This window comes from Convolutriloba macropyga, chromosome 4 (assembly GCF_964194025.1).
Source record: "Convolutriloba macropyga chromosome 4, txConMacr16.3, whole genome shotgun sequence".
In the NCBI taxonomy this organism is placed as follows: Eukaryota; Metazoa; Xenacoelomorpha; order Acoela; family Convolutidae; genus Convolutriloba; species Convolutriloba macropyga.
This window is the reverse complement of record NC_134471.1, coordinates 540615-684793: the sequence shown is the minus strand read 5'-3', so window position 1 is coordinate 684793 and position 144179 is coordinate 540615. Positions and strand designations below refer to the sequence as shown.

At 35.9% G+C, this 144179-nt stretch overlaps 4 protein-coding genes across 4 annotated transcripts in view; 1 reads left to right on the top strand and 3 right to left on the bottom strand.

Annotated features, from left to right (window-relative positions):
• The first annotated feature begins 3577 nt into the window (after window positions 1-3577).
• On the top strand, window positions 3578-4291 carry LOC142337947 (uncharacterized). The gene has a single exon (XM_075387580.1). It carries the CDS (start codon window positions 3578-3580, stop codon window positions 4289-4291), a length of 714 nt encoding a protein of 237 aa, XP_075243695.1.
• Window positions 4292-36764: 32473 nt separating this feature from the next.
• On the bottom strand, window positions 36765-85486 carry LOC142338191 (solute carrier family 35 member G1-like). Its single transcript, XM_075387830.1, has 2 exons — window positions 84856-85486; window positions 36765-37759 (listed from the first exon to the last, which is right to left on the bottom strand). Exons 1-2 carry the CDS (start codon window positions 85162-85164, stop codon window positions 36845-36847), a joined length of 1224 nt encoding a protein of 407 aa, XP_075243945.1. The 5' UTR covers window positions 85165-85486; the 3' UTR covers window positions 36765-36844.
• Window positions 85487-90395: 4909 nt separating this feature from the next.
• On the bottom strand, window positions 90396-98249 carry LOC142337396 (exportin-6-like). The gene is given in 4 exon segments (XM_075386564.1): window positions 90396-92991; window positions 96652-96999; window positions 97001-97218; window positions 97547-98249. Coding segments are annotated over 4 exon segments (3258 nt in total). The 5' UTR covers window positions 98204-98249; the 3' UTR covers window positions 90396-90956.
• A 22548-nt stretch (window positions 98250-120797) lies between these two features.
• The window catches only part of LOC142337395 (major facilitator superfamily domain-containing protein 8-like), a 322585-nt gene continuing 299203 nt past the window's right edge, over window positions 120798-144179 (bottom strand). Inside the window, exons 6-11 of the mRNA XM_075386563.1 lie at window positions 141784-142079; window positions 137160-137304; window positions 136551-136688; window positions 126765-126868; window positions 123268-123464; window positions 120798-121460 (exon numbers count right to left, since the gene is read on the bottom strand). Of these exons, the coding sequence (XP_075242678.1) occupies window positions 121251-121460; window positions 123268-123464; window positions 126765-126868; window positions 136551-136688; window positions 137160-137304; window positions 141784-142079 (1090 nt within the window). The 3' untranslated portion in view covers window positions 120798-121250. The remainder of the gene's footprint in view (window positions 121461-123267; window positions 123465-126764; window positions 126869-136550; window positions 136689-137159; window positions 137305-141783; window positions 142080-144179) is intronic.

Sequence of the window (144179 nt, the reverse complement as noted above, 5' to 3'; positions counted from 1 at the left end):
CAGCATTTAACTCCCAACTTCCCGCTACTGCTGAGATAGTCGTCCCAGGAATGGATGCTAGAAATGATTTAGTCCTGATGTCAGTTGTTTTACTCAGAAGCTCCAAATGGGTTGTTGTTTCTTTTGTGAGCAGACATACGGGTTCCTTAATTTAGTTTTCAGCACTTTGACTCGGCTGTTTTTTGTTAATACTCCTATTTAAAAAAGTATATAAACGAATGCATATTCTTTTAATGAAAATCGTTTTGTTATTTAAACGTCAGATTTCTAGTTTGATTTTCTGGGTTTCTCATTACCAGAAACAAACCTTTTGGTTTTTTGATGAAGCATTTGATGGAGTGGGTTCTTCCGTATGCTTCCCCACTCTAAATGTTAGCGGTGGTATGATCCACGCAACATCTGCCATGACTTCCAAGTCTTGAGTTTTTGTCAATATAAAGCACTCCGTAACATCGTCTTCAATTCTTGTGGGCTCGATTGGATTAACGATTTCTTTTGGGTCAAACTTTGGCCTCAACGGGTCGTTTAGATCAGCATTTAACTCCCAACTTCTGAGAGTTGATGCAAGAGATTAGGAAGTCCTGATGTCAGTTATTTTCCCCAGAAGTTCCAATTAGGACAAAATTTCAAGCGACAAGACCCTGGGGGATACTGGGGAGTCTGCAATGTCGGAATTGGTCTCCGGTGTATCGGAGCGACGTTTATAGGGATACCGGGGTTTCTCCAGCGTCAAAAGCTATCTCCAATGATATAAAAGAATCTGATGTGAGTGCCATTTATGAAGTAAAGTGCAGGGAAGTTTTTGGCATGAGATTTTCATGAGGCCCAAATAGCATCTCAGATCTCGATGAACTGCTAAACAGACCAATGCTACTGATTGTCCGCTCGCTTTCAGGAGTACCAAGGATTTTTTTAATGGACGTGAATTAAACTTTATTGCTAGTATTATTTTCAGAAAAAGAGGGGACCGGCAACTGCTTGAGAAATTTGTTTTCAAAAAATCAGATTTTCAACTGGTTTTATTTGAATTTAAATTATTGTGCATAGTTTTTAACTGTCGAAGCTCACTATTATTGATTTGCAATCCCCGGTATGATATAAATACAGTTTCGAATATGAGAAAAATGAATTACAATCTAAGAAAAACTGTTGTGAACGATAGTGTTCGTCTGCAAATCCAGTCTCAAGATAATGCTAGCTCACGAGACATCATTGCTAACTCTGACCCCATCAGTGATTCAAATACTGGTTTGACGCAAAACTTTCAAGACCTGAGTGTAAAAGATCAATTCCACACAACACCAGGAACCATAATTTTCATCCCCGACACTGTCAATAAACTCTATAAAGTGCAAGTGTTAGAAAACTCGGGGCATGAAGAAAAAAATTAGATATAGTGGTTGGGGCTCAGAGCACGACTCGTGGTTTAATGCAAAATCAATTTGGGCCTTTTCGAAGTGCATCTTGCGTGCGAGCAACCGAGGAGGTAAAAAGCATAAACGAAATAAGGATCAGCGGTTCTCCGATTGCATCGATCGATGGAATGCGGGTGAATATGCAAACCTTTGGACAGAAGCCTTGGCAATGAAACAAGCGAAGAAAAAATCCACAAACGGAATAGAAGAAATAGCCAGCAGAGCTAAAAGTCTATGTTTGCATGGTCAATTTGGTTGCGCCGCAAAAATCCTGTCATCTGAGGGACTTGCGCCTAATGGCAGAGCTACTCTGAAAGCACTAGAAGAGCTACATCCCAAAGAAGCGCCTCCAACTTTGCTCCAACCAGACAATGTTGCTTCAAGTGCGTATCAATTTAGCGATAACATAATTTTTGAACAATTGAAAACTTTCAGCAAGTACACTGCAGCTGGTCCTTCTAAGATGTATCCAGAGCATCTATTGCACGTAGTAGAGTGTACTGCTCCCTACCACTCTGAATCCGCCCTTAAAGCAATAACAATGTTTGTAAATACAGGAAGCAGGGGTAAATTCCCTTCATTTGTTTCAAAAGCCCTCTGCAGCGCATCGCTCACCGCTCTATCCAAAAAGAAAGGAGGAGTACGTCCAATAGCTGTCAGTGAAATCCTGAGACGCCTTATTGCTAAATGTTTAGTGAAAGAAGCAAAATCAGAAGCAATTGAGTTGTTCGATTCCATTCAGCTAGGGGTTGGAGTCAGCGGAGGTGCGGAAGCAATTATCCACTCTGCGAAAATCACCTACGAAAAGATCCTCAAAGCTGACTCTAATGAAGGAGTGCTTCAGATTGATTTCCGAAGTGCCTTTAATTCGGTTAAGCGTTAACACTTACTGCAAGCAGCATGCGATTTCATACCAGGTATTGCAGCCTTCACATATTTTTGCTACTCTCAGCATGTGCCACTACTGTATAATAACGCCAGTCTTCAAAGTGAATCGGGTGTTCAACAAGGAGATCCCCTGGGTCCACTTCTCTTTTCGCTGACGTTATGGCCTGTTATAGAAAAAATAAGAGACGCGGTTCCAAATCCTACCCAGCATACTTGGTATTTGGACGATGGTTTCGTTGCAGGTTCAGAAGATCAAATCCGAACTACGATCGATATCTTAGCCAATGAAGGTCCAAAAGGGGTCTGTATTTGAGGAAAGACAAGTGCAAACTCTGGTCAATTGTAGATCTACCCTCAGTTGATTGAGAAGTTACAAGAAATATGGGCAATGGTTTTGAAGTACTGGGTGCCGCAGTCGGATCACCAGAATTTGTTTCTTCTTGCCACTATTATTGATTTGCAATCCCCGGTATGATATAAATACAGTTTCGAATATGAGAAAAATGAATTACAATCTAAGAAAAACTGTTGTGAACGATAGTGTTCGTCTGCAAATCCAGTCTCAAGATAATGCTAGCTCACGAGACATCATTGCTAACTCTGACCCCATCAGTGATGCAAATACTGGTTTGACGCAAAACTTTCAAGACCTGAGTGTAAAAGAGCAATTCCACACAACACCAGGAACCATACTTTTCATCCCCGACACTGTCAATAAACTCTATAAAGCGCAAGTGTTAGAAAACTCGGGGCATGAAACAAAAATTAGATATAGTGGTTGGGGCTCAGAGCACGACTCGTGGTTTAATGCAAAATCAATTTGGGCCTATTCGAAGCACAAACATAACTTGAAGAGTCACAAAAAGATATCAAAAGAAATTTCAGATAAAATTGACCTACTCCTCGCGTCGTGTGAGCAAAACCAGCTTGATGATAATTTCTTTGAAAACGTTGAACAAACAATACTGAACGAGAACAAAAAACTGCCCTGTTTACAGACAAGAGTTAGTTCACATGTTCCAACATGTCGTTTCGTTCCGGTCAAATTTAGAACTAAGTGGTCACAACTGCTGACCAGCATCCTTGATGATTGTGCCACAACACCAGATCACGAACAAAATTGGCAGAAATTGTTTTCTGTTTCGAAGTGCATCTTGCGTGCGAGCAACCGAGGAGGTAAAAAGCATAAACGAAATAAGGATCAGCGGTTCTCCGATTGCATCGATCGATGGAATGCGGGTGAATATGCAAACCTTTGGACAGAAGCCTTGGCAATGAAACAAGCGAAGAAAAAATCCACAAACGGAATAGAAGAAATAGCCAGCAGAGCTAAAAGTCTATGTTTGCATGGTCAATTTGGTCGCGCCGCAAAAATCCTGTCATCTGAGGGACTTGCGCCTAATGGCAGAGCTACTCTGAAAGCACTAGAAGAGCTACATCCCAAAGAAGCGCCTCCAACTTTGCTCCAACCAGACAATGTTGCTTCAAGTGCGTATCAATTTAGCGATAACATAATTTTTGAACAATTGAAAATTTTCAGCAAGTACACTGCAGCTGGTCCTTCTAAGATGTATCCAGAGCATCTATTGCACGTAGTAGAGTGTACTGCTCCCTACCACTCTGAATCCGCCCTTAAAGCAATAACAATGTTTGTAAATACAGGAAGCAGGGGTAAATTCCCTTCATTTGTTTCAAAAGCCCTCTGCAGCGCATCGCTCACCGCTCTATCCAAAAGGAAAGGAGGAGTACGTCCAATAGCTGTCAGTGAAATCCTGAGACGCCTTATTGCTAAATGTTTAGTGAAAGAAGCAAAATCAGAAGCAATTGAGTTGTTTGATTCCATTCAGCTAGGGGTTGGAGTCAGCGGAGGTGCGGAAGCAATTATCCACTCTGCGAAAATCACCTACGAAAAGATCCTCAAAGCTGACTCTAATGAAGGAGTGCTTCAGATTGATTTCCGAAGTGCCTTTAATTCGGTTAAGCGTTAACACTTACTGCAAGCAGCATGCGATTTCATACCAGGTATTGCAGCCTTCACATATTTTTGCTACTCTCAGCATATGCCACTACTGTATAATAACGCCAGTCTTCAAAGTGAATCGGGTGTTCAACAAGGAGATCCCCTGGGTCCAATTCTCTTTTCGCTGACGTTATGGCCTGTTATAGAAAAAATAAGAGACGCGGTTCCAAATCTTACCCACCATACTTGGTATTTGGACGATGGTTTCGTTGCAGGTTCAGAAGATCAAATCCGAATTACGATCGATATCTTAGCCAATGAAGGTCCAAAAAGGGGTCTGTATTTGAGGAAAGACAAGTGAAAACTCTGGTCAATTGTAGATCTACCCTCAGTTGATTGAGAAGTTACAAGAAATATGGGCAATGGTTTTGAAGTACTGGGTGCCGCAGTCGGATCACCAGAATTTGTTTCTTCTTGCCTGCAGAAACGTGTTCAGAAGGTTGTGTCGCTCTTGGAAAATTTGAGTTATCTGGATGATCCTCAATGTGCTCTCGGCATACTGCGTTATTGGCTAGGGACACCAAAGTTAGTCTACTCCCTACGCACTAACACGCCGACAAGACATCTGATCGATGTTTTAAAAGTCTTCGATTCCAGCCAACGGCATGCGTTAGATAAATAATAGGTACTGTCACCTGTGACATTGTGTGAATGCAGTCAACCTTGCCAATAAACATTTCCGGCCTCGGAGTGCGACAATCGCAAGAGCAATACAGAGCCGCATATGTGGGCTCAGTGTTAGCATCTGATGACTTGGTTCAGAAAATTACAAACCAGCGCGCGTCAGACAGTAGAGTTTTTAAGGAACTCTATGCAATCCTTGAACCTTTCAACTTGAATTCCTACACACAGAAGAAATTTCAAGAAGCTCTAGATACTGAAAAGTTTTCTGAGCTGCTAAGAAATCAATCGTCAAACTGAGAGAAAGCAAGACTGCAATCACTCTGTTTGCCTCATTCCGGCGCATGGCTTGCGGCACCTCCAGTTCCTGCCTTAGGTCTCCATCTGAGTCCCAGTGAATTTCAAATTAGTGTCAAATACAGACTAGGTATTGCAGTTTATGAAGATGAAAGAAAATGCCCTTACTGCAGGTCTGGGACCCTTGAAATTTTTGGTGACCACGCCGTCATCCGTCCCGGAAGAGGGGATGCAATTTCTCGACATAACAGGACTCGTGACCGTTTTGCATCAGCTTGCTCAGCAGCTAACTTGTCCCCAGTCATCGAAAAACGGAACCTTTTTGCAGGAAACGGTTCTCGCTCTGGCAACATATTTCTGCCTTCATGGAAATCAGGTCGTCCAGCTGCTCTAGACGTCACCGTAACTTCTCTACTGCAAGCAAACATTATAAATCATGCAGCAGAGAAGTCTGGTTAAGCGATTGAAGCAGCCGAAGAGCGAAAGTATGCACAACACGAAAAAAATTGCTCTGAGCAAGGCATTTTGTTTGTTCCTCTTGCTGTTGAGTCATTGGGTGGTCTGTCAGATACTCTCAAGAAAGCGTTAAAGCGCATAGCTCTGTTAGCTGACAGCAGGAATTATCAGTCGCAGGGACATGCTATCGCTTTTGATAGATTGGCTCAGTCGGTTTCCGTTGTGATTGTACGAGGATCGGCTACAATGTTGCTTGCACGAGTCCCGTAACCCGAGCTTTTGCAATATTTTTGGACAAATTCTATTGTGGGCAAACATTGTGATCTCCAAGAAGAGTGGAGTCTTTTGAGAAGTGTCGCTCAATGAGAGGGGACCTTCGTTTTTGTAAATATTGTCTCACCCAATGAGCGGGGAGAACATAAATAAATTTCAAGAGTTCAATGATGACTAAAACGAGAAGAATTCTGAAACTTAAGGAGAACAGGACTGATGTTATAGAGAGCGATTGAGAAAAATGAAGAGATCTTCAACCAAAAACACACTTATTTGAACCTTTATTGAGCAAAAACTTTTGATTCCGAATCAAAGTTTGATAACAAAGATTTGTATTAATTCGCGGTTTCTTATTGGTTTCAATTAGTTGGGATTATCATGTGCATCCCTTTAGGGCGCATATTTATTTGAAACTCGAAATAACTTGAACTTTCTATTTTAACCATGCAAACTTTTTAATATTAACTACGAAAAACCAGTGAAGGTAGGGAAAATCTCGGGAAAATCTAGGGAAAAATAACCAGTCCAGTGGGACCAAATTTGAACCGAGAGTTGTCACTCAGTTATGCCATTAGGTAATCTACTACATTAATTGCAGCGGAAACACGAATCTGTAATTTGCGAAGCGAAGTAGCAAAACGATGTTCGAGAAATGTTCTTTCTTAGGATCAGCTTTTCTTGGCTTGTTTGCTATCACAACAATTAATAACGCCAAATTTAAGATGATAGTACCATGTATTCAGGGATGAATTGTGTGTCACCGGAATGGCGTTTTGAAATGGTTTAATTATTAGGTATCAATTATTGGAATTTTTAAAATTCAATGTAACACTCAATTGGAGTATGATTTCAGAAAACTATCAAATTGTTACATGAACCTCATTCAGCAGTCTCAAAGTGTCAGAAACGTAGTAGAAATGTCGGGGTCAATAAACGAAAGGTTTACGGGGGTCAGTGGGGTCAATGATGGGGGAGAAAGCGTATAATATGATGCATCCCAGGCTGTTCTGTAAATGATGCATTGAGTAACCGACTTCAATTCAGTAACTCTCAAATCCAGTAACTGAATTTCTCATGTAAATGAATCATGTGAACTTCAACTGAAGTACTTCTTTGAATTGAATCTCTAAAAGTAAACACAAAAACAAACTCGATTCATTAACTATCACCGAACACCAAATCACAACAAAAAACACAGCAACTACACAATACCACAGCAAACAACACAGAACACAACTACCAATTAACGGGTTTTTGTCTAACCTGTACATCACCAGGCTAGTCAATCAGAGACACTCTTCATTCTAGCTAAGGACATGAAATTGAGAGCTTTCTCCGAAATATTTTTGTACCTCAGGTGGGGGCCAAAACAAAATAAACCGCAAAAGGGTGTCCCATAACAATGCATGATGAGTAGCAATTTAATGTGTCATTTGGTCACCCTCAAGTAGGTACGAGAAATCTTAAACTCATTTTTTTCAAGCATGGGAAAACCGAATGACAAAATTTGAAACCAAGTGTACTTGGGACGGTATTACCATTGCGCTTCCACAAGACAAATGCTGAGAAGCTGCGACAAAACAAGGAGGTATTGCGTAGTAAGGTCGAAAATTAAAAACGTTTTGATACGTGCGAAAATTATTTAAGCGAAAACTAAGCTAGGAGGATGTGCACTAGCTGAAACGCACTTTTCTGTGGTTTCTCCGGAACCAATGCTCCACCAGATTAACAAACTATCTCTTTCTTCAAAAGGAACAAAATCTTTGTTCTTAGTTGGAGTTTCTAAAGTCAAATCGAAGAAACCGACAATTCCTGTTGCTATAGTTTTGAAAACTTTCCCTGTAGTATTGGGAACAAGCAACGAATTAAATATCCTTTTTGTCTACTACTATTTGTCTTAATCTAGGATTAAAGTTTCGTTTCTTTTTATCATACAACTGATTGCTTTTAAGTCTGAAGGTAGCTCATCTGGAAGGCAGTTTTCTGTTGCCTAGAAGAAGGAAAGTAAATTCCTCAAAATTTTGAACCTCGACTAAATTTTGAGTGTCCATCTGGGTCGTTCTTCTGCTTTGGTTGACAGACTTTTTCTCAGGATTCTGTTGCTGTCTACAAACCTTAGTTATAATCTCTTGCTGGCCGCACCAAAACATTTCACTGCAAGCTCTCGTTTTTTTGAAAGAACTTTTTAAAAATTGTTGAAACAAACATTTATTCACCGACACTTTTGTTTAATAGTGTTGAGCTGTGTTGCATGTCATCTAATCTGGAGGGATTATACACTATACTCTCCCTCGAAGTATTTTAAAACCCGTCAATTCTGTTGAAAATTTTTTTAGTTCACGTCATTCAAACCCTTTGAAGTGTTTACACAGTACGTCTCAAGCCTTACTGCCACCACTTTTATGTGGTCTTAGAAGAACAACTGACAACTATATGAAGCCCGGATTCCCTGGTGTCATAAGGTTCTTCACTTCTCGTTAAGCCTCTTTTATTCAGTTTGTCTGTGTTGATGCCCGAAGCAATCTTTGTAATAACCTTCAGAGAATCTTGAAAAACGGCTTCTCCACTAAGAACTTTGTCAATTTTTGGCAAGTCATGCGAGCGTGAATTGGCTTAGCAAAGCACTTGAAATCATCCTCATTACCACTCAAAATCATTTCTGTTTTTGGTATCAAAAAGATTGCCTAATTTACTATTAATTTTTGTCTCATAAACAAAGACTGGGACTCTTAAAATTTCTCTGACACAAAGTCCCTCCTAAAAGCAAAAGATTTCTCGTTTATTGTTTTGAAAACTTTCCTTGTAGTATTGGGAACAACAACGAATTAAATATACTTTTTGTCTACTACTATTTGTCTAAATCTAGGATTAAAGTTTAGATTCTTTTTATCATACAACTGGTTGCTTCTAAGTCTGAAGGTAGCTCATCTGGAAGGCAGTTTTCTGTTGTCTAAAAGAAGGAAAGTAAATTCCTCAAAATTTTGAACCTCGACTAAATTTTGAGTGTCCATCTGGGTCGTTCTTCTGCTTTGGTTGACAGACTTTTTCTCAGGATTCTGTTGCTTTCTACAAACCTTAGTTATAATCTCTTGCTGGCCGCACCAAAACATTTCACTGCAAGCTCTCGTTTTTTTGAAAGAGCTTTTTAAAAATTTTTGAAACAAACATTTATTCACCGACACTTTTATTTAATAGTGTTGAGCTGTGTTGCATGTCATCTACTCTGGAGGGATTATACACTATACTCTCCCTCGAAGTATTTGTCTTTCAAACCCTTTGAAGTGTTTACCTAGTACGTCTCAAGCCTTACTGCCACCACTTTTATGTGGTCTTAGAAGAACAACTGACAACTATATGAAGCCCGGATTCCCTGGTGTCATAAGGTTCTTCACTTCTCGTTAAGCCTCTTTTATTCAGTTTGTCTGTGTTGATGCCCGAAGCAATCTTTGTAATAACCTTCAGAGAATCTTGAAAAACGGCTTCTCCACTAAGAACTTTGTCAATTTTTGGCAAGTCATGCGAGCGTGAATTGGCTTCGCAAAGCACTTGAAATCATCCTCATTACCACTCAAAATCATTTCTGTTTTTGGTATCAAAAAGATTGCCTAATTTACTATTAATTTTTGTCTCATAAACTAATACTGGGACTCTTAAAATTCCTCTGACACAAAGTCCCTCCTAAAAGCAAAAGATTTCTCGTTTATTGTTTTGAAAACTTTCCTTGTAGTATTGGGAACAACAACGAATTAAATATCCTTTTTGTCTACTACTATTTGTCTAAATCTAGGACTAAAGTTTAGATTCTTTTTATCATACAACTGGTTGCTTCTAAGTCTGAAGGTAGCTCATCTGGAAGGCAGTTTTCAGTTGTCTAAAAGAAGGAAAGTAAATTCCCCAAAATTTTGAACCTCGACTAAATTTTGAGTGTCCATCTGGGTCGTTCTTCTGCTTTGGTTGACAGACTTTTTCTCAGAATTCTGTTGCTTTCTACAAACCTTAGTTATAATCTCTTGCTGGCCGCACCAAAACATTTCACTGCAAGCTCTCGTTTTTTTGAAAGAACTTTTTTAAAATTTTTTGATTCACCGACACTTTTATTTAATAGTGTTGAGCTGTGTTGCATGTCATCTACTCTGGAGGGATTATACACTATACTCTCCCTCGAAGTATTTGTCTTTCAAACCCTTTGAAGTGTTTACATAGTACGTCTCAAGCCTTACTGCCACCACTCTTATGTGGTCTTAGAAGAACAACTGACAACTATATGAAGCCCGGATTCCCTGGTGTCATAAGGTTCTTCACTTCTCGTAAAGCCTCTTTTATTCAGTTTGTCTGCGTTGATGCCCGAAGCAATCTTTGTAATAACCTTCAGAGAATCTTGAAAAACGGCTTCTCCACTAAGAATTTTGTCAATTTTTGGCAAGTCAAGCGAGCGTGAATTGGCTTAGCAAAGCACGTGAAATCATCCTCATTACCACTCAAAACTATTTTCTGTTTTTGGTATCAAAAAGATTGCCTAATTTACTATTAATTTTTGTCTCATAAACTAAGACTGGGACTGCTTAAAATTCCTCTGACACAAAGTAACTCCTAAAAACAAAAGATTTCTCGTTTATTGTTTTGAAAACTTTCCTTGTAATATTGGGAACAAGCAACGAATTAAATATCATTTTTGTCTACTACTACTTGTCTAAATCTAGGATTAAAGTTTCGTTTTTTTATCATACAACTGGTTGCTTCTATGTCTGAAGGTAGCTCATCTGGAAGGTAGTTTTCTGTTGTCTAAAAGAAGGAAACTAAATTCCTCTAAATTTTGCACCTCGACTAAATTTTTAGTGTCCATCTGAGTCGTTCTTCTGCTTTGGTTGCCAGACTTTTTCTCAGGATTCTGTTGCTGTCTACAAACCTTAGTTATAATCTCTTGCTGGCCGCACCAAAACATTTCACTGCAAGCTATCATTTTTTTGAAAGCACTTTTTTAAAATTATTGAAACAAACATTTATTCACCGACTCCTTTATTTAAAAGTGTTGAGCTGTGTTGCATTTCATCTAGTGGAGAGATTATACAATATACTCTCCCTCGAAGTATTTTAAAACCCGTCAATTCTGTTGAAAATTTTTTTAGTTCACGTCTTTCAAACCCCTTGAAGTGTTTACATGGTACGTCTCAAGCCTTACTGCCACCACTCTTATGTCGTCTTAGAAGAACAACTGACAATTATTGGGAGCCGGGATTCCCTGGTGTCATAAGGTTCTTCACTTCTCGTTAAGCCTCTTTTATTTAGTTTGTCTGTGTTGCACTCCGAAGCATTCTTTGCAATGACCTGCAGAGAATCTTGAAAAACGGCTTCTCAACTAAGAATTTTGCCATTTTTTGATAAATCATGTACAACCAAATTGGAGTAGCAAAGCAAATGAAATCATCCTCAACCCCACTCAATAAAACTTTGTGTTTTTGGGCTCACAAAGATTGCCACTTGTTCGATGTTAGTGCAAAAATCTCTTTTTTTTCGCTACAGTTTTCCCTATTCAGTTGCCATTTTTCTAGTATTTTTCGAGTAGCCAAAGGGTTTATCGTTGTCACTGTTTTCCATTGTGCTTCTTTTTCAAAATTGCTATATAGTAACAGCTTAGCACTTGTGGTTTACGTTAACATTGTTCGGAATTCTTTACAAAAAAGAACTTCAAAATTTTTAGTGGACTACATTTATCTAGAAATTAGTGTTTTGCGATGTTTGGTGCTGTCGGGTATGTAGTTTTTTTGACAAAACCAAAGCCAGAACAAAAACATTCAAATAGATTTGATCTTGCAAAAACACAGCACACAAAAATGGAAGGGCAAAATTTGACCACGATAGGTCACTTGGATCAGCGTTTAACTCCCACCTTCCCATTACTGCTGAGATAGTCGTCCCTGGAATGGATGTTAAAAATGATTTAGTCCTGATGTCAGTTGTTTTCCCCAGAAGCTCCAAATGGGTTGTTGTATCTTTCGTGAGCGGACATTCGGGTTCTTTAACTTATTTTTCAGCACTTCAACTGAGACTGCGGCTCTCCAAATTCCTTTGACTCTAAGTACTCCCAAAAAACTAAAGATTTTTCGTTTATTGCTTTTATTGCCACACAACGCCACTATTACTCTGTTTTTTGGAAGATATTTTTTCTATATGAGTCTTCCTAGTGTTCTTATTTCAATTGCTTGTTTGGGTTATTTGTAGAGTATTTGGGTTATTTGTAGCGGTGTATCGTTGAGTTTCTGTGTCGCTTTGTTTGTGTGTCAAAAACTCTATATAGTACCAGGTCAGCACTCGTGATATACGTTAGCACTAAGAGGAAAAAATTTTGTAAACAAATGACGTCAAAAACCTAGTTTAGTACTTTAATCTAGAAGTTGGTGTTTTGTTCGGGTGTGTAGTTTTCTTGACAAAACCAAACGCAGGAAAATAACATTGCGCCAGTTTTGTATCCAAATTTGATCTCGCAAAAGCACATCACACAAAATTATAAGGGTCAAAATTTGACCACGATAGGTCTTTTGGATCAGCATTTCACTCGTTACTTCCCGTTACGGCTGAGACAGTTGTCCCAGGAGTGGATGCTAGAGTTGATGTAGTCCTGATGTTCGTTGTTTTCCCCAGAAGCTCTATATGGATTGTTGTATCTTCGTAAGCAAACAGTTGGGTTTCTTCGCCTTACTTTATAGCACTTCGACTCGGCTGCTTATTGCAAATACTACTGTTTAAAAAACTTGATTTTAAATTTGACTCAACAACTGGAACGGAAACAAAAAGGCATGAAGCATTAGAACATACTGACCAGATAGTTCAAGATGGACATGCGGTAATGACTAATAAAGAAAAACATGAAAATATAAACCATTGCGTGATTAATTTACATGAAAATCTATTTGTAATCTAAACGTCGGGTTCTGGTTTGATTTTCTGGGTTTCTCATTACAAAAAACACCCCTTCTGGTTTTGCTGGTGAAGCTTTTGATGGAGTAGGCTTCTCCTTATGCCACTCCACTCTAAATATTAGCCCTGAAGACGATGATCGAACCCACGCAACATCTGCAATGTCTTCCAAGACTTCATTGTTGCCGATAGAAAGCATTGGTTAACATCAGGGTCTTCAATTCTTGTGAGCTCCATTGGGTTGACGAGTTCCTTTGGTCCAAATTTGGACACAGCGCCGCTTCATTTAGACCAGTATTTAGCTCCCAACTTGCCGTTACTGTTGACATAGGTGTCTCAGGAGCTGATGCCAGAGATGAGGAAGTCCTGATGTCAGTTCTTTTCCCAGAAGATCCATACAGAACACAATTGCTAGCGATGGGACTCTGGGGGAAACTGGAGACACTGCAATGTCTTAATTGGTGTTGGGTGTATCATAACGACGTTTCTAGGGATACCGGGGTTTCCCCAGTGTCGAAAGATATCTCCGATGAAATGAAAGATTTTGTTGTGAGTGCCATTTATGAAGTAGAGGGAAAATTCTAGTTTGACCATTTCATGAGGCCCTATAACATCTCCCATCTGAACGAACTGCTACACAGACCAATGCTACTAATTGTCCTTTCGCTTACAGGAGTACCAAGAACTTTTTTAATGAAAATGAAATAGACTTAATTGTTAATATTATTTTCAGCACAAAGAGGACCGGCAGTTGATTGATAATTTTGTCTTCGAAAAATTCTGTATCAAAATTTAAACTGGTTTTAATTGAAAGTAAGCTACTGATTATAGTATTTAATTTTCGAAGTTCGCTATTGCTTTTAGTATGACAGTTTTTATAAATTTAAGCATCAAGTGGTATCAGATTTCAATTAATTGGGATTATTTTGTGTATACCTTTAGAGCGCATATTATATTAAACTCGAAATATCTTGAGTTTTTTATTTTAACCATGCAAATTCTTTAATATAACAACGACAACCTAGGGAAAGCAGGAAAAATCTAGAGAAAAGACCCAGTCCATTGGGACCCAATTTGAACTCAGCATTGTCACTCTGTTATGCCATTGGCTAGTTTACTACATTAATTGCAGCAGAAAAGAATATGAGTCTGTGTTTTGTGAAGAGAAAAAGCAAAACGATGTTTGAGAAATCTTTTTTATCAGGTTTTCGTGGCTTGTTTGCCATAACAAAAAGTAATAATACCAAATTTATGATGATACTGCCATGTATTCAGTGACTAATTGCTGTCACCGGAATGGCGTTACGAAAGGGTTTAATAATAAGGTAAAAACTATTGGAATATTTAACATTCAATGTAACACTCAATTGGAGTATGATTTCAGAATAATGTTCAAATTGTTACTTGAACTTCTTTCAGCAGTCTCAAAGTATCTGGAAAATAGTAGAAATGTCGGGGTATATAAATTAAAGCTTGACGAGGGATGGTGGGGTTCAATGATGGGGGAGAAAGTTTATAATTTGAGGCATCCCAGGCTTTTCTGTAAATGAAGCATCCAGTAACCCATTTCGTTTCAGCAACTCCAATATCCAGTAACTGAAATCTTTTTGTAAATGAAGCATCTGATTTTCAACTGAGGTCTTTTTTTCAACTGCGGTTCTCTAAAAGTAAAAGCACAAAAATAAACTTGAATCATTAACTAACACAGAACAGCAAATCACAACAAACAACACAGCGGCCACACAAAACCACAACAAATAACACAGAACGCAACTACCAATTAACGGGTAATTTTCTAACAGGTATATCACCAGACTAATCAATCTGAGAAACTCTTCATTCTAGCTAATGACATGAAAGTGAGAACTTTCTTCTAAATAACTTGGTACCTTAGGTGGGGGCCAAAACAATATAAACTGCATAATGGTGTTCCATTACAACGCATTAATTGCAAGAATTTCTTGTGTCATTTGGCGACTCTCAAGTAGGTAAGTGAACTCTTAAATACAGTTTTTTATGCATGGTAAAACCACATGACAACATTTGAAATCAAGTGTACTTGGGATGGTATAACCATTGGGCTTCCACAAGACAAATGCCGAGGAGCTGCGACAAAAAGGGACGTATTGCGTAGTAAGGACAAAATTTAAAAACATTTTGATACGTGAGAAAATTATTTAAGCAGAAATAAATCTAAGGGGATGTGAAATAATTGAATAGCACTGTTCTCTGATTTCTCCGGAATCAATGTCCCTTCAGATAAACAAACTATCTCTTTCTTCGAAAGAGAACAGAATCTTCGTTCTTAGTTGGAAGTTCCAAAGTCCTACGGAGGAAAAACACAATGCCTATTTTGAAATCATTCCTTGTATTAGTGGGAACAAGCAACCAAATACGTATCTTTTTTGCGCTCTCAAGCTATGATTTCAAGTTTTCCTTGGCCACTAAAAATTTTTCACTGCTATTTGCGTTGGCGATGGTACAAAATTACTATTTGTCTAATTCTATGAAACAAGTTTCGTTTTTGTATCATGCAACTGGTTGCTTTGAAGTCTAAAGGTACATCATCTGCAATGTATTTTTCTGCTGTTTAATTGGACTGACGAGTTCTTTTGGTCAAAATTTGGTCACAGCTTGTCATTTAGACCAGTATTTATCTGCCACTTTGCCGTTACTGCTGGCATAATTGTCTCAGAAGCTGATGCCAGTGATAAGGAAGTCCTGATGTCAGTTTTTTCCCCAGAGGTTCCAAACAGGACACAATTGCTAGCGATGGGACTCTGGGGGATACTGGGGACTCTGCAATGTCTGAATTGGTTTCCGGTGTATCGCAGCGACGTTTATAGGGATACCGGGGTTTCTCCAGTGTCAAAAGCTATCTCCAATGATAAAAAAGAATCTGTTGTGAGTGCCATTTATGAAGTAAAATGGAGGAAAGTTTCTAGTATGATCATTTCATAGTTCTATAACATATCCCATCTCGATGAACTCCTACACATACCAATGCTACTTTAAAATCTTATACAGAATTTTTGAAGACAAAATTATCAATCAACTGCTGGTCCCCTTTTTGCTGAAAATAATATTAGCAATAAAGTCTATTTCATTTTCACTAAAAAAAAGTTCTTGGTACTCCTAAAAGCGAGAGGACAATTAGTCCTCTCGCTTACAGGAATACCAAGAACTTATTTAATGAAAATGAAATAGACTTTATTGCTAATATTATTTTCAGCAAAAGAGGACCGGCAGTTGATTGATAATTTTGTCTTCGAAAATTCTGTATCAGATTTTAAACTGGTTTTAATTGAATGTAAGTAACTGTTTATAGTTTTTAATTGCTGAATTTCACTATTATTGTTAGTAAGACAGTTTTATGAATTTAAGCATCAGGTGGTATTAGGTTTCAATTAGTTGAGATTATTTTGTGTATTCCATTAGAGCGCATATTTATTTTAAACTCGAAATATCTTGATTTTTCTATTTTAACCATGCAAATTTCCTAATATAACAATGACATTCAAGGGAAAGCATGTAAAATCTAGGGGAAATCTAGGGAAAGATGCCCAGTTCATTGGCACCAAATTTAAACCAAGCATTGTTACTATGTTATGCCATTGGCTAATTTACTACATTAATAACAGCAGAAAAGAATATGAGTCTGTATTTTGTGAAGTGAAATAGCAAAACGATGTTTGAGAAATCTTCTTTTTATCAGGTTTTCGTGGCTTGTTTGCCATAACAAAAAGTAATAATGCCAAATTCAAGATGATACTGCCATGTATTCAGTGACTAATTGCTGTCACCGGAATGGCGTTACGAAAGGGTTTAAAAATAATGTAAAAACTATTTGAATATTTAACATTCAATGTAAAACTCAATTGGAGTATCATTTCAGAAAAATATTCAAATTGTTACATGAACTTGATTCAGCAGTCTCAAAGTGTCTGGAAAATAGTAGAAAAGTCGGGGTATATAAATTAAAGCTTCACGAGGGATGGTGGGGTTCAATGATGGGGGAGAAAGTTTATAATTTGAGGCATCCCAGGCTGTTCTGTAAATGAAGCATCCAGTAACCGATTTCGTTTCAGCAAATCCAATATACAGTAACTGAAATCTTTTTGTAAATGAAGCATCTGATTTTCAACTGAAGTCCTAATGTAAATGAGTTCTGTAAAAGTAAAAGCACAAAAACAAACTTGAATCATTAACTAACACAGAACAGCAAATCACAACAAACAACACAGCGACCACACAATACCACAACAAATAACACAGAACGCAACTACCAATTAACGGGTAATTTTCTAACAGGTATATCACCAGACTAATCAATCTGAGAAACTCTTCATTCTAGCTAATGACATGAAAGTGAGAGTTTTCTTCTAAATGACTTTGTACATTAGGTGGCGGCCAAAATAATATAAACTGCAAAAAGTTGTCGCATAACAAGGCATCAATTGTAGGAATTTCTTGTGTCATTTGGCCACCCTCAAGTAGGTAAGAGAAAACTTAAACTCAGTTTTTTCATGCATGGGAAAACCGCACGACAACATTTGAAACCAAGTTCACTTGGGATGGTATTACCATTGGGCTTCCACAAGACAAATGCTGATGAGCTGCGACAAAACAAAAGGAGTTATTGCCTAGTAATGTCAAAACTTAAAAACGTTTTGATACGTGCAAAAATATATAAGCAGAAGTAAATCTAAGAGTATGTGAACCAACTGAATTGCACTGTTCTGTGATGTCTCCGGTATCAATGTTCCTCCAGATAAACAGAATATCTCTTTCTTCAAAAGGAACAAAATCTTCGTTCTTTCTTTCTGGCTGGTAACTCAACAGCAACGTAGATTTCTGTTGTTTAAAAGAAGGAAAATAAATTCCCTAAAAATTTGCTCCATCACTAAAATTTGTGTGTCCAAATTAGTATTGCTTTAGGTGTCCTCTTGGGTAAAAATGCTCGGGCTGCGAGAAAGCCTTGTCCGGTCTTAAAGCATCTTTTTTCCACAGTTTTCTGAATTCATTTGCCTGATTGTCGTTATTGGTAGAGTAGCGGATCGGTCCGTCGTTGTGTTTGTGTGTTCCTGGGTTTGTGTGTCAAAAATGCTATATAATATCAGGTGAGCACTCGTGGTACGCATTAGCACTGTTAGAAAAAGGTTGCAATTAAAAGACGTCAAGAACCTAGTCTAATACATTAATCTAGAAGTTGGTGTTTTGTTCGGGCATGTAGTTTTCCTGACAAAGCGAAGGCAGGACATTGACATTGAGCCAGATTTGTATTCAAATTTGTATATTGCAGAAGCAAAGCACACGAAATTGGAAAAAAAACAACTGATTAGGCAGAATTGTTCTCAACTATACTAAGCAATTATGGTTCACCTACAGCTCTGGCAGACAATTGAACCTCTCCGTATACCTTTATGATCATCCACAACTGCTCCACCGGCAATTCTCGTTTTTCAAAAAATTTGAGTATCAATCGGATCAAAGAGTTCTTCAAAACAAAAGAAAATTGACTTCGCTGTTGATCATTGTGTTTAGGTTGTAAATCGGAAAGAATTTTTAGTCTAGCTAGCCTAGGAGAGAAGTTGGGTTTTCAGACTTTGAAATCAAGAATTGACTGTTCTCAATCTTTAATAATTGGTTTTTTCAATCGGACCAAGAAAATTTTCAAATCAAACAAAACTTGACGTGTTAGTTTACCATTGTGTGTAGATACTATATCAGCACGAAATGTTGATCGTGTTTTCCTAGGAAAAAATCCAGTTTTTATTGTTTATTATTCAAAACAAACGATGTAGGGAATTAAATTTTCTTTTTCAAATATAGCTTGCTTCAAAACGTCAGAGCGTTGTTCAATTCATCTGAAGAGGGTATCCAAACACTCGAATTTTTGGTCTAGCTTGCCTATAATTAACTATATTTTACAAAAAAAAAATTTTAAATTGTTTTTTCAATCGGACAAAGGACTTTTTCAATCCGAAGCAAAACCGATGTGGCAGTTTGCCATTGGCATTTACTAGGTTTTTAGATAGCCGTCATACCCAAAGTCCATGATCCAGTTTGCCTAGGAGAAAAGTTAAATATCCGTTGGATAAGAGCCAAAAGAAACAAATAAACGTCACAAAATTTTCCATTATATCCTTCATCAAAACATCAAGGTAATGTTCAAATTATTAAAAACTTGACATAGGAGTCCCACTTATCAGGAGGGTTCGCAACCAGCAGAAGAACTGGTTTGGTTTGGTTTGCATAGGAAAAAAACCTATTGAAGACGCTTAGGTAAAAAATCTATGTTTCATTCCAAAATTATTCCGGTTGCCTTACGGGCATTCACTGATTTTTCTTTCTGTGTGTGTTTGTTCGTAGGTTTGTCTGTATGTTGTTTAATTTTTATCTACAATTTTTTGGTTTTTTTTAAAGTTTCTATGTCAGATTTTAGATTTTATAGGTAACTTTTCGTCACTGGTATAGAACAAAACTTGTACTTCTAAGGATCTTTTTGGCCCAAATTGGTTTGCTAGTTCAATTACCTTGTGCAAAAAATCTAAAAAACCATTTAACTAATCCTCTGGTGCTGCTGGTGCTTTATTTATAACTCGTGATTGCTTCAAAAGGAAGTTTAGAGCGTCCCAAAAGCTATGTATTTGCACCTTTATCTATAACAAGGGAAGAAGTTCAAGGAGTGTACACTCTTTACAATTTTCTCCCATTACATTCTGATAAAGTTTTTTCCCGTGACGGAACTATTACGATAGTAACAACAAATCTGGAACAAATTTGAAACCCGTGTACCCAATATGTTTCTTGTGTAAGAAAAGACGACACATCGGATAACTTTCCCAAGCTTTCATAGTAAAAGAGAGTACGTGAGGAGTCAAGAGATCACGTCACCAAAACAACGTCAAATTTCATATTCTTACAATTCCAACAGAAAAATGGAGCTTTCAAAGTGGCTCCAAAAAATTTCGTGCGCCATTTCCGAAATGCGTCAAATCGAATGCATCTAAGACGGGTCACTGAATTTTAGCGTCGAAATTCCGTAGAAACTTTGATAGAAAAGTAAAATCAAAGGAAAAGATAAAAGAAGGGAACGTTAAAAAGAAGTGATTTGGGATTTGAACATCATCATGAACACGAAAGAATTACTCCCAGGAGAGAAATGAAGTTATTTTGATCGCCAACGCCTTATTCGCGGCTCTCATCCAACAACTAAATTGAGCAAGGGCACTTGATTGATTTGGTTCGATTTGACAAATGTTTTATTGGGATATGATTGGTAGTAATCATGAGTTCATTTCTAGCGACATGATTAAAAAAAGTTAGCAAATAATTTTTCCCAAATATGCCAATGGGAACGCAGAGACAAAAGTTTTTATTATTAGCGCTGATAGTTAATTGTTTCTGTTTTTTAATTAGAGCTGATGGTTTAAAACAGCTGCAATAAGCACAAAAAGTCCCTATTTTTATCCTAGAAAACCGCACCTTTATATTCATAGTCATTGCCTTTGGTTTACAATTTTCACGAGCTCTTATGATATCCACTCTTTAATAGCATTTAACTTTGATAATTTACATAAATCGGAGATCAAGGGTCAACATTTCACACACTCACATGCAAGGAATATTTGAAGATAAAATAGTTGCTACGTTAAATCATTACAAAAGCAACGACGATATAAATAAGCGCGCGGAGTTATTTTTGTTCAAATTTTCATGATTTTCACCAAAAATTTGGTATTATGCTTTCGAAACTCCTCTTAGCATTTTAAGTGGCTGATCCGAGGAGAGCTTCGGTCCTACCTAAACCCTTTGTAAGAGTGTCCACCAGTCTGCAGTCAGTAGGCAACTTTTCAGCTCTAATAGTCAAACATCAACTAAAATCCGAGTGAACTGCGGTTTTGATACAAAGTGAATAGTATTTCCATGTTTCAAAGAATTCTTACTAAACGCAATACAAACTTGATTTCCTAAGAAGATCTGGGTGCTGAGTTTCTCAACAAATTTACAGCTAGAAGTTCGCTAAAAGTATCTCTTCCAAAGGAATACGCGTTTTTCGAACTAACTAGCATATCTGATTGCACTTGAACTTTTTTAAAATTAAAACAAAAACCAATTGTACTTTTTCAATCGTTTACAGTGCCTGTCTAATCTAATTCCGAAAATCTTGTCAACTCCTAGTTCTCTTTTTTTCTAAACATCGCTCTCTGACTTCTTACATTTGACGTAACGTACACATCCTTTTGCCTTTTTCCAATAACACTTTCCATGGTTTTCAACAAAGAACTCAATAAATTAATTGCGTGCGCAGTATTTATTCTACCTGTTAATGCCAGATAGGTCAAGCTTCCCAGTCTACTCCTACATGATTTCTACATGCATTTCTCTATGCTGAAGGCAACAACCTTCTCCTGATTACTGTAATTTTGACATTTCTAGGCTAATATCCAATGGTGTTTCTAGTGTCTCTTTAAATTTAAAATCACCATTAAATGTCTACGTAAGCTTCTTGACTCACCACAATTTTGTCTTCTTTTCTCAAACTTTTTATTTCAATACAAACTAAGATCTCAATTAAGGCTGATATGGAACCGCCAACTAACTTTCGCTCTCCTAATATAACCATAACTTCAACGAAAGACACACCATTCTCTCCTTAAAGTTTTCACCTTTTCTTAAAAAGAGGCACATAAATTTAGTATCCCTTCTAGAACATATTTTAATGTAAAAAATTTAAATTGTTACGGAATAATTTCAACCGGACTGTTTCAATCCATATAATGTTTCCTTTAATTGAGAGAATTGTAGATTTCATTTCTCGTCAAATTTTTGAAAGCCTTCAGTTTGTTACAAAAAAATTTCGTTCCAATTGTAAATATTCTGTTTTGATGTTGATTTTTTGTGGTCAATTTGGCACCCATACATACCGCATAGCTAATCAGTATTAGCTAGGTTATCTAGCTAGGTCAAAACATGGGCAAATTGGCAGTGGCTACCAATGGACTTCAATATATGTTCCTTTACCAGTTCCAAATGTTCATTTTCAACTAATGATTTGTTTTCTTTTTTCATTGCTTTACATAAAAATTACCCCTAATAGCTCATCATATATTAACTGACTTAGGCAGTAAATCTTCATTCACTACTTCCCCAAAAAAGCTACTGGACTTAAAATTAAATCTCTGTCGAACTGATGTTTATTTTCTAGCCCTTTCTCATATTTTCCAATATTACTTTTTTGTTCAAGTTTACATTCTGAAATCTTCCATTTGATTGAAGCCTATCTTATTTGGAATACCTATAAGATAAGTTTTTTATCTGAAAATCACAAAAATAATCTTTTTCGAAAAATTCTGTCAATCTTGCCTCATAATTTTACAACGTGAACAAAAGCTGAACAACCAAACACATTGGTAGGCTCTAAGTAAGGTTTCATTGTATATTGCACACAATAATGACTTGTGAATGCATGCAGTAAAGCAGAATTTTAAATCTCGTCTGACTTATTATGTGCATATGGTAAACACACACTTTCTATTGCGGGTTGCTTAGCCATTGGAGATGCCGTTCCGCAAATCCTCTCAGCCTTACAAACTTTTTGCTGTGACTACGGTGCTGAGACTTCTAGCACAAAGCATTTCGTCTACATAATTGTTTGCTATAATGCAAAACGCAGTTGACACCTCCATTGCAAACTAATGTCCTTGTTGTCGATCATCAGATATAAATTGTTCAACTTCTTCAAAGACTTCGTCCCTCCATTAGCAATCCGATGTCTAGAGGCGATTGTCGTCAAAGATGATGTCGGTGCATATGCGGGAGCCATATTCAAGTTTTATATTTAAAGTTTAAGACGACTATTTTAGAGCCTGTCATGAGGAAGCCTCACAGCCCATTTTGCTTTGGGCAAATTCGCACTTTTTATGGATATTTTTGCACAAATGCAAATGCAACATGGCAGCTCCAATAGATTTGCTGCGTAGTGGCTACCCAATGACAGTTTTGTGGAGCTCATTTGACAAACTATGTGGATAATTTATCTAGCTTCAGTTGATAAAGTTATGTTAAAATTTGCTTTAGCTTCTCAAGAGTTGCAGCAGTTATATTGCAGAAGTTATGTAGCTGTTAGGGTGATAAATACACAGTTGAACACAGTTGGAAACCACCACGGCTGCAACGCCTATACTGTCGGTGACAACCGTTTGTGATGACAGAAGTTCACATTGCGGTGAAAAAATCAACGCTTTTCTTGACATAGATTTTGAAATATTGTGCACAGCTGTTTGTGACTTGGATGTAGCTTCAATATTATGACACCGGATTTAATTAATTACAAATTGTCTGATCTGCGTTCGAAAATGAGTAATTGCAAATAAAACAACTAAGGACTAATCGTTAACTAAAGACACATACTTCACTGGTAACCAAAAACGGCAACACAACAAGTATTATTGAAAACTAGATAATTAAACTAGTTATAACTGTGCATTAGTTATAACGCAAATAATTACAGTTTAACAGTTCGGAGGAATTCAATGAACAGTTGTTCAAAATTCGAGTCAAAATCAGCATTATCTCTGCCTTCATTTTTACTGATGAAGTTACAAAAATAGGAGCTATTCGAATATTCTGTGATAGCTTCTCTGTAACATGGGTGTTCATACACAACCCGATTGCTCCTTGAAAATTTGCTCACTGCCGTTAAAAACATAGTGGTTAGTCTGAGCAAAATTCATCTGTCGGATCACGAGATCAGATTGCTCCCAGGCAGGAGATCCTATTATGAACCCAGAACTGTCCCAGATGGCGGTACCCTCTACAATTATATCCTTACCGGAACAGGTGGTATTTGTCACCTAAAAGAGTTCAGGCATATTTCTGAAGTTACAACTCCGAAAACTTTTCACCGTCTTCCGGGACAATGGTATATTTCACCTTAAAGAGAGATAGAGTTCAGATACTTTTCTGAAAATACTTTTGAATTTTTCGTCTAATCAGTTGAACGGCTCATTTCTGTTTGACCCACACCCCTCCTGTCTCCTTGACACTCGCATTTAGACAACATTATTAGTAAATATTCATATGTTACAAGTAAATATAACAGTGCGGCAGTTTGATTTTTGGCTTTATAGCCGGGGTAGCAGGCTCTTTCGAGGGTAGTGTAAAAGATCTTTACATATTCTGTTTGCACACCGACAGATATTCAATTTTAGTCACATCGATGCCGATTTCGGTAACGATAAAAAGTTATAGGTAGGTTAATTGTTAAAGGTATCACAGGTTAATTGTTAAAGGTAAGAAGTTAAAGGTATCACAGGTTAATTGTAGGGATGTTTGCTCTCGATTTCTTAAAAAATCTAGAACAATAAAAAACTAATTGAAGAAAACACGCAATACTCGACTGGCATTTACATTATATTCAAGTTGTAGTTTCACGTTAAAGGTAAAATTTTGCCGCATCATTATGTTGTATATACATTTTGTGTGAATTGACTTTTGTTTAATGGGCAATTGGAAAATATGAGATACAAATAACATGCCAGGATCGCCTACATTGTGACAAAGCGAGTCTAAAAAACCATGTAATAAGATTGTACATAGAATTTGAGTTATAATTAATCATAGAGAGGTTGCATGAAAAAACGAGGGTGCAAATTGACGAAGTTGGATAGGAGGAAAGAGACATATAGGAAAGGTTGTGATATTGGCTTTATCGAAGAGACACAGAACGCAAATATTCGAACCCAATTAGAACGATTGTTGTATCGTTCGTAAGCGGACAGTCGGGTTCTTCAGCACTTCGACTGTGTTGCTTATTGCTATTAACTCTATTTAAAAAAGTTTGACGTTAAATTTGAACTAACAACTGGCAGTGAAAGAAAGAGGCATCAATCAATACAAATGGTTGGCTAGACAGTTCAAGATTGAATTGCGTGAATGATTTATAAGGAAAACAGGCATTAAAAAAATTCACCAAAGTATAAGTAATTTTACTGAAAATCGACTTGTAATCTAATCGTCGAATTTCTAGTTTTTCTGGTTTCCTCATTACAAAAAAACACACCTTCTAGCTTTTTTGCAAAAACATTTACTCCCATCCTCTCAAAAATGCTCTCAACCTCAATTATGACCTGGTTCTTCGAGATATGGGTAAAGACAGTACAAAATTTATATTGAAGGTGATTTAGACTTAATTGCTAAATTTATTTTTCAAGAAAAATGGGACTGGCAACTGATTGAGAAATTTGTTTTCAAAGATTCTGTATCACAATTTAAACTGGTAACAATTGCACCTTAACTACAGTTTTTAATTTTTAATTGTCAAAGTTCACTATTATTGTTAGAAAGAAGATTTTAAAAATTTAAGCATCAGCTGGTATCAGATTTCAATTAGCTGGGATTACTTTGCGTATCCATTTAAAGTTGGGCGTAAATAAATGAAACAATCACTTGGGTTTTCAAAAATAACCATGCAAACTCTCCAATATTAACCATGAACATCTAGGGAAGGGGATAATAAGAATCCTCCAATCAAAAAGCACCCAGTTCAAGGGAGCCATTTGAATTGAGCATTATCCCTCTCTTGGGCCAATGGATATATTAAATGCAGTAGAATGCAGTAGAAACGAATATAAATTTGTAATTTGTGAAATGACGTAGCAAAATGAAGTTCGATAAAACTTTTTTTTTGGATCAGTTGATCGTCACCTGTTTGCTATCACAACGGGGAAAAATGCCAAATTTAAGATGATTGTACCATGTATTCAGTGATAAAAAGCTGTCACAGGTTTGCGTTTTGGAGTAGTTTAATTTTGAGGTAAAATTTATTGGTATATGCAATATGCACGTAACACTCAATGAAACGCTCAATTGGAAAATGATTTCAGAAAAAGGTTCAAACTGTTACGTGAAATTTTCAAAGCGTTCTCAAAAATTCAGAATGGTAGCGAAGTGTCGTTTTTTAATTCTTGAAGTTTTCAAATTTCAGTCTTAATGTTTTCAAAAATAATGGAATTAAATTTAGGTAACCTAACAATTATTGGAAGATGTATGTTTAATTGGAGGATGATTTCAGAAAAGTATCCAACTTTTTACATGAACTTCTTTCAGCAGTCTTAAGTTTCCTAAGTTTCAGAATTGTAGTAGGAATTTCGGGGTCAATAAATGAATGCTTCACGAGGGTCGGTGGGGGGTCAATGATGGTGGAGAAAGTTTATAATATGGAGCAAACCATGCAGTTGTTCTGTAAATGAAGCATCCAGTAACCGATTTTGTTTCAGTAAATCTGAAATCCAGTAACTGATTTCCTTGTGTAATACAAGCATCTGAATTCCAACTGAATATAAACTCTCGAAAAGCAAACACGAAACAAACTCGAACAAATAAAAAACAGAACACAAAATTGCAATAGACAACATAGCAACAACCCAATACCACATTCAACAACAAAGAACACAGCAGCCAATTAACGGTTAGCTGTCTAACACGTACATCACCAGACTAACCAATCACAGAAATACTTCATTCTAGCTAATGACATGAAAATGAGAGCATCCAGTAACCTGTTTTGTTTCAGGAAATCTAAACTCCCCCAACTTAATTGCTTGAGTAAACAAAGCACCTGAATTCCATTTGAAGTCCTTCTGTAAAAAAATTCTAGAAATGTAAATTAAAAAACAAACTAGGAAAAATAACAAACACAGAGCCCAAAATCGCAAAAAAAGAACACAGCCGCAATACAATACCACAACTAACAACAAGGAACACATCAACTAATTCACGGGTAACTGTCTAACAGGTACATCAACAGACTAACCAATCACAGACACATTTCATTCTAGTTTCTGACATGAAAGTGAGAGCTTCAGGCAACCCGTTTTGTTCAGTAAACCCAAAATCCACTATCTGATTTCCTTGTGTAAAAAAGCATCTGAATTTCAACTGAAGTCCTTCTGTAAATGAATTCTAGAAGAGTAAACAAAAAACATACTAGAAAAAATATTAAACACAGAACACAAAATCACAAAAAAACAACACAATACCACATCTAACAACACAGAACACAAAAACGAATTAGGGGGTAACTGTCTAACAGGTACATCACCAGACTAACCAATCACAAACACTATTCATTCTAGCTAATGACATGAAAGTAAAAGCTTTGTTTGTTCTATATGATTTTATACGTCAGGTGGGAGCCAAAACAAAATGAACTGTTTCCCATGACAACGCATAGAGGGCACAAATTTAATGTGTCATGTGGTCGCCCTCAAATAGGTAAAATAAAATTTAAACTTAGTTTCACTTCATGCATAGGGAAACCAGACGACAAAATTTGAAACCAAGTGTACGTGGGCTAATATTAGCTTTGGGCTCCCACAAGACAAATGCTGAGGGGCCGCGACAAGACAAAAGGGGTATCACCTAATAAGGTCAAATTAAAAAAGATTTTGATACCTGCTGAAAACATATAGGCAAAAATAAAACTAATGGGATGTGCACTAGCTGAATTACACTGTTCTGTAGATTCTCCGGAATCTTTGCTCTTCTAGACAACCAACTGTCTCTTTTCTGAAAAGGAGAAAAATCTTCCGTTCTTAGTTCGAATGTCCTACCGGAGAATACCACAATGCCTCTTGCTCTAAGTTTTGAAAACATTACTTGTATTACTGGGAACAAGCACTCGAAATACTAATCTTTTTGCCGCTCTAAAGCTCTGATTTCAAGTGGACCGCTGCCTCTAAAAAATATTTACTGCTGTTTGAATTGGGGATGGTACCAGACTATTCTTTGTCCAAATCTATGAACAAAGTTTTGTTTTTTATCATACAACTGGTTGCTTCTCAGTGTGTAACTATCTGATCAGCAAGGTAGTTTTCTGTAGTTTGAAACCAGGAAAATAAATTAATCGAAATTTTGCTCCTCAACTAAATTTTTTGAGTCCATCTTAGTGGTTCTCAGGTTTATCTCAAGTTTTTGTGGCTGTCTGCATACGTTGGCTATTTTCCCCCGCTCAAGGCAACCAAAACATTTCGTTGCCAGCTCTCATAGTTTTTCGCAGGCCCTTTCGAACTTATTGAAACACAAATTCATTCGCCGACGTGTTTGTTTAATAGTATTAAGCACTTTTTCATCTGCTATGAAGAGGTAATCCACTATTCTCTCACTTGAAGTATTTTAGAGTTCGTCATTTGTGCAATTTGTTTATTGTTCAGATCTCTCAAAGATTTTGAAGTGTGTACACAGTACATCCCGAGCCCTACTGCCACCAATCTTTTGTGATCTTAGACGAAAAACTGACTTTTATATGAAGCTTGTACTATCTCTTGTCATAAGGTTATTCGCTTCTCTTCATGTCCCTTTTATTTAATTTGTCTGTGTTGTTCCCCAAAGCATTCTTTGTAATGAATTGCAGGTAGTCACGAAAAACAGCTTCCTTACTGAAATCATTCTCAACCGCACTCAATACTATTCTTTCGGTTTGTGGGCTTATCAAGATTGCCTATTTTGCTATTAAGTTTTGGCTCGTAAACTCAGACCACGACTCCTAAAAATTATTTGACACTATGTATCCCGACGTGTTTATTTAATAGTATTAAGCACTATTGCATGTCATCTGCTCTGGAGAGATAATCCACTACACTCTAATTTGAAATATTATGGCTCGTCAATTCTGTATTATTATTAAGGCTCTTCAATACTGCTATTAATTTTTATATTGTTAACGCCTCTGGAAACGTTTGATATATATACACAGTACATCGCAAGCCCTACTGCCGCCACCCTTATGTGCTCTTAGAAGAGCAACTGACTATTTTATGAACCCTGTACTAACTCGTGACATAAGATTCGTCTTTATCTTCAAGCCCAAGTTTGTCTCTATTGATCCAACGAAGCATTGTTTGTGATGACTTGCAGGGAATCTTGAAAAACGGCTTCTCAACAAAGAACTTTGCCATATTTTGATGATTCATGTCAGCCTCAGTTTGTTTAGCAAACCACATGAAATCATTCACAACCCCACTCAATAATAATCTCTCTGTTTTAAAGTGTCCCTTAAATTTTGACACTAAGTACCCCCTAAAAAGTAAAGACTTCTCGTTTATCGCTTTTGCTGCCCTGTGTCACTATTTACTCTGTTCTTCTAGAAGCTAGTATTGCCTTAGGAGTCTTCTTTGGTAAAAAGGTTGGGGCCGAGGTAAAATCTTCTTCAGTCTTAGAGCAAAACTTTTTTCTTTTCTACAGTGTTCTTAATTCAATTGCCAGTGTGCGGGTGTTTTAGAGAGACGAAGCGGTGTTTGTGTGTCAAGAAAGCTATATACTTCCAGGTTAGTGCTCGTGGAATACGTTAGCACTGTTAGGAAATGGTAGTAAATTAATCTAGAATTTGGTGTTCTGTTCGGGTCTGTAGTTTCCTTGACAAAACAGAAGGCAGAAGAGATTGAGCCAGATTTGTATCTAAACTTGATCTCGAAATACTAATCTTTTTGCCGCTCTAAAGCTCTGATTTCAAGTGGACCGCTGCCTCTAAAAAATATTTACTGCTGTTTGCATTGGGGATGGTACCAGACAACTCTTTGTCCAAATCTATGAACAAAGTATTGTTTTTTATCATACAACTGGTTGCTTCTCAGTGTGTAACTATCTGATCAGCAAGGTAGTTTTCTGTAGTTTGAAACCAGGAAAATAAATTAATCGAAATTTTGCTCCTCAACTAAATTTTTTGAGTCCATCTTAGTGGTTCTCAGGTTTATCTCAAGTTTTTGTGGCTGTCTGCATACGTTGGCTATTTTCCCCTGCTCACCGCAACCAAAACATTTCGTTGCCAGCTCTCATAGTTTTTCGCAGGCCCTTTCGAACTTATTGAAACACAAATTCATTCGCCGACGTGTTTGTTTAATAGTATTAAGCACTTTTTCATCTGCTATGAAGAGGTAATCCACTATTCTCTCACTTGAAGTATTTTAGAGTTCGTCATTTGTGCAATTTGTTTATTGTTCAGATCTCTCAAAGATTTTGAAGTGTGTACACAGTACATCCCGAGCCCTACTGCCACCAATCTTTTGTGATCTTAGACGAAAAACTGACTTTTATATGAAGCTTGTACTATCTCTTGTCATAAGGTTATTCGCTTCTCTTCATGTCCCTTTTATTTAATTTGTCTGTGTTGTTCCCCAAAGCATTCTTTGTAATGAATTGCAGGTAGTCACGAAAAACAGCTTCCTTACTGAATTCATTCTCAACCGCACTCAATACTATTCTTTCGGTTTGTGGGCTTATCAAGATTGCCTATTTTACTATTAAGTTTTGGCTCGTAAACTCAGACCACGACTCCTAAAAATTATTTGACACTATGTATCCCGACGTGTTTATTTAATAGTATTAAGCACTATTGCATGTCATCTGCTCTGGAGAGATAATCCACTACACTCTAATTTGAAATATTATGGCTCGTCAATTCTGTATTATTATTAAGGCTCTTCAATACTGCTATTAATTTTTATATTGTTAACGCCTCTGGAAACGTTTGATATATATACACAGTACATCGCGAGCCCTACTGCCGCCACCCTTATGTGCTCTTAGAAGAGCAACTGACTATTTTATGAACCCTGTACTAACTCATGACATAAGATTCGTCTTTATCTTCAAGCCCAAGTTTGTCTCTATTGATCCAACGAAGCATTGTTTGTGATGACTTGCAGGGAATCTTGAAAAACGGCTTCTCAACAAAGAACTTTGCCATATTTTGATGATTCATGTCAGCCTCAGTTTGTTTAGCAAACCACATGAAATCATTCACAACCCCACTCAATAATAATCTCCCTGTTTTAAAGTGTCCCTTAAATTTTGACACTAAGTACCCCCTAAAAAGTAAAGACTTCTCGTTTATCGCTTTTGCTGCCCTGTGTCACTATTTACTCTGTTCTTCTAGAAGCTAGTATTGCCTTAGGAGTCTTCTTTGGTAAAAAGGTTGGGGCCGAGGTAAAATCTTCTTCAGTCTTAGAGCAAAACTTTTTTCTTTTCTACAGTGTTCTTAATTCAATTGCCAGTGTGCGGGTGTTTTAGAGAGACGAAGCGGTGTTTGTGTGTCAAGAAAGCTATATACTTCCAGGTTAGTGCTCGTGGAATACGTTAGCACTGTTAGGAAATGGTAGTAAATTAATCTAGAATTTGGTGTTCTGTTCGGGTCTGTAGTTTCCTTGACAAAACAGAAGGCAGAAGAGATTGAGCCAGATTTGTATCTAAACTTGATCTCGCAAAAGCACAGCTCGCAAAATGGAAACAAAACAACTGTTTAGGCAGAGCTGTTCTCAGCTATACTAAGCAAACTTGGTTCACCGACAGCTCTCATTTGATATGAGTTTGTGCAGTATTTTGCAGAGGAATCGGCGGATATTGTCGGCATTATCAGTGCTATTGCAACGATTTTTATGTCCTTTTTGAAGAGCCCAGTAATTGTACTGTATTTTTGTCCCTCTGCTTTCTACATTGAAATTCAGGTTTGATCTTTTTTTCAAAAGTTGGAATCTCCCTGGGTTTTTGATTGGCTAATAGAGTATTTTCAAACTAGCGGATTCAGTGCTTTGAAAAATTTTCTACGACCTGTGCTATGTTCTTTTCAAAGTTCTTTTCAGACATTTTCTGGCATTATTGTTTTATCGAAGCGAAACTAAGTTTAAAACCCAAAGGCTGAGCGTCTGAGCCAGCGTCATTGTTCCATCATTTTTTCAATGTGGGGGAATATATAAGCGAGGCTAGCTTTTTCTTGTGTCAAATTTCTACTGTTTGTTAACGCATCGTAGAGAAAAATAGAAACATTTTTGTAGCGCTCGGGATCTGGTTTTGATTCATATAAAAATTTACCAGAAATTTGAAGAAGGGTGGCACCTTGAAATTTAAAACGTCGAAAGGAAAATCGAAAAGAAAAACTATATCGCTCGGGGGTGACAGATCGGGTTGAAATTCAAGAATAAACATTCGGGAGAAATCATTAGTCAATTTATTTATGTTTATTGGAGTTCTGATTGTCCGCAGTAATTCTATACATTTTCAGCCTACAAATCAACTATTTTGCAACCATTTGACCAAAAAAAAATTTCAAAAAATTAATTGCGTTTTAAAAACTCTTTTATCCGTCTCCCTATTTACTGCTGATTAAAAAATTTTGTAGAAACCAGTGTGTCTTCAAAACCACGGAATCGTTAAAAATTAGTTTTCATCGAAGCAAACCAAATTCATTAGCGAAGCGTAAAGATGGAGATCTGTTCTTATCGTTTTTATTTTATTTGCATTATCCGAGCAGATCTTTCAAACTAAACTCCTAGAGCATGTTAATACTAAAGCATTTGACAGTTAGAGATTTTATGGATTGCCAGGTCGAGAAACTGAATACAAATGATAGAATATTTTCGAAAATTCGAAATTTTATTTCTGTTTTTTGAAATTGCTCTTCGAACTTATCTTTTTGCGTCACAGGGCGTTTCTGCAATTTGAAAATTAAACATTCATTGATTGTGAAACTCTTTATAATGCAAACGAAGAGATCTTTGAAAGATGAAATAATTTGACCGAATCGCGCGGACTAAGAAAACACACTTTTTCAGATATTTCGCATTGGTGAAATATAGTTCAAATGGAGGCGTTTCAGCATTACTCCCAAAAGTTAAAAGTGAGAAGTCAGAAAGCGAATGCGCCAATTTCACGCATCCAGATAAAGCTTTGGCGGGTAGTTTACATGAGCGTTATATAGGCTAATTTTCTACATATATTTGCCACCCATAATAAAACAACACCCAATTGAATCTTCAGCTGCTGCGTGTTTCTGCCTACCCCTCCAAACTTGACAATAGCCTTGAACCAAGTTGTAGTTAGCATTTTCCTTGATCATGAAATCGATTGTCTTGCAACCCCGGTGCTTTTAATCTTGTCTTGATCCGTCCTTCTACTGACGACTGTCTCCGAATTTTTGATGTTCGATAACCCTCGCACACCTTATTTTTTCTGTTTGATTGGCGAATAGGCTCCGCCGCTCATGTGTTCCGCCGAGACGTTATCACTAGGTTGTTTGACCGGGGTAGTTGAAAACTGTTTATATGTCGTACCTTGTCTTTATTCAATGGGTCCCGGAGGTGGCTTTAGATGGTACCAGGTAGATAACTGGGCTATGGTGGCTGTGGGAAGTTTTCCCTCATTTATCACCACTGGTGAAGTTGGTTATGTTTGAACGAGCTTCGAAGCCGATGTTATTATCGATGAGGTTAGAACAATTTCGGCTGTGACTGCTTTTTAGTGAAGAGAGATCACTGCGCAGCCTTTCACTCGATTCCACCAGCGATGTTGCACCGCAATCTTCTGATTTGGGTGAGACCTTGTTTCCGTTTCTCTTGTTAAGGTCCAATATCTGTTAGGTTAGGTTTTCAGTTTTTTACCAAAGGAAGCTGCAAGAAAAATTACTCGGATCGCGTATCCTAAAATGATGCTTTTAACAACAAACCTGTTTATGTGTAGTTTTGAACATTGATTTCGTTTCATTCTTAATTATTTTGACAAAGAAATTCCTTTCCGCTTTGCTGGCCACGTCCTTGAACACCTAATGACAAATGACGAATTGATATCCCTCTGCCGCCTTGGTTGTCCCCGGGAGTTGTGGAATTAGAGGAGTACCATCGGAACCTTCTTCAATATATTGTTTCTGATAGACTAAACAACTATTACATAACTTTCGGGTGCTTTTATGTTGGCTTACTTTTACTTCGGCTTACTTTGCGTTCACCGTTTCGTTGGTCCTCTCGCTTGAAGTCTAATAAATTGATATTTGTGTTGTCTTTTTCCGAAATTGCAGTTCAAATTTATTCATTTGTTGATTTCTTGCAGTCCAGATTGTTCAGACATTTAGATTGTCAAATTTGCGCGGAGATTTCTAGCGAGCCGAAGCACGAAATGGAATGAGAAAGCAAGTAGTTTTTTGGACGTGAAGTTTTCTTCTATTTTTATAGTAGAATACAGAACAAGATTTATCAGAGGAAAATGAGGTAATTAGATTGAGATTTTTTGTTCACATGGGGAAATTTGAATTCTGTTTTTATTTATTGGTTATCTTTAATGTTTGTTCGTTTTTAATAATGTTTTAAGCAAAGTTTTTCGCAGTCTTTTCCTATCGTAAAGTTTAAATTTTGCGTAGTTATTGGAAATTGTTTGAATTGGCTTCAAAATTTGTCTTCTTGTGTGTTTTGGAAGGCGGAAACCAATGAAGCCGAAAATTACAGGTGTGAGAAAAGTGCTAATTTTGTTCTTCTTTTCATTTTACAAAACTTCTTTATAAAATTTTGTCTTTTTCGAGCACCAAAACTCTAAACTGTTTTTCATAACTCAATTAGATAAAAACAATAACTAGCAGTTTTTTTAATTATTCGCAAGCCAGGTTTGCAGAATGGTTTAAGAGCAGGAAAAATGTGATTAAAACTTCTCCAGGTAAAAGGATAATTTTTGAGAACTGATATCGTCTATTTGCTGCGTTCTCAGTCAAATCAAAATCAACGTCTGTCGCATCTTCAGAGATTTTGAGCTGTTTTGCTATGTGGAGTAAATTAACTCCGGGAGAATAAATTTTCAAAGATTGTTTTGCTACAATGATTTCCACAAAAAAACGAGATGTACTGAATTATTTTGCTAATCAAAAGAATTTTTCTGCACGCGTGTCAGTTGAAGCAGTTTTAGTTTTAGCGCCAGCTTTAACGATAAAATATGCTGGTTGGGTGACAAATCATATTCCAGCATTATTGAGTTCGTTTTGTAATTTAAATATCATAAACCGACATACGGCGGACGAATTGCTCTCGCACTTTCGTGGCTAGAAAATGTTTATGGTGCACAAACTTCTAACTACGGAGGTGTTGGAACCCGCAACCTCTCGGTTAACAGTCGGTGAAAGTAGCCACTGCGCTTCAGAGGCTATGTACAGTGCACTCTCTCAATCGTTTTTATAAGTATTACAAAACTATCTCAAATTACTCAAAAAAATTATAAAGTCAAGCTTGAAAAGTCAATCGAGAAGTGAAAGCGAATGTTTTAGAACACTGTCAAGCGAAAACTGCATTTAAAGACACATCGTTCAGCAATAATTGCTTCAAACTTCGCTCGAGTGCAATTAATATGCTGCATCTAGTTTATGGCATAAAATTTAGCCTTTTATTTCTGTTTTAGGTGAGTGGTCTCCTGTCAAGTTGAACTTCGATTTTTTTAGAGTCTTGCGGATATTTATTTTTGAATTTTTGATTACTAAATTAACATTGAATCCCCTTAAAAGCTAAAAACGGTACTAATCATTTGTCAAGATTATTTCTGAGATCATACTGACGACAATCTCATCTTATCAAGCACAAACTCTCGGTTACGAAATTGTAGAGAAATATTAATCGTAAAAAATCAGCCCTGCTCTATAAATCGACATTTTCATGACATTGATGAAAAACGTAACCGAGAGAAGTAGTGGTTTAATCCACCAGACTCAATTTTAGTTTAAGCTCTATGTAACACATTTCTTTTTAACATGTGTTTATTGTTTTACACAACTAACTTTAGGAAAAATTATTGTTTTATTGTTTTACATAACTAATTTTAGGGAAATTCGAACACTAAATACTTCCCAAAAATTAACCCTCAAACATATCGATTGGTCAGAATTGACTGCTAAAACACCAGTCACTCAAATAGTACTACCCATTCCCCATTAAGTGGCGTCGGAACAATAGCCACATCGGAAAAGAGGATACTTTTAGTGCTGACAGAAAACTAGAAGTTATCTCAAAGGTATTAAAAGCTGCTTCTAAAAAGAAATTGCATACAAGTTTCAATTTTTCTAACTAACGATAAAAACTAACTACAATTTATTGCACGTGTAACAATGTTGTATAGTATAACTTTGTGACCTACTACATCTTAAACTTCAAAATACAATCATGATAAATGAGCTCTGCTTGAAGGATCGGTGGTATTTATAGATTTGACACGTATTTACAGCCATAACATTTATTTTTTATCGAGCTTTCTTTCATTTTCCGAAAGTTTCAGACCTTTTTGCGTAAATTGGTTCGCATTTGAAAACATTAACTCAATCCAGCTCAATTTCAACGGTTTACAAAATGACATTTTCCTCCATTTTACTTAAGTCGATGACCAGTGCGCGTTCAAGAGTAAGGAGACGAACCCAAATAAAAAATTGCTCCCAAACGACCGGCTGGCTTCGCAGTAGCCAGCTGCGGCCTAGTGATGCTAGCATGGAGGGGGGGGGGGGAGGGGGTGACTGGAGTGTTTGTGTGTGTGTGTGTGTGCGTGTGTAAGGGGGGGGGTCAAGCGAGGGGGGGGGGGGGGTAGGGTTGCGAAGGCTAGATGAGAGGGGGGTTCAGATCGACAGGTGGAGGAGGGGACGGTGGGGGGGGGGGGATCGAGGGGGTAAAACTTTTAAGATTAAGAACCGCCCTTCACACCATATAATTGTCTCCTCAAAACAGTTTTGGTGAATCGCATTCTTAGAGTATAGTAAGGCTCACGGCTCCAAGAGAACATAGTGCCCTCCGAGCGCTACCTTTTTATCCCATTTTTGACGACGAAACGTCAAACGGGTGAGACGAAAAATTGGCCAAGCGAAAAATCCTATAAAAAAGCCCGCAAGACTAATATAGTTGCTACAAATTTTGTTTGAGAGCAATTAAAAACAACAATTAAACCACGGGAAGTGGAGTTGAAAGTGTAAATCCATTCCGTCTCTCAGTACCAAGTTGATGGTCACCAACACCCCACACACAAAAACTCCCCAAGACCCCTACTAATGTAACGAGTTGTTCGTGGTCCCTAATTATAAACTGAATGAGGGCAATAAGGCCTTTTAATAAGAGGAGGGCGAGGAATGACTGGGAGGATAAAGAGAGCTGGAGTGACAAATCTACAAGTTGAGTTATTCATCACTTTTGACGTCACTGCACGCAGAGATACTCAATTGGCGTCTGAAGTGATTGGACACTAGAAGTCCCAAGATGGCCGCCACAATCAAAGTGCCTCCCATGTAGTGGAAGTAATTGTAGTCCATCTCCTCTGGGAAGAAGAGCCAATCAGAGATGAAAAAGAAGACAACTTTACAGCATGCTGCGATCACCGCAACTATCGAAGACTTCTCGTACTTGTTTGCGAAGAGAAACAAGCTCTGATTCGTAAATCCAAGAATCAGAACTGCGATAAGCGAGACCATACCTTTCATTGAGCAATCCTTTAATGTCGCTAGACTTGATGTTCCCTCTGACACCATAACGTGCATCACTGTAACAACAGGAATAGCCACAGCACTGTGCGCCCACAGGAGAACTGTACAGGGGATGTTCTTCTTTCCTGCTTTTCGATTGAGCACCATTGCAAGGCCTTCGGCTGCCACTGCTACCATCAGAGCGCCCATAGCCACATACTCGTATTTGGAAATATCCGAGTTTCTCAAATTCGCCGAAACATCTTCATCTGTTCCCTTCCGAAAAATGAAAGCTGGCTGAATGACAAACACAGAGCCAAGTATGGCAACCACACTCAACGCAGACTCGAGACATGTTGGCTGTTCCCGCAAAATTAATACTCCGAATATTGTAGTGAACACTGGCGTCATTTGGTTGAGGATTCCCAGTTTTGCGAGTGAAATATAGTGAGGAACACAGTATATTATGCTCATGACAAGCATTCCAACTAAAGCTCGACCAATGATCAGTTTGAAGTGATGACGCAGCAAGTCAGTTAGACATGATATAGCCCATGAGTTATAGACTGACAACAATAGGAACTGCGACACGTTCCGACTGACGAGTATTGACGTTGGAGGCAGGTCCAGAGACTGAAAAAGAACTCAACAACAAACATACTAAGGGAGAGTTGAACAACGGCTTTCCAAGAGTCCACAGTTCGGAAGCTAAAAAAACGACAAACCAAACTAGCCAACTCTTAGAGCCAATACAAAACACCATTAATTGTTTTTCATAATCAGAACAAAGTTTTGAAAGAAAGACAGGTCTTCTAACGTGAATAACAGTTTCAGCTTGAAATATGGACAGATTGAGCCGAAGCAGCAATTCGTGGCAGAAGCAGTAAAAACTAACAAAACTACTTTTTCCATATCTAAATGATAGTTTTGGAAAAACAACGTTTCCAAAAATGAACAATAATTTCAGCTTGATTTAATGGCTGAACTTAAAAAAAACCTCATGCAAAATTTATGACTTTACCGACCAAATGTTTTTCATATTGGGGACGAAGTTTCAGAATAACAACGTTTTCAAATATGAAGAATAATTTCAGCTTCAGATAATGAATGGCAGATTGCGTCAAAGGAGCAATCCGTGGCAGAAGCTATAGCTGACACTGCACCGAGACTGTTTTTATACTTTGCTGAAGTTTCCTAAAACGAACAAAATTTTCAACTTGTATTAGATTGTAAAAGGCAACAATCAGTTGCAAGAGCAGTAATATTTGACCGCAAACTGCTTCCTATTGAGCACGGTTTCAAAAAATGGCATACTGCGTCAAAAGAACAATCACTGGCAGAAGCAAAAACAAATGATCGTGAAACAGTTTTTCACCCATAGATTAACTTTTCTAAAGAACAACGTTTCGTAAATGAACAATACTGTCTATCTTTCACCAGAGCCGAACACCGAATAAAGTATGGCGTGACAGCAAAACTGTTTTCACACTCAGGAAGTTTCAAAAACGAGCGTCCGGAATAGTTCCACCTTGAGATAGTCACAGATTAATCCAAGCAACAGTAAGTGATCAAAGTTATAAAACCGATCCGACAACCTTTTTTATAACTAGCTGAATATTTCGGAAAATTAACGCTCCCAAATAAAAGCTATAATTTTACTTGTAAAACAAGAACCCGTGGAAAACGTATCGGCTGACTGAACAATTGTTTTTCATATTGGGCACGCTGCTTCAAGAGAAACATCATTTCCATATATGAAGAACGTTTTCAGCTTCAGATAATGGCAGATTGCGTCAAAAGAACAATCAGTGGCAGAAGCTATAATATAGAGAAACAATTTTTTCATAGCCAAGTGAACATTGTGGAAAACCAACGTCTCCAAATATAAACGATAACGTCAAGTTGTAATATGAGCAGATCAGGTACAACAACAACCATTGGAAAAGCAATTAGCAGACCGACCGATTTTTTTCCATATTGGGCACGCTATTTCAAGAGAAACATCATTTCCATATAAGAATACTTTCAGCTTAAGATAAGGGCAGATTGCGTCAAAAGAACAATCCGTGACAGAAGCATTAAAACAGTGAAAAAACTTTTTCATAACCAGGTCAACTTTTTGGAAAACCAACGGTCCCAGTTTAAAACGATAAATTCAACCTGTAATATGAGTAGATCAGGTACAACAAAAACCACTGGAAAAGCTATAAGCTGACCAAAAGAATTGTTCAAATTGTGCACGCTGATTCAAGAGAAACAAGATTTCCAAATATGAAGAAAATTTTCAGCTTCAGATAATGGCAGATTGCGTCAAAAGAACAATGCGTGGCAGAAGCGAAAAATAATGAGACAATTTTTTCATAAACAGGTGAACATTTTGGAAAACCAACGTCCCCAAATACAAACGATAGGTTCAAACCTGTAATATAAGCAGATCAGGTACAACAACAACCATCGGAGAAACTGTAAGCTGACCGACCAATTGTTTTCATATTGGGCACGCTCTTTCAAGAGAAACATCATTTCCATATATGAAGAATATTTTCAGCTTCAGATAATGGCAGATTGCGTCAAAAGAACAACCCGCGGCAGAAGCTATAAAGCTGAGAGAAACAAGTTTTCAAACCAGGTCAACATTCTGGAAAACCAACGGTCTTATTTATAAACGATAAAATCAATCTGTAATATAAGTAGATCAGGAACAAAAACCACCGGAAAAGCTATAAACTGACCAAAAAATTGTTCATATTTTGCACGCTGATTCAAGAGAAACAAGATTTCCATATATGAAGAACATTTTCAGCTTCAAATAATGGCAGCTAGCGTCAAAAAGAACCATCCATGGTAGAAGCGAAAAATAATGAGACAATTTTTTCATAAACAGGTGAACATTTTGGAAAACCAACGTCCCCAAATACAAACGATAGTTTCAAACCTGTAATATGAGCAGATCAGGTACAACAACAACCATCGGAGAAACTGTAAGCTGACCGACCAATTGTTTCCATATTGGGCACGCTGTTTCAAGAGAAACATCATTTCCATATATGAAGAATATTTTAAGCTTTAGATAACGGCAGATTGCGTCAAAAGAACAACCCGTGGCAGAAGCTATAAAACTGAAGGAAACAATTTTTTCATAACCAGGCTAACGTTTTGGAAAACCAAAGCTCCCAATTAACAATACATTCAACCTGTAAAATGAGCAGTTCAGGTACAACAACGATCATCGGAGAAGCTATAAGCTGACCGATCAATTGTTTCCATAATGGGCACGCTGTTTCAAGAGAAACATCATTTCCATATATGAAGAACATTTTCAGCTTCAGATAACGGCAGATTGCGTCAAAAGAACAATCCGTGGTAGAAGCTATAAAGCTGAGAGAAGCAATGTTTCATATGCAGGTCAACATTTTGGATATCCAACATTCGCAAATATAAACGATAAATTCAACCTATAATATGAGCTGATCAGGTACAACAACAACCATCGGAGAAACTGTAAGCTGACCGACCAATTGTTTCCATATTGGGCACGCTGTTTCAAGAGAAACATCATTTCTATATATGAAGAATATTTTAAGCTTTAGATAACGGCAGATTGCGTCAAAAGAACAACCCGTGGCAGAAGCTATAAAACTGAAGGAAACAATTTTTTCATAACCAGGTGAACGTTTTGGAAAACCAACGCTCCCAATTAACAATACATTCAACCTGTAAAATGAGCAGATCAGGTACAACAACAACCATCGGAGAAACTGTAAGCTGACCGACCAATTGTTTCCATATTGGGCACGCTCTTTCAAGAGAAACATCATTTCCATATATGAAGAATATTTTCAGCTTCAGATAATGGCAGATTGCGTCAAAAGAACAACCCGTGGCAGAAGCTATAAAGCTGAGAGAAACAATTTTTCAAACCAGGTCAACATTCTGGAAAACCAACGGTCTTAGTTATAAACGATAAAATCAATCTGTAATATAAGTAGATCAGGAACAAAAACCACCGGAAAAGCTATAAACTGACCAAAAAATTGTTCATATTTTGCACGCTGATTCAAGAGAAACAAGATTTCCATATATGAAGAACATTTTCAGCTTCAAATAATGGCAGCTAGCGTCAAAAAGAACCATCCATGGTAGAAGCGAAAAATAATGAGACAATTTTTTCATAAACAGGTGAACATTTTGGAAAACCAACGTCCCCAAATACAAACGATAGTTTCAAACCTGTAATATGAGCAGATCAGGTACAACAACAACCATCGGAGAAACTGTAAGCTGACCGACCAATTGTTTCCATATTGGGCACGCTGTTTCAAGAGAAACATCATTACCATATATGAAGAATATTTTAAGCTTTAGATAACGGCAGATTGCGTCAAAAGAACAACCCGTGGCAGAAGCTATAAAACTGAAGGAAACAATTTTTTCATAACCAGGTGAACGTTTTGGAAAACCAACGCTCCCAATTAACAATACATTCAACCTGTAAAATGAGCAGTTCAGGTACAACAACGATCATCGGAGAAGCTATAAGCTGACCGATCAATTGTTTCCATATTGGGCACGCTGTTTCAAGAGAAACATCATTTCCATATATGAAGAATATTTTCAGCTTCAGATAACGGCAGATTGCGTCAAAAGAACAATCCGTGGCAGAAGCTATAAAGCTGAGAGAAGCAATGTTTCATATGCAGGTCAACATTTTGGATATCCAACATTCGCAAATATAAACGATAAATTCAACCTATAATATGAGCTGATCAGGTACAACTACAACTACCGGAAAAACTTTAAGCTGACCAAACAAAATGGTTTTCTATATTGGGCACACTGTTTGAAAAGAAACATCATTTCCATATATAAAGAAAATTTCCAGCTTCAGATAATGGCAGATTGCGTCAAAAAAACAATCCGTGACAGAAGCTATAAAGCTGAGAGAAACAATTTTTTAAAACCAGGTCAACACTTTCGAAATCCAACATTCCCAACTATAAGAAATAAATTCAACCCATAATATGAGCAGATCAGGTACAACAACAACCGGAAAAGCTATACGCTGACCAAACAGAATGGTTTTCCATATTGGGATTGCTGTTTGAATAGAAACATCATTTCCATATATGAAGAATATTTTTAGCTTCAGATAATGGCAGATTGTGTCTAAAGAACAATCCGTGACAGAAGCATTAAAACAGAGAAAAATTTTTTTCATAACCAGGTGAACATTTCGGAAAATCAATATCCCCAAAAATAAACGATAATTTCAAACCTGTAATATGAGCAGATCAGGCACAACAACAACCATCGAAAAAGCTATAAGCTTACCGACCAATTGGTTTCCATATTGGGCACGCTTTTTCAAGAAACATTATTTCCATATATCAAGAATTTTTTCAGCTTCAGGTTCCGTCAAAAGAACAATCCGTGGCAGAAACAAAAAAAACAGAACCAAATTTTCGTAGCTAGGCAAACATTTTGGAAAACCAACATCCCCAAATTTAAAGGATAATTTCAAACCTGTAATATGAGCAGATCAGGTACAACAACCACCATCGGAAAAGCTATGAGCTTACCGACCAATTATTTCCATGTTGGGCACGCTGCTTCAAGAGAAACATCATTTCTATTTATGAAGAACATTTTCAGATTCAGATAATGGCCGATTGCGTCAAAAGAACAATCAGTGGCAGAAGCCATAAAACTGAGAGAATTAATTTTTTCATAACCAGGAAAATAATTTCGAAAACCAACGGAGAAAACATTATTTCCTTATATCAAGAATCTTTTCAGCTCCAGGTAATGGCAGATCGCGTCAAAAGAATAATCCTTGGAAGAAGCCAAAAAACAAAACAATTTTTTCAGAACGAGGTGAACATTTTGGAAAATCAACATCCACGAAAATAAATGATAATTTCAAACCTGTAATAAGAACATATCAGGTACAACAACAACCATCGGAAAAGCTATAAGCTGACCGACCAACTGTTTTCCATATTGGGCACGCTGTTTCAAGCGAAACATGATTTCCACACATGACGAATATTTTCAGCTTCAGATAATGCCAGATTGCGTCAAAACAACTATCCGTGGCAGAAGAAAAAAACAGAGAAACATTTTTTTCATAACCAGGTCAACATTTTGGAAAATCAACATCCCCATATATAAACGATTATTCCAAACCTGTAATATTAACAGATCAGGTACAACAACAACCATCGGAAAAGCTATAAGCTTACCAACCAATTGTTTTCCATATTGGGCAGGCTGTTTCAAGAGAAACATCACTTCCATATATGAAGAATATTTTCAGCTTCAGATAACGGCGGAGTGCGTCAAAAGAACAATCCGTGGCAAAATCTATAAAACAGAGAAACAATTTTCCCATAACCAGGTGAACGTTTCGGAAAACCAACGTTCCCAAATATAAACGATAATTTCAAACCTTAATATAAGCAGATCAGGTACAACAACAACCATCAGAAAAGCTATAAACTGACCGACCAATTGTTTCCATATTAGGCACGCTATTTTAAGAGAAATATTATTTCCTTATATCGAGAATCTTTTCAGCTTCAGACAGAACAATCTTTTCTTTTCAAAAGAACAATCCATGGCAAACAAAAAAAACAGAACCAAAATTTTCATAACTATTTGGAGAACCAACATCCCCAAATATAAAGGATAATTTGAAACCTGTAATAAGAGCAGATCAGGAGCACAACAACAACCATCGGAGCTATGAGCTTGCCGACCAATTGTCTCCATGTTGGGCACGCTGCTTCAAGAGAAACATCATTTCTATTTATGAAGAACATTTTCAGATTCAGATAATGGCCGATTGCGTCAAAAGAACAATCAGTGGCAGAAGCCATAAAACTGAGAGAATTAATTTTTTCATAACCAGGAAAATAATTTCGAAAACCAACGGAGAAAACATTATTTCCTTATATCAAGAATCTTTTCAGCTCCAGGTAATGGCAGATCGCGTCAAAAGAATAATCCTTGGAAGAAGCCAAAAAACAAAACAATTTTTTCAGAACGAGGTGAACATTTTGGAAAATCAACATCCACGAAAATAAATGATAATTTCAAACCTGTAATAAGAACATATCAGGTACAACAACAACCATCGGAAAAGCTATAAGCTGACCGACCAACTGTTTTCCATATTGGGCACGCTGTTTCAAGCGAAACATGATTTCCACACATGACGAATATTTTCAGCTTCAGATAATGCCAGATTGCGTCAAAACAACTATCCGTGGCAGAAGAAAAAAACAGAGAAACATTTTTTTCATAACCAGGTCAACATTTTGGAAAATCAACATCCCCATATATAAACGATTATTCCAAACCTGTAATATTAACAGATCAGGTACAACAACAACCATCGGAAAAGCTATAAGCTTACCAACCAATTGTTTTCCATATTGGGCAGGCTGTTTCAAGAGAAACATCACTTCCATATATGAAGAATATTTTCAGCTTCAGATAACGGCGGAGTGCGTCAAAAGAACAATCCGTGGCAAAATCTATAAAACAGAGAAACAATTTTCCCATAACCAGGTGAACGTTTCGGAAAACCAACGTTCCCAAATATAAACGATAATTTCAAACCTTAATATAAGCAGATCAGGTACAACAACAACCATCAGAAAAGCTATAAACTGACCGACCAATTGTTTCCATATTAGGCACGCTATTTTAAGAGAAATATTATTTCCTTATATCGAGAATCTTTTCAGCTTCAGACAGAACAATCTTTTCTTTTCAAAAGAACAATCCATGGCAAACAAAAAAAACAGAACCAAAATTTTCATAACTATTTGGAGAACCAACATCCCCAAATATAAAGGATAATTTGAAACCTGTAATAAGAGCAGATCAGGAGCACAACAACAACCATCGGAGCTATGAGCTTACCGACCAATTGTTTCCAAGTTGCGCACGCTGCTCCAAGAGAAAATTCATTTCCATATATTAAGAACATTTTCAGCTTAAGATAATGACAGATCGTGTCAAAAGAACAATCCGTGGCAGAAGCCATAAAACGAGAATTAATTTTTTCATAACCAGGTCAACCATTTGGAAAACCAACAGAAAACATTATTACAATATATCAAGAATCTTTTCAGCTTCAGGTAATGGCAGATTGCGTCAAAAGAACAATCCGTGGCAGAAGCAAAAGACAAACATTTTTTTCATAACCAGGTGAAGATTTTGAAAAACCAACATCCCCAAAGACAAATGATAATTTCAAATCTGTAATAAGAGCAGATCAGGAACAACAACAACCATCGGAAAAGCTATAAGCTGAGCAAACAATTGTTTCCAAATTGGGCATGCTGTTTTAAGAGAAACATTATTTCCTTATATCGAGAATCTTTTCAGCTTCAGAAAGAACAATCTTTTCTTTTCAAAAGAACAATCCGTGGCAGAAACAAAAAAAACGGAACCAATATTTTCATAACTATTTGGAAAACCAACATCCCAAATATAAAGGATAATTTCAAACCTGTAAAAAGAGCAGATCAGGAGCACAACAACAACCATCGGAGCTATGAGCTTACCAATCAATTGTTTCCATGTTGGGCACGCTGCTTCAAGAGAAACATCATTTCCATATATGAAGAACATTTTCAGATTCAGATAATGGCCGATTGCGTCAAAAGAACAATCCGTGGCAGAAGCAAAAGACAGAAACAATTTTTTCATAACCAGGTGAACATTTTGAAAAACCAACATCCCCAAAGATAAATGATAATCTCAAACCTGTAATAAGAGCAGATCAGGTACAACAACAACCATCGGAAAAGCTATAAACTGAGCAACCAATTGTTTCCAAATTGGGCACGCTGTTTTAAGAGAAACATTATTTCCTTATATCGAGAATCTTTTCAGCTTCAGAAAGAACAATCTTTTCTTTTCAAAAGAACAATCCGTGGCAGAAACAAAAAAACGGAACCAATATTTTCAAAACTATTTGGAAAACCAACATCCCAAATATAAAGGATAATTTCAAACCTGTAAAAAGAGCAGATCAGGAGCACAACAACAACCATCGGAGCTATGAGCTTGCCGACCAATTGTCTCCAAGTTGCGCAAGCTGCTCCAAGAGAAAATTCATTTCCATATATTAAGAACATTTTCAGCTTCAGATAATGACAGATTGCGTCAAAAGAACAATCCGTGGCAGAATCAAAAGACAGAAACAACTTTCTCATAACCAGGTGAACATTTTGAAAAACCAGCATCCCAAAAGATAAATGATAATTTCAAACTTGTAATAGGAGCAGATCAGGTACAACAACAACCATCGGAAAAGCTATAAGCTGACAGCCCAACTGTTTTCCATATTGGGCACGTTGTTTCAAGAGAAACATGATTCATATACATGACGAATATTTTTAGTTTCAGATAATGGCAGATTGCGTCAAAACAACAATCCGTGGCAGAAGCTATAAAACTGAGAGGAACACTTGTTTCAAAACCAGGTGAACATTTTGTAAAATCAACGTTCCCAAATATAAACGATAAATTCAACATGTAATATGAGCAGATAAGCTACAACAACAACCATCGGAAAAGCAAGAAGCTGACCGACCAACTGTTTTCCATATTGGGCACGCTGTTTCAAGAGAAACAACATTTCCAAATCTAAAGAATATAATCAGCTTCAGATAATGGCATATTGCGTCAAAAGAACAATCCGTGGCAGAAGCTATAAAACTGAGAGGAACACTTGTTTCAAAACCAGGTGAACATTTTGTAAAATCAACGTTCCCAAATAAAAACGATAATTTCAACATGTAATTTGAGCAGTTCAGCTACAACAACAACCATCGGAAAAGCTAGAAGCTGACCGACCAACTGTTTTCCATATTGGGCACGCTGTTTCAAGAGAAACATCATTTTCATATATAAAGAATATTTTCACCTTCAGATAATGGCAGATTGCGTCAAAAGAACAATTCGTGGCAGAAGCTATAAAACTGAGAGGAACACTTGTTTCAAAACCAGGTGAACATTTTGGAAAAACAACGTTCCCAAATTTAAACGATAAATTCAACCTGTAAAATGAGCAGATCAGGTACAACAACCATCAGAAAGGATATAAGCTGACCGACCAATTGTTTTCCAAATTGGGCACAATGTTTCAAGAGAAACATCATTTCATTTATGGACAAAATTTTCAGCCTCAGATAATGGCAGATTGCCTCAAAAGAACAGTGCGTGACAGAAGCTATAAAACCGAGAAAAGCAATTTTTCATATGCAGGTCAACATTTTGGAAATCCAAAATACCCAAATATAAACGATAAATTCAACCTATAATATGAGCTGATCAGGTACAACTACAAATACCGGAAAAACTATAAGCTGACCAGACAAAATGGTTTCTATATTGGGCACGCTGTTTGAAAAGAAACATCATTTCCATATATAAAGAAAATTTCCAGCTTCAGATAATGGTAGATTGCGTCAAAAGAACAATCCGTGGCAGAAGCTATAAAACTGAGAAACACTGGTTTCACAACCAGGTGAACATCTTTGAAAATAAACGTTACCAAATGTAAACGATAATTTCGACCTCTAATATGAGCAGATCAGGTACAACCATCGGAAAAGCAATAGGCTGACCGATGAACTGTTTTCCATATTGTGGACGCTGTTTCAAGAGAAACATTTCCATATATAAAGAATATTTTCAGCTTCAGATAATGGCAGATTGCGTCAAAAGAACAATCCGTGGCAGAAGCTATAAAACTGAGAGAAACACTTGTTTCACAACCAGAAGAACAATTTGGAAAACCAGCGTTCCCAAATATAAACGATAACTTCGACCTGTAATATGAGCAGATCAGGTACAACAACCATCGGAAAAACAATAAGCTGACCGACCAACTGTTTTCCATATTGTGGACGCTGTTTCAAGAGAAACATCATTTCCATATATAAAGAATATTTTCAGCTTGAGATAATGGCAGATTGCTTCAAAAGAACAATCCGTGGCAGAAGCTATAAAACTGAGAGGAACAGTGGTTTCACAACCAGGTGAAAATTTTGGAAAATCAACATTCCCAGATATAAACGATGATTTCAACAAGTAATATGAGCAGATCAGCTACAACAACAACAACCATCAGAAAAGATATACGCTGACCGACCAATTGTTTTCCATATTGGACAGGCTGTTTCAAGAGAATAATCATTTACATATATGAACAAAATTTTCAGCTTCAGATAATGGCAGATTGCGTCAAAAGAACAATCCGTGGCAAAAACTATAAAACAGAGAAACAATTTTTCAATAATCAGTTGAACCTTTTGGAAAAACAGCGTTCCCAAATTTAAACGATAAATTCAACCTGTAATATGAGCAGATCAGGTACAACAACCATCAGAACGGATATAAGCTGACCGACCAATTATTTTCCCAATTGGGCACGCTGTTTCAAGAGCAACATCATTTCCATTTATGAACAAAATTTTCAGCCTCAGATAATGGCAGATTGCGTCAAAAGAACAATGCGTGGCAGAAGCTATAAAACTGAAACACTTGTTTCTTAACCAGGTGAACAATTTGGAAAACCAGCGTTCCCAAATAAAAACGATAATTTCGACCTGTAATATAAGCAGATCAGGTACAACAACTATCGGAAAAGCAACAAGCTGACCGACCAACTGTTTTCCATATTGGTGACGCTGTTTCAAGAGAAACATCATTTTCATATAAAAATATTAAATTCAGCTTCAGATAATGGCAGATTGCGTCAAAAGAACAATCCGTGGCAAAAACTATAAAACTGAGAAAAAAATTGTTCAATAACCAGGTGAACCTTTTGGAAAATCAACGTTCCCAAATATATACAATAATTTCAACAAGTAATATGAGCAGATCAGCTACAACAACAACAACCATCAGAAAAGATATAAGCTGAGCGACCAATTGTTTTCCATATTGGACACGCTGTTTCAAGAGAATAATCATTTCCACATATGAACAAAATTTTTAGCTTCAGATAATGGCACATTGCGTCAAAAGAACAATCCGTGGCAAAAACTACAAAACTGAGAGAAACAAATTTTTCATAACCAGGTGAACGTTTTGAAAACCGACGTTCCCAAATGTAAACGATAAATTTAACCTGTAATATGAGCAGATCAGGTACAACAACCATCAGAAAGGATATAAGCTGACCGACCAATTGTTTTCCAAATTGGGCACGCTGTTTCAAGAGAAACATCATTTCATTTATGGGCAAAATTATCAGCCTCAGATAATGGCAGATTGCGTCAAAAGAACAATGCGTGACAGAAGCTAAAAACCTGAGAGAAGCAATTTTTCATATGCAGGTAAACATTTTGGAAATCCAAAATACCCAAATATAAACGATAAATTCAACCTATAATATGAGCTGATCAGGTACAACTATAACTACCGGAAAAACTATAAGCTGACCAGACAAAATAGTTTTCTATATTGGGCACGCTGTTTGAAAAGAAACATCATTTCCATATATAAAGAAAATTTCCAGCTTCAGATAATGGCAGATTGCGTCATAAGAACAATCCGTGGCAGAAGCTATAAAACTGAGAAACACTGGTTTCACAACCAGGTGAACATTTTGGCAAATCAACGTTACCAAATAAAAACGATAATTTCGACCTGTAATATGAGCAGATCAGCTACAACAACAACAACCATCGGAAAAGATATAAGCTGAGCGACCAATTGTTTTCCATATTGGACGCGCTGTTTCAAGAGAATAATCATTTCCACATATGAACAAAATTCTTAGCTTCAGATAATGGCACATTGCGTCATAAGAACAATCCGTGGCAGAAGCTATAAAACTGAGAAACACTGGTTTCACAACCGGGTGAACCTTTTGGAAAATCAACGTTCCCAAATATATACAATATTTTCAACAAGTAATATGAGCAGATCAGCTACAACAACAACAACCATCAGAAAAGATATAAGCTGAGCGACCAATTGTTTTCCATATTGGACACGTTGTTTCAAGAGAATCATTTCCACATATGAACAAAATTTTTAGCTTCAGATAATGGCACATTGCGTCAAAAGAACAATCCGTGGCAAAAACTACAAAACTGAGAGAAACAAATTTTTCATAACCAGGTGAACGTTTTGAAAACCGACGTTCCCAAATGTAAACGATAAATTCAACCTGTAATATGAGCAGATCAGGTACAACAACCATCAGAAAGGATATAAGCTGACCGACCAATTGTTTTCCAAATTGGGCACGCTGTTTCAAGAGATACATCATTTCATTTATGGGCAAAATTATCAGCCTCAGATAATGGCAGATTGCGTCAAAAGAACAATGCGTGACAGAAGCTAAAAACCTGAGAGAAGCAATTTTTCAAATGCAGGTCAACATTTTGGAAATCCAAAATGCCCAAATATAAACGATAAATTCAACCTATAATATGAGCTGATCAGGTACAACTATAACTACCGGAAAAACTATGAGCTGACCAGACAAAAAAGTTTTCCATATTGGGCACGCTGTTTGAAAAGAAACGTCATTTCCATATATAAAAAAAACTTCCAGCTTCAGATAATGGCAGATTGCGTCATAAGAACAATCCGTGGCAGAAGCTATAAAACTGAGAAACACTGGTTCCACAACCAGGTGAACATTTTGGAAAATCAACGTTACCAAATAAAAACGATAATTTCGACCTGTAATATGAGCAGATCAGGTACAACAACAACAACAACCATCAGAAAGATATCAGCTGACCGACCAATTGTTTTCCATATCGGACACGCTGTTTCAAGAGAATAATCATTTCCATATACGAACCAAAATTTTCGGCTTCAGATAACGGCAGATTGCGTCAAAAGAACAATCCGTGGCAGAAGCTATAAAACAGAGGAACACTGGTTTCACAACCAGGTGAACATTTTGGAAAATAAACACTCCGAAATATAAACGATAATTTCAACAAGTATTATGAGCAGATCAGCTACAACAATAACAACAACCATCAGAAAGATATCAGCTGACCGACCAATTGTTTTCCATATCGGACACGCTGTTTCAAGAGAATAATCATTTCCATATACGAACCAAAATTTTCAGCTTCAGATAATGGCAGATTGCGTCAAACGAACAATCCGTGGCAGAAGCTATAAAACTGAGAGAAACACTTGTTTCACAACCAGGTGAACAAATTGGGAAACCAGCGTTCCCAAATATAAACGATAACTTTCGACCTGTAATATGAGCAGATCAGGTACCACAACCATCGGAAAAGCAATAAGCTGACCGACCAACTGTTTTCTATATTGTGGACGCTGTTTCAAGAGAAACATCATTTCCATATATGAAGAATGTTTTCAGCTTCAGATAATGGCAGATTGCGTTAAAAAAACAATCCGTGGCAGAAGCTATAAAACTGAGAGGAACACTAGTTTCACAACCAGGTGAACATTTTGGAAAATCAACGTTCCCAAATATAAACGATAATTGCAACAAGTAATATGAGCAGATCAACTACAACAACAACCTTCAGAAAAGATATAAGCTGACCGACCAATTGTTTTCCATATTGGACACGCTGTTTCAAGAGAATAATCATTTCCATATATGAACAAAATTTTCAGCTTCAGATAATGGCAGATTGCGTCAAAAGAACAATCCGTGGCAAAAACTATAAAACAGAGAAAAAATTTTTTAGTAACCAGGTGAACCTTTTGGAAAAACAGCGTTCCCAAATTTAAACGATAAATTCAACCTGTAATATGAGCAGATCAGGTACAACAACCATCAGAAAGGATATAAGCTGACCAACCAACTATTTTTCAAATTGGGCACGCTGTTTCAAGAGAATAATCATTTCCATATATGAACAAAATTTTCAGCTTCAGATAATGGCAGATTGCGTCAAAAGAACAATCCGTGTCAGAAGCTATAAAACTGAGAGAAACACTTGTTTCACAACCAGGTGAACATTTTGGAAAATAAACATTCCGAAATATAAACGATAATTTCAACAAGTAATATGAGCAGATCAGCTACAACAACAACAACAACCATCAGAAAGATATCAGCTGACCGACCAATTGTTTTCCATATCGGACACGCTGTTTCAAGAGAATAATCATTTCCATATACGAACCAAAATTTTCAGCTTCAGGTAATGGCAGATTGCGTCAAACGAACAATCCGTGGCAGAAGCTATAAAATTGAGAGAAACACTTGTTTCACAACCAGGTGAACAAATTGGGAAACCAGCGTTCCCAAATATAAACGATAACTTCGACCTGTAATATGAGCAGATCAGGTACCACAACCATCGGAAAAGCAATAAGCTGACCGACCAACTGTTTTCCATATTGTGGACGCTGTTTCAAGAGAAACAGCATTTCCATATATGAAGAATGTTTTCAGCTTCAGATAATGGCAGATTGCGTTAAAAAAACAATCCGTGGCAGAAGCTATAAAACTGAGAGGAACATTGCTTTCACAACCAGGTGAACATTTTGGAAAATCAACGTTCCCAAATAAAAACGATAATTGCAACAAGTAATATGAGCAGATCAACTACAACAACAACAACCATCAGAAAAGATATAAGCTGACCGACCAATTGTTTTCCATATTGGACAGGCTGTTTCAAGAGAATAATCATTTCCATATATGAACAAAATTTTCAGCTTCAGATAATGGCAGATTGCGTCAAAAGAACAATCCATGGCAAAAACTATAAAACAGATAAAAAATTTTTTAGTAACCAGGTGAACCTTTTGGAAAAACAGCGTTCCCAAATTTAAACGATAAATTCAACCTGTAATATGAGCAGATCAGGTACAACAACCATCAGAAAGGATATAAGCTGACCAACCAATTATTTTTCAAATTGGGCACGCTGTTTCAAGAGAATAATCATTTCCATATATGAACAAAATTTTCAGCTTCAGATAATGGCAGATTGCGTCAAAAGAACAATCCGTGGCAGAAGCTATAAAACTGAGAAAAACACTTGTTTCACAACCAGGTGAACAATTTGGGAAACCAGCGTTCCCAAATATAAACGATAATTTCGACCTGTAATATGAGCAGATCAGGTACAACAACCATCGGAAAAGCAATAAGCTGACCGACCAACTGTTTTCCATATTGTGGACGCTGTTTCAAGAGAAACATCATTTCCATATATAAAGAATGTTTTCAGCTTCAGATAATGGCAGATTGCGTCAAAAAAACAATCCGTGGCAGAAGCTATAAAACTGAGAGAAACACTTGTTTCACAACCAGGTGAACAAATTGGGAAACCAGCGTTCCCAAATATAAACGATAACTTCGACCTGTAATATGAGCAGATCAGGTACAACAACCATCGGAAAAGCAATAAGCTGACCGACCAACTGTTTTCCATATTGTGGACGCTGTTTCAAGAGAAACATCATTTCCATATATGAAGAATGTTTTCAGCTTCAGATAATGGCAGATTGCGTTAAAAAAAACAATCCGTGGCAGAAGCTATAAAACTGAGAGGAACACTGGTTTCACAACCAGGTGAACATTTTGGAAAATCAACGTTCCCAAATATAAACGATAATTGCAACAAGTAATATGAGCAGATCAACTACAACAACAACAACAACCATCAGAAAAGATATAAGCTGACCGACCAATTGTTTTCCATATTGGACACGCTGTTTCAAGAGAATAATCTTTTCCATATATGAACAAAATTTTCAGCTTCAGATAAAGGCAGATTGCGTAAAAAGAACAATCCGTGGCAGAAGCTATAAAACTGAGAGAAACACTTGTTTCACAACCAGGTGAACAAATTGGGAAACCAGCGTTCCCAAAAATAAACGATAACTTCGACCTGTAATATGAGCAGATCAGGTACCACAACCATCGGAAAAGCAATAAGCTGACCGACCAACTGTTTTCCATATTGTGGACGCTGTTTCAAGAGAAACAGCATTTCCATATATGAAGAATGTTTTCAGCTTCAGATAATGGCAGATTGCGTTAAAAAAACGATCCGTGGCAGAAGCTATAAAACAGAGAGGAACATTGGTTTCACAACCAGGTGAACATTTTGGAAAATCAACGTTCCCAAATATAAACGATAATTGCAACAAGTAATATGAGCAGATCAACTACAACAACCATCAGAAAAGATATAAGCTGACCGACCAATTGTTTTCCATATTGGACAGGCTGTTTCAAGAGAATAATCATTTCCATATATGAACAAAATTTTCAGCTTCAGATAATGGCAGATTGCGTCAAAAGAACAATCCGTGGCAAAAACTATAAAACAGAGAAAAAATTTTTTAGTAACCAGGTGAACCTTTTGGAAATACAGCGTTCCCAAATTTAAACGATAAATTCAACCTGTAATATGAGCAGATCAGGTACAACAACCATCAGAAAGAATATAAGCTGACCAACCAACTATTTTTCAAATTGGGCACGCTGTTTCAAGAGAATAATCATTTCCATATATGAACAAAATTTTCAGCTTCAGATAATGGCAGATTGCGTCAAAAGAACAATCCGTGGCAGAAGCTATAAAACTGAGAGAAACACTTGTTTCACAACCAGGTGAACAATTTGGGAAACCAGCGTTCCCAAACATAAACGATAATTTCGACCTGTAATATGAGCAGATCAGGTACAACAACCATCGGAAAAGCAATAAGCTGACCGACCAACTGTTTTCCATATTGTGGACGCTGTTTCAAGAGAAACATCATTTCCATATATAAAGAATGTTTTCAGCTTCAGATAATGGCAGATTGCGTCAAAAAAACAATCCGTGGCAGAAGCTATAAAACTGAGAGAAACACTTGTTTCACAACCAGGTGAACAAATTGGGAAACCAGCGTTCCCAAATATAAACGATAACTTCGACCTGTAATATGAGCAGATCAGGTACAACAACCATCGGAAAAGCAATAAGCTGACCGACCAACTGTTTTCCATATTGTGGACACTGTTTCAAGAGAAACATCATTTCCATATATGAAGAATGTTTTCAGCTTCAGATAATGGCAGATTGCGTTAAAAAAACAATCCGTGGCAGAAGCTATAAAACTGAGAGGAACACTGGTTTCACAACCAGGTGAACATTTTGGAAAATCAACGTTCCCAAATATAAACGATAATTGCAACAAGTAATATGAGCAGATCAACTACAACAACAACATCAACCATCAGAAAAGATATAAGCTGACCGACCAATTGTTTTCCATATTGGACACGCTGTTTCAAGAGAATAATCATTTCCATATATGAACAAAATTTTCAGCTTCAGATAAAGGCAGATTGCGTAAAAAGAACAATCCGTGGCAGAAGCTATAAAACTGAGAGAAACACTTGTTTCACAACCAGGTGAACAATTTGGGAAACCAGCGTTCCCAAATATAAACGATAATTTCGACCTGTAATATGAGCAGATCAGGTACAACAACCATCGGAAAAGCAATAAGCTGACCGACCAACTGTTTTCCATATTGTGGACGCTGTTTCAAGAGAAACATCATTTCCATACATAAAGAATGTTTTCAGCTTCAGATAAGGGGAGATTGCGTCAAAAAAACAATCCGTGCAGAAGCTATAAAACTGAGAGGAACACTGGTTTCACAACCAGGTGAACCTTTTGGAAAATCAACGTTCCCAAATATAAACGACAATTTCAACAAATAATATGAGCAGATCAGCTACAACAACAACAACCATCAGAAAAGATATAAGCTGACCGACCAATTGTTTTCCATATTGGACGCGCTGTTTCAAGAGAATAATCATTTCCATATATGAACAAAATTTTCAGCTTCAGATAATGGCAGATTGCGTCAAAAGAACAATCCGTGGCAAAAACTATAAAACAGAAAATTTTCAATAACCAGGTGAACCTTTTGGAAAAACAACGTTCCCAAATTTAAACGATAAATTCAACATGTAATATGAGCAGATCAGGTACAACAACCATCAGAAAGGATATAAGCTGACCGACCAGTCATTTTCCAAATTGGGCACGCTGTTTCAAGCTTCAGATAATGGCAGATTGCGTCAAAAGAACAATCCTTGGCAAAAACTATAAAACAGAAAAAAAATTCAACAACCAGGTGAACAATTTGGAAAACCAGCGTTCCCAAATATAAACGATAAATTCGCCCTGTAATATGAGCAGATCAGGTACAACAACCATCGGAAAAGCAATAAGCTGACCGACCAACTGTTTTCCATACTGGGGACGCTGTTTCAAGAGAAACATCACTTCCATATATAAAGAATATTTTCAGCTTCAGAAAATGGCAGATTGCGTCAAAAGAACAATCCGTGGCAAAAACTATAAAACTGAGAAAAAATTTTTCAATAACCAGGTGAACCTTTTGGAAAAACAACGTTCCCAAATTTAAATGCTAAATTCAACCTGTAATATGAGCAGCTCAGGTACAACAACCATCAGAAAGGATATAAGCTGACCGACCAATTATTTTTCAAATTGTGCACGCTGTTTCAAGAGAATAATCATTTCCATATATGAACAAAATTTTCAGCTTCAGATAATGGCAAATTGCGTCAAAAGAACAATCCGTGGCAGAAGCTATAAAACTGAGAGAAACACTTGTTTCACAAACAGGTGAACAATTTAGGAAACCAGCGTTCCCAAATATAAACGATAACTTCGACCTGTAATATGAGCAGATCAGGTACAACAACCATCGGAAAAGCAAAAAGCTGACCGACCAACTGTTTTCCATATTGTGGACGCTGTTTCAAGAGAAACATCATTTCCATATATAAAGAATGTTTTCAGCTTCAGATAATGGCAGATTGCGTCAAAAAAACAATCCGTGGCAGAAGCTATAAAACTGAGAGGAACACTGGTTTCACAACCAGGTGAACATTTTGGAAAATCAACGTTCCCGAACATAAACGATAATTTCAACAAATAATATGAGCAGATCAGCTACAACAACAACCATCAGAAAAGATATAAGCTGACCGACCAATTGTTTTCCATATTGGACACGCTGTTTCAAGAGAATAATCATTTCCATATATGAACAATATTTTCAGCTTCAGATAATGGCAGATTGCGTCAAAAGAACAATCCGTGGCAAAAACTATAAAACAAAAAATTTTTCAATAACCAGGTGAACCTTTTGGAAAAACAACGTTCCCAAATTTAAACGATAAATTCAACCTGTAATATGAGCAGATCAGGTACTACAACCATCGGTAAAGCAATAAGCTGGCCGACCAACTGTTTTCCATACTCGGGACGCTGTTTCAAGAGAAACAACAATTCCATATATAAAGAAAATTTTCAGCTTCAGATAATGCCAGATTGCGTCAAAAGAACAATCCGTGGCAAAAACTATAAAACTGAGAAAAAACTTTTCAATAACCAGGTGAACCTTTTGCAAAAACAACGTTCCCAAATTTAAACGATAAATTCAACCTGTAATATGAGCAGATCAGTTACAACAACCATCAGAAAGATATAAGCTGACCGACCAATTGTTTTCCAAATTGGGCACGCTGTTTCAAGAGAAACACCATTTCCATTTATGAACAAAATTTTCAGCTTCAGATAATGGCAGATTGCGTCAAAAGAACAATCCGTGGCAAAAACTATAAAACAGAAAAAATCTTCAATAACCAGGTGAACAATTTGGAAAACCAGCGTTCCCAAGTATAAACGATAAATTCGACCTGTAATATGAGCAGATCAGGTACAACAACCATCGGAAAAGCAATAAGCTGGCCGACCAACTGTTTTCGATACTGGGGACGCTGTTTCAAGAGAAACATCATTTCCATATATAAAGAATATTTTCAGCTTCAGATAATGGCAGATTGCGTCAAAAGAACAATCCGTGGCAAAAACTATAAAACTGAGCGAAAAAATTTTTCAATAACCAGGTGAACCTTTTGGAAAAAGGACGTTCCCAAATTTAAAAGATAAATTCAACCTGTAATATGAGCAGATCAGGTACAACAACAATCAGAAAAGATATAAGCTGACCGACCAATTGTTTTCCAAATTGTGCACGCTGTTTCAAGAGAAACATCATATACATTTATGAACAAAATTTTCAGCCTCAGATAATGGCAGATTGCGTCAAAAGAACAATCCGTGGCAGAAGCTATAAAACTGAGTGGAACACTGGTTTCACAACCAGGTGAACAATTTGGAAAATCAACGTTCCCAAATATAAACGAGAAATTCAACAAGTAATATGAGCAGATCAGGTACAACAACCATCAGAAAGGATATAAGCTGACTGACCAATTATTTTCCAAATTGGGCACGCTGTTTCAAGAGAACCATCATCTTCATTTATGAACAAAATTTTCAGCCTCAGATAATGGCAGAATGCGTCAAAAGAACAATGCGTGGCAGAAGCTATAAAACTGAGAGAAACACTTGTCTCACAACCAGGTGAACAATTTGGAAAACCAGCGTTCCCAAATATAAACGATAATTTTGACCTGTAATATGAGCAGATCAGGTACAACAACCATCGGAAAAACAATAAGCTGACCGACCAACTGTTGTCCATATTGGGGACGCTCTTTCAAGAGAATAATCATTTCCATATATGAACAAAATTTTCAGCTTCAGATAATGGCAGATTGCGTCAAAAGAACAATCCGTGGCAAAAACTATAAAACAGAAAAAATCTTCAATAACCAGGTGAACAATTTGGGAAACCAGCGTTCCCAAATATAAACGATAACTTCGACCTGTAATATGAGCAGATCAGGTACAACAACCATCGGAAAGGATATAAGCTAACCGACCAATTAATTTCCAAATTGGGCACGCATTTTCAAGAGAAACATCATTTCCATATATGAAGATCATTTTCAGCTTCAGATAATGGCAGATTGCGTCAAAAGAACAATCCGTGGCAGAAGCTATAAAACTGAGAGAAACACTTGTTTCACAAACAGGTGAACAATTTAGGAAACCAGCGTTCCCAAATATAAACGATAACTTCGACCTGTAATATGAGCAGATCAGGTACAACAACCATCGGAAAAGCAAAAAGCTGACCGACCAATTGTTTTCCAAATTGTGCACGCTGTTTCAAGAGAAACATCATATACATTTATGAACAAAATTTTCAGCCTCAGATAATGGCAGATTGCGTCAAAAGAACAATCCGTGGCAAAAACTATAAAACAGAAAAAATCTTCAATAACCAGGTGAACAATTTGGAAAACCAGCGTTCCCAAGTATAAACGATAAATTCGACCTGTAATATGAGCAGATCAGGTACAACAACCATCGGAAAAGCAATAAGCTGGCCGACCAACTGTTTTCGATACTGGGGACGCTGTTTCAAGAGAAACATCATTTCCATATATAAAGAATATTTTCAGCTTCAGATAATGGCAGATTGCGTCAAAAGAACAATCCGTGGCAAAAACTATAAAACTGAGCGAAAAAATTTTTCAATAACCAGGTGAACCTTTTGGAAAAAGGACGTTCCCAAATTTAAAAGATAAATTCAACCTGTAATATGAGCAGATCAGGTACAACAACAATCAGAAAAGATATAAGCTGACCGACCAATTGTTTTCCAAATTGTGCACGCTGTTTCAAGAGAAACATCATATACATTTATGAACAAAATTTTCAGCCTCAGATAATGGCAGATTGCGTCAAAAGAACAATCCGTGGCAGAAGCTATAAAACTGAGTGGAACACTGGTTTCACAACCAGGTGAACAATTTGGAAAATCAACGTTCCCAAATATAAACGAGAAATTCAACAAGTAATATGAGCAGATCAGGTACAACAACCATCAGAAAGGATATAAGCTGACTGACCAATTATTTTCCAAATTGGGCACGCTGTTTCAAGAGAACCATCATCTTCATTTATGAACAAAATTTTCAGCCTCAGATAAAGGCAGAATGCGTCAAAAGAACAATGCGTGGCAGAAGCTATAAAACTGAGAGAAACACTTGTCTCACAACCAGGTGAACAATTTGGAAAACCAGCGTTCCCAAATATAAACGATAATTTTGACCTGTAATATGAGCAGATCAGGTACAACAACCATCGGAAAAACAATAAGCTGACCGACCAACTGTTGTCCATATTGGGGACGCTCTTTCAAGAGAATAATCATTTCCATATATGAACAAAATTTTCAGCTTCAGATAATGGCAGATTGCGTCAAAAGAACAGTGCGTGAGAGAAGCTATAAAACTTAAAGAAACACTTGTTTCACAAACAGGCTAACAATTTGGGAAACCAGCGTTCCCAAATATAAACGATAACTTCGACCTGTATTATGAGCAGATCAGGTACAACAACCATCGGAAAGGATATAAGCTGACCGACCAATTAATTTCCAAATTGGGCACGCATTTTCAAGAGAAACATCATTTCCATATATGAAGATCATTTTCAGCTTCAGATAATGGCAGATTGCGTCAAAAGAACAATCCGTGGCAGAAGCTATAAAACTGAGAGAAACACTTGTTTCACAAACAGGTGAACAATTTAGGAAACCAGCGTTCCCAAATATAAACGATAACTTCGACCTGTAATATGAGCAGATCAGGTACAACAACCATCGGAAAAGCAAAAAGCTGACCGACCAACTGTTTTCCATATTGTGGACGCTGTTTCAAGAGAACCATCATCTTCATTTATGAACAAAATTTTCAGCCTCAGATAATGGCAGAATGCGTCAAAAGAACAATGCGTGGCAGAAGCTATAAAACTGAGAGAAACACTTGTCTCACAACCAGGTGAACAATTTGGAAAACCAGCGTTCCCAAATATAAACGATAATTTTGACCTGTAATATGAGCAGATCAGGTACAACAACCATCGGAAAAACAATAAGCTGACCGACCAACTGTTGTCCATATTGGGGACGCTCTTTCAAGAGAATAATCATTTCCATATATGAACAAAATTTTCAGCTTCAGATAATGGCAGATTGCGTCAAAAGAACAGTGCGTGAGAGAAGCTATAAAACTTAAAGAAACACTTGTTTCACAAACAGGCTAACAATTTGGGAAACCAGCGTTCCCAAATATAAACGATAACTTCGACCTGTAATATGAGCAGATCAGGTACAACAACCATCGGAAAAGCAAAAAGCTGACCGACCAACTGTTTTCCATATTGTGGACGCTGTTTCAAGAGAACCATCATCTTCATTTATGAACAAAATTTTCAGCCTCAGATAATGGCAGAATGCGTCAAAAGAACAATGCGTGGCAGAAGCTATAAAACTGAGAGAAACACTTGTCTCACAACCAGGTGAACAATTTGGAAAACCAGCGTTCCCAAATATAAACGATAATTTTGACCTGTAATATGAGCAGATCAGGTACAACAACCATCGGAAAAACAATAAGCTGACCGACCAACTGTTGTCCATATTGGGGACGCTCTTTCAAGAGAATAATCATTTCCATATATGAACAAAATTTTCAGCTTCAGATAATGGCAGATTGCGTCAAAAGAACAGTGCGTGAGAGAAGCTATAAAACTTAAAGAAACACTTGTTTCACAAACAGGCTAACAATTTGGGAAACCAGCGTTCCCAAATATAAACGATAACTTCGACCTGTAATATGAGCAGATCAGGTACAACAACCATCGGAAAGGATATAAGCTGACCGACCAATTAATTTCCAAATTGGGCACGCATTTTCAAGAGAAACATCATTTCCATATATGAAGATCATTTTCAGCTTCAGATAATGGCAGATTGCGTCAAAAGAACAATCCGTGGCAGAAACTATAAAACTGAGAGAAACAATTTTTTCATAACCAGATGAGCATTTTGGAAAACCAACGACCCAAATATGAAAGATATTCTCAACATGTAATATGAGCAGATAAGGTACAAAAACAACTATCGGAAAAGCAATAAGCTGACCGACCAATTGTTTCCATATTGGGCACGCTGTTTCAAGAGAAACATCATTTCCACATATGAAGATCATTTTCAGCTTCAGATAATGGCAGATTGCGTCAAAAGAACAGTGCGTGAGAGAAGCTATAAAACTTAAGGAAACACTTTTTTCACAAACAGGCGAACAATTTGGGAAACCAGCGTTCCCAAATATAAACGATAACTTCGACCTGTAATATGAGCAGATCAGGTACAACAACCATCGGAAAGGATATAAGCTGACCGACCAATTAATTTCCAAATTGGGCACGCTGTTTCAAGAGAATAATCATTTCCATATATGAACAAAATTTTCAGCTTCAGATAATGGCAGATTGCGTCAAAAGAACAATCCGTGGCAGAAGCTATAAAACTGAGAGAAAAATTTTTTTCAAAACCAGGTTAACGTTTAGGAAAACCAACGTTCCCAAATTTAAACGATAAATTCAACCTGTAATATGAGCAGATCAGGTACAACAACCTTCAGAAAGACATTTATGAACAAAATTTTCAGCCTCAGATAATGGCAGATTGCGTCAAAAGAACAATGTGTGGCAGAAGCTATAAAACTGAAAAAAAAAACAATTTCTTCATAACAAGGTGAACGTTTTAGAAAACCCACGTTCCCAAATAAAAACGTTAAATTCAACATGTAATATGAGCAGATCAGGTACAACAACAACCATCGGAGAAACTATAAGCTGGCCGACCAATTGTTTCCATATTGGGTACGCTGTTTCAAGAGAAATATCATTTCCATATATAAAGAATACTTTAAGCTTCAGATAATGGCAGATTGCGTCAAAAGAACGATCCGTGGCAGAAGCTAAAAAACTGAGAGGAACACTGGTTTCACAACCAGGTGAACATTTTGGAAAATCAAAGTACCCAAATATATATGATAATTTCAATAAGTAATATGAGCACATCAGGCACAACAACAACCATCGGAGAAACTATAAGCTGGCCGACCAATTGTTTCCATATTGGGCACGCTGTTTCAAGAGAAATATCATTTCCGTATTTAAAGAATACTTTCAGCTTCAGATAATGGCAGATTGCGTCAAAATAAAGATCCGTGGCAGAAGCTAAAAAACTGAGAGGAACACTGGTTTCAAAACCAGGTGAACATGTTGGAAAATCAAAGTACCCAAATATATATGATAATTTCAACAAGTAATATGAGCAGATCAGCTACCAGAACAACCATCAGAAAAGATATAAGCTGACCGACCAATTTTTTTTCCATATATGAACAAAATTTTCAGCTTCAGATAATGGCAGATTGCGTCAAAAGAACAATCCATAGCAAAAACTATAAAAAAGAGAAAATTTTTTTCATAACCAGGTGAACGTTTTGGAAAACCAACGTTCCCAAATTTAAACGATAAATTCAACCTGTAATATGAGGAGATCAGCTACCAGAACAAACATCAGAAAAGATATAAGCTGACCGACCCATTTTTTTCCATACATGAACAAAATTTTCAGCTTCAGATAATGGCAGATTGCGTCAAAAGAACAATCCATGGCAAAAACTATAAAAAAGAGAAAATTTTTTTCATAACCAGGTGAACGTTTTGGAAAACCAACGTTCCCAAATTTAAACGATAAATTCAACCTGTAATATGAGCAGATCAGGTACAACAACCATCAGAAAGGACATAAGCTGCCCGACCAATTGTTTTCCAAATTGGGCACGCTGTTTCAAGAGAAACATCATTTCCATTTATGAACAAAATTTTCACCCTCAGATAATGTCAGATTGCGTCAAAAGAACAGTGCGTGGCAGAAGCTATAAAACTGAAAGAAACAATTTTTTCATAACCAGGTGAACGTTTTGGAAAACCAAAGTTCCCAAATAAAAACGATAAATTCAACCAGTAATATGAGCAGATCAGGTACAACAACAACCATCGGAGAAACTATAAGCTGCCCCACCAATTGTTTCCATATTGGGCACGCTGTTTCAAAAGAAACATCATTTCCATATATGAAGAATATTTTCAGCTTCAGATAACGGCAGATTGCGTCATAAGAACAATCCGTGGCAGAAGCCATAAAACTGAGAGAAACATTTGTTTCACAACCAGGTGAACAATTTGGAAAACCAACGCTCCCAAACATAAACGCTAATTTCGACCTGTAATATGAGCAGATCAGGTACAACAACCATCGGAAAAGCAATAAGCTGACCGACCAACTGTTTTCCATATTGGGGACGCTGTTTCAAGAGAAACATCATTTCCATATATAAAGAATATTTTCAGCTTCAGATAAAGGCAGATTGCGTCAAAAGAACAGTCCTTGGCAAAAATTATAAAACAGACAAAAAAATGTTTTTCATAACCAGGTGAACGTTTTGGAAAACCCAAGTTCCCAAATAAAAACGATAAATTCAACCAGTAATATGAGCAGATCAGGTACAACAACAACCATCGGAGAAACTTTAAGCTGCCCCACCAATTGTTTCCATATTGGGCACGCTGTTTCAAAAGAATCATTTCCATATATGAAGAATATTTTCAGCTTCAGATAATGGCAGATTTTGTCAAAAGAACAGTCCTTGGCAAAATTATAAAACAGAGAAAAATTTTCATAACCAGGTGAACGTTTTGGAAAACCCAAGTTCCGAAATAAAAACGATTAATTCAACCAGTAATATGAGCAGATCAGGTACAACAACAACCATCGGAGAAACTATAAACTGCCCCACCAATTGTTTGCATATTGGGCACGCTGTTTCAAAAAAAAACATCATTTCCATATATGAAGAATATTTTCAGCTTCAGATAACGGCAGATTGCGTCATAAGAACAATCCGTGGCAGAAGCCATAAAACTGAGAAAACAATTTTTTCATAACCAGGTGAACGTTTTGGAAAACCAATGTTCCCAAATTTAAACGATAAAATCAACCTGTCATATGAGCAGATCAGGTACAACAACCATCAGAAAGGATATAAGCTGACAGACCAATTGTTTTCCCAATTGGGCACGCTGTTTCAAGATAAACATCATTTCCATTTATGAACAAAATTTTCAGCCTTAGATAATGGCAGATTGCGTCAAAAGAACAGTGCGTGAGAGAAGCTATAAAACTTAAAGAAACAATTTTTTCATGACCAGGTGAACGTTTTGGAAAACCCAAGTTCCCAAATAAAAACGATAAATTCAACCAGTAATATGAGCAGATCAGGTACAACAACAACCATCGGAGAAACTACAAGCTGCCCCACCAATTGTTTCCATATTGGGCACGCTGTTTCAAAAGAAACATCATTTCCATATATAAAGAATATTTTCAGCTTCAGATAACGGCAGATTGCGTCAAAAGAACAGTCCTTGGCAAAAATTATAAAACAGAGAAAAAATTTTCATAACCAGGTGAACGTTTTGGAAAACCCAAGTTCCCAAATAAAAATGATAAATTCAACCAGTAATATGAGCAGATCAGGTACAACAACAACCATCGGAGAAACTATAAGCTGTCCCACCAATTGTTTGCATATTGGGCACGCTGTTTCAAAAGAAACATGATTTCCATATATGAAGAATATTTTCAGCTTCAGATAACGGCAGATTGCGTCATAAGATCAATCCGTCGCAGAAGCCATAAAACTGAGAGAAACACTTGTTTCACAACCAGGTGAACAATTTGGAAAACCAACGCTCCCAAAAAAACGATGATTTCGACCTGTAATATGAGCAGATCAGGTACAACAACTATCGGAAAAGCAATAAGCTGACCGACCAACTGTTTTCCATATTGGAGACGCTGTTTCAAGAGAAACATCATTTCCATATATAAAGAATATTTTCAGCCTCAGATAATGGCAGATTGCGTCAAAAGTACAGTGCGTGGCATAAGCTATAAAACTGAAGGAAACAATTTTTTCATAACCAGGTGAACGTTTTGGAAAACCCAAATTCCCAAATAAAAACGATAAATTCAACCAGTAATATGAGCAGATCAGGTACAACAACAACCATCGGAGAAACTATAAGCTGCCCCACCAATTGTTTCCATATTGTGCACGCTGTTTCAAAAGAATCATTTCCATATATGAAGAATATTTTCAGCTTCAGGTAATGGCAGAATGCGTCAAAAGAACAGTCCATGGCAAAAATTATAAAACAGAGAAAAAGTTTTTTTCATAACCAGGTGAACGTTTTGGGAAACCAACGTTCCCAAATTTAAACGATAAATTCAACCTGTAGTATGAGCAGATCAGGTACAACAACCATCAGAAAGGATATAAGCTGACCGACCAATTGTTTTCCAAATTGGGCACGCTGTTTCAAGAGAAACATCATTTCCATTTATGAACAAAATTTTCAGCCTCAGATAATGGCAGATTGCGTCAAAAGAACAATGCGTAGCAGAAGCTATAAAACTGAAAGAAACAATTTTTTCATAACCAGGTGAAGGTTTTGGAAAACCAGCGTTCCCAAATAAAAACGATAACTTCGACCTGTAATATGAGCAGATCAGGTACAACAACCATCGGGAAAGCTAGAAGCTGACCGACCAACTGTTTTCCATATTGGGCACGCTGCTTCAAGAAAGCATCCTTTTCAATATATAAAGAATATTTTCAGCTTCAGATAATGGCAGAATGCGTCAAAAGAACAGTCCATGGCAAAAATTATAAAACAGAGAAAAAGTTTTTTTCATAACCAGGTGAACGTTTTGGGAAACCAACGTTCCCAAATTTAAACGATAAATTCAACCTGTAGTATGAGCAGATCAGGTACAACAACCATCAGAAAGGATATAAGCTGACCGACCAATTGTTTTCCAAATTGGGCACGCTGTTTCAAGAGAAACATCATTTCCATATATAAAGAATATTTTCAGCTTCAGGTAATGGCAGAATGCGTCAAAAGAACAGTCCATGGCAAAAATTATAAAACAGAGAAAAAGTTTTTTTCATAACCAGGTGAACGTTTTGGGAAACCAACGTTCCCAAATTTAAACGATAAATTCAACCTGTAGTATGAGCAGATCAGGTACAACAACCATCAGAAAGGATATAAGCTGACCGACCAATTGTTTTCCAAATTGGGCACGCTGTTTCAAGAGAAACATCATTTCCATTTATGAACAAAATTTTCAGCCTCAGATAATGGCAGATTGCGTCAAAAGAACAATGCGTAGCAGAAGCTATAAAACTGAAAGAAACAATTTTTTCATAACCAGGTGAAGGTTTTGGAAAACCAGCGTTCCTAAATAAAAACGATAACTTCGACCTGTAATATGAGCAGATCAGGTACAACAACCATCGGGAAAGCTAGAAGCTGACCGACCAACTGTTTTCCATATTGGGCACGCTGCTTCAAGAAAGCATCCTTTTCAATATATAAAGAATATTTTCAGCTTCAGATAATGGCAGAGTGCATTAAAAGAACAATCCGTGGCAGAAGCTATAAAATTGAGAGAAACAATTGATTCACAACCAGGTGAACAATTTGGAAAACCAGCGTTCCCAAATATAAACGATAATTTCGACCTGTAATATGAGCAGATCAGGTACAACAACCATCGGAAAAGCAATAAGCTGACAGACCAGAGTTTTCCATATTGGACACGCTGTTTCAAGAGAAAAATCATTTCCATATATGAACAAAATTCTCAGCTTCAGATAATGGCAGATTGCGTCAAAAGAACAATCCGTGGCAGAAGCTATAAAACTGAAAGAAACAATTTTTTCATAATCAGGTGAACGTTTTGGGAAACCCACGTTTCCAAATAACGATAATTTCGACCTGTAATATGAGCAGATCAGGTACAACAACCATCGGAAAATCTAGAAGCTGACCGACCAACTGTTTTCCATATTGCGTACGCTGCTTCACGAGCAGCAACCTTTTCCATATATAAAGAACATTTTCAGCTTCAGATAATGGCAGATTGCATCAAAAGAACAATCCGTGGCAGAAGCTATAAAATTGAGAGAAACAGTTGCTTCACAACCAGGTGAACAATTTGGAAAACCAGCGTTCCCAAATATAAACGATAATTTCGACCTGTAATATGAACAGATCAGGTACAACAACCATCAGAAAGGATATAAGCTGACCGACCAAATGTTTTCCAAATTGGGCACGCTGTTTCAAGAGAAACATCATTTCCATTTATGAACAAAATTTTCAGCCTCAGATAATGGCAGATTGCGTCAAAAGAACAATGCGTAGCTGAAGCTATAAAACTGAAAGAAACAATTTTTTCATAACCAGGTGAACGTTTTGGAAAACCAGTGTTCACAAATAAAAACGATAATTTCGACCTGTAATATGATCTGATCAGGTACAACAACCATCGGAAAAGCTAGATGCTGACCGACCAACTGTTTTCCATATTGGGCACGCTGGTTCAAGAAAGCATCCTTTTCCATATAAAGAATATTTTCAGCTTCAGATAACGGCAGATTGCATAAAAAGAACAATCCGTGGCAGAAGCTATAAAATTGAGAAACAATTGTTTCACAACCAGGTGAACAATTTGGAAAAACCAGCGGTCCCAAATATAAACGATAATTTCGACCTGTAATATGAGCAGATCAGGTACAACAACCATCGTAAAAGCAATAAGCTGACAGACCAAGGTTTTCCATATTGGACACGCTGTTTCAAGAGAAAAATCATTTCCATATATGAACAAAATTTTCAGCTTCAGATAATGGCAGATTGCATCAAAAGAACAATCCGTGGCGGAAGCAATAAACTGAGAGAAACAGTTGCTTCACAACCAGGTGAACAATTTGGAAAATCAGCGTTCCCAAATATAAACGATAGTTTCGACCTGTAATATGAGCAGATCAGGTACAACAACCATCGGAAAATCTAGAAGCTGACCGACCAACTGTTTTCCATATTGCGTACGCTGCTTCAAGAGAAGCATCCTTTTCCATATATAAAGAATATTTTCAGCTTCAGATAATGGCAGATTGCATCAAAAGAACAATCCGTGGCAGAAGCTATAAAATTGAGAGAAACAGTTGCTTCACAACCAGGTGAACAATTTGGAAAATCAGCGTTCCCAAATATAAACGATAGTTTCGACCTGTAATATGAACAGATCAAGTACAACAACCATCGGAAAAGCAATAAGCTGACAGACCAGAGTTTTCCATATTGGACACGCTGTTTCAAGAGAAAAATCATTTCCATATATGAAAAAAATTCTCAGCTTCAGATAATGGCAGATTGCGTCAAAAGAACAATCCGTGGCAGAAGCTATAAAACTGAAAGAAACAATTTTTTCATAATCAGGTGAACGTTTTGGGAAACCCACGTTTCCAAATAACGATAATTTCGACCTGTAATATGAGCAGATCAGGTACAACAACCATCGGAAAATCTAGAAGCTGACCGACCAACTGTTTTCCATATTGCGTACGCTGCTTCAAGAGAAGCATCCTTTTCCATATATAAAGAATATTTTCAGCTTCAGATAATGGCAGATTGCATCAAAAGAACAATCCGTGGCAGAAGCTATAAAATTGAGAGAAACAGTTGCTTCACAACCAGGTGAACAATTTGGAAAACCAGCGTTCCCAAATATAAACGATAATTTCGACCTGTAATATGAACAGATCAGGTACAACAACCATCAGAAAGGATATAAGCTGACCGACCAAATGTTTTCCAAATTGGGCACGCTGTTTCAAGAGAAACATCATTTCCATTTATGAACAAAATTTTCAGCCTCAGATAATGGCAGATTGCGTCAAAAGAACAATGCGTAGCAGAAGCTATAAAACTGAAAGAAACAATTTTTTCATAACCAGGTGAACGTTTTGGAAAACCAGTGTTCCCAAATAAAAACGATTATTTCGACCTGTAATATGATCTGATCAGGTACAACAACCATCGGAAAAGCTAGATGCTGACCGACCAACTGTTTTCCATATTGGGCACGCTGCTTCAAGAAAGCATCCTTTTCCATATAAAGAATATTTTCAGCTTCAGATAACGGCAGATTGCATTAAAAGAACAATCCGTGGCAGAAGCTATAAAATTGAGAAACAATTGTTTCACAACCAGGTGAACAATTTGGAAAAACCAGCGGTCCCAAATATAAACGATAATTTCGACCTGTAATATGAGCAGATCAGGTACAACAACCATCGTAAAAGCAATAAGCTGACAGACCAAGGTTTTCCATATTGGACACGCTGTTTCAAGAGAAAAATCATTTCCATATATGAACAAAATTTTCAGCTTCAGATAATGGCAGATTGTATCAAAAGAACAATCCGTGGCGGAAGCTATAAATTGAGAGAAACAGTTGCTTCACAACCAGGTGAACAATTTGGAAAACCAGCGTTCCCAAATATAAACGATAATTTCGGCCTGTAATATGAACAGATCAGGTACAACAACCATCGGAAAAGCAATAAGCTGACAGACCAGAGTTTTCCATATTGGACACGCTGTTTCAAGAGAAAAATCATTTCCATATATGAACAAAATTCTCAGCTACAGATAATAGAAGATTGCGTCAAAAGAACAATCCGTGGCAGAAGCTATAAAACAGAAAAACAATTTTTTCATAACCAGGTGAACATTTTGGAAAACCAGCTTTCCCAAATAAAAACGATAAACTCAACCTGTAATATGAGCAGATCAGGTACAACAACAACCATCGGAGAAACTGTAAGCTGTCCGACCAATTGTGTCCATATTGGGCACGCTGTTTCAAGAGAAACGTCATTTCCATATATGAAGAATGTTTTCAGCTTCAGATAACGGCAGATTGCGTCAAAAGAACAAACCGTGGCAGAAGCTATAGAGACAAACAATTTTTTCATAACCAGGTGATCATTTTAGAAAACCAGCGTCCCCAAATATAAACGATAATTTGAACATGTAATATGAGCAGATAAAGTACAACAACAACTATCGGAAAAGCAATAAGCTGACCGACCAATTGTTTCCATATTGGGCACACTGTTTCAAGAGAAACATCAATTCCATATATGAAGATCATTTTCAGCTTCAGATAATGGCAGATTGCGCCAAAAGAACAATCCGTCGCAGAAGCTATAAAAGAGAGAAACAATTTTTTTCATAACCAGGTGAACATTTTAGAAAACCAGCGTCCCCAAATATAAACGATAATTTCAACATGTAATATGAGCAGATAAAGTACAACAACAACTATCGGAAAAGCAATAAGCTGACCGACCAATTGTTTCCATATTGGGCATACTGTTTCAAGAGAAATATCATTTCCATATATGAAGATCATTTTCAGCTTCAGATAATGGCAGATTGCGTCAAAAGAACAATCCGTGGCAGAAGCTATAAAACTGAGAGAAACAATTTTTTCATAACCAGATGAGCATTTTGGAAAACCAGCGTCCCCAAATATAAACAATAATTTCAACATGTAATATGAGCAGATAAAGTACAACAACAACTATCGGAAAAGCAATAAGCTGACCGACCAATTGTTTGCATATTGGACACGCTGTTTCAAGCGAATAATCATTTCCATATATGAACAAAATTTTCAGCTTCAGATAATGGCAGATTGCGTCAAAAGAACAATCCGTGGCAAAAACTATAAAACAGAGAAAAAATTTTTTAGTAACCAGGTGAACCTTTTGGAAAAACAGCGTTCCCAAATTTAAACGATAAATTCAACCTGTAATATGAGCAGATCAGGTACAACAACAACCAACGGACAAAATGTAAGCTGACGGAACAATTGTTTCCATATTGGGCACGCTGTTTCAAGAGAAACATCATTTCCATATATGAAGATCATTTTCAGCTTCAGATAATGGCAGATTGCGTCAAAAGAACAATCCGTGGCAGAAGCTATAAAAGAGACACAATTTTCTCATAACCAGGTGAACATTTTAGATAACCAGCGTCCCCAAATATAAACGATAATTTCAACATGTAATATGAGCAGATAAAGTACAACAACAACTATCGGAAAAGCAATAAGCTGACCGACCAATTGTTTCCATATTGGGCACAATGTTTCAAGAGAAACATCATTTCCATATATGAAGATCATTTTCAGCTTCAGATAATGGCAGATTGCGCCAAAAGAACAATCCGTGGCAGAAACCATAAAACTGAGAGAAACAATTTTTCCATAACCAGATGAGCATTTTAGAAAACCAACGACCCATATATGAAAGATATTTTCAACATGTAACATGAGCAGATAAGGTACAAAAACAACTATCGGAAAAGCAATAAGCTGACCGACCTATTGTTTCCATATTGGGCACGCTTTTTCAAGAGAAATAACATTTCCATATATGAAGATCCTTTTCAGCTTCAGATAATGGCAGCTTGCGTCAAAAGAACAATCCGCGGCAGAAGCTATAAAAGAGAGAAACGTTTTTTTTATAACCAGGTGAACATTTTGGAAAACCAGCGTCCCCAAATATAAACGATAATTTCAACATGTAATATGAGCAGATAAGGTACAAAAACAACTATCGGAAAAGCAATAAGCTGACCGACCAATTGTTTCCATATTGGGCACACTGTTTGAAGAGAAACATCAATTCCATATATGAAGATCATTTTCAGCTTCAGATAATGGCAGATGGCGTCAAAAGAACAATCCGTGGCAAAAACTATAAAACTGAGTGAAAAAATTTTTTCATAATCAGGTGAACGTTTAGGAAAACCCACGTACCCATATCAAAACGATAAATTCAACCTGTTTTATGAGCAGATCAGGTACAACAACAACCATCGGAGAAACTAAAAGCTGACCGACCAATTGTTTCCATATTGGGCACGCTGTTTCAAGAGAAACATCATTTACATATATGAAGAATATTTTCAGCTCCAGATAACGGCAGATTGCGTCAAAAGAACAACCCGTGGAAGAGCTATAAAACTGAAGGAAACAATTTTTTTATGACCAGGTGAACATTTTGGAAAACCAACGTTCCCAAATAAAAACGATAAACTCAACCTGTAATATGAGCAGATCAGGTACAACAACAACTATCGGAGAAACTGTAAGCTGACCAACCAATTGCTGCCATATTGGGCACGCTGTTTCAAGAGAAATATCATTTCCATATATGAAGATCCTTTTCAGCTTCAGATAATGGCAGCTTGCGTCAAAAGAACAATCCGCGGCAGAAGCTATAAAAGAGAGAAACGTTTTTTTTATAACCAGGTGAACATTTTGGAAAACCAGCGTCCCCAAATATAAACGATAATTTCAACATGTAATATGAGCAGATAAGGTACAAAAACAACTATCGGAAAAGCAATAAGCTGACCGACCAATTGTTTCCATATTGGGCACACTGTTTGAAGAGAAACATCACTTCCATATATGAAGATCATTTTCAGCTTCAGATAATGGCAGATGGCGTCAAAAGAACAATCCGTGGCAAAAACTATAAAACAGTGAAAAATTTTTTCATAATCAGGTGAACGTTTAGGAAAACCCACGTACCCATATCAAAACGATAAATTCAACCTGTTTTATGAGCAGATCAGGTACAACAACAACCATCGGAGAAACTAAAAGCTGACCGACCAATTGTTTCCATATTGGGCACGCTGTTTCAAGAGAAACATCATTTACATATATGAAGAATATTTTCAGCTCCAGATAACGGCAGATTGCGTCAAAAGAACAACCCGTGGAAGAGCTATAAAACTGAAGGAAACAATTTTTTTATGACCAGGTGAACATTTTGGAAAACCAACCTTCCCAAATAAAAACGATAAACTCAACCTGTAATATGAGCAGATCAGGTACAACAACAACTATCGGAGAAACTGTAAGCTGACCAACCAATTGCTGCCATATTGGGCACGCTGTTTCAAGAGAAACATCATTTCCATATATGAAGATCATTTTCAGCTTCAGATAATGGCAGATTGCGTCAAAAGAACAATCCGTGGCAGAAGTTATAAAACTGAGAGAAACAATTTTTTCATAACCAGGTGAACATTTTGGAAAACCAGCGTCCCCAAATAAAAACGATAAATCCAACCTGTAATATGTGCAGATCAGGTACAACAACAACCATCGGAGAAACTTTAAGCTGACCGACCAATTGTTTCCATATTGGGCACGCTGTTTCAAGAGAAACATCATTTACATATATGAAGAAAATTTTAAGCTTTAGATAATGGCAGATTGCGTCAAAAGAACAATCCGTGGCAAAAACTAGAAAACTGAGTGAAAAAACTTTTTCATAATCAGGTGAACGTTTAGGAAAACCCACGTACCCATATCAAAACGATAACTTCAACCTGTTTTATGAGCAGATCAGGTACAACAACAACCATCGGAGAAACTAAAAGCTGACCGACCAATTGTTTCCATATTGTGCACGCTGTTTCAAGAGAAACATCATTTACATATATGAAGAATATTTTCAGCTCCAGATAACGGCAGATTGCGTCAAAAGAACAACCCGTGGAAGAGCTATAAAACTGAAGGAAACAATTTTTTTATGACCAGGTGAACATTTTGGAAAACCAACGTTCCCAAATAAAAACGATAAACTCAACCTGTAATATGAGCAGATCAGGTACAACAACAACTATCGGAGAAACTGTAAGCTGACCAACCAATTGCTGCCATATTGGGCACGCTGTTTCAAGAGAAACATCATTTCCATATATGAAGATCATTTTCAGCTTCAGATAATGGCAGATTGCGTCAAAAGAACAATCCGTGGCAGAAGTTATAAAACTGAGAGAAACAATTTTTTCATAACCAGGTGAACATTTTGGAAAAACAGCGTCCCAAATAAAAACGATAAATCCAACCTGTAATATGTGCAGATCAGGTACAACAACAACCATCGGAGAAACTGTAAGCTGACCGACCAATTGTTTCCATATTGGGCACGCTGTTTCAAGAGAAACATCATTTACATATATGATCATTTTCAGCTTCAGATAATGGCAGATTGCGTCAAAAGAACAATCCGTGGCAGAAGCTATAAAACTCAGAGAAACAATTTTTTCACAACCAGATGAGCATTTTGGAAAACCAACGACCCAAATATGAAAGATATTTTCAACATGTAATAAGAGCAGATAAGGTACAAAAACAACTATCGGAGAAGCAAAAAGCTGACCGACCAATTGTTTCCATATTGGGCACGCTGTTTCAAGAGAAACATCATTTCCATATATGAAGATCATTTTCAGCTTCAGATGATGGCAGATTGCGTCAAAAGAACAATCCGCGGCAGAAGCTATAAAAGAGAGAAACAATTTTTTCATAACCAGGTGAACATTTTGGAAAACCAGCGTCCCCAAAAATAAACGATAATTTCAACATGTAATATGAGCAGATAAGGTACAACAACAACTATCGGAAAAGCAATAAGCTGACCGGCCAATTGTTTCCATATTGGGCACACTGTTTGAAGAGAAACATCATTTCCATATAAGATCATTTGCAGCTTCAGATAATGGCAGATTGCGTCAAAAGAACAATCCGTGGCAAAAACTATAAAACAGAGAAAATTTTTTTTCATAATCAGGTGAACGTTTAGGAAAACCCACGTACCCATATAAAAACGATAAATTCAACCTGTATTATGAGCAGATCAGGTACAACAACAACCATCGGAGAAACTAAAAGCTGACCGACCAATTTTTTCCATATTGGGCACGCTCTTTCAAGAGAAACATCATTTCCATATATGAAGATCATTTTCAGCTTCAGATGATGGCAGATTGCGTCAAAAGAACAATCCGCGGCAGAAGCTATAAAAGAGAGAAACAATTTTTTCATAACCAGGTGAACATTTTGGAAAACCAGCGTCCCCAAAAATAAACGATAATTTCAACATGTAATATGAGCAGATAAGGTACAAAAACAACTATCGGAAAAACAATAAGCTGACCGACCAATTTTTTCCATATTGGGCACACTGTTTCAAGAGAAACATCATTTCCATATAAGATCATTTTCAGCTTCAGATAATGGCAGATTGCGTCAAAAGAACAATCCGTGGCAAAAACTATAAAACTGAGAGAAAAAATTTTTTCATAATCAGGTGAACGTTTAGGAAAACCCACATACCCATATAAAAACGATAAATTCAACCTGTATTATGAGCAGATCAGGTACAACAACAACCATCGGAGAAACTAAAAGCTGACCGACCAATTTTTTCCATATTGGGCACGCTCTTTCAAGAGAAACATCATTTACATATATGAAGAATATTTTCAGCCTCAGATAACGGCAGATTGCGTCAGAAGAACAATCCGTGGCAGAAGCTATAAAAATCAGAGAAACAATTTTTTCACAACCAGATGAGCATTTTGGAAAACCAACGACCCAAATATGAAAGATATTTTCAACATGTAATAAGAGCAGATAAGGTACAAAAACAACTATAGGAAAAGCAATAAGCTGACCGACCAATTGTTTCCATATTAGGCACGCTGTTTCAAGAGAAACATCATTTCCATATATGAAGATCATTTTCAGCTTCAGATAATGGCAGATTGCGTCAAAAGAACAATCCGTGGCAGAAGCTATAAAACTCAGAGAAACAATTTTTTCACAACCAGATGAGCATTTTGGAAAACCAACAACCCAAATATAAAAGATATTTTCAACATGTAATAAGAGCAGATAAGGTACAAAAACAACTATCGGAGAAGCAAAAAGCTGACCGACCAATTGTTTCCATATTGGGCAAGCTGTTTCAAGAGAAACATCATTTCCATATATGAAGATCATTTTCAGCTTCAGATGATGGCAGATTGCGTCAAAAGAACAATCCGCGGCAGAAGCTATAAAAATGAGAGAAGCAATTTTTTCATAACCAGATGAGCATTTTGGAAAACCAACGACCCAAATATGAACGATATTTTCAACAAGTAACATGAGCAGATAAAGTACAACAACAACTATCGGAAAAGCAATAAGCTGACCGACCAATTGTTTCCATATTGGGCACACTGTTTCAAGAGAAACATCATTTCCATATATGAAGATCATTTTCAGCTTCAGATAATGGCAGATTGCGTCAAAAGAACAATCCCTGGCAGAAGCTATAAAACTGAGAGAAACAATTTTTTCATAACCAGGTGAACATTTTAGAAAACCAGCGTTCCCAAATATAAACGATAATTTCAACAAGTAACATGAGCAGATAAAGTACAACAACAACTATCGGAAAAGCAATAAGCTGACCGACCAATTGTTTCCATATTGGGCACACTGTTTCAAGAGAAACATCATTTCCATATATGAAGATCATTTTCAGCTTCAGATAATGGCAGATTGCGTCAAAAGAACAATCCGTGGCAGAAGCTATACAACTGAGAGAAACAATTTTTCATAACCAGATGAGCATTTTGGAAAAGCAACGACCCCAATATGAACGATATTTTCAACAAGTAATATGAGCAGATAAAGTACAACAACAACTATCGGAAAAGCAATAAGCTGACCGACCAATTTTTTCCATATTGGGCACACTGTTTCAAGAGAAACATCATTTCCATATATGAAGATCATTTTCAGCTTCAGATAATGGCAGATTGCGTCAAAAGAACAATCCGTGGCAGAGGCTATAGAACTGAGAGAAACAATTTTTCATAACCAGATGAGCACTTTGGAAAAGCAACGACCCCAATATGAACGATATTTTCAACAAGAAATATGAGCAGATAAAGTACAACAACAACTATCGGAAAAGCAATAAGCTGACCGACCATTTGTTTCCATATTGGGCACACTGTTTCAAGAGAAACATCATTTCCATAAATGAAGATCATTTTCAGCTTCAGATAATGGCAGATTGAGTAAAAAGAACAATCCCTGGCAGAGGCTATAAAACTGACCGAAACAATTTTTTCATAACCAGGTGAACATTTTAGAAAACCAGCGTAGCCAAACATAAACGATAATTTCAACATGTAAAATGAGCAGATAAAGTACAACAACAACTATCGGAAAAGCAATAAGCTGACCGACCAATTGTTTCCATATTGGGCATACTGTTTCAAGAGAAATATCATTTCCATATATGAAGATCATTTTCAGCTTCAGATAATGGCAGATTGCGTCAAAAGAACAATCCGTGGCAGAAGCTATAACACTGAGAGAAACAATTTTTTCATAACCAGACGAGCATTTTGGAAAAGCAACGACCCCAATATGAACGATATTTTCATAATGTAATATGAGCAGATAAAGTACAGAAACAACTATCGGAAAAGCAATAAGCTGACCGACCAATTGTTTCCATATTGGACACGCTATTTCAAGAGAAACATCATTTCCATTTATGATCACTTTCAGCTTCAGAAATTGGCATATTGCGTCAAAAGAACAATCCGCGGCAGAAGCTATAAAAGAAAAACAATTTTTTCATAACCAGGTGAACATTTTGGAAAACCAGCGTCCCCAAACACAAACGCTAATTTCAACATGTAATATGAGCAGATAAGGTACAACAACAACTATCGGAAAAACAATAAGCTGACCGACCAATTGTTTCCATATTGGGCATACTGTTTCAAGAGAAATATCATTTCCATATATGAAGATCATTTTCAGCTTCAGATAATGGCAGATTGCATCAAAAGAACAACCCGTGGCAGAAGCTATAAAACTGAAGGAAACAATTTTTTCATAACCAGGTGAACATTTTGGAAAACCAACGTTCCCAAATAAAAAAGATAAACTCAACCTGTAATATGAGCAGATCAGGTACAAAAACAACCATCCGAGAAACTGTAAGCTGACCGACCAATTGTTTCCATATTGGGCACGCTGTTTCAAGAGAAACGTCATTTCCATATGTGAAGAATGTTTTCAGCTTCAGATAATGGCAGATTGCGTCAAAAGAACAATCCGTGACAAAAACTATAAAACTGAGGGAAAAAATTTTTTCATAATCAGGTGAACGTTTAGGAAAACCCACGTACCCATATAAAAACAATAAATTTAATCTGTATTATCAGCAGATCAGGTACAACAACAACCATCGGAGAAACTAAAAGCTGACCGACCAATTGTTTCCATATTGGGCACGCTGTTTCAAGAGAAACATCATTTACATATATGAATATTTTCAGCTTCAGATAACGGCAGATTGCGTCAAAAGTACAACCCGTGGCAGAGCTATAAAACTGAAGGAAACAATTTTTTCATGACCAGGTGAACATTTTGGAAAACCAACGTTCCCAAATAAAAACGATAAACTCAACCTGTAATATGAGCAGATCAGGTACAACAACAACCATCGGAGAAACTAAGCTGACCGACCAATTGTTTCCATATTGTGCACGCTGTTTCAAGAGAACCGCCATTTCTATATATGAAGAATATATTCAGCTTCAGATAACGGCAGACTGCGTCAAAAGAACAACCCGTGGCAGAAGCTATAAAACTGAAGGAAACAATTTTTTTCATAACCGGTGAACGTTTTGGAAAACCAACGTTCCCAAATAAAAACGATAAACTCAACCTGTAATGTGTGCAGATCAGGTACAACAACAACAATCGGAGAAACTGTAAGCTGACCGACCAATTGTTTCCATATTGGGCATGCTGTTGTTTCAAGAGAAACATCTTTTCCATACATGAAGATCATTTTCAGCTTCAGATAATGGCAGATTGCGTCAAAAGAACAATCCGTGGCAGAAGCTATAAAACTGAGAGAAACAATTTTTTCATAACCAGATGAGCATTTTGGAAAACTAACGACCCAAATATGAACGATATTTTCAACAAGGAATATGAGCAGATAAGGTACAAAAACAACTATCGGAAAAACAATAAGCTGACCGACCAATTTTTTCCATATTGGGCACACTGTTTCAAGAGAAACATCATTTCCATATATGAAGATCATTTTCAGCTTCAGATAATGGCAGATTGTGTCAAAAGAATAATCCGTGGCAGAAGCTACAAAACTGAGAGAAGCAATTTTTTCATAACCAGATGAGCATTTTGGAAAAGCAACGACCCCAATATGAACGATATTTTCAACATGTAATATGAGTAGATAAGGTACAAAAACAACTATCGGAAAAGCAAGAAGCTGACCGACCAATTGTTTCCATATTGGACACGCTGTTTCAAGGGAAACATCATTTCCATTTATGATCATTTTCAGCTTCAGATATTGGCAGATTGCGTCAAAAGAACAATCCGCGGCAGAAGCTATAAAAGAGAAACAATTTTTTCATAACCAGGTGAACATTTTGGAAAACCAGCGTCCCCAAACATAAACGATAATTTCAACATGTAATATGAACAGATAAGGTACAACAACAACTATCGGAAAAGCAATAAGCTGACCGACCAATTGTTTCCATATTTGGCACACTGTTTGAAGAGAAACATCATTTCCATATAAGATCATTTTCAGCTTCAGATAATGGCAGAATGCGTCAAAAGAACAATCCGTGGCAATAACTATAAAAATGAGAGAAAAAATTTTTTCATAACCAGGTGAACGTTTAGGAAAACCCACGTACCCATATAAAAACGAGAAATTCAACCTGTAATATGAGCACATCAGGCACAACAACAACCATCGGAGAAACTATAAGCTGACCGACCAAATGTTTCCATATTGGGCACGCCGTTTCAAGAGAAACATCATTTCCATATAATATCATCTTCAGCTTCAGATAATGGCAGATTGCGTCAAAAGAACAATCCGTGGCAGAAGCTATAAAAGAGAGAAACAATTTTTTCATAACCAGGTGAACATTTTGGAAAACCAACGTTCCCAAATAAAAACGATAAACTCAACCTGTAATATGAGCAGATCAGGTACAAAAACAACCATCCGAGAAACTGTAAGCTGACCGACCAATTGTTTCCATATTGGGCACGCTGTTTCAAGAGAAACGTCATTTCCATATATGAAGAATGTTTTCAGCTTCAGATAACGGCAGATTGCGTCAAAAGAACAACCCGTGGCAGAAGCTATAAAACTGAAGGAAACAATTTTTTTCATAACCAGGTGAACATTTTGGAAAACCAACGTTCCCAAATAAAAACAATAAACTCAACCTGTAATATGAGCAGATCAGGTACAAAAACAACCATCCGAGAAACTGTAAGCTGACCGACCAATTGTTTCCATATTGGGTACGCTGTTTCAAGAGAAACGTCATTTCCATATATGAAGAATGTTTTCAGCTTCAGATAACGGCAGATTGCGTCAAAAGAACAACCCGTGGCAGAAGCTATAAAACTGAAGGAAAAAATTTTTTTCATAACCAGGTGAACGTTTTGGAAAACCAACGTTCCCAAGTAAAAACGATATATCCAACCTGTAATATGTGCAGATCAGGTACAACAACAACCAGCGGAAAAACTGTAAGCTGACCGATCAATTGTTTCCATATTGGGCACGCTGTTTCAAGAGAAACGTCATTTCCATATGTGAAGAATGTTTTCAGCTTCAGATAACGGCAGATTGCGTCAAAAGAACAACCCGTGGCAGAAGCTATAAAACTGAAGGAAACAATTTTTTTCATAACCAGGTGAACGTTTTGGAAAACCAACGTTCCCAAATAAAAACGATAAATCCAACCTGTAATATGTGCAGATCAGGTACAACAACAACCATCGGAGAAACTGTAAGCTGACCGACCAATTGTTTCCATATTGGGCACGCTGTTTCAAGAGAAACGTCATTTCCATATGTGAAGAATGTTTTCAGCTTCAGATAACGGCAGATTGCGTCAAAATAACAACCCGTGGCAGAAGCTATAAAACTGAGAGAAACAATTTTTTCATAACCAGATGAGCATTTTGGAAAAGCAACGAGCCAAATATGAACGATATTTTCAACATGTAATATGAGCAGATAAGATACAAAAACAACTATCGGAAAAGCAATAAGCTGACCGACCAATTTTTTCCATATTGGACATGCTGTTTCAAGGGAAACATCATTTCCATTTATGATCAATTTCAGCTTCAGGTATTGGCAGATTGCGTCAAAAGAACAATCCGCGGCAGAAGCTATAAAAGAGAAACAATTTTTTCATAATCAGGTGAACATTTTGGAAAACCAGCGTCCCCAAACATAAACGATAATTTCAACATGTAATAAGAGCAGATAAGGTACAACAATAACTATCGGAAAAGCAATAAGCTGACCGACCAATTGTTTCCATATTGGGCACACTGTTTGAAGAGAAACATCATTTCCATATATGAAGATCATTTTCAGCTTCAAATAATGGCAGAATGCGTCAAAAGAACTATCCGTGGCAATAACTATAAAACTGAGAGAAAAAATTTTTTCATAACCAGGTGAACGTTTAGGAAAACCCACGTACCCATATAAAAACGATAAATTCAACCTGTAATATGAGCAGACCAGGTACAAAAACAACCATCCGAGAAACTGTAAGCTGACCGACCAATTGTTTCCATATTGGGCACGCTGTTTCAAGAGAAACGTCATTTCCATATATGAAGAATGTTTTCAGCTTCAGATAACGGCAGATTGCGTCAAAAGAACAACCCGTGGCAGAAGCTATAAAACTGAAGGAAACAATTTTTTTCATAACCAGGCGAACGTTTTGGAAAACCAACGTTCCCAAATAAAAACGATATATCCAACCTGTAATATGTGCAGATCAGGTACAAAAACAACCAGCGGAAAAACTGTAAGCTGACCGAACAATTGTTTCAATATTGGGCACGCCGTTTCAAGAGAAACATCATTTCCATATAAGATCATCTTCAGCTTCGGATAATGGCAGATTGCGTCAAAAGAACAATCCGTGGCAGAAGCTATAAAAGAGAGAAACAATTTTTTCATAAACAGGTGAACATTTTGGAAAACCAACGTTCCCAAATAAAAACGATAAACTCAACCTGTAATATGAGCAGATCAGGTACAAAAACAACCATCCGAGAAACTGTAAGCTGACCGACCAATTGTTTCCATATTGGGCACGCTGTTTCAAGAGAAACGTCATTTCCATGTATGAAGAATGTTTTCAGCTTCAGATAACGGCAGATTGCGTCAAAAGAACAACCCGTGGCAGAAGCTATAAAACTGAAGGAAACAATTTTTTTCATAACCAGGTGAACACTTTGGAAAACCAACGTTCCCAAACAAAAACGATAAACTCAACCTGTAATATGAGCAGATCAGGTACAAAAACAACCATCCGAGAAACTAAGCTGACCGACCAATTGCTTCCATATTGGGCACGCTGTTTCAAGAGAAACGTCATTTCCATATATGAAGAATGTTTTCAGCTTCAGATAACGGCAGATTGCGTCAAACGAACAACCCGTGGCAGAAGCTATAAAACTGAAGGAAACAATTTTTTTCATAACCAGGTGAACGTTTTGGAAAACCAACGTTCCCAAATAAAAACGATATATCCAACCTGTAAAATGTGCAGATCAGGTACAAAAACAACCAGCGGAAAAACTAAGCTGACCGAACAATTGTTTCAATATTGGGCACGCCGTTTCAAGAGAAACATCATTTCCATAAAAGATCATCTTCAGCTTCAGATAATGGCAGATTGCGTCAAAAGAACAATCCGTGGCAGAAGCTATAAAAGAGAGAAACAATTTTTTCATAACCAGGTGAACATTTTGGAAAACCAGCGTCCCCAAATATAAACGATAATTTCAACAAGTAATATGAGCAGATAAGGTACAACAACAACTATCGGAAAAGCAATAAGCTGACCGACCAATTGTTTCCACATTGGGCACACTGTTTCAAGAGAAACATCATTTCCATATATGAAAATTTTCAGCTTCCGATAATGGCAGATTTTGCCAAGAGAGCAATCCGTGGCAGAAGCTATAAAAGTGAGAGAAACAATTTTTTCATAACTAGGTGAACGTTTTGGAAAACCAACGTTTCAAACAAACAATAATTTCAACCTGTAATATGAGCAGATCAGGTACAACAACAACCATCGGAAAAGCTATAAGCTGACCGACCGACTGTTTTCCATAATGGGCACGCTGTTTCAAAAGAAATATGATTTCTGTTTTGCTTATTGGGTACAAAGTTTTAAAGAAAAACATCGTTTCCAAATAGGAAGAATATTATCAGCTTCAGATAATGGCAGATTGCGTCAAAAGAACAATCCGTGGCAGAAGCTTTAGCAACTGAACGTCGAACTAATTTTCATCTGTAGATTAATTTTTTTAGAGAACAACGTTTCCTAAAAGAACAATATTTTTCAATTTGCTAGAGCGAAATTCCGAAACACTAAAACTTGACCGGCAAACTTAAACAATCATCCAACAATTTTCAAATTCAGCACGTCCACAAAATTCATCGATTTTAACATGAAATGATCATCATCTTGACATAAAGCCTTCCGAGTCCGAACTCGCTCACGGAAGATTGATTGTTTTAAGCAAACGGTCATTACGTCAATATAAAACATAACCGATTACCGTTTGAGGAATTTCTCTCGAACACTCGAACAGGGGTTGCCTATGTTTCTGGTAATTTTAAGCCTAGTGAGGGCATCCGCATTTGTTAAGAGGGGCAGAAAACAGGGGTGGGGTCGAACTCCAAGAGAACTAGCTCCACAGATACTTATACCCTCCTATGAACCAGTATATGCCGTTTCTCAATAAGGAAAGACTAATTACTCAAGCAAGCGCAATTCGACATCATTTTCTAGAACCAATGGTACGTCACAAAGAAAAAATTGTGTATAAAAGACACCTTACTACAACAATTGCTTCTGTAAACTTCCTTCGAGAGCAATTAAAACATCCGCGGTTCAAGGAATCAGAATCAAAACAATTGTCATAATTACCTTGATGAGAGTCAAAATTATGGTTACCGTGAAACAAAATACCACTGCTAATATACGTCCTCTCAGTGGCTTGGAACCATCCTTCTCTCGCTTTGAAGAAGTTGGTGGCAATTTGTGTTGGTCTGCTTTGACTACTGAAAATTCACACTTGCTTGACAAATTCTGACAAGCACTTGTGGAGTCCACCACTGAAACATCACTCTCTTCTGGAGATGAATTAGAATTATAACTAGTTGCTTTTCTGTCGTGCAGACGATACTGAACTAATATTTCTCCATTCAAGTCGTCTCCCGAAGCAAGACGCACCATTCTTTAAATCCAAACAAGGCAAGGAACGATCCCGAATTTCAAATCGACAATTGAGTACGATAAATAAAGCGAGCTCTGACTTCTTACGATTGTTTTGAACGTATACATTTCCGTACTCCTCAGAAGAGACTACTAATAACAAAATTGATAAAGTCTTCAGTCAATATTGCACACTGTTAAGTAACTTTCGGCCAGTTGTATCATTGTATCACTATCATAACTTTGGTCACTATGATACCTTGATTTGGTTATCTTTTGGCCCCATGCGATTAACCTGAAATCCAACCAACTCATTGTGCATCTTGTTTTATTAAGAAAAAACACGCAGTACAACGTCATAAAATGCTTGAAAAATCACCGGAAAATAGCACTATGGTTTTGTAGGGGGACTGGAGGCTAGGCAAAAAAGACTCGACAAAATAGTCGAGTTTCGCAGTAGCACCTTTGAACCCTTCGCATAGTCGAGCTTTCACCTAAATTGAACTGAACACCATACCGACCTGAGTAAGTTATTACAAGTTGTAACAAAGCATCGAAGGCTGATGGGTCACCGAGAAAAAAAACAAATAAAACAAGTATAGGAATCATTTGTCGAATGTACGTTATTTAAATGATTGTGTGTGTTTTTCATGCTTCAATAAAGCTGTCCAACAATAATCAGATTGCCGTAATGGATGCCAAAGAGACGTGTATGCTGTAGAATATAGATTCCGAAAAAGAGAATTGAGTTGATGAGTTATCGACGCCTCTTAAAAGAGTATGAAAAGGACCTTTCGGCGATAAAGATCAAATGTGATCAAAACCAATTCACGCAAATGACCAAACTTTCACTTAAGATTGAAAAAGAAGATCACGAGCATATGCCGTTAAAGAAAAGGTGTTACTCAATTTTTTTCAGCTTTTCTGTATGAACAGATGTAAAACAAACGAAGCTCTCTCTCTCTCTCTCTCTCTCTCTCTCTCTCTCTCTCTTTCAAGAGCGTCCGACAAAGAATTTGACAATATAACAGGACTGGTCCTGTCCTTAACTTCAATTTAAAGAGGACAAAAAACTAAGACCTGGCTATAAGCCTCATTAGAAGAACAGCTTTTGATAGTCAACAAAACCTTACAAAAAACACTTTTTCCGTACTTTGAAAAAGTGTTTAAGTCATCAAAGAGAACACAAGATTAAAATCAACGTTCACATTACAGGACCATAGTTCTGTGACAGTAATGACCACCTTGGTAAACACCAAGAGAAAATAAAAGGAATATAAAATACCTGTCAATGGAGTCAAAGCCACTCAAACTATAAAATGTGAAATATTCAGAAAAAAATGTTAATTAAAATAGAACTTAGTAAACGAAAGGAAGCGTAAAATTTTACAAAACAAAAAGACCATGTAGAAAAATTAACATTACCTGCAAACAGAATTAATTAAATACAGTCATTTTGATCTTATAGAAAGGCAATGAGAATAATTACTACAAAGATAACGAAATTAGAAACCAAAGGGAAATACATGGGGAATTTAAAATCTGCCTTTTTTCAAAACAAATGTTCTTGAAGTAAACTAAAGCACCAGCTACACGCTGAAACCAAGGAAAGACTTTAATTTTCAGGTTTTACCATGAAAACCTGTCAGAGACACCTGTCAAGACTGAGTTTAAGTATGGAGAGACAGAAAGAACAACAAGCAAGCAGAACTAAATACCATTCATTATTGAGTCCAAGAGTCAGGACAGCAAAAAGAATTCTCAAAAAAGCCATGACTAAGAAATTAAATCGTGATTAAGTCCTCTGAACCATTAGCTGCCCGTTGATGGATTCAAAATTGTAATTCTTCAACATTAGAGCTCTTGTATGACTTCATAAATGCGTTCGAGAATGAACAAGATCAACAATGGTAAATTGGCACATCAGGATTGAAACAGAAAAAGAAAGATTGAAGTTGACAAAAATTTTTTCCTAAGTTTCAAAAATTGTTCTAATTCAGTGTGAAGTTTCTGTTAGATTCTAAACCTTTACTTACTTCAGCTTCTAAACTGAAGGGATTAGGCTTAATACTAATATCAGTTAGGAATCGCTCTAATAAACTTTTATAACCTAATGCACTATGATTTAATGACCGGGTTTTATCGGTTTATCCCTTTTCTTTTGATTTTGTTCTTTTTACATTGACCGTATTCACTACAATGCGTAAGTCAATGCGTGAAAAATTTAGAATCCATTCATTTGAAAGTGAGTGAGGTAAGTCAGAAGTCAAACGTGAAAATCGTGACTTATGTAAAACGAAAAACGTGATCAAAAGGTAAAGCGAATTAAAAAACATAGCAGGACAAGTCCTGACGTACAATTCAAAGAATTTCAAAAAAAGACAGCACCCCAATACAATTCAAATTCTTTGAATTGTAAAAAGGAGAGCGCCTAAATAATAGCCGTTTGAGAGGCTGACGGCGGCTATAAATAAGAACAAAAAATTGTTTATAACTTCGAAAGAAATTAAAAGTAAGCAAACTTTTTGAAATCAAAGTAAAATACTAAGTTCTTACATAATGGTTTTATTGGTATCCCAATTAGAAAACATTCAACAATTTGCCAACATAGGAGCCGTAAAGTTTGTAACCCCTTAAAATGTTGAAGTATCAATCTCATTGGTGTCTAAATCATTTACAGAGTGATGAAAGTCAAATACAAAAATTTTCTCGCGCAATTCAGTTAAAAAATACTGCCAATCAGCGTAGAAAATAACAAAATAACGCAGAAAAACAAAAAAACAGGAGTCACTTTGCAACACGAGAGCAAGAAACCAGTCAACAGAAAATAAATTTTCGCTCGAACACTTTTCTCATTCCAATTCAATATAAAATTCGAAAAAAATTCACGACGCAAAACCAATGAGAAAGTTTAATACCGAGATTAGGAAGTTAGAAGAAAATTAATAGAAACAACAGTCAAAATTAATGAATGCCTTTTTGAAAACGAAATGGTCTCAATGTATAAATTCAATAGATACTGAAACCAAGGAACAACTTTGTATTTGTTTAACAACAAAGCCTGTGGCACCTATCAGAACTGAGAATAAGTACTAAAAATAGCAGAGAACAATCAAGGAAAACTCAACTGATATTTTGTGAAATAGTGTCAAAGTTGAAAGAACCCTTGTATATGAATAGAAAACAAAAACGTAAACCGAGTAACGGCGTAAAAATTGATTTAGAACGATAGACGATGAAAATCAAATCAGCCGGAGTGTAGCCTAGATTAATTTTTTCGGGGTAAAAGTTTCCGACCAAGGAGGGGCTTAGCTCCCACCACCTGCGTACTAGGCAGAATCATTTACCACTCGGCTATCACGCCCTTGTCATAGCATATCTTGCAATCACTTGTTTTAGAAATAGATTAAATTCTGGATAAGAGCAATTTAGTTCACGCAAAAATAAAAAAGTCAGGTGTGAAAATGTCACTCCAGAAGTGATGCCGAAAGAAAAGAAAACGGTCAAGCAAACAATTTTGCAAAAAGTGACAGTACTAAGACTCTGAAGAACGAGAAAATCAAAAACTCACATTTGTGTTTTAAAAATAGTTTTTCAAAGACGATAAAAACTGCAATTGCAACTATCAAATAGCCTATATTGTGCCACATTATAGAGATAAACAAATCATTCAGTATTGAGTCTAAGGGACATGACAAAAAATTATGAAATTGCGCATACCGAAAATAAATCAAGAAAATTTTTCTAAATTAAAGTGACGAAATCCTGTAAATTTTTAGCTTGCATTTGATGGATTCTAACATTGCAGTTTTGCAACACTGGAGCCCATTATTAACTCTTAAAAGCATTTTAAAAATACATAAGAAGTCATTTAGTAAAAACTCAATAGGAAGATTGGGAAAAACAGAAAACAGGAGTCAAACTGCACACACAAGCAAAAAATGAATATAGAAAGTGAAATTTTGTAGAAAATGTGTGACACCTGTCATTGCCGAGAATGAGCACCAGCAGAACAAAGAACAGGCTAGCAAAACGTTTAAAAAACTTATATTTTTTGATAATGTCTAAGTAGTCGATTATTGGTTGTAATTTAGGGAGTGATGTATGACAACTATTATAAACAATTTTTCGCGCAAATCAGAAAACCTGTGCTAATAAGCGTTAAAAAATGACAATGATAACGCACAAAAAAGCAGTTGAAGAGAAGCACAAAAAATGAGAAAAATTGTAATTTTGCAGAAAGGCGGTGCAGAAAAAGTTCATACAAACACTACGCGCCAGACGTCGAAACAAAAACAATAGGACAAGTCCTGAGCTGCAGTTCAGGGGGTTTTGAGTTACTAGAACCTAAACCGACAAATGTCGGAAGAATTGCTCTTGAACGATAGGCGAGGCGATTTAATTCAAGGTTTGTAGCCTAAAACAATTTTTCTTTATGGGTGCAAAAATCCTTGACCCCAACGGGATTCAACCATTGACCTCCCGATCCATAGGCACCCGCACTAACCACTGCGCTATGAGTCACTTATTTTAACTATATTGCAGCCGATTATATATTAGCAACAAGCTTTACTTCAGAGTGAGAGCAATGGAGATCACTCAAAAATGATGAACGAAAGCGTAAAAACGTCACTTGAGAAGTCAAAGAATGTTCTAGAAGAAAAGCGCAAAATTGTCAAGCGAAAAAAATGCATAAAAAGACACACACGATTACAATAATTGCTATGAACTTCGTTCAAGAGCAATTAATAACCAATAGACTCAAATTAAATATTTGAATAGAAACAATTCAATTCACGAAACCAGTCGCTTTTTCGCTCCATTTACTGTTTCAGCAAGACCAAAATCATCACTCCAATTTGACTTGAAAAGAATCAAAAAGATTGAATGATCTTAAAATTTAGCGCCTCAAAATAATTCAAATTCTTTGAAAGGTGAAAAAAACGGAAGTGACCGCAATATAGCTACAATCAGCTTACAGCTATAATAATATTAACTGTTATTCGCCAGTTGACGTTACTAGCGAATATTAATTGACAGTTGACGTAACAGGCGCTTCTGTGACGTAATTATTTTCAGTATTGGTGGCCGTTTTGCTCGTAGTATTACTGTATTAGCGGACGCAAAATCTTTCACATTTTTAAATTATAATTGATAAGAGATTTATAAAACCCCAAAGTAGTCAAAAGTAAGCAAACTGCGTGGCAAGCAAAATGGGCTTGTAACAGATAATTCCTCATTTTAGAACAACGCAAGTATCAAAAAGTTTATTTTATTAGTTTCTTCATATGTATCAAAGATTTGGTAAAAACTGAGCACCTATCATCTGAGATAAAGGCAGTAAATATATTCAATGTTCACACATTCACTTGCGTCACATTTCGAGCCCAACTATTGCTGTTTGTCATTATCATTTTGCATGCATTCGAGAATTTTTTCGGACTACTCAACGTAACTTGTCATTAAAGTCTCATCAAAACTCAATACTTTTTAATATAGGTTAAAATCCAATTTCGTTGATGTATCGAATCACATGAGAAAAATGCTAGAAATTAAAGAGTTTATTTTCGCTGTGCTTTTACCATAGTGAGTTAGCTTTTGACAGGTTCCAGATTCTGATAGTTTTTGTGGCAAATAGAATCTGTTTTCTTCTAACCCCGCGAAGATAATCAACTTATAAAGCTAATTTTTTTCATTGCATTTGCTGTCAACGCTAAAGAGATACTTAATTATGTTCATAAGTAGTTCATCAACATAGAAAGGGGTAAAGAAGACAGCTCAGTATTTGGACCAACTAACCAGATGCGATAGTCTTACTGGGTCAAGTTGGTAAAGTTGATAGCGGTGGGGTCAGTAGGTGCGAATAAAGATCTCAAATAATTCATTTCAGCTGAGAGATGACTTAAAGAACTGGAGAAGGTAGGCACATCACTTTCGTTTCTAAACCCCATCATCAACTGTTCCATGTTTCCTTGTGGAACGTCTGGGCATTTTGTGACAAAAAATTGCATGAGAAAAGGTCTAAAATTTGCAAAGTCTACCAAGGCCATCGAGTGGATTCCTTGCAGTGTCTCTTCTTCGTTCAGCAGTTGATTCCTCTCCAAAAGTTGGGAGAGAAGCAAAACCAGGAAGGATTCTCGCAATTTGGTTTTGAATATCTCATTGTTGTACAAACAGAACACTTCGTTAAGTCTTTGAAGAGCATTAATAGCGTGTTTGTACACATTTATATCCGGAAACAACAAACACTGTCCGAATATTTGGAGCAAGGCTACGAAATGTTGTGACGTCACAGATCCCTCGGTTTCATCGAAGAACTTACTCCAGTGGACTTTAAGCACTTGAAACAACAGATCCAACATGCTAGTAATGCAGTCGGGCGAGTAGTAGTTCTCCTGGTTAATCAACGGAGCAATAGTGTCACAGATAAAGGTAATAATTCCCGGAAGAAAAACCAGAAACTTTTTTGAAGGTTCTTCCGCGATTCTCATCAACGTCTTTACAAATTTTGAAATGATCTCAATTTCCAAATCAGATGATTTTCTGCAGAATATTTGCTGAACCTTCTCCGGAGTAAGCTGACTAACCAAGCTATTTATAATGAGGGTGATTTTCTCAGGCCCCAGCTGCGATTTGAGACACTCAAGAATTGAATGGTAGGCATCTAAGATTTGACCACAGAGCGCTGCATTTGAGAAATGATTCGCAGACAAAACCAGAATGTCTTCTATTAGAGGTTCCAATTGCTCCAAACAAACTTCACGCGTTCTTTTCACTTCTCCGGGCAAGCACATCAAAATGGACGTGAACAAAGAGAGCCCGCGCTCTATCTCCCCTTGCTCTATATTGGTCAAACTTGTTTTCTGAGCAACTGAGTGGAAATTACCGAATAACTCCGAAATCCACGATGACAGAATTGGCACCCTCGATTCCCAACTTGAGAACTCGCTGGTCAAGTTTTTGCTGTAAGCCCAGGAAGCTATTATACCACAGCACAAAGATTGGGCGAACTTACATTGCACGTCTGGAGGTAGATGGGCAAAATTTGAGCTAAGCGATGACTTCAACAGATGGTAGAAACTGGGTAGTTTCAGAAGGAATATAGCTTTGACAGTGGAAGAGTGTGAGAAAAGAATTTGTGATAACAATCTACTAAAGACAGCTTTGCTTGAATCAAAAGTCTCAATGACTTCATGAGCCATTGCGAAGCTCTCATCTGTCAAGGACTGAATTTCGTCCAAGGCCTCACTGTTTCCCAATTTCACAACTTGGCCCAGAAACGCAGATACCCAATTGATCATCAGCTGCAGCGATCCCAAACTCAACGCCAGTAAATTTGAGAAATCACTGTGCAACGTTTCCGAAATTCCTGCACCTTCAATTTTGTACAGCGAGAATTGTAAGTTGGTTTTGGAAATGAACACCAAACCTGACAAGAATTTTTTGGGTAAACATTCTTCCATTGCTTCAGAAGACACTTGCATTGAGGAGAAGAAAGTCCCGTTAACCATTCCTATCAGGCGACAGATAGTGGCGAGGTCTCTGACCTTGCAATGTAGTCTCAAGTTATCATACTCGCCTTTGATAAAAAGTTGATACGTAACTTTTTCGTCAGTTTTGTGAATGCACGACACAATGGTTTTGAAGTCTTGAAGTAGAGTCGTGAAGAGAACATTGACAGCTGATAGAATTTCAGAGGGGTACAGGTCACTGGATGCTGCAATTAGTTCCAAATTAGTCCTCTGGAATTTTTCGTATTCTGTTTCTTTATCATCGTCTAAAGTTTCGTCGTCCAATTCGTCCAAAAATGACTGGTTGGAAGCAAACGTTACTTTAGACAGAATTTTACTGAAACAACACAAACATAAACCGACTCGTCGAACGAATTTCTCGCAAATGACAAGCGAGGAGTCGGTATTGGTTGTAGCTAGATTAAGTTTAGAGAGGCCAGACGCATTAGGTGATAGGGGGCAGATAATGAGCTGACGGTCCAAATCTATCAAAAATCAAATTCACGTTGCCCTTCAAGCCATGAAGCTCTGCTTCATCGACAGCTTCCGTGATTGGTACACTTAAAACCTGAAAAGTCAAAGAGCTGGCTAAACAGGTACTTAATACCCATAGTAAACAATTAATTATCTTTTATGGATGAAACGTGCGGAAAAAACAGGACTATAGAAGAAAAAACAGGTTAGCAAAAAATTTTGTGTGTTCAGTGTCTTGAGAAAATTAAAACTGACTTGCAATTAAATATATATAAAATTTAAAACTGACTTGCAATTAAATATTTTTAAAGTATGAGAGAACAATGGCACTCAATGGAGGTGAAAACGTTCAAAGAAACAAAGGTCATTATCAAAATTTTTTATACTGAAGCGACTCACAGCATGGGAACCTGCTGAACAACAAAAACATTACTGCAGCCAAGATCTTTTTTATAGCTGCGAAGCTGTAAGCTGAGCGAAGCTATATTGCGGTGCTCTTGGTTTTTTTTGTTTCGTCGTCTGACGCTCTTTTTTCGTTTTACATTTGTTCACACAGCAAAGCTGAAAAAGTCAAATTTTCTGAATGACTTCTTCCTCTCACTAACGGCATTTGCGCGCGTGACGTCATTTCTCACTCGCTTTAGCAAAAGTTTTTAGGTTATTTGCGTGATTAGATTTTGATCATACGTGACTTACCTCACTCAATAAAATGACTTTTGCACTTTAAAACTAAGTTTAATTTGAATTTGTTTAAGGTCAAAGGAACTCATATGTACAGTATAGGTCCCTAATAAGAGGCTTCTGCGGAATGAATTTTAACAAGCTTTATTAATTTATCGCTGAATGTTTTTCAACTAGTTTTTTTGAGCGGCGTCGATTTTTTTTCAAATTAGATCTTTATCTGTTTCTATCTCTATTATATGGCACGCAGGTCTATTCTTTCGCAGCTATTCCGGCAATCTGCCGGCTATTTTCTTCGACTGGAAATCATTTTGTACCTCAAATATGCAAAAATATTCAAATCCGCTCAAATATGCAAAAAATAAAGGAATTGTAGCAAAAAATACAAAAAAAAATTGTGAAAGATGAGCCAAGTTTGCTCTTGAGAGTTTCTATGACCTCAAACTAATTCAAAATAAGCCGAAGCTTTAAAAAGCAAGAGTAATTTTTACTGAGTGCGGCAAGTCACGTATGATCAAAATCTAATTACGCAAATGAAACATCAGCATTTGTAAAAAAAAAAATCAAAAACTCCAGCGTTCAAAAATTCACTCAAAAAATTAAACCGAATGTTCTAGAACATAAGCGAAGAACTAGTCAACAAAACGGCAAAGCAAGTAAGTCAGGTATGATCAAAAACTAATCACGCATATGAACTGAAAACTGTTGCTAGAGCGAGCGAGCGAGCGAGAGAGAGAGAGAGAGAGAGAGAGAGAGAGAGAGAGAGCAAGACAAGACATTACGCGCGCCAACACCATTAGTGAGAGGAAGAAGCCAATCGGAAAGATTGAATTTTTCAGCTTTGCTGTGTGGCTAAACGTAAAACAAAACAAGAGAGTCAGACGACGAAAACAACCGACTAAACGTAGGAAGAATTGCTCTCGAAGACTAGTGGGAGCTCTAATCAATTGCAGCCTGCTTCAGTCCGGGGGGGGGGGGGGAGGGGAGCCTAAATGGGACCCAAGAAGTTCAATAGTGGGCTTCAAATAACCACATTAGGGTTTAACATATACCACTATTAGGATTTAAAGTAAAAAACGGCACCAGTTTCGGCGCAATTTTCATTTGAATTTTAGTATTAAATTGCCGCCAATATATTTCAGCTGCTTGAAATTGTGATGAGAAAGAATTTTAGATCACGCGAAACGTAAAAAGTCAAGGGCGTAAAAGTGACTCGAAAAGTCAAAATTGTCAAGCGAAAATTTTGCATAAGACACACACGTTTACAATAATTGCTATGAACTTCGTGAAAGAGCAATTCAAAAAGTATACCAGGACAATTCCGACGTAGAATTCAAAGAGCTTAGTTAAATAATTAAAAAATAAGACCAAGACTAGACTATGAATGGACTGGAAAAACCATTTCGAAATAATTCCATAAAAAACGGAAAAAAACAGTAAATATCGAAGTTAAATTGGCGCGTGAACAAAAACACAAGCGAGAAAGCGAATTTTTGTTCAAACACTATTTTCTCACTTTACTAAAATTAGAGTGAAAAAAATTGAACGCCGCAAAACTACTCGCTTTTTCGCTCCACTTCCTTTTTCCGCCTAATCAAAATCATCACTTCAATTTGACTTCAAAAATCATAAGAATGTGAGATTAGATCATAAAAAGACAGCGCCCCAATACAATTAAACCTTTGAATTGTAAAATAAAACAAACCGACAAATGTCGGAAAAATTGCTCTTGAACGACAGGCGAGGCAATTTAATTCAGGGGCTGTAGCCTAAACAATTTTTCTTTTTGGGTGCAAAAAACTTGCCCTCAACGGCATTCGAACCATCGCCCTCCCGATCCCTAGGCACCCGCACTACCCGCTGCGCGATTATATATTAGCAACAAGCTTAACTTCGGAGTGAGAGCAATAGAGATCGCTCAAAAATGATGAACGAAAGCGTACAAAAGTCACTTGAGAAGTCAAAGAATGTTCTAGAAGAAAAGCGCAAAATTGTCAAGCCAAAAATTTGCATAAAAAAGACACACACGTTTACAATAACTGCTATGAACTTCGTTAAATAGCAATTAAACAGGAACACCGCAATACAGCTACGCTCAACTTACAGCTTATAATAGAAAGTGGTCAAATGGACAAAAACGGCTAAAAATGGTTAGCTCTATGCATTTTCATGTCGAAAAAATATTCGAAGTCAAAAAGTCAATCACTCAAGGAAGCTCATGAACAAAACCTTCTCTTCGCTCAGCAAAAATTAGTTTACACGACAATTTTATTCACTTTCGCATGTAGCTCAAAACGCCGCCTGAACACATATAACTTCGAGTAAAAAACCTCAAGAAATCTAATATTCCTATTAGAGTCGTAAAGAACCAAGAGATGGCCAACAATAGCTCGCTATCGCAGCAATAAATAATTGTCATCTCCACAGAAATTTTCCATCCATTACGTCTAATTTGGCGCTGATTGAGAGCTTTCAATTCAGGGGGGTGGAGAGGTCAACAGGAAGACGTTTCAAAAGCACAACTAACATTTGTGTCAATTGTACGTCAATAAAATTAATTTCAGCTCATAACTCATCCCCAGTTATTGCGACGAAGGGCGCGCTTCGCCACATTAACTGGCCCGTTGTTTCTGGATTACATTTCACAGCGCGTGGGAGGCATGAGCATGAACAGCGGTCAGCAACCGTTTTCCTTGGCATGATTTGGAATTTTAGTCAATATGGATGCGTATGACTACATTATTAGGGAGTATCGTGAAAATAGCAATGCATAGGGAGGATTTAGAATGAAAGCGCTTGCAATTATCTTCCATTTGATCAGCCCCCAATCTCTTTCTCTAACCTGCAAAGTTCTTTCACAGTTGCTCTGTACAAGGCGTCTATTGGACTGCCAGACTCTCTCTTGTCGACAGTGGCCTTCAAGTGGTCCAAAATGGCAGTCCAGACCTCCAAACAAGACAGGTAGATATCACAAGCATCCTGATGGAAGGTAAAAGTGATCAACTGAGATAGGAAATGCTCCATGGGAAAGCCTTCCAGAGCTTCGAACCTGGCGAATTGAGACGATGCAAGAAGTTGGAGGAAAAAGACGAGCTTGGACAGAAAGGACTCCGGGTAAGAATTGTTGATGTCAATCATGGTCATAGAGTGATGGAAAATAGTAACTAGAAATGACTGTGTATCTTTGGGAACATTTTTTGGCCATGATTTCATTAAGACAGTCCATGGCTAGCAAACTGAGACTGTCATCACCAGGCTGATAGGTTTGTCCGTTTGCACACGAGGGGATCTGACAGTAGCTTAAGAGGATCATTACAAGTTGATTGTTGAGGTTATTGGCAAGAGGAATCCAAGTCAACATTTGAGTTAGGGTCTGCAGACATTCCGATATGAGACTCTTCTCGTACTTCTGTAACATGGCATTCCATTCAACAGTAAAATCGAAGCATCAAATTCGCTTAATCCATTTACATTATTCTTTCCTTCAACCTATTCCGTTCCCGTGTTCCTTTTTACATGTTTTGCATATGACTTTAAATTCTACACGACAATAGCAACAATGCAGCCTTAGATTTCCAAACACTATCCAAAGCTCTGGCAGAAACACTAGGAAATGTAGGATATTTAATCAAATAGAATCTGAGTATTAGAGTCCGAAGTATAGTGCACTTCTACAGACAAAGAGCTCAGACACCATGTTCTAGCTAAAATTGCTTCCATATTCAGAGTGCTCTTACCTTTTCACGCGATTGGTACAGCCCGGACATCAATTGCACTAGAAACTGGAGCACGTTCGGAACGGATTCCAACAAAAATTTGGCCAGCAGAGCTCTTCTTGCAACGCTCATGGTCTCCTTGGGTGTTATGAACTCCTCAAATGTGGCTCGCAACAACGTCAGTCCTGCCAGCTGTGTTTCTGGATGACTTATGAAGCCCATTATATAATTGAAATACTCCGGATCCTTCTCCGGCCATTCACAGCGTGCAATATCGGCAATTAGTTTACATAATTTATTCAGAACGTAGTACTGAGATGATTGTGCGTTTTCGAAGAGAAATCGCCTCACGGCGAACTTGAGGTCATTTTTCTGAACATCATCATAACGTGGCCAATTATAACAAACACAGGCTTGTAAAATATTAATAGCAAAGGTTCGAGTGTAGTCCTGATTTGAATTTCCCAGGAAAAACAAAGCTTGTTGGAGGCAAGTTTGCTGTTGGAAGAACCTTGAAAGGACGTCGTCAATTTGTTTGCGTCTCTCATTCGTGCAATAAGGACTGTAGAACTCGTCCAGTATGGACTCAAGGCTGAAAAGACTGGCCTCCAAGTCTTGTGCTTCTTTCAAAAGGTCATTATTTTGAATGGGGGCAGGCTCAGGACAACCTGATGCCATATTTGGTTCAATTTGTACAAAGTTATCTGAAACGCACAAAAAGCTCACTGGTCACAGAGTACTTGTCATAAGCTCCCCAGTCTATTGCTAAGTAGGAGAAAAAATTTCTTAGCAGAATTGTGTAAAATTACTCAGCTTGTGGATGGCAATGAGGATCACACTGATACAAAAAAAAGCTTTTCTCCTAATAAATTTTGATAATGTAAAGCAACAAGGCGGCTCGGTAATGTGCGATGGCACATAAGGTTCCGACCCCGCCCATCCACAATTTTGGCATAATTGTCTACCAAATGAGGAACAGATAGAAAAACCCAAAAATTATTTTTTGCGAATCCCAAAAAAGCCAAAGTCTTTTTCAAAAAATTCTGTATGAACGATAAGATAGCTTCCAAAGCAAATAACTCAGTGGAGTAAAAATTGATGCATTAGATTGCTGTAATATGTCAATATTAAGAAAGCGAGTCAAGACGAACAGCAAAATCAAACAACAACAACAAACATTAATTACATCAAAAAATTTATGTCCCTCTTAAAAATTAAATTTAATAACAAAGTCAACATACCGTCAGATAAACCTAAAACTAAACAAAAATAACTTATAAATCACCAGAAAACATATGCGACCAGTCCATAAAAAGGTTTAGTAACAATTATACAAAAAAGAACAAAAACAGTAAAGTAAAAAAATTAACTTATTTTTTTGAAACAGTTAACTTCAAAGTAATAAATACCATTAGGAATCATTTAATATTACCACAAATTTACAATTACCACTGCTTCTATAGGAGGGCATTAGGACCTGTCCTTATTCATTTTTCAAAGCGGCTAAAAAGAGCAACAAAGAACAAACAAAATTTCAATTGAAACTTGCCAGAAAACGCTGTCAAAACCGTCAAGCCAAATTTTGGCACTCAAAACGTATTTGATTGCGCCTTCTTCAATGTAGTACGTGGCCATTCATTAATAAGACTAGGTAACAAGTAGACAAAAAAGCGAAGTGCTAAATAATGTAATACTTTTAATTTTTTTTTCGAAACAAAATTACATTCAATGTCATGAAAGGCATTAATTACAAAAAGAGCTATTTAAATAGGGTCGTTTATTCATAAAAAATAAGCCCTCGAGACCTGTAATTATCCAGAATATTTCTTGCATCTACAAAAAGAACGTCAAATAAGACAAAAATCAAATTAATTTACTTTTTTTTGTGAAAAACCGTTGTCGAAGCCAGTAAGGTCATAACAAATTTTTTAATAAAAAGATTTTGGGACACCAATCCCTTTCATTCCCGTGACAACCATAATTTCATATTTGACCTGTAATTAACTAACGAGATTAGGTAACAAAAAGAAACATAAAAAGAACAAAATTGCGAAGTTAAGTTTTTTTTAAATTTTGGAAAACGATTGTTTTCAAAGTCATGAAAGCCATCAGCTATCTACTAATATCAGAATATGGGTTCTTCTGTTCTTCCATGAAAAGCCAATGAAAGCTATCACTATACAGGAAATTTCATACGACCGAAACGACAAAGTATAAATGACAGTTAGAGACAAAATTAAAAAAATTCATTTGATTTCTTCAAGAAAGAGGCGTCGAGGCCGTTAAAACGATGATGTATATCTTTCAGAATTTTATTATGTTCAATTGTGCCTTATTCTGAATGCTAATAAGGTGACATGAGAACTGTCAATAATGTGATAATGTGACAAAATTAGAAAACGTGAAAAACTGGCAAATATCAAAACAAACAAAAATCTGAAATCTTGTCGGATCAAAGCCAGAAAACAGTAACTTCTGGCTTAAAACTGCAACCGAGAATAAATGTTAAATCAGTAGAAAAAAGAAGCAGTCTTTCTTTGCTGGCACTAAGCTGGAAGTTGAACAAATTAAGAACAAAAATAGAGGAAAAGTTAATTAAGCCATTATTTATTGAAAAGTCAATTATTTTTAAAGAAACTACCATAAACTTTCAATTAAAAAACTAAATGCATTAGCTTGGAGCTGCTTATCAAGCGAATTGGTTGGACCTATCACTCCTGAGCTTTGATTTGATATGTTCTGTTCTTTATTTTTAAAAAAAAGTCTTTTTTTTTTGAAAAAAAGACCGACTGATTACAACCCGATTTTTTTTGGATTGTAACAGTCCAAGAATGGCCCAAAACTAGCCCGGCTAATACTTTTTGTCCGTTAGGAACAATTGATTTTTCGAATGTTGTAGATATAGATAATTTGTTAGTTGAAAACTCAAAATAAATTCTGCATTTTTGATAATCAACGAGTAAAGTTAGCAAAAAAACGGCAAAGTTTTAACTACAGTGCACTCTCAGCGGACTCTGAAGTAGAAATAGCCCCCCTCTGAGTCTACAAAGATTGTTTGAGTGTTGTTTGAGTGTTGTGTACTGTCGGCAAATTTAATCAAAGTGGACTAAAGTAGTTTATTTCGTGCTGTTTTTGATGAAAAAGGCTAAATTTTGAAATGTTTATCCAGATTTTTTGACCAAAAAAATTAAATCAAAACAATCAACAATGCTTGTTCGTCTTCAAAATTAAAATCAACGACACTATTCTTAAAAATAATAACAAATTTTAGCAAAATTGACGAAAATTTAGGCAAAAATTCCGGAAAATGTGAATAAAAACAACGTGAATTCACTCTTCTTTTCTCAGAAGTTTAAACCTCGATAACTCCCTGTAGAAAACGAAAATTAAAAAAATCTTTTTAATTCCATATTCTACGCTGGACGAGCTTTCTAATGATATCAGTCTCAACTCTCTACGATGAATATATCGAGCGGCGAAAATTCACGGAACAAAAAAAGCCCATTTGAGTATATAGTTCCTCCCCCCTCAAGAGGGTCGGAACAATAACTGTTAACGCCCCTGCTTTATCAGCTTTTCTGGTAGCTTTTGACTTGGATCGTGGGACTTGTGCTATTACATTGTAGTAACCCATTATGCTAAAAAAGGCACGTGCGATTGGGGGGTTGCAAATACTATAGAAGTAATTATCAGGAGGCGCCCAAACGGGAAAAAACACAAAATACAGAAATTATCTCAAAATAAGGATCATTAGTGTTCAGGTATTGACCACCAATATGTCTTAAGAGAAACGCTGCAACCAAAAATTGAGAGCAGACAGAAATCGCTACCTAATAGGTCCCGAACAGAGAAGAGATGCTTAGAAAAATTCAATATGTAAAATTCACAACCAATCTCTTCGAAATAAAATCTTTTCTTGTCAAGCGCTACAAAATAACTACCCTGCAGTCAAACCAAAAACATGCTGGACACATAGAAGACAATTAGGGGCAAAAACAGCAAAAAATCAAGAAGCTGGAAAAAAGAGAAAAATTTTAGACCCAAGAACTTTAGGTCTATTTTAAATTTGATCACAATTATTTATGCTAATATATCCCAAAAACCGTTTATAGTTTGCTTAAATCCACTTAATAACTCATCATGAAGCTAAAAGAAGTTTTTGAGAACCTAAAACAAACACGAGAATTTTTTGAAATTACTATAAACCTGCTAAAAGTTCTTATGTCCTTGAAAGCATTACGGTGTCGTTAAGTTAAAAAATAATATCCCATCTATAAGATTATGAAAAATTTTCTAGGGGCCAGCAATGACAAAAACTTTTAAAGGAAGATAGCAAAACTCAGTACATAATTTTCTCTGTAACAGTTGGCGTTACCAATTGGTAATGTCAAACGTAAGAGAAAAAATTGTATCGAGTTTCGCAATCTTCCTTTAAAAGTTTTTTGCCATTGCAGGCCCCTAGAAAGTATCAAGAAGTTTATAAAGAAAAACATTCCTAATAAAAAAACCTATATGGACAAAGATTGGCTTCAATTAAATATTTTCTCAAAAACTCAATATATTCTCAACAAATGGGACATTTGATTTTTGTACCTTCTCTCCATGCTTTCCCACTAACTTCAGCTCAATAAGCAGAAACTAAAATACTAAAACTACTTTGGGGACTCTATTGCAACTAGTAGCCTCTGGCTTTACCCGTTTATCACGTTTCAAAAGATCAAAATTGTGCAAAAATTTGTGAACACAGATTGAGAAAAAGAAAAAATAACAGAAAGTGAGTAAATTTAACTTCATGAATAATTTTTTTCCTTCCAAAAAGAAGGATAAAAGGGTTAGCATTAATAACTAATAGTAGTAGACTTATTAACAGTTAATAGTACAATAAGAATCAAACTACAAAAACTTGGTTTTATGGGCTTATCGTTCTTTTTTTATATTGAAATATGACATTGAACGTCTTTGTTAAGAATTGTTTGCCCAAGCAACTGCTCTCTAGTTAAAAAACAAATAGCCTAGTGTAGTCTGATTGATAGACGTAACAATTTGCAAAACCATCATTTGCAAACAAAAACCAAAAGTTGGCAACACAACACAAAAACTTAAGTGGAAAAATTTAAGCAGGAGAGTAGTGGAAAAAACAAGTGAACCAGCCACCAGTAAAATTTGACCCTTTCTCCTAACGCTAATCGCGCATGTCAAATCGGGCCAAATTTTACTGTTTGTTGATTCCCTTGTTTTATCTACTACTATATATTAGCTCTAAATTCAATCAAAACATCAATTAATATTAAAAAATAAAATAAAAAAATCAAAGCAAAATTTACATTTCACTCTTTAAGAGCGATTCACTCTTATTCGAGGTGATCCCCCAGTAGAAAGATCGCTCTTTTTCACTCTTAAAAAGTGATTCCCTCTTTTTTGATATTTTATTATTTTTTGATACTTTTATTTCAAATTATCTATACTCTTCAATAAATTTATATTCTCTTTTACTTTTTTATATTTATTCCATTATTAATACGAAATGATACAAAATTATAATATTTTCACGAAGAACCTTCGGTCTTGTTACACCAACAACTTTCCACAGTTTGGCTAATAACTAAAGGACTTACAGTCTTGCTTTGCCAACTAGGATTAATTGTTTTCTCACTCAAATCAGTGTATCTGCTTGGCTTGTCACGGACTTCGTCCGTTCGCAGATTTCTACTCAATCCTCTAGGTAATTCTACATCTGGATGTTGTTTCTTTACATGAGCCCGTATTCCATCATATCTCACAACAGAAGTACAATATGGACAATTAACTTTAGCTGAAGTACAACTTCTACATGTATACTTACTCTCAAAATCAGTTAGTGGTTTTACGTAATTACATTTATTACAACTTCTAATTAAGACTTCTGGGCTAGGGTTAAGGTTAGGATTAGGGTTGGGGTTAAGGTTGGGGTTAAGGTTGGGGTTAAGGTTAGGGTTGGGGTTAGGGTTAAGGTTAGGGTCTGAGTTAAAGTTAGAGTCATAGATAGAACTAGAACCAGAACTAGAACTAAACTAGAACTAGATTCATTTTTTAAAGAACAACCCCATTGAGAAAAATTATTAGCACAAATACCACTTAGTATACCACACATACATTTATCAGTTTTATCTTTATGACATGATTCATAATGATATTTTAAAACAGCAATGTTTCCATATTTATAGTTACACTCTAAACATTTTAAAAGCATTTCTAATAGGGTAAACTATAATATTTACCTAATCATTTCGCGGGGTAATATTAAACCATGCTTTCAATTAAATCTTTAGTATTATCTTTAGATGTGATACACTCTGCTAAATATTTATTTCCTAACGTATTGAGTGTATTAGTTTTACATCTCTTATCTAAAATCAATTCAAGGTCTAATTCTTTTTTATCTCTAACAAAATTTATAATCTCTTCTCTAAATTCTACATTATTTCCATATAGTCTGGTTAGAAACTTTCGTCCCTTTCTATTCAAAACTCCATCTCTTCATTGACGAAGTCACAGCTACACTGATTTATATATTCGTCTTGTATTGTATTTCGTAGAATAGTGAACGAGCTTTGCTCGTGGTTCTCCAAGCTACTTCCTAGATTGGGCTTTGCCCATGTTTCACCATTGGTATAACCACTTGGCTTGCCACGGACTTCGTCCGTTGGATAACCACAGACGGAGTCTGTTCGCAGATCATTATCCAACTCTTCTCTATATCCAACGTTAACTAATGTATTTACTCTACTCAACATTGTGCTTGCTCCCATTGCTACACTCCCAGCATTTCCTGATATTATATCGGGATAAATATAACTAAATATAATTAAACCTGAGCTTATAATTCTGCCAATAGTTGATAAACTTTTTATACCCTTTCCCATAATCATCTCTTTTGTTAAAACATCATTCTGTATTTTAATATTATTTAATTTAAGAAGTTTATTAAAATAAAATATATAGTTATCATGATTAAGAACAATTCTATCTGTTGCATTTATCATGAGTGGTTTCATATATGCTATAAGTTTATTTTTGTCTTCTCTTTCTATTTCATCTTTTGAACTAAGAGCTTTTAAATCAAGGAAACCAACTCTTGAATCATATATCATTGTTCTATTACTATTAATAATAATAAAAGTATTTTCCTTCTTATTATATTTAATTATACCATAAAGAAGTTCATCTGACATTCCATCTGTACGATTATAATAGTTACTATTTAACTCACTAATTATTTTACTAAAGTCATGTTCACATTTATATATCTCATTAAAGTTTTTAAATAGATCAGGTCCATTATAAAATGTCAGATAAATAGTATCACAACTTACTCTTGCTGTATTAATTATTTGAGCTGGTTTATGACACATTACAATCATTGGAATATTATAATGTCTTCCTTCAGTAAAATAAAAAGCTATATCCTTATTTAACCTATCACCCATATCATCAAGTACTATTACACAATTTTGAAATTTATGCATATTATTTTTTGTGATCATATTTATATCACATTTATTAAACCCAGTATAAAACTTATTAGACTCAGGATCTACCCAGTCTCTGTCATCTTTACACACTATAACTATATTTTTTAGCTTGGTCTTGGTTTTGGACTGAGTATAATTTTAAGTATTGTCCAATAAAATATGTTTTCCCCGTACCAGTTCCACCATAAACAATAGTATGTAATGGTGACTTTTCATATTCAAATCTAACTAGACTCCTATTCATAAATCCACCAAAGCTTTCTTCTAGTTTTGTATATTTACTTGGTATTGAATCATATATTATACAATAAATTCCAATTATAATAATAAGAAAAAACTATACCGCATTTATCCAATTTTATATATAAAATTTATTATATAAAAATGCTTATCCTAACTTTTGAGGAATTCAATAATAAATTTAATATTGATAATAATGCTATGAGTGATATCAGAATAAAAGATATAGGTAAAGATATAAGTCTAACACCAATTGAAATAGTAATGAGAGATGAGACTCCAGATAGTATCCTTGAAACGGCTTCACCGATCTGCGAAGCAGGTTCCCTGATTATTGAACCTAACTCCAACATTATTGTAAATTTACATCCAACTGAAGGTACACATTGGGTTTTAGTTATAAGAAGAGAAGGTGGTCCTGTGTATTACTTTGATAGTTTTGGTGTAGAAACCCCACCATTATTTTTAGAAGAATATGTTGATCTAGGCACTAATGAGAGCATACAACAATATGATGAATCTTATTGTGGGGCTTATTGTTTATACATGATCTATCTTATTGATAGAGGATTTAGAATTAAAAGTGCTTTAAATATTCTAGTTAATGTAAATATCCAGGAATATATAATGAGTGTTTTTGTTTAGGTTGTAATGTTAATGATAAATATAATGTTAATGATAATGATAATGTTAAAGATAAATATAATAATAATGATAATGTTAATGATAATGATAATGTCATTGATAATGTTAATTATAATGATAATGTTAATGATCTACGAAGTAGCTTTGCTAATAATGTTAATAGTAATGTTAATGATAATGATCTACGAAGTAGCTTTGCTAATAATGTTAATGTTAAGGAAAATGATGATGTTAATGATAATGATAATGATCTACGAAGTAGCTTTACTAATAATGATAATGTTAATGATAATGTTAATGATAATGATAATTTTATATATCAGGGAACCTGCTTGGCAGATCTATTGAATGAAAAACATGGTGAAACATCGGTGGAACCGGTTCCCGGATGGACGAAGTCCTATCAAAAGGGTAAACCCAACAATAAAGAATGTCCTATTAACACTATCTCTATAAACATAAATGATGATCTACAATCATGGCTAAATGATGATGATATAATTACTGAAGCCACATTCCCAGATAACTTTAGATGTATAATATCTGGTCCTAGTGAATGTGGTAAGTCATTCTTATTAAAAAAACTAATTCTAGCTAGTATATATTTTGATAAGCTATACATCATTGGACCTACTGGTGATCAATACAATGGATTAGAAAGAGTAAACCCAAAAGCAAATATAGAATTTATTAAAGATATAAAAGATTTACCATCTCGTGATAAACTACCCAAAGACTTAAAGAAACTAATGATATTCGATGATGTTAGAGCCAAAGAACCAGTTATTAATGAGTACTATTGTAGAGGTAGACAATAATTGCAATATGATATATCTTAATCAAAACCTGTTCTCTCTGGATAGACAGAGTGTTAGAGAGAATTGTAATCTATTTATTTTATTTGAACAAAGAGGTAAAGTCCTAGGATCGATATATCAAGATTTCTTTAATAATGTTGAACTTAGTTATAATTATTTTGCTAATATATGTAATAAGGTATGGAAAGAGCCTTATAATTATATTGTCATTGATATAACTAAAAATAAAAATATTAATGGTAAACTAAGAATTAATTGGGATCGGAGAGTTTTGTAGTTTAGTTAAAGTTTATATCTACACCAGATCAACGAAGTTGCTGACTACGTCAGATGTAAAGTAAAACTTAATACATCACCATTAAAGTCTATAGGTCTTCCATGCTCATCTTTAATATGAAACTCTATATTCTATTCTATCTTTAGTTATATTTTGATATAAGATATTAGTTGGTATAAAATTTATTAGATAGCCTTGTGGTTCTGTTAGAGTAAAAGTATATAGTATGTCTGTGTTATTCCCATTATCTTTAACACCAGATATCACATTACAATGAATGTTAATAGTACTAAAACCCATAATATCAACAATTTTCTGAGATGTATATGTACCTTGTTCATATACTATTTTTCTAAAGCCCAGTGATGGGGCTATTGAATTTTCTATGTCAAAGTTAATTGCACCTTATTTGACTTCCATTAAACTTTTCGTTGTATTCTTATCAGATTCTATTATAACATTACCATTAGTTTCTTCTTTTATTAATTCTGCTATTTCGAATAATTCATATGCTCCTGGTATAATAGCTAAAATACGGGTATCTGACCATGTTTCACCCTTGATATCATATATGAATTGATTGTTCCTATTCAAATTAAACACCGAATTATAAACAGATAATCTAATTAAACCTAATTTTGATGAGTTAAGTATAGGTTCACTGAAGTTAAACTTTTCTGTTGGCTTTATCATTCTAAAGTTAAGTGTATGCTCTTCTTTAGTTTTAGTTAAAGCTTCATGTATATTTTGCAGTTCTCTTAAGATTAAACTATCAGTCATTTTTTATCTTATAAAAATGGATTTTAATTTGGATACAACTTATGGTTATAATAATGATATACATAAAAGCAAGATTATAAAATATAAACCAAATAATCTGGCAACAATGAATACGGTTAATACCAATATTAATATCATACTCAATAGAGAAGAGAATCACTTAAATTTGCGTGATTCATATCTAGAGATAGAGTTTTGTATCAGATGATGCTGGTGGTGTATTTGCTAATGATGCTAATATCAGGGTATGATGGCATTGTTTAGTTCAATTAAGCTTGAAACTAGTGGTGGTAGGACTATTGAATATATAGATCATTGCCATCCTAATCTATTGATGTACAAGTTATTAACTAGTACTGTTGATGAATATGAGAGTGGTTTTGTTAGAAATCAGGGCAATAGAGATAGTCAACTTAAAGGTGACCATATTGCTGCACAACGAGGTCATATGTATATGATGATTAAGATGAGTTACCTATTTGGTTTTGTAAATGATTAAGAAAAATTATATATGGTTTAGGATTTAAACTAATATTAAAAAGAAATAATAATGATAGAGCTCTATTTAGAGTTAATGCTAATCCTGGCGCAGTTACCAATGATGGTAATACAGAAATTAGAGATATATCATGGTGTGTACCTAGTATTGATCCTAGTAATGACAATAGAATTATTGTGCAAAAGGGTTTAAGTAAAAAGAATAATGTAGACTTTAGTTATTATGAAAGAAAGACATTTTATAAGAATGTACCCAATGCTACTATCTTCTTGTTTGATCTAGGTATGGAAAGTGGTATGGAAAGACCACAATATATAATAGTTAGTTTTGAAAACAATAATGTTAATGAACAAACTCATGATGCAAGTACATTTGATGTAATGAATGTTACTGAATGTTATTGTAGATTGGTAGTGAGTTTTATCCCGAGGATAGAATGAATATTAATTATGGTACCAATAATTATAATGAGGCTTTTAAAGAGATTGTTAGCATTAATAAAGATTATAATGGGCTACCACATAATATAAAACCATATATAAATCATAGAACATTCAAAAGTAGCTATAGAATATATGTATTTGATAATAGATATCAAAGTGATCATATAGGTCCACAACCAATACAACTTAATTTTAAATTTAGTGCTGCAGTTGCAGATGTTATATGTCATGCATTAGTATTAACTAGGAAGGTTATTAGTGTGAATAGTGATGGTAATAAGATGGTTGATATTATATCATAATTATAGTTTTAGTCATTGTTATAGTCATAGTTATGGTGAAACATGTGCGAAGCAGTTCTTGATTAGCAAAGCTACTTCGTAGATAATTATAATTAGAACTATTTCTTACTTGTCTTAACAAAACCCCCAGCATAAATAATATCTAGTTTCTTTTTATTCTCTAGAGATAAGCCTCCAGCTTCAAGCTTAATCTTAGCCTTGGGCCTAACCTTAGGCTTTGAGCTTCGCTCGCAGGTGGAACCCGTAGACTTAGGCTTAACAACAAAAGGATTATACTTTTTAACTTCCATTATTTTTTATATATAGAAATGAGTCTTTTACAGAAATTTAAAACTAATTCATATTGTGTTGGAGGTAGACATTATAGTGGTACAAATAACATAAGAGGTTTTATTACTTCAAAAGGTACTAAAATGTTAAAGGGTAATTGTGTTAAGTGTAAGAAAAATAAGTCAAATTCACCAATATCTAAATTTACGAACTTTAACTTTAATTGGGGATTAGATTGAACTGACATTAAATTAATAATTTGAGCCGTGTCTTTATCTACTATTATTCCTGGTTTATCTCGAGCTTTCTCTACAGCTTTGTCGTTGGACTTCACCAATGCTTCACCATTGGACTTCATTAGGGCTTCATTAAACTGGGAGCCAGCTTGCTGGATCATCTTAGTTTGTTTATCTAACTCTTGATTTTGCCAATCTATTGCTCTCAATGTTTGTTCACTTAATGCTAGATTGTGTTCATTATGAGCTAGCCATGTTTCATTGTTTGCATTTAGTGTTTTAGTTAAAGGATCAAATAACTCTTCTATTTCACCATAATATTCCTGTTGTTTTAATTCATCTTCTAATCTATTTCTTCTGTTTTGTTTTTCTAGATTATTTAATTCTATAAGTGTTTCTAGTTTAGTCATTTTTTATAATTATAATAAATCATTATATAGTGTAATGGCGGCAAGGATTAACTTTCTATCATCATTGATGGTTAATTCTTTAATATTATCTATGAACGATTCTAATGATTCTTTACTTACATCTAACCCTAATTTCATTAATAGCTCTATTGGAGTAGTATTAATCTTTTTTATTAAATCTTTTTTGAATAGATATAGATTCTCATCATGAGAATAACTTTTTATATTGTTTACATAAACCCTTTTGTCAAATATATTTAAACTAACCTTACTTGTTTTTGTTGTTGTCATGTTATCACCAACTTTTTGTATTCTGCATTCATCTACTGTTCTCTGTGTATTATTCATTAATGCATCATAATAATCTATGTGCCTAGCATTATTATGCTTCTTTATTCCTTTTTCTTTAGTGTTTTTAGGATAATTTTTGAAGCTATATGTTTTGGGGGACAATGCTATAAATTCCTCAATAATCCTACTCCCCAGCTCGTGCTTAAACTTGCCGGGGACTTTATTATTAGTTTTTATAGGTATGTCTAGATTACTTAAGTCCATATGCTCATCACTAACTTTACCTTCACTATAACTTAATACGAAACTGTCCGTATCCATATAGTGAAGTGTTAGATCTTTGAGGGATGGTTGTAGAATATTATAGAATACATCAAACATATGTAATTTGCTAAGTTCGAGTATTGTTACTCCTACATATACAGGTGAGCTATATTCTATTTTTTCTTTATATATTCTATTTGGCTATAATCTCTTTATCTAGTTATATTCTTAAATGTTGGTTTACTGACACTTTTCATTATCTCTTCATCATGCAGGAACTTGCTTTGAAAGAAGTATAGAGGATTCATGCACATTCTTCCATATAATGAGTTATTCATTAATTTCCTTACATCCTTTTCTGCTTCAGTTTTAGCTGTTGCTCTTTTATTTGTATTGTTTTGTATATAATCACTACATATATAATCTTGTTCAAGTTTAATTACTCTATGTATTTTTGTTACTTTTACTCCCATCTTAACATAGAACTTTAACATCCTATGATGAACCATATATTCTGTTTTGTTATTTTGGTCTAAGATTAAGTTCTCTGATCATGCCTTGCCCCCATCTCTTTCTCTGTAACCTAATTCATTATCATTTATCTTTCTCTTATTAGGCATTAGTGCTAACTGTTCTGTTCTCTCTTTACTTTCATTAGTATAATCAATATCACAAACTATATAGTAACCATGATCACTATCATCTGGAGTTTTCAATATTACATCTAGAGTAGTAGTAGTAGTAGTAAATTGGAAGTCCTTATAAGGTAACTTTTGCATCATTGCATAACCATATAGGTTGTTTGCGTCTATGTACCATATGGACCTTTGGTCATGCTCTGCCATCTGCGAAGCAGGTTCCCTGATGGTCTTACCATCACTGTTATCCGTGAAGCGGCTTTGCCGATAAACATATCAATCACCCATTATTCCACATATACCACCTCTCTTTGCTCCAACAAAATCATCTAGCATTTGTTTATCTTGCAATGTATCTAATGTAACACCGCTTGACATTAACCAACAATCGAAACTATAACCCGGTAGACTAACCTAATGTAGTGGGTTGAGCTTGAATTCTTTCATACTTAGTTTAACATATTCATTCATGCAGTAGTCTAATATTTCCACATTCTGTAAATACTCTATAGTTAGATCTTTACCACCTTTATGACTGTTTTCATTATTTAAGTTATTTACTTCTTCTCGTGTCGGTAATTTATGTAGTGAGGATTTGAAGTCTTCTATTTTTAGATTGCCTATAGCTTCTTGGTAATCATCCAACCCAAAGTATTCATATGGATATAATGTTTTAGTTTTACATCCATATATCTTTGCCATTTGATCTAGAGGCATAGCTAGGAAGTTATAATTATCTAAGAATTTGAGACAACCAATGCTAAACATCTTAGACTTACCAGCAGCTAGTGATATGTTATCTACTTTTCTTTTATCATTATTCTGTTTAAAGAATTCATTATATAGTAGATTGAAGTCATAAACAGAGCCATTATGGGATATTACTGGAATGAAGTTTTGTTGTTTGTATCTTAGATTACATATTTTACATGCTTGTCCTCTATATTTACCAGTTTCATGACAGTGATCTCTTACTTTATTAATACATGTTTTGCTGCAGATATGACAGGTGTTATTGGTTTCATGATATAATTTATCTTCTTCTGTGAATATGATATTTTCATTATGTTTGAAATTATTCTCAGATTCTATTTCTAATAGATCTCTAGCAAAACTTTTGATGCAGCCTAGACCGAAGTAGTGCTTGAAGTTACCTTGCCAGGTTTAACCCACAGCTATTGGAATATGTTTAGCTATTACATACTTAAAGACATTAGTTGTGACTTCAACAATGCAGCATTCTATATCGGCAGTTATATTTTTTATATTCTGACGTTTGTGTTCATTTATAAAAGTAATATGTTTTTTCTTAGGACAAACAATCTCTGGTTTGAATGAGTTGTTGCATTCGTGTTTGTTATATTTAATTTATGAGTTAAACCAATAGGTACACCTATCGCAATAATAATATTTAATGTTATTTTTATTTGGGCGAACTAACAGGGTTTGTATATTTTTTATTAGGGCAAAGTTTTTGTCCGTTACTCCAAACTAGTATTCTTACATCTTTTCTATCTTTATTAAAATCATCCACTTGCTTACACAATTGTACTTTACCTACACCACAGGGGTGTATAACCAAATATTAATATTGTATAATTTTTGTATTCTTATTATATAAGCAAAATCATCTTCATGTTGTTGTCTTGGTTCAATTAGATTATTTACATATTTACTTTCACGTGTTGCATGGTGCATGGCAGGATATAGCCAAGCAGTAATAGTTAGTTGTAAGCAACTGTATTTATAACTTACCATATTTAATATCGATTTAGAGTTTTTGAGATCGGCTGGTAAATCTATATAACTACCAATAGATGCTTTAGTTGGTTCAACGTTCAACTGAATACTTCTTATTCCAAGAAACTCGAAATCATAACCATAACCTTCATATATTTCCTTTTCGAAATCTAGCCACCGAATGAAGTCACCATATTCATATATTGCATTATTATTAATATAATCAGTATTGAAGAATATTTTAGTAGTTTTAACTTCTTCTTTGGTTCTCTTCTTATACTCACACTCGGCTGTGATCTTATATTTAAAACTCTTAACTTTTCTGAGCTGGTAACAGTTTTTAATTTCTTCTAAAGAGTAATTAGTTGCTTCATCTATATCTTCAATGTAATTCCCACCTTTATCTGTAATATAAAACTCTCTCATGTTCTGACTGGAGTTTATATCAAAGTCTTCTGTGTTTTATAGATACCTACGATTATGACTATATGAGTGAGTAGTTAGAGCTATTTTATTCCTAATTTCTTCATGACATTCTTTACATTCATACTTAATTTTAGAGTAGATATCATCTTCAGTTTTAGTTTTAGGTTTGGTGGCTGGTTTAGTTTTAATAATATAATCATCTTCTTCCGAATTATACACCCTCTCCGAGATTTCTTCTTCTTCAGACTCAAACATTTTCTCCAATAGTTCCCTATGTTTGAGATCGTATGATTGATGCCTGTATAAACCCTTCTTTGATTCAAAGGATAGATTACAGACATCGCAGAAGTTTATGACACTAGTACTAGTTGATTGAGACATGATGTATTTAGTTAGGGAAATAATTAAAAAATAATTTTTCGAAAAATGAAAATGAAATGCAATAAGTGTATAAATAAACCTTGGAAAGAATGTTGTAATAATTGTAAAGAATTAGAATATTCTTGTTATGTATGTAAAAATATGGTTAAAGTGAAAGATTATATAAAACATTTGGGATATCATTCTCTGATCCTGATCAATATCTAACATGTAGTATGTGTAATGTTTATAAACATATATCTTTATATAGATTTAGAAATAGGAAATGTAGACTATTTATTTATCTTCATAGATATAGATATGGTCATACTAGAAATCAATTCAGAGAGCATGTTTATAAGTATAATATTAAAATAAACTAATTCTTCTTCTTCTTCTTTAATTTATCTGTGATGTAGATTAGACCCTTTTTCTTAATAGATGCTAGATCTAGAATAAATAAGGGTGAAAATCATTCTTAGACTATTTCATAGAATAATGATTGATTTTTTTTATTTTATTTTGATTTTAATTGATTTTTGATTGATTTTTGTTCGAATATAGAGCTAATATATAGTAGTGGAAAAAACAAGGGAACCAGTTAGCAGTAAAATTTGGCCCGATTCGACATGCGCGATTAGCGTTAGGAGAAAGGGTCAAATTTTACTGGTGGCTGGTTCCCTTGTTTTTTCCACTACTCAGGAGGGGTCCTGGAAAACATTTCAAAAATTTAATCCCTGCAGAAAGAAAACGAAAAACAGGAAACCACAGGAAAAAAAGCAGTTTGAAGTTGCGAACAGCAAAATAGAAGCAAAATTCGTTGAAAGTTTAAAGTCTTTGAAACTTGAATGTTTACCGCCAATAGGAAAAATAGGAAACTACAGTGACTTTCTTATAAGAAGTCTGATTCACGTAACAGTTTGCAAAGTCACCAACACAAAATGTAAGTGGAAAAATTAAAGCAGGAGAGGTCCTGGAAAACTATCCAGAAATACCCCCTGCTGAAACAAGAACGAAAAACAGGACACTATAGCAAAATGAAGCTGTTTGAAATAGCAAAAAGCAGAGCAAACCTCACTGAAAGTCCAAAATCTCCTGAAACTCGAGTATTGAGGGCCAATAAAATAAATAGATGACTGCTTATTTCATTACGCAATTAAAACTTGACATTTTATTGCACGCAATTAAAAGTTTACATTAGAAAACAAATTTCCAACATGATGATATTACTTCAAAACACTCAAATTAATCAAAATAATTATTGGACAAAGTGTTGTCAAACTCGAAAACCAGCAGACAAGAAGATTGAGCCTTTTGGAAACGATGAATCATAACAAAACAAAATATTGCCTTTCAATATCAAGAAGCGCAAAAAATTCCAACAGCAACCTATATAGAAACAAGGAGGCTCGGTAATGTGCGTTCGCACATTAAGTTCCGACCCCGCACATCTACATTTTTCACTTAATTGTCTACCAAATGAGATAAAAAAAATTAACATATCAACATATCGTTCAACAAACTACTAAAAGAATAAAACAATCTACTCTAGAGGGCCTATGAGACCTGTGGCTACCATAATATGACTACCAGAAAAGACGACAATAAAAATCAATTAGTTACAAATATTAATTACGACCAAACATCCTTGTCCATTTTTTGAAAACCACTGATAACCAAACCAAAATGGCATCAGATAAAATTTATACTAAGAAGATTAACCGGGACTTTTTTGGAACAAAATAAGAGACTTTTCCTCAATGCGTTTATTAAAACATTGCTTTTTTTAAAATGAAGTAAATTCGAATTGATTAAACATTACGCATCAAATGAAATCATTGAGAGAGTCTTTTATACCTCAATAGAGAGCAACTGAGGCCTTTCATTGTCCAGGATATGTCATCCCACTACAAAAATAACGACAAGTACAGGCAAAAACTAAAAAATTTGCACGAAAAATTATGCACGAAAACGATGTCCCCCCAATCAATTAAATATTAAGCTGATCACTAAAAACAATGAAAGTCTTCGTTCGCATTTTTTGCAGGTGAAAACATTTGTAAATCAAATGACGCCCATTATTGTGATACTGTGAAAAGAAAACAAAAACCTACAAAAAAGGGGCAAATATGCAAAAATCACGAAAATTGGTTTTATGAAAACTAGTTGTTCCAAGAAGAAAGACCATTTGAGGAAAAGAAACCGTTTTGAAGAGCAAATTGTATTTCAATAGATAAATGATGTGAATTGTATATAGAGATGCTTAGCTACAATTTAACAGAAATAAAATTGGCAGATCTCAAAAATCTATCTCTTTTTTTTTTAAAAACAAATATTTTCAAAACTCATAGCCAACAAAAAATTTCGACTAAAAGAGTAGACAGTTTGTCTTGCAACTACTCGGAAAACTGATTGCGACTATTATTAATGAGACTAAATCATAAGACTATAAAATAACATTAAAAACAAGCCGAACTAATAAGTTTCACAAACAACTTTACGAAACCACAGTTTTTAAGCCATTAAATTTATAAGATAATAACCCCGAGAATATAACATCTTTATATGCGTCTCCTTTGATCATAACAACGTCTTTTTTGTAAAACGACTATCACAAAATGAAAACAAAAAATCACAAACTCTGAAAAGTATCTAAACTTCACAAAATTCTTCTGAAACAAATTGTCTAAGCCCTGAAGACATCATTTAAAACGTTTAAACAACAAAATAATTATTGTTTGATTGAACAAAACAATAAAAAGAGCTCTAAATAATGAGCCTAATATACGAAAATGATACACCATAGTAAAATACGAAAAAAAACGCAAACCAGAAAAAAAGGGAGAAGTTGAAGAATACTATTACTTTTTTTTTAGAAATTTAAATCGAAAGTCAAAACAACCATAAGCTATTTACCGATATCAGCGATTAAGTTCATTTGTTTATCTATAGTTGGCCACTGAGACCATTAATTACACAATATTTGGCATATGACAACAAAAAATTACATTAAAAAAAGGGCAAAAATAAAAAACTACCAATTTCTGCAAGAGAACGGTGTCACAGACCTTCAAACCATATGTTATTAAAACAAAATATATGTTCAGTTTCAAATGTTTTAAAGCTTTTTTCAGTTAGATTGTCAAATAATGTGACAATTTACAAAAGAAACAAAAACAACAATAAAAATGGGCAATTATGCATAATAATCAGAAAACTTTGTATGAAAACTCGTAGTACCAAAAGCAAGAAAATCTTCTGTTAAAACAATCGGCCAAAAAAATTAATTTGTATTCTACAGTGAGGAAAGGTTGACCTGTACTTACTGAGAATAAGCAAAATGTTGACTAAAATAATATAAAAAATTGACAAGTTCAAAAAATCAGAGAAATTTCCGTAAAACAAATACAATCAATAACATAAGAGACATTAGGTAACAACCGAATGAATATAAAAGGTTCACTTGCACCTTTTGAGGAAGAAATTGAGATCTTTGAGCGGTTAAACTTAAAAATCAGACTTCCAAAAGAATAACAATTGAAGGCAAAAGACAAGAATTCGGTTAAATTTTACTAAACCCTTTGGGTCTCCGGAAACAAACTGTGTCTACATTCGGCCTCAAATTTACGTAAATTGGAGCTGTCATTAACGGAGCCGAGAATGCAAAATTTTGTCAGTTATTAACATTAAAGAAACGATAGCTAAATATTTTGAAAAAAGGCAGCATCAAAATAAAAACCAAAAAGTCTCTGATTCTAAGAATCCATGATAATCTCTCCCTGATTTTGTCGCGCGCCCAGCAAACCAACCAAGTGTTCTAAGTTTCTGCGATTTAGACCAATTGTTGAGTGAAATTCTTCAAATATTAAAAAAAAAAAACGATGCATTTTGTATAATTATCGAGTTAAATCTGCAAAAAACGGCAACGTTTTAATTCCAGAAGACTTTCATACGGCGCCTAGTTGCAACTAGTGCTCTTTCTGAGATTAGGGAGTCTGTGTTAAGGTTTCTAGGTCACTAAGTCTGGCAAACTTTAACAAAGTGGACCAAAAAAAGCATATTTTGTGCCATTTTTGATGAAAAACGCTTGAATTTTGAAAATTTTATCAAAAATTTTAGCCAAAAAAAACTTCAAACAATTCAGCAACGCTCTTCTATCTCTAACGGTAACAACAACACTTTGCCGTTAAAAATTTTAACTTATTTTGAATTATATTAGCGAAACTGTGCCAAATTTTATCAAAAATTACTGAAAATGTGAACAAAAACAGTCGAATGTTCACAAAACTTTAAACCTCCATAACTCCTTGTAAAACACGGAAATCAAAAAAATCTTTTTAATTCCGTATTCTAAGCTGGACGGGCTTTTTAATGATACCACTCACAATTCTCTACGATATATATATATATATATATATATATATATATATATATATATATATATATATATATCGATCGGCCAAATTTGACTGAACAAAAAAAACCCAGTTGAGTATATAGTTCCTCCCTCCCCACTAAAGTGGGGGTCGGAACAAAAAAACTAAATTAATTACGTTTCCGGAATTGAGAACATTTGGAAACACAACGCTTTTCAAACTTACACCTCAAATGGAAACTTTGCTTTTAGAACATCCCAACTTTTAATAAACGCATGAATCGCCAAAGTGACAAAATAGGCTTCAAGAAAGTTAGCAAATAAAGCCATTGAGCTAAGACTTCGCACAATCAATACATTGCATACTTGACTAAGACCTATCCTAATCTGATAACAACTTCGGAGTTATTCTATAAAAACTTAAGATAATAAACACATAGTTGTCATAATGCCAGCGAATAGCTGCGATTGCTTCGTAGACCTGCAGTATCAAAAAAGATCATCATAAAGGACCAAAGAGAAATTTCAGATTATTTTTCACAAATTGCTGAGATGTCAAATTTTGATTTAGAATAAATTGTATAACTTATCTTTTGTTTCACTCACAGTCCTCAATTAAACTGCAATTTGAGCGACATGCTTAGTTGACCTTGTTATTCATTAAAGTAATCAGAAGGCATTTCGAAAAAGAGGAGTAATTTTTGAGATTGAGATATGTTTCGTGTGATAACAAACTTATACCCAAATGAACGAAATACTGACACTACGCTAACAATTCAGGAACAATCGCATGAATGAACGCATACAAAGCAGCATTGAAGTAAGCGTGAAATGACGTGACCGAAGCAAAATCTCGAGAACAAATTAAAACACACCCGGTAGATTGCCGGAAAATAGCCGCCGTTGATTCCAATAAGCATGATTGGGATTGAACGAATAGAATATATTGAAAAAAAAAAAGATTTTTGTACAAAAATATTTTTTAAGTCCGATTTATTTTGATGGCATTTCGTAGTTGAACATACTTCTGTTTCTTAGAGAGAGGCTACAGGGGCTACTATCAACACCAATAAGCATTAGAGGTGGTAACTAAGACTTATAGGAACGACGTTCAAATAGCGGGCATCTAAAATTGGGCTTTATGGGTTTATCCCGTTTCTATTTCTGACTTCAATTTTTTATACCGACTCTGTTCATTTTGAATTGCTTTGCTTAGCAACTGATGTTCAAATTCACTTTTAGCAGAATGAGAGAAGAGAGAAACTAGCCTAGAGAAGTCAAAAAGATTTCACGCAAAATGTCGAAAAAGCGGCAAAATGGTAAAGCGAAAAAAAGTTTGACGAAGTAAAAAAAAGCGCAATAATAGCCGTCTGAGAAGATGAGGGCGGCTATTAAAAACAAAAACAAAATTGCTGGAGTGAACCGCTCCAAACAATTCTCCCAGAATAAATTGTCAGGACTACAAAATCTTATTTGGCGGAATTGTGAGTATGTTGAAACAGTCTGTGTCACACACATACCCACTAGCCCCGCTGATAGATTTCTAGGTACAGCCCAACAACATTCAGCACCAATTCCTACAAACCATACGGACTCGAAGGCCGTTTGCAGGGCAATAACGAATGTGTGGTTGATGTTGGGGGAACATTGAGTACGGTCACCTTAGTTTCTATTCACTCTACAGCTTGACCAAACGCATTAGGGTGATCATTCATTTACAAATATGGTAGCTCTTTAATCAGGTCCTTAGATACAAAACTGAAGGAAAAGGAAATTTATCAGCTCGTACAAATACATACAACATAATTAGTTAGGATTTCGTTAGATAGATAGACCAGCCCAAAAACTTGGCCAGATAACAGAACAAACAATGAATTGACATTTGGTAGAGAAATTTTTAGAGTCCTTTACCGGAGTTTTCTGTTCTTGACCTCCAAGTTGTCGTTTTGAGCCAGTTTTCTGCAGCAACAAATTTATTTTCCGCAGCAACAAAAACAAAAATGCAGCAGTGAACCGCTCCAAATAATTCTCCAAGGAGAATAAATTGTCAAGACTACAAAATCTTATTTGGCAGAATTGTGAGTATGTTGAAACAGTCTGTGTCACACACATACCCACAAGCCCCGCTGATAGATTTCTAGGTGCAGCCCAACAACATTCAGCATTAGTTCCTACAAACCATACAGACTTGACAGCCGTTTGCGGGGCAATAACGAGCATGTAGTTGATATTGGGGGAACATTCCGTACGGTCACTTCAGTTCTATTCACTCTGCCGTTTGACCAAAAGCAATAGGGTCATCCGTGCTCGAAAATGGGAACAAATTCTGGGAACGAAAACTGACATCGCGTAGCCAATACGTTATTTGCTTTGCGGCCCATAGAAGTTAACCAACATTTTGAGCATGATTTTATGAACCGATCTTTGACCTGTGGCGGTTAAGTGTCATCAATAAGGCTTTTATCACTATATTAAACGTAAAGAAACGTTGATAGCGGCGACATCCAACAAATCCCATCTCTTTAAACATCCGACATAGTTTCGGACGATGCTAATTGATGTCTAAATATAAATAGAACAGTGAAATCAAACGCGTTGCCTTCACATGCCTACTTTGTTCACAAATTTCAGTTATACAACATAGATCACCAAAGTGATTGTTCTTTGTGCTACCAAATGTACCAGGCATCGATACAAATAACTCAATAACTTAACGTAGGTCTCTGACTCACTAACTCAAATAATAGTACTTTTGAAAAGAAGTTTGAATTACTTATTTTATTTACAAATATGATAGCTCTCTAATCAGGTCCTTAGATACAAAACTAAAGGAAAAGAAAATTTATCAGCACATACAAAAATACATATAACATAATTAGTTAGGATTTCGTTAGATAGATAGACCAGCCCTAAAACTTGACCAAACTTGATAGCACAACAAACAATGAATTGACATTTGGTATAGAGACCCAATTTCATTTTGTCAACAAAAAGCGGGCTAACATTATACAAACAATTTCTAGACTAACAAACTATATACAATCAGGAGATTGAAATTAGCATATAGCAACCTTCGTGATTAAGGCACACCGAAAAGGTACAAAAGTAAATTTAGCTCATCATCGTCAGCTAACACTATTAGTCATTCATTTAGCATACGAACGGATAGGAGTGAAATGTTGACTTTTCACAGTATCGCCTTAGTAGCTGACACCGAACTCTCTCGTTAAAATGTGCTGAATAAATCGCCGGTTGAAAATGATGACAATGAATGTGGCTAACCCACAGCTAGCTGCCTGAGAGAGATAAGCAGCGAGGGGTCCAAAATTGTCGAAGAGTTGAGTCACTGCAAGTGGTCCCAGAGCTCTGGCGAATGAGCCTCCGGCTGTGAGGATACCTTGCAGAAATCCCTAAAACAACCAATCATTAATATACTCACTAACCTTTTCATTTTCCATTCCTCTCTTCGATTTTCCGATTATACTAATACTGACTTAAAAATAATAATGCTGACTTTTATATTGGTAAGAGCAAGGAAACAACGTAAATCAAAAGAAGCAATCAGTCTATAGTTAAAGGTAAACAAGCAGACATGAATTGATGGAAAACTTCTGCAATCCAGCCAATCCAGTCTAATGACACAATTTATCATCGTACAATCTAAACAGATCTTTTCTCAAGAATATGATTCTCAGATATAAGACCCCAACAGTTTCCATTTGTATACTGTCGCTACTTAAGTTCAGCGGCTTAAAATTGTGACCGCAGTTCAATGTCATGCACGAGACATAAAAGAGGCCACGGACGTAGGAAAATCAAAAATAACCGGAAAAAATCCTGAACAGCAAATCGACATCACCTAAAAATTCAAAGATAAATTAACGAAGATAAAACACTAAAAACAGAAGTCAAATTGCCTCATGTGGAAAAAAACAGTTGCAAAAACTGAAAATTTGTTAACCGCAAACGCCAAGTTTCAACCTTGAACCGCAAACACGAAGTTCCAACTTTTAACAGCAAAAACCAAATTCTCTAGTTTAATGGTAGTTTGAAAAAAATCACATCGCAAACCTAATAGTAATTTCGCTCCATTTACTACTCCAACTTGACTGGAATCACCACTCTAATTTGACTTCTCACGGACATTAAAAAGTTTAAAAAAGTATACAATCTTAAAACATAACCAACTAAACGTCGGAAGAATTGCTCTCGAAGACTAGTGGGAGCTCTAATCAATTGCAGCTTGCTTCAGTCGGGGGGGGGGGGGGGGGAGGGAGGGGGAGCCTAAAGTAAAAAATGGCACCAGTTTCGGCGCACTTTTTATTTGACTTTTAGTATTAAATTGCCGCCAATTGAATTCAGCTGCTTGAAATTGTGATTGAGATAATTTTAGATCACGCGAAACGCAAAAAGTCAAGGGCGTAAAAGTCACTCGAAAAGTCATTGTCAAGCGAAAATTTTGCATAAAAAAGACACACGTTTACAATAATTGCTATGAACTTCGTTCAAGAGCAATTAAAAAAAGACAAAGCACCAATACAATCCAAATCTTCGGATTGTATTGGTGTATTCCTATACAGTGGGTAGAACAACATTAGCACTCACTTCCTACCTAATATTGAAAAATTGTTTTCACGCCAGTTTGTTAGAAAGAGGACAAAATTTTTTCTTCAGTTCTAAAATTTTGAAAATAGTCTTACCATTTCTTTAACAGACGTCAATAGTTATATAGGTCAGCACTGTTTTTCACAAGAAAATTTGTTTGGTTGTCTTGAAATCAGAAGTGATAGTATGAGAAAGCTGAAATTGGAAATATAATTTAAGGCTGAGAAGTAAATATTCTATTTACTAATAAGAAACCAGTTTTCAAAGAAATTCAAACCAGTGCGATAGAAAGAAAATATCAGGATTTGTTGACCCGTCTATCCAGTTTTGATCAATTATTTAGCAAAAGGCGGGTTGGAACATTATATGCGACCCCACATTACCGATCCGCTTTAATTCTCCTAAAGGTTATCAAAACGCATCTATCTCAGTGATGAAATTCATTAGTAGAATTATATAAATTATAGAAGACTCGTTTTGACAAGTGATGTTTTGACACCGTTCTCGAATTAATTTCCAACTACCCCGCAAACAGAATTAAATCCGATTGGCAATGATTTCCCCAGAAGTCATAGAAATTATGCAGCAATAAAAAGATTAATTAATTCTCACTTGAGGGAAAGGGCCGACGATTTTGGAGAAGAGGGTGGCTACAAGTACTACTGCACCCGCGTAGCCCATACAATTAAAGACGGCAGAGATTATGAACTGGAAGAGGTATATCTGGTGAACACTGTGACACCACGAGTACTTGGTACTATCACAGCCATGTCTCTCATCTGGGGACTCTGTTGTGCTGCTGTTCACATCTATCAACAACAACATCTTTCTCTACATTGACATCGGAACAGCTGCAACTGAGAGCCACGACTTTCAATCCTTCTATTTTATACGCTGTGTACGAACATGTTCATCGTCTTATAACGATCAAAAGCTAGTTCCCCGCCATTCCAAATACGCTTTCAACACCGAAAAGAGGGAAAAATTGTCCAATCTCATGGTGAAAAATACTCGTGTAGTATTTCTGAAAAGACTCGATTCTCAATTTCGTTATAAATTCAGAAAGGAAAGAAAACTAAACCAAAGTTAACAACGAAATGCTGGGCTACGACCAAAAGTGGTCTCAAAATTCTGCCTAATTTGCTCTAAAATTATTGTTGCTAATCAGAGATGGCAAATGACAAAATTTGACAAACCATAAGCACCGTTTGACAAACCAAATTTTTAAAAAAGCACCGTTTAAAAGCACTTTGAGCATATTGACCGAAGAAAACTATCCTAGAGTTGTCAAAAAAGATTTCACGCAAAATGTTAAACAAGCAGGGACTTACGGTAAAGAGAAACAAGTTCTTATTTGACGATAGAAAAAAAATTAAAAACAGAGCCAGCAGTGCCGAAAAATATCTGCCGTTGACGCGCTTGATTCAAATCGGTATTGAAACAGAAAAAGAAAAAAAATAAAAGACAAATTGACCGATTTTCTGTTTTTTTTTCAGTGTCAACACTGTTCTAATTTGGCGTGCAGTTTCAGTTGAATTCTAAAACTATACTTAATTCAGCTTCAAAACTGAAAGCTAATAAGCTTATTACCAATGTTAGCTAGTATTCACCACATTGCGTAATTCAACACGTGACAGAATTTAGAATCCATTCACTTTAAATGCTATAATTTGTGATATCAAAAAGCTGAAATCCATTAAAAATGGCCAATAAAAATTTTTCAGTAAACTATCAAACCCTAGAGGAGGTTTCCTGGCTCCTTGTGCTAGAGAAACAATGATAATTAAAAAAAATTGACAAATGTTTTTACCAACAAAATGGTAAAAATCGTAATGTTTAAAACTTAAAACCATTCCAATACCACTAGAAGCTATAAGTCAACCTATTGTCAAACCCTAGAGGAGGCTCCGTAAAACTCGTAAAAATGACCTTTTAACCTTGAATTACGTCCCTCCCACTAGCTTCACCACTCTAAGCACTAGAGGGACAACTAAACACGGCTAAAGATCTCTAATGAAACTTGATGCCCACAGAACTTTACCCTTTTATCCCGTTTTGAAAGCTACGTCATGAAAAAAGGTGTGAAAACATCTTACAAAAATAAAAAAAAACAAAGCAGGACAAGTCCTGAAGTACAATCCAAAGAATTGAATAGGCTTTGACCTGACAAAAATAAATGGTGTTAATTGTCCAATGTGAACAATTAGTTTGACACAATTGAGATCAAGCATTTTTTCTACAAGAACAGAAAAAAATCAAGCAAGAATAAAAAATCGGATCTACTTTTGAATACATGGTCAAAATCAAAAAACGACTTCAACGAATTCATGCCACTAATCAAATACCCTTGTCTCTCATTAGCAGCAGATGAAACATTAATGATGACGTTATTAATGAGGTTCAGTGACACGACAGCAATAAGTTCAATAAATACTTGCAAAATCTAAAATGCACTAAGTTTTTTTTCAGAAACGGGCAGCGTATAAGTCAAAGAAAGCAATAGCTATGAATTGAATAGGTTTTCAACAAAAAGAAAAGCTTTTTTAGAAACTAACGAAAAGGGGTCAATAATGAGACAAAGATATAATAACGTCAACAAAACTCGCAAAATTCAAAAATTCTATATTTCTTGAAAACAATTTATGTCAAAGCCATAGAGGGCATAAGCTTTGAACAGAAACAATTCAATCGACTAAAATAACACCTATTAGCAAACTATAAGGCCTGTTATAATTGAGAATAAACGATGAAAACAAAATTACAAAAGTTCAACGAAACCTAAAAAATTAACACAATTTTTGAGGATAAAGTGGTGTCAAATTCATGAAAACTAATAAGCTATTAACTCGGACCATTATTTAGGTTATTTTGAGCCTCATTATCAACCAATGAGACCTGTCATTGATGATACTAAGTGATAAGACAACAGAAATAACTTCTGAACGTGAGCAAAATCAAATATTCCTTAATGTTTTTGATAAAAAAGTTTTCAGGTCATAAAAAGTTTCAGCTTCCCCCTTGATGAATTCTAGCAATTTCACTTAGGCGCAATTAGAACACATATGTATTAAACTAAAAGCACTAGAGTAAAAAAACTTTGAAAACAGAAGTCAAACTGACGCACGTGAAAAAATACTTCCTCTCAAAAACCGAAAATATCTTCAAACACCAATTTCTGACTCCACTTTAAAGGTAGTTTGAAAAAAATAACGGCTTAAACCTACTCTAATTTTCGCTCCCTTTAGTACTTCAAAGTAACTAAAATTACTGACGTGAAAAAGCCGAAAAAAGCGTGAACAGATCTTAAAAAAAAGATAACACACCAATGCAATCCAAATCCTTTGGATTGTAAAAAGACAGAGCACCAATACAATCCAATTTTTGGATTGTAAAAAAAGGAGAGCGCCTAAATAATAGCCGTTGAGAGGCTGACGGCGGCTGTTAATATAGGACCACTATAATAGCCGCCCGAGAAGATGAGGACGGCTATTAACAACTATGTCAAATGATAGACAATACACAAGCACTTAGACATTTTCTGTCAGACAATTTCTGCTAGTGTTTCTTTTTCATCAGTGGAAATCCCTGTACTTCACGCCAAAAAGTTAATAGCAAAAAGCAGAACTGAAGAAAAATCACAAAATGGTTGCAATTAATTCAGTTAAAATTAAATCAATTAATTCAGTAAAAGCTGTCCTATCTATATCTATCACTGACGTGTCTCCATTTAATAACAGGCCAAATAGAAAAATATGAACAATTAAGAAACCTAAAGCGAAAAGCACAGAAGACGAAATAGGCAAAAAATGAAAGATGTTTACGTTTAAATTGGAACTCTACTTAAAAGTATCAAGCGCTAAATTAGTTTTGCCATTTAATAAATCGTCAACCCTTTCTTCAAAAAGCTGAAACACAACTAGTTTGCTCTTCGAGGTATTCCAAAAAAATCTGTTTAAGAGTTCAAAATTTGTCTGTAAAAAAACAAATGTTTAAAAGTACATCTTACAAGTTGCTATCGAAGCAACCTATTTCATGTGTATTTACAGTTATATCAAGCAACTCCTCTCTTATTGCCTTATAAAGGGCTGTTTTGTAAGAAGAACAATTACCTGGATAGTAAACTTTGGGGTGGTCTGGACTGTATGGCAACACTCCCAGGAAAGATATTGTGAGGAGGACCATTGCACAGATCAACACGTAGCGCTCTTTGAACCTAAAACCAGTTGAAACTATTCAATTTTTATCTTCATAAAACGAGTTCGCAACAATTGCGGAATATAAACATTCTGCCTGTATGAATACTGACACATTTCGGGGGCAAGTCAGGCCCTCAAAAAAATTCCACATTTCATTATAAAAATCAATTGAAATCAATGAAATCAGATACGTCCGATAAATTTCCGAATAGGCAGCGTTTTGTTTCATCAACAATTTTTCAGAAGTTTTATCAATTTAGTCATTCAATGCCAAAAAAGTGTGGCAAGTATAATCAATAAAATTTTTGAAACATCCGCTGAGAAAAATAGCATGCAATATGCAGACAAAATACCCATACATCGCAAAATTAAGCCTCCTCAGCAGTTTCAGTGATAATTAGACCAGAATCTGTACTAGTTCATCCCGTTTGAATTCATTTGAATTGAAACAACCGAATAAAAATTGGTTGTAAAAGAAGCTTTATGAGTTTATCAAGTTTAATGTTTTCTTTCAGTGAAAACTAGAGTGAGACTAGTCTAGGAATGTCGAAAAGGTTTCACTCAAAATGTCCAAAAATCGGCAAAACGAGTAAAGAGAAAAATTCTCGTTGAGCGAAAGTTCTTGAACAGCTCTCGACAGCTCCTGGACAACAATTTAAACAATATTCCTTGAATGAACAAAAACTAGACTAAAAATGACTCGGAATTGATTCGGAAAAGCATTTAGACTGATCAAAACGCGCGAAAAAGCAGAAGTAAACAGAAGCGAACTGAAGTAAAATTGCCGCACATGAACAAAAATGCATAATCGAGATATTCTTATTAAACAACCATTTTCTCGCTCTAATTTAGAACTAGAGAGCAAAAATTTCACGACAAAAACCACTCAATAATGCTCCACTTCCTGTTTCGGCGTACTCCAATTTGACTTTAAAAATCACGAAAAAAAGAACAGATATTTAAAAACATAGCAGGACAAGTCCTGACGTACAATTCAAAGAATTTTCATTGACTAAACAGAAAACTGGACCAAGAACGGACTATGAATGGATTGTGAAAACCATTTAGAAAAAAATTCGATCCAAAAAATCGAAAAAACTGTAAAAATCAAAGTGAAATTGCCGCATGTGAACAAAAAACCACTAGCGAGAAAGCGAATTTTTGTTCAAACACCGTTTTCTCACTACTATAAAATTAGAGTGATAAAATTTCACGCCGCAAAACCACTCGCTTTTTCGCTCCACTTCCTGTTTCGGCGTGACCAAAATCTTTACCCCAATTTGACTTCAAAAATCATGAAAATGTGTGAACAGATCTTAAAAAAAATACAGCGCCCTAATACAATTCAAATTCTTTGAATTGTAAAAAACCACAGCCGAAAGTCTCCGGAATCGACTCGAAGTAGAGCATAAATACCTCCCTAACCAACCATAAGCTAAACTATTAAAACAATTTACTTAATTATACCAATCAATTTCAAACATCAAATGCAGGGAAAAATAGAAGGGAGAGCAAAGCCTGATCACATTTTTTTAAAATAAAAACTCTTCATAAAAACTCTAAAACATTAATGTGCAAAAGACTGTGAGATAAATAGTTTCTGTTAAAAAATGACTACCTCAATATAGAAAAACGATAAACGGTTCATTCTTTTGGCACTGGAAACGAAGATGAAAAGAACAACATGAATTGCAAATAATTACAAACATCTTCAACTACCCAAAATTACAATATTCTCTTCAATTTGATAGGCCTAAAAAAACGGTCGGAAAAACCTCTAAAACATCTGTTTGATCATTGAAAATTCAACGCAACATTGTAACACCCCCTCCCCCCAACAAAAAATTAATCACGCAAAAGTGGAATATAGTTCTATACGAACGATTGAACATGGAAAGACCGACCAGCACAAACAGACAGAAAACATTAAAAATGCACCAAATTTGGAATTAATTTGTTCAATTTTTGACCAAAAAACATACCAGGCAGTTTGCCGGAAAATAGCTGCCATTAATTCCCGCAACCCCGATTGGGATAGAAAGAACAGAAAAAAATGGAGAAAATAGATTAATGTAAATAGATAAAAACATTTTTCAATTGCGAACTATTTTGATTTCATTTTGTTGCTGGACATACTGCTGTCTCTTAATGAGAGGATACAGGGCCTAGTACCAATACCAATCAGCAAAAGATATGGTAACTAAGATTTAACATACCCGGCAGATTGCCGGAAAATAGCCGCCGTTGATTCCAATAAGCATGATTGGGATTGAAATAACATAAGATATTGAAAAAAAAAGATTTTTGGACAAAAACATTTTTTAAGTCCGATTTATTTTGATGGCATTTCGTAGTTGAACATACTTCTGTTTCTTAGAGAGAGGCTACATGGGCTACTATCAATAACAATAAGCATTAGAGAGAGGTAACTAATACTTATAGGACCGACGTTCAAATAGCGGGCATCTAACATTGGGCTTTATGGGTTTATCCCGTTTCTATTTCTGACTTCAATTTTTCATACTGACTCTGTTCATTTTGAATTGCTTTGCTGAGCAACTGATGTTCAAAATCACTTTTAGCAGAATGAGAGAAGAGAGAAACTAGCCTAGAGAAGTCAAAAAGATTTCACGCAAAATGTTGAAAAGGCGGCAAAATGAGGTAAAGCGAAACATTTTTTTATTCAACGAAGTAAAAAAAATAGGAGCGCTATAATAGCCGGCTGAGAAGATGAGGGCGGCTATTAATAAGAACAAACTTCAAGTACCGAGCATCTAAAACTGGGTTTTATGGGTTTATACCGTTTCGATTTTTGATTCCGTTTTTTTTATACAAATTCTGGTCATTTTGTATTGCTTTGCTGAGCAACTGCTGTTTTCAACCGCTATGAGTAGAACATTTGGTCGAAACATGTCCTGAATTACAATCCAAAAAATTGAATGGAAACCTGAAAACTCAATAGATCAACAGAAAAATTGGATAACACAAGCCAAAGGAAAATTCTTCTTACATAATTAGGGAATTATCGAAAAACAGAATTTGAACTAAAGAGTGGACTGTTGTTGAGGTAACGCGAGCCAAAAACCAAGGTACAAAAATTGCAGACAACCTAAAACTACAAAAAGCAAGAAATTCTTTGTAATAAAATCTAATTATATTCTTTGTTTGTATTATCGTAAAATATCTTGGGGTTGTTCTTGGAGTTATTATCTTCAAAAACATTTCATTGTTTTTTTCTAAACCCAGGCAGCAAAATACGTCCACAATTATGTGGCAGTTTGCATAAAAACATGTTGAAAAATTGCACTAAGAAATTCGGAGAAAAGAAATATATTTACAAAAATTTGAAACTAATTAATATCTTCTTTACGTTCGAAGACGCTATTTTTTCCGATACCAACAATTTCTCGCCAACGACTAAAAAATGGCCAGCCTTCCAGCTGCAATACAATTTCGGGTTATATGCGAGCCAAACAGGGCAAAAACTGATCAAAATCTAGAGAAAGTCAAAAATTATTTACAAAAAGCTGCTAACAAACTTTTAGATAAGAACTTCAAAATGGCTTCCATAGTGCTTAAATCTATTAAAAACAGCCTTAAGTTTGAAAACAATTAGCAAATTTGTGCTCTTAATATCCTCAATCTGGGTCAATAAAAATTATCCATTAACAAATATTCAACCTGAAAACTGTTTCATTGGTGACCCGGAAAAGCGAAAGTGAATATAGCACAATTAAAAGTTGCAAAAAATTATATCTAGTTCCCCAAAATCAATTCCGTACTGTTAAAGTCAATCCATTAACCCATTTTCAAGCCCTAAAATGTTTCACTGGACTATAAAAATGAGCAACAGAAAATGACAAATTTTCAAAAAAAAACTTTAAATTAGCAATAAATGCCTTCACTCTGGTATTAAAGTTGGTTAAATAACAGCAAGAGACAAAATACATTAGCATAAGAAGAAATTTGGTAGAGCATAATAGCCAGATAAACTATGCCCGACCTTTAAAATGACCACATTAACAAAAAATTTAAGAAAATTGACAAAATCTAGAAAATAAATTCATCATTAAGAGCTCCAAAACAACAAGAACTTACCTTTTCACCTTAACTTTAGTCCTTATGAGCATTTTCTCCGCTCCAGGCACATTATAGACTGCTAAAACCAACTACAGGCCGCTGAGCTTTACCTATTTATCCCATTTCGAAAGCTCACATTTTTAAGTCATGGAAAAAGGTGAAAACATCGTACAAAAAATAAAGAGCAACAATACAATACCAATTCTTTGGATTGCAAAAAAACAGCACAATATTAGCTGAGAAGAGGGCGGCTTTTAACAACTCAAAAACTAAAGCAATCAAATGAAAAGCTCACCAAAAATACTGGAATGAATGACTAGATTGGACCGAACAGCTCCCCAAATACAACAAAAACTCGAAACCTACGCGGCATATATATTGCCGAAAAGTAGCCGCCATTGATTCCCATAACCCCGATTGGGTTTGGAAGAACAGAAATTGATTGCTGTACAAATACATTTTGGAAGCGCGAACTATTTTGGATGTCAATTCGTAGTTAGACATACTCCTGTTTCTTAACCACCGGATTCAGGTGTTAGTATCCAAAAAAAAGCTTCAGAGAGATGGTATCTAATATTATAAAGACAAACATCAAGTAGCGGTTATCTAAAATTGGGCTTTATGGGTTTATCAATTCCTATTTAATTTTTTTGTCGATCTTGACTCTGTTGAATCTACATTATTTTGCTGAGCAGCTTTTCCTTGAAATCTGCTTCAACAGCACGAGAAACCCAGCCTAGACAAGTGAAAAAAATTTCACGCAAAATATGGAACAAGCTGTGAACAAAGGCAAAGCCAAACAAATTTTTGTTCTGTCCAACGAAGTAAAATATCAGGACAAGTCCTGGGTTACAATCCAAAGACCGGATTTAACTAAGGACTGACAGCAGCCCTGACAGGAACATCAAACTATGGTAAAACAAAGAATATGATCCAATATCTGCAAAACAAACTAAAAGCAAAATTTTTTCACAATTAAGAAACTTTGACACAACGCGTCCAGAGATTAAGTACACAACACCACCAGCTTGTGAAAAAAAGATAGACAATGCAGAAAGGGCAAAAAAGGAAATTCGGAAAAAATCAATCTTTTAGTGGCGTCAAAATAAGAATTAATAACAAAACACTTAATTCCTCAATCACAGCATAAACAACTTTAAAAAGCATAAAACCACCATTAGCAGTTCCGTTAGGTGAAAAGCAACGAAAAGAGCAAGAAATAAAGGCAAGATTCGAAAATTCGCCAAAACGTTTCATAAACAAATGATACCTAAGTCAATGAACGCGATTGTTAAAAGTTGAAGCCGATAAAATGACCACTATTACACCTCAATAAAAGGTCGATGAAAAATTGTGAGAAATTGACTTAAACACTTCTTTTCACGTGCGGTAATTGACTTCCTCTAAAACACATCTTCTAATATAGAAGTCACCGATCAAAAAACCAGAAAAATTCCAGAAATGACTCGAAGGTTCGTGTTTACCATAAATTAATTTCAGAAACACTCGATTTTTTTAAAATACAGCTACTAATTAAAACAAAAAAAAAAACGATTTGAAGAACTAAAGAAGTTGGCTTAGCCTCAAAAATTAATTGAACCAAAAAATTAATTCAATTAAATCTTCATATAAGACAAGAGCAAATAAAGCCAAAAATCTTTCTCATAAGTAAAAGGGAATATTAAAATGATCAGAGAAAAAAAGGCAAGCCATATTAGTCTTGCAAAATTTTCTAATTTTGGAGTAAAATAGAACTGCAAGAAACTGACAAAAACATACCCAGTTTCTCTATTTTCTTTCATATTTCTTAGTTTAAAAAAACCTGTTTGATAACAACAAAACTGTAGTCACATAAAAATCTTATCGAGCACAGAAATTCCTCAATCAACAATCAATGCAATAAAACAAAACAATGGCCGAAAAATAGCTAAAATAGCCCAATAACAGCAAAACAGCTGAAAAACTCCAAATCGGCTCAATTCAGCTTCTAAACAGAAAGCCATTAAGCTTAATACTAATGTCAGATAGCAATCCCTCTAATGGACTTTGATAACCTAATGTACGATGACCGGGCTTTATCGGGTTATCCCGTTTATTTTCATTTTGCTTTTTTAACAATGACCGTACTCACTACATTGCGTAATTCAATGAGTAAAAAAATTAAAGTCCATTTAGAGCAAACAGTGAGTGAGGTACGTCACGAGTCAAACGCGAAAATCTTGCCATTTGTAAAAACGAAAAACGTGATCAAAAGGTAAAGCGAATTAAAAAAACAGAAGAACAAGTCCTGACCTACAATTCAGAGAATTTTCAAAAACAAAAAACCTAGACCTAGAATGGACTATGACTGGATTGGGCAAAACCAATTATAAAAAAAAATTCATCAAAAAATTGAACCATGAGCCAGAAAGCAAATTTTTGTTCATCTACCGTTTTTTTTCACTCAAGAATTAGAATGAAAAAGTGCACGCTGCAAACTACTCGCTTTTTCGCTCTACTTCCTGTTTCGGCGTGACCAAACTCAATACTCCGATTTGGCTTCAAAAATCGAGAAAATGTGTGAACAGATCTTAAAACACAGCGCCCCAATACAATTCAAATTCTTTGAATTGTAAAAAACCACGATGTCCCCAATAATAGCCGCTATCGCTTCGCGGCTATTAAAAAACTAGTTTTCCAAAAAATGCAACAACCAATGGGAAACAAAGCGAACATCAGGATTTGTTCACCCGTCTATCCAGTTTCGACTAATTATTTAGCAAAAGGCGGGTTGGTACATTATATGCGACCCCACATGACCGATCCGCTTTGTTGAGATCACGAGGAAAATTATCCGTAACTTAATTCCAAATATAATCAAAACGCATCTCACATAAGAAAACTTATATAAATTATAGAAGACTTGTTTTGACTAGTAATGTTTTGACGCGGTTCCCGAATTAATTTTGGACTACCAAGCAGAATCCTATTGGCAATGATTTCTCCAGAAGTCAAAGAAATAAAGCAGCAAAAAAAGAAATTAATTCTCACTTGAGGGAAAAGCCGACGATTTTTGGAGAAGAGGGTGGTCACAAGTACAACTGCACCCGAGAGACCAAAAAAGCTGAAAATCAATGTCAAAATGCCGTATGTGAACAAAAAACCACTAGCAAGAAAGAAATTTGATTCAAACAAAAAAAACTAGAATGAACTATGAATGGACTGGGAAAATCAATTAAAAATCCAATCCAAAAAATCGAAAAAACAGTAATAACCGAAGTGAAACAAAAACCATTTACTGTTTCGGCGTGCCGGAAATTATCTCCTCAATTTGACTCCAAAAATCATGAAAATGTGTGAACAGATCTTAAAAAACATAGCCGGACGAAACGCCTCAAAAATTTTGCCAAACAGCAGCCTGTCGAATAACTAGATTCTGATGTCACTGAGCATCAAAGAAAAGAAAAGACTATTTCAGTTGAAATAAAATAAAAAATTAACAAAAAAGTAATTTTAACAAAAAACAATCTCAATTACTTTTCCAATTTGTACAAGTACAAAACAGATTGAAACAATATTTTAAATAATCGAGACAAAATGTATATGCTCATGCAAATTCGGATAAGCCACAATAAGCACACAAACATCTCTAATTTTGAATCGAAGCTAAAAACTAAGAAATTAAGAAAAATTTTAACAATTTTTTTGGAGTTTTTTGTCAAAATTCAAAGAAAAATGCTTGGTACCAAAGAACCTGCATTCAATTTGTAATAGAAACTGCCCACAAGAATTAAGCTTACATTCAGTTACAAGTGAAAGCAATCTATACAAAATTGGGCCAAAAAATTAGCGTAAAACTCCCTTCAATTACCACAAACCATTGAAACGCTATCAAAACAATCTGAAAATTATAACTTTAATCTGAAAAAAAAATTTTTGGACAGAAGTTTCGCAAAACAAAAACATAGCTGGCAGATTGCCAGAAAATAGCCGCAATAGATTCGTAGATCGGCAGTCTAAAAAAAACAGTAAAAAAGACAGACCAAAAAAATTCGTCTTCATTGAAGGCTGATCTGTTATATTTTGATTTAAAAATCTGTATAAGTTATTGCTGCCTCTATTAGCTGATCTCAAATAACCTTCATTTAGAGTGACACACACCCATTTGACCTTATCTCTTTGAATTAAAGTAAATAAAAGTCAATTTCAAAGTGAGGAAGTCATTTTTGAGAGTGAGTAAAGTCAAGTGTGACCAAAAATTTAATCACGCGAATGAACAAAAAAACTCGCTCCACTAAGAGCGAAAAATGACGTCACGCATGCAATTCAGTTGAAATTGCATGAACGAATGAACAAAAAGTGGCTGTGACGTCATATGGTCGTAACAGAAATCATGACGACGAAATAAAAAAAAACCAAGAGAAGGCCAATAATAGCCCCAGCGATCGCTGTGCGGCTATTAAAAAAAAGAAAATCAATGTCAAAATGCCGCATGTGAACAAAAAAACCACTAGCGAGAAATGAAAATTCAATTCAAACAAAAAACTACGCCTAGAATGAGCTGTGAATGGATTGGCAAAACCTTTTAGAAAAAAATCCGATCAAAAAAATCGAAAAAACAGTAAAAATCAGAGTGAAATTGCCGCATGTGAACAAAAAACCACTACCGAGAAACCGAATTTTTGTTCAAACACCATTTTCTGACTCTACTTTAAAATTAGAGCGAAAAAAAGTCACACCGCAAAACCACTCGCTTTTTCGCTCCATTTCCTGTTTCGGCGAGACCAAAATCACCACTCCAATTTGACTTCAAAAATCATGAAAATGTGTGAACAGATCTTAAAAAGCCCCAATACAATTCAAATTCTTTGAATTGTAAAAAAAACCAAGAGAAGGCCAATAATAGCCCCAGCTATCGCTGTGCGGCTATTAAAAAACCAATTTGAAAAAGCAGCACGAACAAAAAAAATTGCTCGCTAAGCGATATTTTTTGCACCTACATTTCTCGCTCTGTTTCAAAAGAAAGCATGAACAGAACAACCACTCTATTTTCTCCGCTCTTCGAATTTGCTCACTATAACAACTTTATTCACTCCCTCAACTTCCCGTTTCCTTGCTCGCTCACTTATAAAGAAAAACAGAGAACCATAAACCATTGAGTCTTAAAAAGACCTCGCCCCAATACAACTCAAATTCTTTAAATTGTAAAAAGGAGATAGCTTAAATAATAGTCGTTGAGAGGCTGACGGCGGCTATCAAACCCTATCAAACCAAGCGTGAAGTTATCACTATAGCGAATTCGAACCTCTTAATTCGTAGAAAAATAGATTGACCCAAAGAGAAGAGCTTGAAAAAGCCTCGAAAACGGCGTATGAACAAAAACCGCTCTTTTTTGCCCCACTCTTCAATATTGTTCAACACTCATACCCCTCCAAACTTTTTCCATGCTTTTCATTCCCGACTTCAAAATTTATCAAACAAAATTTGATTTAAAAAAGACGCTCCAACAATACTCCTCTTCGAATCGTTCTTTGAATTGTAATAGGAGCGCTATAATAGACTACTGAGAAGATCAGGGCGGCTACTGATTATTGTACAAACTTTTTATGAGAGCAATCAAGTTGAAGCGCATAATTTTACCCATTATTAGCGAGGACTCTGACGGCGCCCATTGAGAATAGAGTGACGAAACTGCATACAGCGAAGAGGATGCTGGCAACCAGAGTGGCCTTGCCTGGTGTCCAGGCCATCATCACCTCCAGAATAGGAGTGACCAACCTGTTCACACAACATTTGTAAAGAGTACATCAATAACTATAATCATCATTATCATCAAGACATTTCAAGTGTCGCATTACTTCATAATAAAAGGGAAATGGTACAACTTCCATTTCTTAAAGTTGTCTGTATGCGAATTAAACCAAAATTAGTTCAGATTTACGACTCAAGTCTGTTTGGCCATTTGAGCCATCAATATTCTAGTGATAACGTGTCGATAACTTAGTCAATATGAGCAAACTATAATTAATTTAGATTGATTAAGACGTAGGGAAAAAGGTGTTCAACTGAAACTTATTTCGTTAAATTACAGCGCAAATTAACTTCTGTGAGGATATATTCTGGAACTCCCTCGAAAAGTTGATCATTTTTGCAACAAGGAGTGAGAGAGATATATTTATCCATAAAACAATGTGGAAAACCTCTCTTTAGAAAACAGATACTTTGCTATGAATTTAAATAGGAAATTACGTTTCGTAGAATGAGAATGTGGTGAGGACCACAATCCACAAGTAGATGGAGAGGCAGAGTGCCAGGTTGTCTCTATCACCGTCTCTGCTCATAGTCACCAGTCTCACTCTGTCACCCCCACCACTCACGCCATATGTATTATCATCTAGAGTTCATCAATACTAGGGCTAATAAGTCACTAAATGCGGAGAGGTGGAATTAGAGTGAAAATGTACTGGATATTTAAAAAATCGGGTCATCACTCATCTTTTGCAAATAAAGCCCTAAGGTGGCCTTCATAAAGAAAATCATATTTGGTTGGATCACGTTCATGCATTTGTAAAAAAAAACATCTAAACGAGTTTGTTAAGTTGGTTACTTGATAATTAATGATTAAATAGTTGTATTGATGGCAAAACCGGGGTATTTCTTTATAGGGTAGCAACATAACTCTGGCGGCGTTATTATCATCCCATTTGATTTGAGACTATTGTACAATTCAGCATCTCCTGACTGCTGTTTGTAGCTATTTCTGTTCGTGGCTCGTTAATTAGTTTCATGATCGCATGGTTACTGTTCGCTGGGGGGAGGGGGATCGTATTGGAAGGGCTGTAGACGAGAGGAGGGTCCAAACTACCAGGTAAAGGAGGGTGTATTGGGGGGTGTGAGTGGGGGGGGGGGGGGGTGGGGGGGGGGTTTGATTGAGTGGTGGGGGGGGACTTCGTCATACTTTGAAGATTAAGAACTGCCCTTCATAGCATGAAATTGTCTCCTCATAGCAGTTTTGGTTGAATTGCATTCTTAAGAAACTGTTTAGGAGTAAGGCTCTAAGCGAACTTATTGCCTTCCGAGCGTAACCTGCTTATCCCGTTTTGCAAAAACTCAAATGGGTCAGGCAAAAAATCGGTCAATGAAAAAATTGCATTAAAAAACGACAGGACTAAAATAATTGCTACAAACTTTGTTTGAGAGCAATTAAAAACATTAAGGCAAACTATTTTTTTATGTTCTATTATCAAATGTCATAGATTCCTAGCTACAGAGGTCTAACCCATACACTTAAATAGAGGCATTATTTGTATTGTGATCACCAAATATAGCCAGGTAATGCACTATAACTTAATTAACGAGATTTCTCATTTTGTTTTCAAATCTGCTATTTTGACATTCACCGTATTTACTTTATTGTCCAAAATTCTTAAACCCACTCAGCTGAAACAGTGCGCAAAGTAAATGAGAAAATAATGACTCGAGTAAAACAAAACCAATTGGCAGATTAAACGTGGGATCCAAAAAATATTTCAATTAATCAAAACATACCTGGCAGATTGCGGGAAAATAGCCGCCGTTGATTCCCATAACTCTATTGGGATTTTAAGAAAAGAAAATATCAACAAAAATTGATTTTTGTATAAAAACATTTTTTAGTGCGATTTATTTTGATGTCATTTCGTAATTGAACATACTCATGTCTCTGTGAGAGGCTACAGGGACTAGTATCAATACCAATAAGCATTATAGATAGTAACTAAAACTTATGAGAACAAAGTTCAAGTACCGGGCATCTAAAAATGGGCTTTATGGGTTTATCCCGTTTCTATTTCTGACTTCGATTTTTTATACTGACTCTCTTCATTTTGAATTGCTTTGCTGCGCAGCTGCTGATTAAAAGGACTTTGAGACAGATTGACAGAAGAGTGAAACTAGCCTAGAGAAGTCAAAAAGATTTCACGCAAAAGGTCGAAAAAGTTCGACGAAGTAAAAAAAACATAGCAGGACAAGTCCTGACGTACAATTCAAAGAATTTTCATTGACTAAACAGAACACTAAACCTAGAACGGACTATTAATGGATTGGGAAAACCATATTGAAAATCCGATCCAAAAAATCGAAAGAACAGTAAAAATCAAAGTGAAATTGCCGCATGTGAACAAAAAAAAACACTAGCGAGAAAGCGAATTTTTGTTCAAACACCGTTTTCTCACTCTACTTTAAATTTAGAGCGAAAAAATTTCACGCCGCAAAACCACTTGCTTTTCGCTCCACTTCCTGTTTCGGCGTGACCAAAATCACTACTCCAAATTGACTTCAAAAATCATGAAAATGTGAACAGATCTTAAAAAAGACAGCGCCCCAATACAATTCAAATTCTTTGAATTGTAAAAAAATAGGAGCACTATAATAGCCGGCTGAGAAGATGAGGGCGCTTATTAATAATGTCCAGGGAACTGCTCCCAACAGCATATGCTTCAATAATTGAGTTCAGCAGCTTAAAATTGTGGATGAAACATAGCCGGCAGATTGCCGGAATAGCTGCGAAATAGACTTGCGTGCCGTAAAATACAGATGGAAAAAGATACAGAAGTGAGTTGATAATAGTTATCGCCGCCGCCTATAAAACTTACAAGTTTATTTCAAAAGAGGTTGTTTTTGGGTGCAAAAAAGTTTCCCTGTCGCGTCTCGAAGCGGCGATCTCCGGATTAACAGCCAGTCGCCTTAACCACTCGGCTGTCGGACCATACAATCTGTATTCTTACAATCAAATTTGTTTTAGGAACAGATTCTGTTTCTGAATAACCGCAATTTAGGTCACGCAGAAAGCGTGAAATCAAGCGCGAAAAAGCCATTTAAGCAGTGACGAGACAGAATGTTCTAGAACAAATGTAAAACGAAAATGAAGCGTCAGACGACGAAACAAAAAAAAACCAAGAGCACCGCAATATAGCTACGCTCAGCTTACAGCTTCGCAGCTATAATAAACAATTTTGATTATGCAAAACGCATGAAACCCCATCCTCGAGTCAGAGCTCAGCGACTTCATTAAGAAGTGGTTCCTCAGCTAGCTGCGCGGTATAGAACAGAGAACGATGCCTGACAGAGTTGTCGAAGACAGCCAAGTTAAGAACAGCCATACCCCAAAGCAGTGTTATTTCGCCCATTTTCTTCTCTTGGTATCTAAAAGATTTCCACAGCTACCAGCAAACGTGCAACTCCTCATGTACGTAGATGATATCACCATCTGGAGACATCAATTGCAGCTGTTTCTGGATGGGAACACACTACCAACGACAGAAGAGCTAAAAAATCATTGCGCAACGTTTGATCATTCCCTCACATTCCATGAGCATGTCAAACAGCTTAATCAGTCTTGCCTGAAATTGAACAATGCGCCGAAAGCAGTCTCGTCACAGAATCAGGGTCTGAAGAAGAAAGAGCTACTCGTTCTGTTTAAAGCAACCACCCCGTCGTGCACACACTATGCATCCCCGATTTGGACACCGAATCTGGCACACACCCATTGGAAACAGTTGAGGGCCAGAAACTTTTTGTTCAAACACCGCTTTCTCACTCTACTTTAAAATTAGATTAAAAAAATTGACGCCGCAAAACCACTCGCTTTTTCGCTCCAATTCTTGTTTCTGCGTGACCAAAATCATCACTTCAATTTGACTTTAAAAATCATGAAAATCAGTGAACGGATATTTAAAAGAAGAGAGCGCCCCGATACAAATCAAAATCTTTTGACTTGATTCTTCAAGAAAATAGGAGCGCTATAATAACCGGCTGAGAAGATGAGGTCGGCTGTTAATTGCAAGAATAATCAAAATATGTTCTGTTCGCAGATCTTGAAGGAGACTCCGCCACAGAAAAAAAGAAATCTTTGCATTGCAAAAAAGATAATCACAATATAGCTCTACTCAGCTTACATCTATATAAAAATTGCCAACTATTCAAATGAATTGGTCGTTTAAAATTGGTTCACAAACACAGACAACCACAAACAGTTTTTAAGTCAATTGACTGATTGCATTTCTAGATCACTAGAGGAAGAAGAATTAGTTATCCTTAATACCATAATACTGAAGCTAATAAGCAACAAGTAGATACAATTGCTATTCCGAAAGGACGAGGAGCGGGGCCCTGCGACTCCTACTAATCCTGAACTATTCTCTGGAAGTCCTGCTTTAAATTTCAATGAATGAAACGAAATACTAGAAGGTGATCCACAAAATATTGCTAATAACGAATACGAGATATTTGCACGCTAGCTTAATTTGAACAACGCTACCATTTAACTTGAAGTTACAACTGGAAGGACATTTCCATATATTCGTCCTGATTTTTTCTTCCTATCAAGAACAATTTTATTGGCATGAAGCCAATTATTGATGGCTACCAGATCGCTCGGGACATCAGTAACTCGACAATTTAAAGACGTGAGATTTGTATCAACACCAAAAAGAAGAATCGTCAAGGTGCTACATACGCGAGGCAAACCATTTATGTATATTAGGAATAGCAAATAACATAAGAGTATAACTTTTGCACCCAATATTTTTAACTACCTAGTTACTAGTTGTCACATCGGTCATTATGAAAATTTAATTAATCTAAACTGACCAACGGAAAAAATTCTGGTACATAACTAGTAATCAACGCATACCTTCAGGAAGCATTTAACATAGTTACGATACTTGATTGATGCTTATTAAAGTCGAATTAAGAAAACCAATCTCTCAAGAGAATAGAAGATCGTCGAAGTACTACCAAATGATGCATTCAAGTTTTAATCTCGAAAAGGCCGGAAAAACATGGTCTTCAAAATTATCCGCATCGCCAGTTCCAGATCAGATAGTAAACCCACCTCGATAATCATCGATAGTCGAATCGGGTTCTGTTTCGTTGTCAAACGTCATGGTATTCTCACTTATTCGTCTGTAGCTACGCACAGTTGCTGGTCCACTGTTCCTAGCATAACCAGACCATAAAGTCTCATTGCTGATAGTGTTAACCACAGCGTTACTGTTATTGTTTGTGTTGTATGAGAAGGAAGAAATTCCGTTTGGGTCAATAGTTGTGAAACTGCTTCCACTGTCTCGGTTATGATTGGTTGCGTAGTCGTGAATTATGATAGGTCGAGGTCTTCTACGGAATATTCCCCTAAAAAATCATAAAGCATAAGCGCATAAGCGACTAACGTCGGGCGAATTGCTCTCAAACAACCAGCGGGCGGTTGGTTTCGCTAGTAGCCAGCTGGGGCTTAGGGATGCTAGCATGGTGAGGGGGCGTAGTGGGTGGTGGTGGTTGGTGGTGGGAGGGGGGTAGTGGGGGGTTTGGGGGGGGGGAGGGATAGGGTCGGTATGAATGGGGGATCTAAATCGCCAGGAGGAGTATGTATGGGATAGCGTGCGCCAAACTCAGGCGGGTGACTCAGTTAATTTTAGTTCTCTTCAAAAAATTCGTAACTTTGAATCAATTGCGCCCAACATTGTGTTGGTAATTTTAACTTTACAATTACTTTGAACTATATTTGAAGTTTAGTTTTAAGTAGATTTCAAACATCAAACACCGTATTCTCACTTTAGTAGAAAATAAGAGCAAAAATTGATTCCGCGAAAAATTGCTTTTTAAATGCACTTCCTTCATGAGCGCGGCCAAAATCACCACAACTATTTAATTACAAAAAATCATCAAAATATATTCTCATATATTGAACGACACCGCCGCAATTTAATAAAAATATCTTCGCTCAGGTTACATCTATAGAAACACTGCCTGGGTAATCATTTAAAACGGTTTTTTACACAATTTGCTCACAAGCAAGCAACAACAAACAGTTTTCAATTCAATTAACTGATTGTTTTTCTAGATCTCATGGGTAAGAATTACTGATCCTTAGTACAATAATACTCACACTAAGCAACAATTGAATAAAATTGATACTTCGAAAAAACAGGGACCGGCGCCCTGTGGCTCCTACTAATCCTTAGCCAATAACTCCATAAGTCTTGGAATATTCCAATTTTAATGCTAAGTCTAAAACAATTTACGCAGAAATGCAGTAAAGAAAGGAAAACTTGAAACTGATAAAAAAACCAAAAGCTTAATTAAAAAACAAAGAGAACTATAAAACCATTCTAGAATTTTTTATTTTAAATATTCTGTAAGCGGCCTAATTGGCTATTGAAGGAAGCATGCATCCACTCATCTCCACCAGAACGGCAAGCAGAATTTTGAGGCTAAAAAATTCAACTGTCTATCCGGGTTAAAGATTCAACGAGTGCAACAGAAAACGTAGTGAGGTCAGCTCAGAACAAAATGTTCCTACACAGAAGTAGAGTAGCCTATAATCTTCATTCAATTTATGAACAGAAATTTGTAGCTGCTTGAAGTTAATAAAACAATTATCAGCTTAATAAAACAAGTTAATAAAACACAACTCAGCTTACATCTATAAAAAATGGTCGAGTAATCATTTGAAACGATCTGTAAAAATTTGTTCACAGACAGAGGCATTTAGAAACAGTTTGAAGTCACTTGACTGACTGTATTTCTTGATCGCATGAGGCAGAAATAATTATGCATAATATCATAAAACTGACAGTAAGCAAGAAGTGGATGAAACTGATACTTCGAAAGGACAGGGGCCCTGCGGCTCGTTCTAGGCACGAGCGAATTAATCTTGAAGTCTTGGAGTTTTCCAATTCAAATGATAAGCCTAAAAATAAATTTCACGCAGAAATGCAGTATTGAAACGAAATACTGCAGTAATGGTAAACAATTTTCTTAAAAAACGAGTAATGAACAATAAAAACATTCTGGAACTTTAATTTAAAATATTCTGTCAGCGGCCTATTTGGCTATTGAAGGAAGCATTCATCTAATCATCTCAACCAGAACGGCAAGCAGAATTTTGAGGCTAAAAAATTTAACTGTCCATCCGGGTTAAAGATTCAACGAGTCCAACAGAAAACGTAGTGAGGTCAGCTCAGAATAAAATCTTCCTCCACAGAAGTAGATTAGCTTATAATCGTCTTTCAATTTATGACTAGAAATTTGTAGCTGCTTGAAGTTAATATAACATTTATCAGTAAACACAACTAAAATCCAAGACTGAAACAAGATTAAACATGATTGTATTTCCAGATCGCACGAGACAGAAATAATTATCCAAAGTATCATAATACTGACAGTAAGCAAGAAGTGGATAAAATTGATAATTGAAAAGAGCAGGGAGCAGGCAGCCCTGCGACTCCTACT

Bases quoted from the DNA above. Each gene is read 5' to 3' on its own strand.
- LOC142337947 (XM_075387580.1), top strand. From the start codon at position 3,578: ATGAAACAAGCGAAGAAAAAATCCACAAACGGAATAGAAGAAATAGCC.
- LOC142338191 (XM_075387830.1), bottom strand. From the start codon at position 85,164: ATGGTGCGTCTTGCTTCGGGAGACGACTTGAATGGAGAAATATTAGTT. The intron at 37,760-84,855 runs GTAATTATGACA...GTTCTTTTTCAG, and splicing joins TAATTTTGACTCTCATCAAG to TCTCTGGACCTGCCTCCAAC.